This window comes from Budorcas taxicolor, chromosome 22 (genome assembly GCF_023091745.1).
Source record: "Budorcas taxicolor isolate Tak-1 chromosome 22, Takin1.1, whole genome shotgun sequence".
Lineage (NCBI taxonomy): Eukaryota > Metazoa > Chordata > Mammalia > Artiodactyla > Bovidae > Budorcas > Budorcas taxicolor.
The window spans coordinates 25871806-26015984 of record NC_068931.1 but is presented as its reverse complement, the minus strand read 5'-3'; the positions used below and the strand labels follow the sequence as shown (position 1 = coordinate 26015984).

Below are 144179 nucleotides of genomic sequence, written 5' to 3'. Positions count from 1 at the left end.
ATTGGTCTACTGAAAAAATTGTAGCATTCATGGATCAATATCAGTGGGGAAACATCAGCAAGGCCACAAAAAGTGCCTACTTCACTTATTCCACTTGTTCAAAGTACGACTGAAGGAAGCCTGTTTGTACAGTTCCTGGGCATTTTAAATTGCCTCATGGACAATTTGAGGTTTGGCAAATGGATTTCATACAACATTCTCCATCTCATGGATATAAATATGATTAAGTCATGGCCCATTTATTTTCACTTTGGACTGAAGTCTTCCCGTGCGGACAGGCAGCATAAGCCAAGATATACTTTGCAACTTTCAGCCCCAAAGAACCATCAGTTGAGGGCTTGGTTGCTTCAAGTCTGGGTCCCCTTTGTGGTCTCTGTGCCAGTGTCAGACACAGATGCAACTTTCAGTCCTTCCAGACCTTCCAACAGGTCATTATCAATAGTAAATAGATCTCTTTCACACACGCACACACACACACACACACACACACACACACACACAATGCTCATGAGGACAAACACTGATTCAGTATGAACCCATATACTTTTTCATCTGCATGCTTGTTCTGTGTGCTTTTTCCTGCCTTGGGAGTGTATTAATAAGCAAAGCATCTAGTAATGAGCATTCTTAAATTCATCAAAGGCCCAGCATACTCTCTAAATGAACGTTTTGTATTTTTAAAATTTTTCTGCTTTGGAGGGTGATGTCAAATGCTCATGCAATATTTTGGGTCAGTTCTGTAAGAGGAAGAACACTGGATGGGCATCTATCAACCTCAGGTCCCCAAAGTATGGGAGAGGCCTTAATTTTCATCTTTCTGAAATGCAGCTATTTCTGAAACCAACTTCCAAGTCCATATCATGAAGACTCGGAGCCCTGGGTCTAGGAAAATGGTCATTTTCCATTCTGATCTGCAGTTCTCTTCTTGACTCTAAAAATATTTTCCTGGTTTCCCACATCATCATTTCCCACCCTCTGCTGCTTCTGCTGCTGCTGCTGCTGCTAAGTCGCTTCAGTCATATCCGACTCTGTGCGACCCCATAGATGGTAGCCCACCAGGCTCCCCCGTCCCTGGGATTCTCCAGGCAAGAACACTGGAGTCGGTTGCCATTTCCTTCTCCAACGCATGAAAGTGAAAAGTGAAAGTGAAGTCGCTCAGTCGTGCCCAACTCTAGTGACCCCATGAACTGCAGCCCACCAGGCTCCTCTGTTCATGGGATTTTCCAGGCAAGAGTACTGGAGTGGGGTGCCATTGCCTTCTCCATTCCCACCCTCAGCTACACCTATTTATCATCTTTTTATATTAGGTCTCTTTACTGTAGAGGTTGCTGAAGAGTTGCTTCCCTAGTGGCTCAGACAGTTAAAGGATCCACCTGCAATGCAAGAGCCCTGGGTTTGATCCCTGTGTCAGGAATGTTGCCTGGAGAAGGGAATGGCAACCCACTCCAGTATTCTTGCCCGGGAAATCCCATGGAGAAAGGAGCCTGGCAGGCTGCAGTTCATGGGTCACAAACAGTCAGACACGACTGAGCAACTAACACCAACTGCAGAGGTAAACAGTCCGTTACTTGCAATACCTGTTCACCTAAAATAAATAGACAACCTATTATTTCTCTAGCAAAAAAAGAGTACTACTCAGGATCAACAAAGAATCACAATTCAGGGTCTGCAACCATGGTGAGCCACATGTAAGTTCCCTGCAGCAAGGAGAGAGGGACAGTTTTAAAGAGGAGGAAGGAAGTTGTGGGAGTGTAATAAACAAACTTCTAAGCATTGAAAGTTCAAAGTTTAGTGACTTTTCATTGACTGAGTTGTGACAGCTACTTGTTGGCTGAATTCTTGTAAATGTCATTCTGTTTTTGAAAATTTAAGCTAAATTAGATGAAACTACTTGTTCACACTTGTGAGAGGTCTAATGTACAACAGATTAGAACTTTGAATGGTCTCCAAGAGGAACCAGAGATCAAATTGCCAACATCCGCTGGATTATCGAAAAACCAAGAGAATTCCAGAAAAACATCTATTTCTGCTTTATTGACTATGCCAAAGCCTTTGACTGTGTGGATCACTATAAACTGTGAAAAATTCTGAAAGAAATGGGAATACCAGACCACCTGACCTGCCTCTTGAGAAATCTGTATGCAGGTCAGGAAGCAACAGTTAGAACTGGACATGGAACAACAGACTGGTTCCAAATAGGAAAAGGAGTGTCAAGGCTGTATATTGTCACCCTACTTATTTAACTTATATGCAGAGTACATCATGAGAAATGCTGGGCTGGAAGGAGCACAAGGTGGAATCAAGATTGCTGGGAGAAATATCAATAACCTCATATATGCAGATGACGCCACCCTTATGGCAGAAAGTGAAGAGGAACTAAAAAGCCTCTTGATGAAAGTGAAAGAGGAGAGCAAAAATGTTGGCTTAAAGCTCAACATTCAGAAAACGAAGATCATGACATCCGGTCCCATCACTTCATGGGAAATAGATGGGGAAACAGTGGCTGACTTTATTTTTTTGGGCTCCAAAATCACTGCAGATGGTGATTGCAGCCATGAAATTAAAAGACGCTTACTCCTTGGAAGGAAAGTTATAACCAACCTAGACAGCATATTCAAAAGCAGAGACATTACTTTGCCAACAAAGGTCCATCTAGTCAAGGCTTGGTTTTCCCAGTGGTCATGTATGGATGTGAGAGTTGGACTGTGAAGAAAGCTGAGCGCCGAAAAATTGATGCTTTTGAGCTGTGGTGTTGGAGAAGACTCTTGAGAGTCCCTTGGACTGCAAGGACATCCAACCAGTCCATCCTAAAGGAGATCAGTACTGGGTGTCCTTTGGAAGGACTGATGTTGAAGCTGAAGCTCCAATACTTTGGCCACCTGATGTGAAGGGTTGACTCATTTGAAAAGACCCTGATGCTGGGAAAGACTGATGGCAGGAGAAGAAGGGGGCAACAGAGGATGAGATGGTTGGATGGCATCATCGACTCGATGGACATGGGTTTGGGTGGACTCCGGGAGTTGGTGATGGACATGGAGGCCTGGTGTGCTGTGGTTCATGGGGTTGCAAAGAATTGGACACAACTGAGCAACTGCACTGAACTGAAGGGTTTCCTTGAAATAAAAGCTATGACAAACCTAGACAGCATATTAAAAAGCAGACATTACTTTGCTGACAAAGGTCCACATAGTCAAGCTATGGTTTTTTTTTTTTTTTTCCAGTCATCATGTATGGATGTGAGAGTTGTGTGATAAAGAAGGCTGGGCCCTGAAGAATGAATGTTTTCAAACTGTGGTGTTGGAGAAGACTCCTGAGAGTCCCTTGGATGGCAAGGAGATCCAACCAGTCCATCCTAAAGGAAATCAATCCTGAATATTCATCAGAAGGACTGATGCTGAAGCTGTAATAATTTGGCTACCCTTTCCTACTGGTTGGAAAAGACCCTGATGCTGGGAAAGATTGAAGGCAGGAAGAGAAGGGGGCAACCGAGGATGAAAAGGTTGAGTGGCATCACCGACTCAATGGACATGAGTTTGAGCAAGCTCCACGAGATAGTGAAGGACAGGGAAGCCTGGCATGCTGCAGTCCATGGGGTTGCAAAGAGTTGGACACGAGTGAGTGACTAAACAACAATAACAAGGGTTTCTGCAAATTCCCCAGAGTTTATGTTTCCCTGAGCAATTCTGGCTTTGTGCTCCCAGAGGACTCATGAAACTCAGAGATCTGTTACCTCCTGTGTGCCAGCCTGGATGTCAGATCCAGCTTCTTTTCCTTGGTTAACACACGCATAGACTCATATGCTCACACAGAGTCAAAATGAGGCATTCAAGCATATAACAGAATTTACTGACATTTGAGGTCGACAGAGGTATCCATGAGACAGCAATTCCAAATCCTAAAAATTAGATGAAGCCCATTCTTAAATTGTTTCTCACGACCTCATCATGTTATTCAACTGCCCTGATTCCTCCAACACCATTCTCTTTTCAGAGATCCCCTTTCTCACATAGTCCACAGAAACTTAACTCTCCTCACTTTATTAGTTAGAACAATTATATTGTCCCATATGCTCTTTAATAGTATTGTTAGGGGAATCACTGACTTGAAACCGCCTGCCCTGACCAGGACCAATAGTAACCACTTGCATGAGTTATCCAAAACAGGAGGTCCTGGTACGGAATGTGGAGTTAACAAGTTACCACCAACCGAAAGAATTCAGCAGAGGTCTAACGGAGAGAGGAGATGTCAGTCTGTATGTCCTAAACCTCCCAGACTCCTCTCACTGGAATCAATCTTAGTTGAATGATATGCACCACCAGGAAGGACCCTGAGTCAGAAAGATTGTTCACAGACAACCTGGAAACTAACCCAACTACCATAAAACCCGAGACTAAAGCCGCAAGGCAGAGCAGTCCTCCTGGGCTCCCTCCCCCTGGCTCTCCGCCCAGGCACCCCTTCCCAGTAAAGTCTCTTGCTTTGTCAGCATGCGTGTCTTCTCAGACAATACATTTCCAAGTTAGAAAAGAGCCCACTCTTGAACCCTGGATAGGGTTCCCCCTTCCTGCAACAATATCATGGGGGGAAAATAGTCTCCAGACTGGAAAGTAACAGAACTGTGTGTTCTGCATCTTTGTTTGGATTCTGAAAAGCATCATGACAGGCGATGGCCTGTTTAAAGTTCAGCTGCATTCTTGGGCCCTTCGCTTCTGCTCTCTGCCTGACCCCATGTCACCCTTTCAGGTTGAGGGGACTAATGAGCACCTCAGCTGGGGGAAGAAATTTTGTTATTCCAGTGATGAGCACCATAGATAAATCTGCATCATCGGCTTGTAGATGGTTGTTCGTTCCTGTTGGGTAGACAGCACAACTGGCACCTGGGACCCAGCCCTCACAGCCTGTTTTTGTAACCACTGCTAGAGTCGTGAAATGAAATGAAACTATAATATTTCCTACTCTGAAAAACACTAGCTGCTTATGTAATCATTCTTTCTCCCAGCTAGTTAATACCTTGATTTTCATTGCCTCTGTCCTTCTCAGCTTTGAATTTTACTGGTTCCCTTGACCCTAGAAAATTAGCAGCAGAAAATTAATAAGTGTAGGCAAAATCATGATCAAATTTGTCTACGAAATTTTGTTCAACAATAAGCTCTTCTAAATTAATGACCAAAAATTACATGAAAAGACAGTCTATATTATTTATGGGGGAAATACAATTTAAATCCCCCAAGAGTTACTACCTCAAATCTACTAGAATTATTAAATGTAAAAGAACATCTCAAGTGTTGGGGAGGCTGTGAATGACCTGGACTGCTGGTGGCAATATAAAGTGATACAGCCCACTTTGGAAAACATTTTGGTAGTTTCTGAGGTGGGTAAATGAACACCTATACTGTAATCCAGACACTTCACTCCTTGGCATTTTACCAAAAGAATTGAAAATATATGTCCATTGAAAGACTTATACACAAATGTTCATAGCTGTTAGCTAAAGTTCATTATGAGAGCCAAAATCTGGATATGTCCTAAATATCCATCTACAGGTGAATGGATAAGCAAACTAAAAGACTCGGTTCTTACAATTCAATTCATATATTAGGTTGGTGCAAATGTAATTGTGGTTTTTGACCATGAATTTTAAATCATTGTAACTAGGCTCAAACACATCTTTATTAATCAAAATAGAAACCATTGCAATCAACAGATTTTTTGCCAATGAGAAATAAGTTTGTTTATTCCTGTAGCATAAAAGTCTGTGCTTTGGGATTTGACAAACTCTTGGAAAGCATTTTTTTTTTTCTGCCTCTTGCTAGTTGTGGAATTGTCTTCCCTGCAAAAATTTGTCAAGATGCTTGAAGAAGTGACAGGTAGGTCAGAGGTCAGATGAATATGGCAGATGAGGCAAAACTTTGTAGCCCAATTTGTTCAATTTTTGAAGCTCTGGTTGTGCAATGTGCAGTCAGGCATTGGGGCCCTTTCTGTTGACCAATGCCGGCTGCAAGCTTTGCTGTTTTTGGTGCATCTCATCAATTTGCTGAGCATGTGTCTCAGATATAACGGTTTCAACAGATTCAGAAAGCAGTAGTGGATCAGATGGGCAGTAGACCACCACACAGTGACCATGACCTTTTTTTCGTACCAGTCTGGCTTTGTAAAGGGTTTCCCTGGTGGCTCAGATGATAAAGAATCTGCCTGCAACGCAAGAGACCCAGGTTCAATGCCTGGGTCGGGAAAATCCCCTGGAGAAGGGAATGGCTACCCACTCCAGTATTCTTGCCTGGAGAATTCCATGGACAGAGGATCCTGGTGAGTTACTGTCCATGGGGTCACAAAGAGTTGGACAGGACTGAGCGACTAACACTTTGGCTTTGGGAAGTGCTTTGGGGTTTCTTCTCTGTCCAACTACCGAGCTGGTCATCACCAGTTGTCATATAAAATCCACTTTCCATTGCACATGAAATGGTGAGAATCTGAAAAATGGTTTGTTGTTTTTGTGTAGAATAAGAGAAGACACTTCAAAATGATGATTTTTTTGATTTGCAGTCAGCTCATGAAGCACCCATGTATTGAGCTTTTTCACCCTTTCAATTTGCTTCAAATGCTGAATAACCATAAAATGGTCAACACTGAGTCCTTGGGCAACTTCTTATGTAGTTGTAAGAGGATCAGTTTCGATAATCCTCTCAAGTGGTGTTGTCAGCTTCTGAAGACTGGCCACTGAGCTTTTCATCTTCAAGGCTCTTGTCTCCTTTGCAAAACTTCTTGAACCACCACTGCACTGTATGTTCACCTGGGTTAAATGCATTGTTGAATCTGTGAGTTGTCTCCACTGCTTTACAACCCATTTTGAACTCAAAAAAGAAAACTGCTTAAATTTGTTTTTTGTCTAACATCATTTCCCTAGTTTAAAATAAATATAAAATGCACAGCAAGTAACAAGTGATTAGCAAAAATAAATAAATAAAGCAATAAATGAACATTAAAATAATGTACATGATGTATAACATAACCACATTTATTTAAGAATCTATTCCAGTACTGTGCTGTGCGTAGTCACTCAATCATGTCTGACTCTTTGCGACCCCATGGACTATAGCCTGCCAGGCTGCTCTGTCCATAGGGATTCTCCAGAGAAGAATACTGGAGTGGGTTGCCATGCCCTCCTGGGGGCAAATTTCAACAACGCAAAAACCGCAATTACTTTTGCACCAACCTAATAAAATCATAAGAAATGCATACTAATGTGGAATAACAGAAAGCAGATCAGTGGTTGCCTTGGGCATAGAGGAGTTGGTGAAGAACAAGAAGGAGAAGTGACAAAGGGGACTTGGGGAGTCTTGGTGGAGGGGGTATATTCATTATATTCATTATACTCATTGTACAAATACATTCATTACCTTGATTACATTCATTATCTTGATTCTGCTGGTAGTTTCACAGGTGTATGTACCACTTGTCAAAATTTACCAAATGTACACACTCTAAATATGCACAGTTTATTATGTGCCAGTTACACATAAATAAAACTGTTAGACAAAGACTTTGTGTAATTTTATTTATTTATTTACTTTGAGCTACCCTGGATCTTTGTTGCTGCTCAGGGTTTCTCTGGTTGTGGTGAGCCGGAGCTCCTCTCTAGTTGTGGAGCTTGGGCTTCTCATTGCGGTGGCTTCTCTCGTTGTGGAGCACAGGCTCTAGGTGCTGGGCTTCAGCAATTGCAGTACACAGGCTCAGTAGTTGTCACTCACGGGCTTAGTTGCTCCACAGCATGTGGAATCTTCCTGGACCAGAGATGGAACCAGTGCCCCCTGCATTGGCAGGTGGATGTTATCCACTGGGCCACCAGGGAAGTTCCAGAATGTCACCTTATGTGGAGTCAGTCTTTACAAAGGTCATCAAGTTAAAATGATGCCATTAGGTGGGGCCCTAATCCAACAGGATTGGTGTCCTTATAACAGGGGGAAATTTGGGGTCATCTACACTTACAGGCAGAATGCCACATGAACATGGAGATGGCTATTTACAAGTCAAGGAGAAAAGTCTAGAACAGATTCTGCTCTCACAGCCTCAGAAGAAGCCAGTCTGCTGACACCTCGATTTCAGCCTTCCACCCTCCAGCACCGTGAGACAAGGAACTTCGGTTATCTGAGCCAACTATTTGTGATACTCTGTTACAGCAGCCCTGGCAAACCAATATAACACTCTTGTGTAGAAGAAAGACAATGTTCTCAGCTGGAATTTATGACCAGGGATGGAATTTTTGAGAGAACCTGTGAGGAAAATATCACTTGGACGCCACTGGGTAAGAAGCTAATTGTGCCAAAAGATACATATTTGGATTAAGGAGATTAATAACTCCTTAACTAAATTATAAGAAAAAGCCTGTTGGTAAGCAATAACAGATCACATTTGGTTCCTGTTAGAAGTTTCTTGAGGGGCTATCAGGGAAAGAGGCTCTGGAAAATGAGAAGAGAAGGGCATCAGCTGACCCAATTTTGACTTATGAGGAAACGTACTTTTTAAACTTTCTATTATATATTGGAATATAGCTGATTAACAATGTCGTGATAGTTTCAGGTGGACAGAAAAGGGACTCAGCCATATATATACATGTATCCACTGTCCCTCCAACACCTCTCCCATCTAAGCTGCCACATAACATTGAGCAAAGTTTCCTGTGCTATATGGGAGGAGGTTTAGTTGCTAAACTTTAGAGCAGTTCTCCTGGGTTCCCTTACCCTACTGCTCTCCCCCCGGGTGCCCTTTCCCAATAAAATCTCTTGCTTTGTCAACACATGTGTCTCCTCGGACAATTCATTTCCGAGTGTTAGACAAGAGCCCGGTTTCGGGCCCTGGAAGGGGTCCCTTTTCCTGCAACAAATGGCGACTCTGGCGGGGACTCTTCTTCACTGAGACTGACATCCTGACCACTCGGGGTACTCAGGGGCCAGCTTGCCTGCCAATGGACCAGACCCAGCGGCTGCAACTGGGACCCTTTGGTCCCTGGTCTCCTCCTGACACAGACAACTGGCCAGAGTGCCCCGACCGGTAAGGAACCAGAGACTTTATTGACCTCTCTCCCCTTCCCTCTCTCTTTCCTCTCCTTAACCCTTCCTATCCTTCCCTGTTTTTCTAGTCCCCCGGTCCTGGACGCAGGAATCTGGTTGAAGGGCCCTCAGCCTGAGCTAAGGATTGGAGACTGATCACCTCCTCTTGGCAGAGAACTCGAATTCTGGTTCTGGTCTGGTCTGATTTCTGGTAGGGCCGAGTTCCTGTCCTCCCTTCTCTGGAGGCCCAGGGTAAAGTCCCATAACGGCTGGGTATCTGTAGGTGGCAGGAGACGTCTGTAAGGCCACCCCTTTCGCCCCCCTCTCCCGCCTCCTCCCCCTTCTTCTTTCAACCTGGCTTCCTTTCCTCCCTTGAAATCTTTGATGTTAGTACTTCGATCTGAAGTTCTGTGTCTCTATAGGAGGTTTTCTGAGAGACTGTATTCTTGTATTTAAGGGCTTCCCTGGTGCTGCAGAGGTTAAAGCGTCTGCCTCCAATGTAGGAGACCTGGGTTTGATCCCTGGGTCGGGAAGATCCCCTGGAGAAGGAAATGACAAGCCACTCCAGTATTCTTGCCTGGAGAATCCCATGGACAGAGGAGCTTGGTGGGCTACAGTCCACGGGTCGCAAAGAGTTGGACAGGACTGAGCGACTTCACTTTCACTTTCAGTTTAAGTCCTGTCTGACTTTTGTGATTCCAGAGACTGAAGCCTGCCAGGCTCCTCTGTCCATGGGATTCTGCAGGTGAGGATACTGGAATAGGTTGCCGTTTCCTTCTCCAGAGGATCTTCCTGACCCAGGAATCAAACCCAGGTCTCCTGCAATGCAGGCAGATTCTTTACTGACTGAGCTATGAGGGAAGTCCTGTGCTATATAGTAGATCCTTGTTGGTTATCCATTTTAAATATACCAATGTGTACATTTCCATCCCAAACTCCCTAACTATCTCTTCCCCCCACCCAATCCCCTGGCAACCATAGATTCATTCTCTAAGTTTGTGAGTCTGTTTCTGTTTTATAAATAAGTTCATTTGTATCATTTCTTTATAGACTCCACAAAAAAGGGATATCGTATGATATTTCTCTTTCTCTGTCTGACTTACTTCACTTGGTATGACAATCTCTAGGTCTATCTATGTAGCTGCCAATGGCATTATCTCATTCTTTTTAATGGCTGACTAATATTCCACTGTATATGTGTACCACATCTTCTTATCCATTCCTCTGTCCGTGAATATTCAGGTTGCTGCCATGTCTTGGCTACTGTGAAACAATGCTGCAAGGAACATTCAAATATACTTTCAAACCATGTTTTTCTCCAGATATATGCCCAGGAGTGGGATTGCAGGGTCATATGGTAGCTCCATTTTTACCTTTTCAGAGAAACTCCATACTGTTCTCCATAGTAGCTGTATCAATTTACAGTCCCACCAACAGTCAGAAACATATTTTTAAGGAAGTTATTTTTTAATTATGTGAATGTAAATATTAGATAACAGATACTACTAGACAACAGGCTTTAGTGTGATTTGTTTCCCTATACATTTTATATATCATTAAATTATTTGTTTGTAAGTATATTGTTTAACTTACCATATACTCAAGTAAAAAAAATCATAATTAAAAACTGATTATCAAAAGTCAGATTCAGTTCAGTTCAGTTCAGTCGCTCAGTGGTATCCGACTCTTTGCGACCCCATGAATTGCAGCACGCCAGGCCTCCCTGTCCATCACCAACTACTGGAGTTCACTCAAACTCATGTCCATCGAGTCGGTGATGCCATCCAGCCATCTCATCCTCTGTTGTCCCCTTCTCCTCCTGCCCCCAATCCCTCCCAGCATCAGAGTCTTTTCCAATGAGTCAACTCTTCGCATGAGTTGGCCAAAGTACTGGAGTTTCAGCTTTAGCATCATTCCTTCCAAAGAACACCCAGGGCTGATCTCCTTTAGAATGGACTGGTTGGATCTCCTTGCAGTCCAAGGGACTCTCAAGAGTCTTCTCCAACACCACAGTTCAAAAGCATCAATTCTTTGGCGCTCAGCTTTCTTCACAGTCCAACTCTCACATCCATACATGACCACTGGAAAAACCATAGCCTTGACTAGACGGACCTTTGTTGGCAAAGTAATGTCTCTGCTTTTGAATATGCTATCTAGGTTGATCATAACTTTTCTTCCAAGCAGTAAGTGTCTTTTAATTTCATGGCTGCAGTCACCATCTGCAGTGATTTTGGAGCCCAGAAGAATAGTCTGACACTCTTTCCACTGTTTCCCCATCTATTTCCCATGACGTGATGGGACCAGATGCCATGATCTTCGTTTTCTGAATGTTGAGCTTTAAGCCAACTTTTTCACTCTCCTCTTTCACTTTCATCAAGAGGCTTTTTAGTTCCTCTTCACTTTCTGCCATAAGGGTGGTGTCATCTGCATATCTGAGGTTATTGATATTTCTCCCGGCAATCTTGATTCCACCTTGTGCTTCTTCCAGCCCAGCATTTCTCATGATGTACTCTTCATATAAGTTAAATAAACAGGGTGACAATATACAGCCTTGACGTACTCCTTTTCCTATTTGGAGCCAGTCTGTTGTTCCATGTCCAGTTCTAACTGTTGCTTCCTGACCTGCATATAGGTTTCTCAAGAGGCAGGTCAGGTGGTCTTACATTATATTTATGACACAAGGTGAGTCAGAAATACAATGAAAATAAAATCCAAAGTTACAAATATGGCATTTACATCCATGATTTTATTAATTTTTCTCATTAATGTTTAAAATAATTAGTGACCATAGATAAAATAGTTCAAATAATAAAAACACAACATGGATTAGCATAATAAAAAAACTCATAAAAGGAGAACGTCACAGCAGCTAATTTTAAGGAAAATGTTCCCTTCTGTTTTTAACCATACTTTCAGAAGTGCCTGGGAGCTATGTGAATGCTAATCACAGCTCTTGTTGAAACAAGAAATTCAGCCTCACAGCAGAATCTATACCAAGAAATCTATCAGGTAGATCTAAACAGTAGCCATTAAATTTATAAGACACTTAATGTAACTGCTTTCCAATACATTTATAGGAATCTCATGTTCTATATATTGTAGTCAATGACTTTTTTTTTGAAAAAAGAACAACAGACCATTTCAAAGTACCGTCTGTTTCTACCCAACCCCCAACCAGCTTCCTTGTGCTCTTGGCATATTGCTCTGAATGGGAAAAAATATGAAACTAAGAGATATTTAGACCTGCTCTCAATCTAAAGTGGCCACTTTAGTCGCTCTCGCACTCATAGGGATATCAACAAGGTAAAGAAAAGGAAGAGACAAAAGAGAAGAAAAGGAAAGCAAAGAAAAGAAAAATCTCTAACTTGCATTTGCTTTGGTGGTTCCCAGAGGCTAGTGAAGTTTGCTTCCCACCTGGATTTTCCAGGAAATCTGAATACAATAGGATTTGATGACTCCCAGGAAAGAATCATACCCAAAATTCCTCCTACCTGAGTCTGCTATTGACAAATGGATTTTCCACTATGAAAGAAAAATTATTTTTCTGAAAATGTTGTCCTTTTTTAAAATGTAAAAAGGCAAAAACAAGAAGACTAACACTAAGCAAAGATCCAGATGTAATACCTTAGTTGATCAATGATAACTGACAGAAGATACTGGTTGGATGGAAAGAGACCTGTTTTGCTTTATATCTGGCTAGACCAGATGGCTCAGGTGGTAAAGATTCTACCTACCAGTGCAGGAGACAAAGGTTTGATTCCGAAGATCCTCCAGGGAATATCCCCTGGAGGAGGAAATGGCAACCCACAGCAGTATTCTTGCCTGGAGAATCCCATGGACAGAGCAGTCTGGTAGGCTACCGTATATGGGATCACAAAGAGTCAGACATGACTGAAGTGTCTGAGCACACATGCAGAGCAGGGTTTCTCCACTTCTGGACCTGGATAATACTTTGTAGTCAGGTGTGGGGAGGGGGCTGTCCTTGCTGGACCCAACATTCAGCAGCGTCCTTGGCCTCTAATCATTACATGCCAGTAACAACCTGGTCGTGTGACAACCAAAAATGTCCCTAGGGAATTCCCTGGCTGTCCACTGATTAGGATTTTGCACTCTCCCTGCCAGAACCTCAGTTCAGTCCCCGGCTGGGGAACTAAGATCCCACCAGCCACACAGCACAGTCAAAAGAAAAAAAAATGTCTCCAGATAATGCTAACTGTCCTTGGAGGGGCAAAACTGCCCTTGATTGAGAGCCACTGGACTAGAGTTTTAAATGAAATAAAATTACTGATATATGCAACAATATGAATGAACCTCAGAAACATTATGAGTGAGAAAAGCCTCACCCCAAAAGAATGTATATTGTATAATTTCATTTATATGAAGTTCTAGAACAGGCAAAATCCATGGTGGTAAAAAGTAAAACAGTGGTTGCCAGTCGGGTCCAGGGATTAATGGGGTGAGACATGAGGACATGAGGGGACTTTCTGCAGTCAAGGTAATGTTCTACAGTTTGAACAGAATTTGGATTATACAAGTGTACGCGTCTGTCAGAAGTCAGCAAGTGTATGGGACTTCCCTGATGGTCCAGTGGCTAAGACTCCATGCTCCCCATGCAGGGAGACCAGGTTCGATCCCTGGTCAGGGAACTAGATCCACCTGCCGCAACTAGAGATCTGGCATGCAGGAGCAAAGATCAAAGATCCCATGTGCCCCAGCTAAGACCAAGTGGGATCAAATAAATTAATATTTTTAAAAATCTGAAAGACTTAACAACAAAGTTTCCTTTCTTTAAAAAGTTCAGTTCAGTTCAATCGCTCAGCTGTGTCCAACTCTTTGTGACCCCATGGACTGCAGCACGCCGCCTCCCTGTCCATTGACAACTCCTTGGAGCTTGCTCAAACTCATGTCCATTGAGCTGGTGATGCCATCCAACCATCTCATCCTCTGTCATCCCCTTCTCCAATCCTCCTGCCTTCAATCTTTCCCAGCATCCTCCTGCCTTCAATCTTTCCCAGCATCAGGGTCTTTTCAAATGAGTCAGCTCTTCACATCAGGTGGCCAAAGTATTGGAGTTTCAGCTTTAACATCAGTCCTTCCAATAAATATTCAGGGCTAATTCCCTTTAGGATGGACTGTTTGGATCTCCCTGCAGTCCAAGGGACTCTCAAGAGTCTTCTCCAAAACCACAGTTCAAAAGCATCAATTCTTCAGCATTCAGCTTTCTTTATAGTCCAACTCTCATCCATATATGACTATTGGAAAAACCATACCTTTGACTAGATGGACCTTTGTTGGCAAAATAATGTCTCTACTTTTGAATATGCTGTCTAGGTTAGTCATAACTTTTCTTCCAAGGAGCAAAAAAAAAAGCAAACATGTACTTAAGATTTGTACATTTCATTTTACATACAGGAAAAATAAACTAAAAAAAATTGAACTAATGTATGCTGAAGTATTTAGGGGAAAATATTCAAATGTCTCTAATTTACTGTCAATTGTATCAGGAAAAAAAAAAGATGACTTGATGGATGAATAGGAGATGGATAGAGAGATGTGTGATAAAGCAAAATGTTTACAGTAGGATCTAGGTGGTGGTACATGGTGTTCAATGGAAAATTATTTCAGCTTTTCTAAATGTTTAACATTTTATTAGGGAAAAAATGACATGGCTGGTTAGTGGTGTCAGATGACCTAAACCAGCAGCTTCATAAATATTCATGCTGATAAAGCCAGTTCTTTGTTTGCGCCCTCACTTCATTCCAGTCTCCACTCAAATGTCACCTTAGACAGCAAAGCTGTCTCTGACCCCTTCTGTAAAAATAATGCCACAACCCCTGTCAAACCCTGATGCTGTCTTCTGAATCATTTTTCCCTTTAGTTCATATCATAACTTGACATATATTTATTTCCTAGTTGCTCATCTCGTTCTGATAGAACACTAACTCCATGCAATCAGATTCACCATCTGTTTTATACACTACTAACTCCCCAAAGTCTAGAACAATGTCTGACTCACAGTAGCAGCTCAATAAATATGTGTTGGATGAAAAGAATGTTGAAAGAACCAACAAGATTTGTCATGTGTGACCACTGTGTGCAAGATGCTGGGCCAAACATTAAAAGCAAGACTGGGTATCATTGCTGCTTTCAGTAGATAGACCTTTAGTCTAGCTGGATGTCACAGGATTGTAATAAATAAGATAATAGCAACACACAGCGGCAAATGAAAAGTGCCGGAGGAAAGCTAAACAACAAAGCAATAAAGGGCCTCCTGGAGATGAGATTTAAGCTTGGTCTCAAATGAACACTTGGTTTCCTTGGAAATTATATGTGTCACTATAAATACATTAGCATGCCACTTTTCAGGGTTGTGTGATGTATCAGTCCTGGGGAATTCACTCAGTGTAACAGATGTTGACATAATCAAGCTTTGGGGAATCACAAAGCTGGGGAAAGCTAATGAAAGAAAGAATTTGAAGACAGGAAATAACTGAGAGAAGCAGGTCTCAGAAGTGGGATCACTCAGGTGGAGGGATTTATGTGGGACAGGATGCCTGCATTGAAATCCTAGTTGTGGTACTTAGTAGCTGTGTGACCTTGAGCAAGTTATATAATGTCTCTGTGCCTTGATTTCCTCATCTATAAAATGAGGCAAGAATAATAGTATCTACCATCCAGGGTTGTTAGGAGAATTGAATGTAAATGAATTAATACTTACTAAGAAGTGCTTTGAGCAGTGACTGACACATAGTCAGTATATTATTATTTAGAAGCTTAAGTGTGTAAGAACTACTGTGAGAAAGCAGACCAAGAGAAGGGTAAAATGAAATTCCAATGATGCTTAAACAAGGTTGCAGACTATGAGTTCATTGCTGTACTAAATATGTTTAGGGAGGATAAACTGGGAGATTGGGATTGACATATATGCATTACTACATATAATATGTATATGGCATCATCTACTCCAAAATCACTGCAGGTGGTGATTGCAGCCATGAAATTAAAAGACGCTTACTCCTTGGAAGGGAAGTTATGACCAACCTAGATAGCATATTGAAAAGCAGAGATATTGCTTTGCCAACAAAGGTCCGTCTAGTTAAGGCTATGGTTTTTCCAGTGGTCATGTATGGATGTGAGAGTTGGACTGTGAAGAAAGCTGAGCACTGAAGAATTGATGCTTTTGAGCTGTGGTGTTGGAGAAGACTCTTGAGAGTCCCTTGGACTGCAAGGAGATCCAACCAGTCCATCCTAAAGGAGATCAGTCCTGGGTGTTCATTGGAAAGACTGATGCTGAAGCTGAAACTCCAATATTTTGGCCACCTCATGCAAAGGGTTGACTCATTGGAAAAGACTCTGATGCTGGGAGGGACTGGGGGCAGGAGGAGAAGGGGACGACAGAGGATGAGGTGGCTGGATCGCATCACCGACTCGATGGACATGAGTTTGGGTAAACTCCAGGAGTTGATAATGGACAAGGAGGCCTGGCGTGCTGCAATTCATGGGGTCGCAAAGAGTCGGACACAACTGAGCAACTGAACTGAACTGAACTCAATGAATTTTAGCAAACTCTGAGAGACAGTGAAGCCTCCCAAGATGGGGGAGCCTGGTGTACTATAGTCCATGGGGTCGCAAAGAGTCGGACACAACTGAGCAACTGAACTGAACTGAACTCAATGAATTTTAGCAAACTCTGAGAGACAGTGAAGCCTCCCAAGATGGGGGAGCCTGGTGTACTATAGTCCATGGGGTCGCAAAGAGTCGAACATGACTTAGTGCCTGAACTGTCAGACATATAAAATAGATAACTAATAAGAACCTACTGTATAGCACAAGGAATTCTACTCAATACTCTGTTCTAACATATATGGGAACTGAATCTAAAAAAAGAGTTGATATATGTATTTCTACAACTGATTCAGTTTTCTGTACAGCAGAAACTAACATAAAAGTGTAAATCAACCATGCTCCAATAAAAATCAATTAAAAATGAATAAATAAAGATGCTTAGATTTTCTCAAGAAGAGCTAAACTACCTGACGCTGAAGAAGAGAAAGTGGACTTTAGGACATATCCCAGGTTGAGGGCCTCCAGAGTGAGCTGTGTGGAACCATAAAGGATCTTCAAATTGAGACCAGTGAGGAGGGAGTATCAGTGGGTCAACCTGGTTGTAAAGATGTGAGCTCTGCTGCTGGGTCTTCCATTCGCTGGAGTCACCCAGGGTGACAGCCTGAGGAATGGTGGGGGCAAAACTGGATTCTGGGGTGAGCATCCTCATGTGAAGGGGAGTCTCCCAGTGCCCGGTCATGGGTGACAAGGACTGTATGGGAAGGAGAGGCAGTCACAGAAAGTTATCAGTGGGGAAAGTCATCAATGGAGAGAGGCTGCATTCTCTGGGCATCCAAACTTCATGGTGCTCCTGAGGGTGTGGGGAAGAGGAAGGAGGGTGTTGTGAACAAAATTCACATGGAAGCCCCATCACCCAGTGTGATTATATTTGTAGACAGAACCTTTAAAGAGGTAATTAGGATCATAAGGGTGGGCCTGTAATTCAGTAAGATCAGTGCCCTTTACTTTTTATTTTTAAATATTTATTATTTATTTGTTTGGCGGAGTTGCAATACATGGGATCTTTGTAAGGTTGAGGCATGCAGGGTGTTTTAGTTGCAAGATTTTTCGTTGCAGCATGCAGGATCTAGTTCCCTGACCAGGGATCGAACCTGGGCCCCCTGCATTGGTAGAGCGGAGTCTTAGCCACTGGACCACCAGGGAAGTTCCTGATCAGTGTCCTTTATAAAAAGAGGAAGAGACATCAGGGATGTGTCCACAGAGAAAAGGCCTTGTGAGGACACAGTAGGAAAACAACCATCTGCAGGCCAGAGAGGCCTCAGGGGAACCAAACCTGCCCACACCTGATCTTGGATTCTCAGGACCCAGAACTGTGAGAAAATAAAATTTTATTGTTTGAGCCACCAAGTCCATGGTACTTTGCTCTGCCAACCAGAACAGACTAATATAAGAGGCTATGGCCCCAGATGTCATTTTTGTTTCTGAAAAAAAAAAAAAAAAAAAAAAAGATTTTGTTGTGTACATAAGAGGTACATACACAAAAACTGATTCCTATGTACCAAATTCAAAAAAAAAAAAGACTGTTTTATGGACCAGAAGAGTACTATGGATTAACAAGCAAAATAAAGCCTGAAGGAGAACTGGAAAACACACTAATACTACCAACGTGGGCTTCCTTGGTGGCTCAGTAATAAAGAATCCACCTGCAATGCAGGAGATGAGAGTTCCATCCCTGGGTCGGGAAGATCCTCTGGAGAAAGAAATGGCAAATCACTCCAGTATTCTTGCCTGGAGAATCCCATGGGCAGAGGAGCCTGGCGGGCTACAGTCCATGGGGTTGCAAAGAGTCAAACATGACTGAGCAACTAAACGACAATAACTCTCAATGTATTCTCTCCCTGCTGGCAGACACTGCGGAAGCTAAATCACTATTTGAAGGTCAACAGCTGAGTGTGGCTTTAGGGTAAAGGGAGGTGGACGGTGCTGAAAGACATTTCTGTGACTCCTGTTACCAGTGACATCGGCCTGTGATCTCAGAGCCGGCTTACATCTTTGTTTATTCAACTTATTTTGACAGAGACACCCACAGGCATGCTTCCTTCAAAGTGCCATCCTAGCTATTTGCGGGCATTTCCAAGGTCTCCAGGTTTCTTTTTAACCTGCAACCCTGATAAACCTTGTGAAATCGTTCCCTAGTGGGGTCAGCTGTCTTTTGTGACAACCAAACCACTGCTTCCACTTGGTCTTCAGGTCAGAGATCATGTTGCCACTAACAGCTGAAACCAGATGGTGGCTTTTACTGATTTTTGGCAAGGAGGAATACAAGAGAGCGTCCCAGGTGGCGCTAGTGGTTAAGAACCCATCAGCCAATGCAAGAGATATACGAAACTCAGGATCAACCCCTGGGTTAGGAAGATTCCCTGGAGGAGGGCATGGCAATCCACTCCAGAAACCCAGGGACAGAGGAGACTGGTGGGCTACAGTCCATAGCATTGCAAAGAGTGTCCACGACTGAAGTGATATAGCATGCATGCACAGGCATATGGAAAATGATGCTGAGATGACCATTATATCTACTACTGTGAGCAAGAATCCCTTAGAAGAAATGCAGTAGCCCTCATAGTCAACAAAAGAGTCCAGAATGCAGTACTTGGGTACAATCTCAAAAATGACAGAATGATCTCTCTTTGTTCCCAAGGCAAACCATTCAATATCACCGTAATCCAAGTCTATGCCCCAACCAGTAATGCTGAAGAAGCTGAAGTTGAACAGTTCTACGAAGACCTACAAGATCTTCTAGAACTAACACCAAAAAAAGATGTCCTTTTTATCATAGGGGGCCGGAATGCAAAAGTAGAAAGTCAAGAGATACCTGGAGTAACAGGCAAATTTGGCCTTGGAGTACAGAATGAAGCAGGGCAAAGGCTAACAGTTGTGCCAAGAGAATGCACTGGTCAAAGCAAATACCCTCTTCCAACAACACAAGAGAAGACTCTGCACATGGATGTCACCAGATGGTCAACACCGAAATCAGACTGATTATATTCTTTTTAGCCAAAGATGGAGAAGCTCTATACAGTCAGCACAAACAAGACCAGGAGCTGACTGTGGCTCAGATCATGAGCTCCTTATTGCCAAATTCAGACTTAAATTGAAGAAAGTGGGGAAAACCACTAGACCATTCAGGTGTGACCTAAATTAAATCTCTTATGATTATACAGTGGAAATGAGAAATAGATTCTAGGGATTAGATCTGATAGACAGAGTGCCTGATGAACTATGGACAGAGGTTCGTGACATTGTATAGGAGGCAGTGATCAAGACCATCCCCAAGAAAAAGAAGTTCAAAAAGGCAAAATGGTTTTCTGAGGAGGCCTTACAAATAGCTGTGAAAAGAAGAGAAGCAAAAAGCAAAGGAGAAAAGGAAAGACATATCCATTTGAATTCAGAGTTCCAAAGAATAGCAAGGAGAGACAAGAAAGCCTTCCTCAGTGATCAATGCAAAGAAATAGAGGAAAACAACAGAATGGGAAAGACTAGAGATCTCTTCAAGAAAATTAGAGATACCAAGGGAATATTTCATGCAAGGATGAGCACAAAAAAGGACAGAAGTGGTAGGAACCTAACAGAAGCAGAAGATATTAAGAAGAGGTGGCAACAAATACACAGAAGAACTATATAAAAAAGATCTTCATGACCCAGATAACCACAATGGTGTGATCACTCACCTAGATCCAGACATCCTGAAATGTGAAGTCAAGAAGCCTTAGGAAGCATCACTAGGAACAAAGCTAGGGGAGGTATTCCAGTTGAGCTATTTCAAGTCCTAAAAGATGATGCTGTGAAAGTGCTGCACTCAATATGCCAGCACATTTGGAAAACTCAGCAGTGGCCACAGGACAGGAAAAGGTCACTTTTCATTCCAATTCCAAAGAAGGGCAATGCCAAAGAATGTTCAAACTACTGCACAATTGCACTCATCTCACACGCTAGCAAAGTAATACTTAAAATTCTCCAAGCCAGGCTTCAACAGTACGTGAACTGTGAACTTCCAGATGTTCAAGCTGGATTTAGAAAAGGCAGAGGAACCAGAGATCAAGTTGCCAACATCTGTTTGATCATTGAAAAAGCGAGAGAGTTCCAGAAAAACATCTATTTCTGCTTTGTTGACTATGCCAGAGCCTTTGACTGTGTGGATCACAACAAACTAGAAAATTCTTCAAGAGATGGGAATACCAGACCACCTGACCTGCCTCCTGAGAAATCTGTATGCAGGTCAAGAAGCAACAGTTAGAACTGGACATGGAAAACAGACTGGTTCCAAATCGGGAAAGCAGTACGTCAAGGCTGTATATTGTCACCCTGCTTATTTAACTTCTATGCAGACTGCATCATGAGGAATGCTGGACTGGATGAAGCACAAGCTGGAATCGAGACTGCTGGGAGAAATATCAATAACCTCAGATATGCAGATGATACCACATTTATGGCAGAAAGTGAAGAACTAAAGAGCCTCTTGATGAAGGTGAAAGAGGAAAGTGAAAAAGCAGAGACATTACTTTACCAACAAAGGTCCATCTAGTCAAAGCTATGGTTTTTCCAGTGGTCATGTATGGATGTGAGTGTTGGACCATAAAGAAAGCTGAGTGCCGAAGAATTGATGCTTTTGAACTGTGGTGTTGGAGAAGATTCTCGAGAGTCCCTTGGACAGCAAGGAGATCCAACTGGTCCATCCTAAAGGAAATCAGTCCTGAATATTCATTGGAAGGACTGATGCTGAAGCTGAAACTCCAATACTTTGGCCACCTGATGCAAAGAACTGACTCTCTGGAAAAGACTCCCATGCTGGGAAAGATTGAAGGCAGGAAGAGAAGGGGTTGACAGAGAATGAGATGGTTGATGGCATCATCGACTCTATAGACATGAGTTTGAGCAAGCTCCGGGAATTGGTGATGCACAGGAAAACCTGGCGTGCTCCCATCCATGGGGTCAGAAGAAGTCGGACACGACTGAGCAACTGAACTGAACTGAACTGGAGGCCGTGGTTGATGGAGAAGAAGGGATGCAGGCTGGAGAAGCAAGAAGAGAACAGAGGAAAGCAGTTCCCTTATTTCCCAGGGGGGACCCCCCAGCTCTCTTTGGCCTGTGACTCTTGTTAAATTAAACAAGGAGGCCATTAGACAGAGGTGGCTCAGATGTCCTGCCTTCCTGCATTAGAAACCAGTGTGATGTACATGCCTCAAGGTGACAAATCAAAATGCCAAGGACAGCAGGTCACAAACAGCCACCTAGGCGCTAGGCGATAGCCAATCAAAGAGTTTTCTTTCCTTCTCTGAACTTTCTCTGAGTGTCTCCCAGCTCCCAACTTTAGGAAACTAAGCAGGACTCGAGGGGCTACAGGGCCTTTCCATGTTCCCCATTCCTTGTTTGTAGGGAACAGACTCCATACGCCATGACCTTTCCTGAGTCCTAAAGGGCAGATTCCAAGAGTTGCTAATCAGGGAAGGGAGGGGATGCAGAGATAAGAGAGGAGCAGCCAAGAGGACCCCATTAGGCAGGGTTCTGGTTCCCCCTCAAGGGATACACATAATAATATATTTGAGCTCTTTACAGAACCACAGTTCAGTTTAGTTGCTCAGTCGTGTCCGACTCTTACAGAAGCACAACCCCCAACAAATGGAGTTAGCATTCTTTATTACAGAGAAAATCAACTGAGGTCAGAATAAAGGAACCAGAGAAGCTCATTAAGGAATTGCCTGAGGCCCGATTAAATGAGTGCATGTCCTCAGTTCAGTTCAGTTCAGTTGCTCAGTCATATCCAACTCTTTGCAACCCCATGGACTGCAGCACACCAGGATTCCCTGTCCATCACCAGCTCCTGGAGTTTACTCAAACTCATGTCCATCGAGTTGGTGATGCCATGCAACCATCTCATCCTCTGTCATTCCCTTCTTCTCCTGCCTTCAATCTTTCCCAGCATCGGGGTCTTTTCCAATAAATCAGTTCTTTGCATCAGGTGGCCAAAGTTTTGGAGTTTCAGCTTCAACATCAGTCCTTCCAATGAATATTCAGGACTGATTTCCTTTAGGATGGACTGGTTGGATCTCCTTGCTGTCCAAAGGACTCTCAAGAGTCTTCTCCAACACCACAGTTCAAAAGTATCAATTCTTCAGCACTCAGCTTTCTTTATAGTCCAACTCTCACATCTATACATGATCACTGGAAAAACCATAGCTTTGACTAGATGGACCTTTGTCAGCAAAGTAATGTCTCTGCTTTTTAATATGCTATCTAGGTTGGTCATAACTTTTCTTCCAAGGAGCAAGCGTCTTTTAATTTCATGGCTGCAGTCACCATCTGTAGTGATTTTGGAGCCCCTCAAAATAAATTCTGTCACTGTTTCCATTGTTTCCCCATGTATTTGCCATGAAGTGATGGGACCAGATGCCATGATCTTAGTTTTCTGAATGTTGAGTTTTAAGCCAAGTTTTTCACTCTCCTCTTTCACTTTCATCAAGAGGCTCTTTAGTTCTTCACTTTCTGTCATAAGTGTGGTGTCATCTGAGTATCTGAGGTGATTGATATTTCTCCCAGCAACCCTGACTCCAGGTTGTGCTTCATCCAGTCCAGCATTCCTCATGATATACTCTGCATATAAGTTAAATAAGTAGGGTGACAATATACAGCCTTGATGTACTGCTTTCCTGATTTGGAACCAGTCTGTTTTCCATGTTCAGTTCTAACTGTTGCTTCTTGACTTGCATAGAGATTTCTCAGGAGGCAGGTCAGGTGGTCTGGTATTCCCATCTCTTGAAGACTTTTCCAGTTTGTTGTGATCCACACAGTCAAAGGCTTTGGCATAGTCAACAAAGCAGAAATAGATGCTTTTCTGGAACTCTCTTGCTTTTTTGATGATCCAACAGATGTTGGCAACTTGATCTTTGGCTCCTCTGCCTTTTCTAAATCCAGCTTGAACATCTGGAAGTTCACAGTTCATGTACTGTTGAAGCCTGGCTTGGAGAATTTTGAGCATTACTTTGACAAAACATGGTCCACTGGAGAAACGGATGGCAAACCACTTCAGTATTCTTGCCTTGAGAACCCCATGAACAGTATGAAAAGGCAAAAAGATAGGATACTGAAAGATGAACTCCCCGGGTCAGTAGATGCCCAATATGCTGCCTGAGAAGAGTAGAGAAATAACTTCAGAAAGAACGAAGAGACGGAGCCAAAGCAAAAACAACACCCAGTTGTGGATATGACTGATGATGAAAGCAAATCTGATGCTGTAAAGAGCAATATTGCATAGGAACCTGGAATGTTAGGTCCATGAATCAAGGCAAATTGGAAGTGGTCAAGCAGGAGATGGCAAGAGTGAACATCGACATTTTAGGAATCAGCAAACTGAAATGGACTGGAATGGGTGAACTTAACTCAGATGACCATTTTATCTACTACTGTGGGCAGGAATCCCTTAGAAGAAATGGAGTGGCCGTAATAGTCAACAGGAGAGTCCAAAATGCAGTACTTGGGTGCAGGTCCTGAACACACCCTAGTCATATAAGGTCCTTTCCTATAAAATGCCTTAGGCAAGGTAACACTAACCTGGGTGGGTTCTAGAAAGAGATTGTGAGAAGAAGAAAAAGCCATTTATCACCATCTGGGTTAAGAGGTGAAAATAAAACAGATATTCTTTGCCTCTGCAAATACATGTTACAGCTCATGAGATGCAAAATTGGTGTGAAATGGACTACTACATTTTTAAAAGATTATTTTCCTTGTTTATTTTCTTGTGTGTCCTTGGCCCTAAAACTTAGGAGAAAACCTTCAAAGTTGAGAAGAGAGATGCCGAAAGGAGACTGAGCCAGAATGTAAGAACTTCATTTACATCAGAAACCATCTGCCAGTTTTAACTGTTAAGTAAAATCTATTAGCTTGTCTAATGGTGACAACTTGATCTGAATGGGTGAATTGTGCTGAAAGAAAACATTATGCGTTTATCTTCCTTTCCTTTTGGTGTAAAACCAGTTCTGAGGTTATCTCTGCAAGGAAAACTGGCATTTCATGGTCTTGTATTTGCATAGTGACTATCCTTTGTGGCTCCTGCCGGTCCCAGCTAATTGCCTTCGACTACTTCTGCTACACCTGTGGGCTTTCCCACTTTCTTTTGTTGCTGTACAGTCTCCAAGTCATGTCTGACTCTGTGACCCCATGGACTCAGCACGCCAGGCTCCTCTGTCCTCCACCGTCTCCTAGAGTTTGCTCGAACTCATGTCCATTGAGTCAGTGATACCATCCAACCATCTCATCTTCTATCACCCACTTCTCCTGCCCTCAATCTTTCCCAACATCAGAGCAGATAAAACCAAGAAGGGTCTTGGAATGTAGGAACAGAAAAACCAGACCCTTATCGTCCTTCCCTCCCCCGTACTGTAACTCTTAATGGATTTCAGGTCCTCCTAAGCAGCATAACCTGTCTCCCCTCCTACCCCAAAGAGAGAAGGTATTTGCCTTACTCTTCCCCCAACCCAGTATACGTGCCTCATCCAATCAGCAAATGACCTGCAAGACCCCTATCCCACTCCTTGTACCCTGGGTACTAGGGACTAAGGACCCCTGTTCAATGTCACTTCTCCCTTGAGCTGGCTCGTTGTTCTAACAGCGTCTCCCACTCCAATAAACTTTATTTCCCTCTCATTCTGCCTCATGTCTGGAAATTCTTTTCCAACCCACGCCCAGACCACAACAAATAGTAGAAGGTATAGATATGGTTTCTAAGGCTATCCAAATTCCTTGATTCTTGGCTAGCAATTCCAACAATTTATTTCATTTTTGGGCCATGACACAAGGCTCATGAGCTCTTAGTTCCCCAACAAGGGGTTGAACCCACACTCCTTGAATTAGAAGGGCAGAATCTTAACCACTTATCAAAGCCAAAGTGTTAGTCCCTCAGTCGTGTCCAAATCTTTGTGACTCCATGGACTATAGCCTACCAGGCTCCTCTGTCCATGGAATTTCCCAGGCAAGAATACTGGAGTGGGTTGCCAGAGAGTGGGTTGCCATTTCCTATTCCAGGGCATCTTCCCAAATCAGGGTTCAAACCCGAGTGACTGGCACTGCAGGAGGATTCTTTACGAACTGAGGTACCAGGGAAGCCCTCAGATTACACGCTGAGGTATAAAAGTGTTTCTCCAGTCTTATCATTACTCTGAAAAGTTCTTAATATTCAAGTAGCCTCAAGGGACAGAATACTGCTATCTCTTGGGAGAGAGTTCTCCATGGGGCTTCCGCTTTTCTGCTTGTCTTGTAAGCTAATTAACTGCTTATTTAACTTCTATACAGAGTACATCATGAGAAACGCTGGACTGGAAGAAACACAAGCTGGAATCAAGATTGCCGGGAGAAACAGCAATAACCTCAGATATGCAGATGACACCACTCTTATGGCAGAAAGTGAAGAGGAGCTAAAAAGCCTCTTGATGAAAGTGAAAAAGGAGAGCGAAAAAACTGGCTTAAAGCTCAACATTCAGAAAACGAAGATCATGGCATCCAGTCCCATCACTTCATGGGAAATAGATGGGGAAACAGTGGAAACAGTGTCAGACTTTATTTTTTTGGGCTCCAAAATCACTGCAGATGGTGATTGCAGCCATGAAATTAAAAGACGCTCCTTGGAAGAAAAGTTATGACCAACCTAGATATTATATTCAAAAGCAGAGACATTGCTTTGCCAACTAAGGTCCGTCTAGTCAAGGCTATGGTTTTTCCTGTGGTCATGTATGGATGTGAGAGTTGGACTGTGAAGAAGGCTGAGTGCCGAAGAATTGATGCTTTTGAACTGTGGTGTTGGAGAAGACTCTTGAGAGTCCCTTGGACTGCAAGGACATCCAACCAGTCCATTCTGAAGGAGATCAACCCTGGGATTTCTTTGGAAGGAATGATGCTGAAGCTGAAACTCCAGTACTTTGGCCACCTCATGAGAAGAGTTGACTCATTGGAAAAGACTCTGATGCTGGGAGGGCCTGCGGGCAGGAGGAGAAGGGGATGACTGAGGATGTGATGGCTGGATGGCATCACGGACTCGATGGACTTGAGTCTGAGTGAACTTCGGGAGATGGTGATGAACAGGGAGGCCTGGCGTGCTGCAACTCATGGGGTCGCAAAGAGTCGGACACGACTGAGCGACTGAACTGAACTGTAAGCTAAGCCTTTCTCTGGCCCTTGGTAGCAGACCACCCTTTACAGGATGTTTTGTGTAGTAAACAGTCTTGGAAGATAGGACTAGGGAAAAACTAGCTAACAACACCCTCTGCAGTGAAGTGCAGGCAAGTTGGATTTATAGCCCATTATAAAAAAGTATCTTACAAATGATGAAATAAAATTCGTATTTTATGGCAAGACAAGAAAAATTTAACATAAAATTTTTCTCTGTCCAGATAGGCCTCCTCCCTCCCTTCCAGTGTGTCTGGTACATCTGCATTAAGCAGCCTGTCTTAGGAGATAAACTTCCTTCTTCCACATTCCTCCTCCCTGGTGTAGTCGGTGAAGAAGCCGCCTGCAAAGCAGGAGACCCAGGTATGATCCCTGGGTTGGGAAGATCTCCTGGAGCAGGAAATGGCAACCCACTCCAGTACTCTTGCCTGGAAGATCCCATGAATGGAGAAGCCTGGTAGACTTCCATGGGGTCGCAAAGAGTCGGACACAACTTCACTTTAATGTGGCAGCTAAAGATGTGGGGCTCTATTATGTGAAAGGAGGAGAGAATGGGTATCATGAGATAATCAGCAATCAATCTCCACCCATAGCTTGTATAACACAATACAGTAGGCAGTGCCCTGTGAGCTACGGGAGCAACTTCCAGGCTTCAGGGGGGGTTCAGGGGGGCTTCGGGGAAGAGAGCTAGCTGGAATCCTGAAGGACAGGCTAGGCTTGTCCTGAAGGCATGTGTGGAAGGGGACATTCCAGGCAGAGGGCAGTTCATATAAAGACTCAGATGTGAGAGAAAGCACGAAGCACTGGAGAAGCCCGTGGTCCTGTTGAAAGCTGAACTCAGAGAGCAGGGTTAAGGCAGGTGGGAGATGAGTCTAAAATAAAATTCAGAATGAAGAGCTTGCTGAGAGTTTAGACTTTCTTTGGGGGGAAAAGAGGGGCCAACGGGGAAACAACTTGAACAGCTTTGCATTTTACTCTTATTTTTTTTCCCCATGGGTTAAGATTAATTGCTTTTTGCTTCTTACCGACTTCTGAGAGTCTATGATAATCGAGCTTTAGATCACAACTTTGATCAAGACTTGGCAAAATTCTGATCGATGACAGAACTTACTTTGGATAATTTTTCTATTAGTTTCTTCTTCTTAAAACTTTTTTTTTTAAATTGGAGTATAATTACAATGTTGTGTTAGTTTCTGCGTGCAGCACAGTGAATCAGCTACATGTATACATGTCTCCTCCCTCTGGAATCTCCCTCCCCTCCCCTGCCCCATTTAGGTCAACAGAGAGCACCAAGCTCAGCTCCCTGTGCCACACAGCAGTGTATGTATGTCAATGCTTAGATGGAAACTCTGACTGTAGTGTGGCAACTCAGTTGGAGGTGAGGTCGCACAAGGGTTAGACCCATGAGATCATTTTTATGGTAAACCAGACTAGCCACCAGAGCAGTCTGGAGTTCTGGAAGTATCAGGGCAAAAGGAGAAAGAAGACAAATTCATGTGGAGGAGACAGTATTGAGAGGACACAGCAGTTCATTGGACGTAGAGAATGAGGGAGAGGATGAGGTTGGGAACAAGTCTGTGTGTCATGGCTTGGGTGTGGCTGATGGTAATGCCATCTCTTGAGACAAGGAAGTTGATAGAAGCATCACGTTGGGGAGGGTAGGGGAGCTCAGAACACACTGAGGTCAAACGTCTGGGGCTAAGGCTCAGAGAGAAATTTTGGCTGAAGATACAAATCTGAGATTGATCAACATGTTCAAATGGTGGACCTAAGTTTACATTTTAAAGTCTTTTTTTTTAAGTGGACCATTTTTAAAGTCTTTATTGAATTTGTTACAATATTGTTTCTGTTTCGTGTTTTGGCATGTGGAATCTTAGCTTCCCAACCAGGATTCACCCCCTACCTTGGAAGGCGAAGTCTAAACCACTGGACCGCCAGGAAAGTCCCTAGGCTTAAATTTTAAATGAATTATAACTGACAAATAAAGGTATATGTTTGTGAAAAGTACCCAATTCCAAATTCCTGTCAGTTCAGTTAGTTTAGTCGCTCAGTTGTGTCCAACTCTTTGCGACCCCATGAATCACAGCACGCAGGCCTCCCTGTCCATCACCAACTCCCGGAGTTCACCCAAACTCATGTCCATCGAGTTGGTGATGCCATCTAGCCATCTCATTCTCTGTCGTCCCCTTCTCCTCCTGCCCCCAATCCCAACATCAGTGTCTTTTCCAATGAATCAACTCTTCGCATGAGGTGGCCAAAGTATTTGGAGTTTCCGCTTTAGCATCAGTCCTTCCAATGAACACCCAGGACTGAACTCTTTTAGGATGTCCTGGTTGGACCTCCTTGCAGTCCAAGGGACTCTCAAGAGTCTTCTCCAACACCACAGTTCAAAAGCATCAGTTCTTTGGTGCTCAGCTTTCTTCACAGTCCAACTCACATACATATATGACCACTGGAAAAACCATAGCCTTGACTTTGTTGGCAAGGTACTATCTCTGCTTTTGAATATGCTATCTAGTTGGTCATAACTTTCCTTCCAAGGAGTGTCTTTTAATTTCATGGCTGCAATCACCATCTGCAGTGATTTTGGAGCCCCCCAAAATTAAGTCTGACACTGTATGGTAGACCTAAATTTACATTTTAAAATAATTGCAAATAGGCAGATGAGTGTTTATGTAAAGCTGCCCCTTCCAAGTTCCTATATACAAAAATAAAGGAATTATTATGTTACATTAATTAGATTAATTATGGCATTAGCAATAATCATTTATTTCATAAATCACATCTGATTTGCAGTTATCCATTTTCTGATTGATTCAATACGAAACATACAGCATAAAAAATTTAACTGCTAGGCATATAGTCCCAATTTTTAATATATTAAACTTAACAAGTTTCGATCTCCCCAAACTGCAATTCATTTCAGATTAACAGACATTTCCTAGATTTTAATTAACTTTCCTTGAGCCTATGATTCTGGGTTTCATAATAAAAGAGTAACTTTCTAAAGAATAGCATTTATAATATCAGAATATTTTAAAAATTCATTTTACCTCATTTCTCTGGAATTTTTTTTTCTATTATAAAGCTATTTCTCTGTTGTCCTTTTTAATTCATCTAGTCCATGAGCACCGTTAATTTTTAAATGCTTAATTTGGCACCCGAGAAATTCAGGAGGAAGGTCACTTTCCCTATGATTTCGTGAGCATATTAACCCCCAATCTCAGAGAAGTGTGGAAATAAAAATTAGGAGCAGAATCAAATGCCCCTTTTAATGGAAACTTCACTCTGTGCCCCAAGCAGCTCACTCTTTAAGAAACAACCAGGGACTTCCTTGGGGGTGCAGTGCTTATGAATCCGCCAATTCAGGGGACACGGGTTCGATCCCTGGTCCAGGAAAATCCCAGTGCCTCAGAGCAACCAAGCCCATGCTCCACAACTTCTGAGCCATTGCTCCAGAGCCCGGGAGCCGCAAGCACTGAAGCCCGAGCGCCTAGAGCCCGCACTCAGCAACAAGAGAAGCCTCCGCAGTCAGCCTGAGCGCCACACCGGAGAGCAGCCCCCTGCGCGCCGCAACTGGAGAAAGCCCGAGTACAGCGACGAAGATCCGGCACAGCCACGAGGAATCATTAAACGATTCAGACTACCTGTTGGTGGCTGAAGAAAGGAAAAGAAGCTTAAAAAGGAGACACAAAAGAAGCACCAGATGTGTCTGAGGAAAACCAGAAGTGTGTTCTGTCATAAAAAGTCAAGGGGACAGTCTCTCCTGTTTGAGTCTGAATCTGAAGAAAAGCAGTGAAGGCAGGGCTGAGCAAGAAATTACACTGACAAGCCATTTCTGTGAGAAAAAAAAATCTTGCAGTGAGGCAGAGTGGAGGCAAAACATCCCACAGCAGTTTCTACAGCTATTAATCTCAGTTGGCTAAAAAGTAGCAAAGGCTAAAATTATAGATGTATGTGTATCTAAAAAACCTTCAATCATAAGAAAAATTACTGGGATACAACATTATCAACTACATACAACCTTCTCTCCAAGGACCTCTTGCAAATAGGAACAATAGATCAAGGAACTCATTTCTTTTAAAGATGGGTTTTAGAAACTGTACTAGAATATGTATTATAAATGAATATTTGGGCTTCGCTGGTGGCTCAGTAGGTAAGGAATCTGCCTGCAATGCAGAGACCCGGGTTTGATCCCTGGGTCTGAAAGATTCCCTGGAGAAGGAAATGCCCACTCCAGTATTCTTGCCTGGGAAATCCCATGGACCCCTACAGTCCATGGGGTCACAAAAGAGTCGGACATGACTGCATGACTGAGTGACTAAACCATCACCACGATATATGTATATATATATGGGCTTCCCTGGTGCTCAGCTGGTAAAGAATCCGATTGCAATGTGGGAGACCTGGGTACGATCCCTGGGTTGGGAAGATCCCCTGGAGAAGGGAACGGCTACCTACTCCAGTATTCTGGCCTGGAGAATTCCATGGACTCTATAGTCCATGGGGTTGCAAAGTTGGACACGACTGAGTGACTTTCACAACAACAATATATAAATATATACATATACACATATATGGAATACTACAAGGAAAAAGGAAGAACGAGAGAAATTATCAGAGTAACATTGACACAGAGCAGGCAGAATATGTAACCAAAGATACAGCCATCAGATAAACAAACAAATACTTAATGAACCAAACCCCTCTACATAGCAAGAGCACAAGATACAGACTCTCAAGGACAAGATGTGGAGAATGAGATTTAAACAGTTACCAAGCCCAAAGTGTCCGGAGGACATCAGTGCCAGATTCCCACTGCCTCAGGGAGAGAGGACAAATTCTGGGAGATTTGGAGGCAGCCAGGCATATCAAGACAGAAGGGGAGAAGCGTACATTACAAAAAGGGAGAAGTTGGCCACACTGCCCCCTGCCCAATTTAAGGCTTCCCAGCAGAAAACTAGAGCTTTAATATTATGACATTCAGAATGCTGGCTGTTGAAGTGTTTTGAAAATTTAGTGATGGAATTGAGGCTGTTGTTAAGATTTAGAGTGACAGGAGGATGTTGAAAGAGTTACTGACATTTCAATCAATATGCCTGGGTGTGTTGGGGGTGTGTAATTGGGGTGGGTGGGGGGTGGAGAAGAATAGAAGTCTTTCTGTTTCACTCCTACAGAGTCCTGCTCTTTCCAAGCTGCACAAGACAGAAGACTGCAGGTCTGGAGGCAGTCCAAAGGGGAGACAGTGAGATCTGGAAGCCAGATGATAAGATGGAAACTGTAGGAAGTAGGTGAGTGGGAAATGATGCCCAAGGATAAGGGTCATTGAAGGACTTTGACTTGGAAGACTGGTTTCCATTTGCTGTTGGGCTGGCTTCAAGATCAAAGTCCTCCGATGCCACAAAACTTCAAGTTCCTGTTACACACAGAATTTGGGTCACTGGTTCTTTAGAGAATGAAACTGAGCATCATGTGAGGAAATAAGATGTGTTTTGCCCCATGAGTGATGTAAAATAACTCGTGAGAATCTCTGTGGGAACATGCCCGTTCTTTGTCATCAAGGGGAATAGATCCAAAAACATCATTTAGAGACAAAGAGAAACGAGATTATTATGAGTCTAGTTAATGTGAAAACTGTAGTAATTACCAGCAAAAACTGGTAAATATTGATGCTATGCATTCCTTCAGGAGAGAATTCTACATTCTATCATGACATTCATAACAACAAATTCTTAAGGAAACCTAAAAAGTTAACATTTTTGTTGTTAAATTTATAAATTCATGATTCCCTACTCAGAGCTGCTTAATTAAAAGCTGGAAATTAGCTTTTAAGCTATTTGTTTGTAGTTATTTCAATTTTTTTAAAAGAAAGATATTTGCCTAGTTTGAAATAAAGAGTGAAAAACAAGTTTCCTTTCCACTCTTGTCCCACTGTTAACAACTTTCCAGTCCAGAGGCAACCACCATAATTGGGTTCTTCTGTAACCTTCCAGACATATAGTCTAAAAATCACGCATTTTTCAAAATGTGTATTTAAATAACAGCCACGATCATCAACTTTTGTGTGCTTGGAGGTTATAACCTATTCACATTTTAGAAAGCATGTTTGTAAGCTAATTTTCTTAATAGGCAGTAATACTTGCAACACTTTTGCTTGCTTGCTCGGTTGCTCAGTCACGTCCAACTCTTTGTGACCCCATGGACTGTAGCCCACCAGGCTCCTCTGTCCATGGATTTTTCAGGCAAGAATACTGGAGTGGGTTGTCATTTTCCTCCTCCAGGGGGTCTTTCCAACCCAGGGATCAAACCCACATCTCCTGTCTCTCCTGCACTGCAGGCAGATTCTTTCCCTGCTGAGCCATCAGGGAAAGCCCATTAAGTCACATGCTAATTAATATATTACAACAAGGTTTAAAACCTGTAATGAAAACAAAGTGATTTCCCTTCTATTTACAAAGAGAGTCGTCAACTATCAAGAGAGGACAGGAGTTACATAGCATAACAAGTACAGTATGAACAGTAGATACCCACCATATTAAAAAAATTTTTTAAAGTAATATCTATTAGAGAAATGCTAATTAAGACAGCTAAGAGGGGAATTCCTTGGTAGTCCAGTGGTTAAGACTCCACACTTTCATTGCAAGGGGCATGGGTTCAAGCCCTGCTCAGGGAACTAACATCCCACGAGCCATGCGGTATGGCCAAAAAGAAAAAAAAAAAGAAATGCTAAGAATTAATGTACCTATTACATTACAATACAATAGCTACATTACAATAGCTAAAATGTTTTGAAAATAAATACTAATTGCTGGAAAGAATGCAGAGAAACAAAAATTCTCATTCATTGCTGGTGAGAATGCAACAGGTAGAGTCACCTTAGAAAAAATTAGGGAATTTCTTATCCAGTTAAACATACTCTACCTGCGTATATGTGACATAGTAATTCCATGCCTAGGAATTCACCAGAAAAAAAAATCAAAACTACAGTCATATAAAAACATGAATGTGAATGTTAATAGCAAGCTTATTTATGATCTCCAAAAACTGACATTAACTCAAATATCCTGCAGCTGGTGAATGGATAAGCAAACTTGGTACATCCACTGAATGGAATACTCCTCAGCAATAAAAAGGGATATAAGCTACTGATACAGGCAACAATGTGTACGAATCTCTAATGCAGTATGCTAAATGAAAGAAGCCAGAGACAAGAATCTCTACTGTGTAATTCTACTCACATGACATTCTGAAAAAGGAACAATCATGGACCTGAAAACAGGTCAGCGGCTGCCAGGGATGACAGTTGGGGTAGTGGCTGGCTACTGTTATGAGTTGAATTGTGTCCCCACCCCCTAAATCAATTCATATAAAGTCCTAATTCCCCAGTACCTCAAAATGTGGCCTTATTTGGAAATGGGGTCATTGCAGATGTATTAAGCTGAAGTCTTGCTGGAGTAGGATGGGCCCTTCCTTCAAAATGACTGGTGTCTTTACAAAAAAAAAAAAAAAGACAGAGAGAAATTGTGACATAGACATCCACACAGAGAACCCCAGGAGAAGACGAGGGCAGAGATAGGATGGTGATTCCACCCACCAACAACCGCCAGCAAACCAACCAAAGGCAGGGGAGAGGGGCCGAAAAGGGCTCACAGCTCTCAGGAGGAGCCAGCTCTGCCAGCTTTGATCTTGGACTCTGGCCCCCAGAACCAGTGTGAAATTAACTTCTGTTGTGCGATTCAGCCAGTTTGCGGTCTTTATGGTCTTTATTACAGCAGCCCTAGGAAACTACAGAGGCAGCACGAAGGGATATGGGGGGTGTGATGAGCTCTTCTGTAAATAACTCATGATGGCAGTCACATGATTATATATATTTGTCAAAACTCAAAAGCGTACACCAAAAGGAATGCATTTACAGTATGTAAATAAAGTAAGCAAAAATGTAAGGGTTGTGACTTGAAAAATGTAAACAAAAGATTTCATGCCTGGTTTAGTAAATTCACATAGCAAAATATTTTCCTGTAACTTTCAAAGATGAAATTCTGATTCTTCACAAATGTACTACTCATACAGTTGTTGTCTGAAGAGTGCCACATTTAAGGTAAAAAAATTAATGTATTTTTTTTAAATTTATGTATCTATTTGGCTGGTTCCAAATTGATAAAGGAGTACATCGAGGCTGTATATTGTCAACCTGCTTATTTAACTTATATGTACTTCACAGAGTACGTCATGTGAAATGCCAGGCTGGATGAAGCACAAGCTGGAATCAAGATTGCCGGGAGAAATATCAATAACCTCAGATATGCAGATGACACCACCCTTATGGCAGAAAGGGAGGAGGAACTAAAGAACCTCTTGATGAAAGTGGAAAAGGAGAGTGAAAATGCTGGATTAAAACTCAACATTCAAAAAACAAAGATCATGGCATCCGGACATATCACTTCATGGCAAATAGATGGGGAACCAATGGAAACAGTGACAGACTTTATTTTCTTGGGCTCCAAATTCACTTGCAGATGGTGACTGTAGCCATGATATTAAAAGATGCTTGCTCCTTGGAAAAAAAGCTATGACCAACCTAGACAGCATATTAAAAAGCAAGAGACATTACCTTACCATCGTCTATCTAGTGAAAGCTATGGTTTTTCCGGTAGCCATGTATGGATGTGAGTTGGACCATAAAGAAAGCTGAGCGCCGAAGAATTGATGCTTTGGAACTATGGTGTTGGAGAAGACTCTTGAGGGTCCCTTGGACTGCAAGGCGATCCAACCAGTCAATTCTAAAGGAAATCAGTCCTGAATATTCATTGGAAAGACTGATATTGAAGCTGAAACTCCAATATTTTGGCCACCTGACGCGAAGAACTGACTCGTTGGAAAAGAGCCTGGGAAAGATTGAAAGCAGGAGAAGAAGGGGATGATAGAGGATGAGATGGTTGGATGGCATCACCAACTCGATGGACATGAGTTTGAGCATGCTCTGGGAGTTGTCAATGGACAGGGAAGCCTGGTGTGCTGCAGTTCATGGGGCTGCAAAGAGTAGGACATGACTGAGCAAGTGACCTGACCGACATCTATTTGGCTGCACCAGGTCTTAGTTGCTGCGTGTGGGATCCAGTTCCCCCACCAGGGATTGAACCCTGCCTGGGCCCTGCATTGGGAGCGTGGAGTCTTAGCCACTTAACCACCAGGGAAGTCCCCAAAAGTTAGTATCTTTAATTCAGTATTAGCTATTACTGCAGCCAATGCCTAGGATGGGGTTTCTAGCACCTAAAACAGGGCCAAGGCAAAACTACATTCATAACTACTGAATGAATGATCCATTAGAACTCCTATACTTGAAGTCACTTTTAGTGAAAATGTCAGCAAAACAGGCAAATACAGAAGCAAACCCAGTGTTTCCAATTCCCTACAATTCTTAAACTTTTGTCATGGATAAAAGACTAGTTATTGTTTTCTTCCATTTTCTTAACAGGAAAATGAATCCAAGTATGTGAATTCAGTTTCAAAAACTCATTTTTATCAAACTAAGTGCCAGGATTATGAATATTTCTCATCTATAAAGCATTGTAAAGGGCTTCCCTGGTGGCTCAGTGGTAAAGAATCTGCCTGTCAGTGTAAGAGAGATGGGTTTGATCCCTGATCTGGGAAGATCCCACGTGCCATGGAGCAACTAAGCCTGTGCACCACAACTACCAAGGTTGTGTTCTAGAGCCTGGGAGCCACAGCTACTGAGCCCACGTAATACAACTACTGTAGCCCGTGCACCAGAGAGCCCATGCTCTGCAACGAGAAGCTATTGCAATGAGGAGCCTGCACACCTCAGCTAGAGAGTAGCCCTCGCTTGCCACAACTAGAGAAAAGCCCCCAGCATGGCCAAAAACAAATAAACATTTTTTAAAAAGGCATTATACATATGTTAAATAAAGCCACTGAAGAACTGTTGCCCCCTGGCACTGCTAATCACACAATCATTCTACTTGTAATAGACGAAAGGTAATTTAACCAAGTCTTCGGTTCAACTCAACAAGAATTTCTAGCATATGTCCTGCACTGTTCTTAGTATTAAGGAAAGGACGATACGAAGGGAGCAAATCTTTTTGCTTCCTTCATGAGGCTCAAGGCGATGAGCATGAGGCCCAAGCCTGTAATCCAAATAAAGCTTATAATCATGAACAAAATTGGAAACTTAAAATAGTGCAGTGGCTGCTATAGATAGAATTGATTATGGGTTTATGGTTCATAGTCATTTGAAATGGCATCTATTAGAGGAACTTACAATGGGTATTCTCAAATGGGATTTAAGTAAATCATGAAGATCATTGAGTCTTCACTACCAGTAGGTGAACTAATAAATTTATGAAATTTTGGCATTTGATCACCACAATGACCCAGTGAGAGGGGAACTGTTGTTGTCACACTGTATGAATGAGAAGACTAATGTGGGTGGTTCAGTTATTTTTACTTTTCCAAGGTCTCATGTTTGAAGGAGCAATGCCTTGGTTTCCAATCCATGTAGACTTAGGAGTCATCTGTACTCGCTCTTCCAAGGTAGTCTTGTTTGCGGAGATTATGATTGGTTATCCACAAGTAAACTCATATGCCCCAAATCATAGTCCCTTCCATTTTTGCTTAGAAAATATTATAACTTCCCTTTAAATATCTAAAATATTTAAGTATTATACTTGATACCTCAATCTTAATATGATTTTGAAATCAATGTTTTAGTTTATAATACTGTAACTTCTATTTCAAAATGTGAAAGATTATGCATGCTAACTTCTTCTTAGCCCCAGATTATGACTTTTGGGTAACGGTGAGATACTTTAAAAAAGCTGCCCAGGGACTTCCCTGGTGGTCCAGTGACTAAGACTCCGAGCTCCCCAAGCAGGGGGAGCGAACTAGATCCCACATGCTGCCACTAAAGATCGTGCATGCCTCAACCTAAGACCTGCCACAACCAAATAAATACTTTTAAAAATAAAATAAAAACGACTGAATCAAGCTGATAAGTTTTCTTGTTCTCCACATGGCCTGCAAGTTCTTCTGGTTTAAGTCATCTTTCCCTGTAATGTCATATCCTGCTGGAAGGAATTTTCCAGTAGCTCACCGATGCATGATTTGACTTAGCCAGCATGCACTGGATACCAACCAAGCTCTAAGAACTTTAAAAACTCATTATCTCAAGAATCAATCTTGTGTTATAAGGAAACAAAGACATTAAGAGGTTTGTCCACAGCTAATAAATGGGGATGGAAGAAGTCTCACCCATGTATTTTATCAGAGGTTTCATTAACAATTTTCCATTTTAGCCTTCATTTTAGATTGTGCAATGACAAATTAAAGACTTTTGATCAATAAAACTTTAAAGTGTCTTAAAATACTGTTTCAAGAAAACCCATCTATCTTGATTCTCTGAAATAAAGACTACTAAAAACTCAGCAACAGCTTTAATTATGAAGTATTTTCTGAGTTAATACTGTAACTTTCAGTCAGTTCAGTTCAGTTGCTCAGTCGTGTCCGACTCTGCGACCCCATGAATTGCAGCACGCCAGGCCTCCCCGTCCATCACCATCTCCTGGAGTTCACTCAGACTCAGGTCCATCGAGTCCGTGATGCCATCCAGCCATCTCATCCTCGGCCGTCCCCTCCTGCTGCTAGGCCGGACCCTAGCCTGCCTGCTGGCCTAACCGCTACGCTGCCGCGCCTTGCTACTGTAACTTTAGGTTGGTACTATCATTAATTTGACTAATTCTCTACAGTAGAGGATAAAATGTTTGATGTGATACCCAACTCTACCAAGTGCTATCTCATAAAATGCTAATCCCAACATTTTAAAGGCAAGTAGTAAGGATGGCTGGAGAAGGCAATGGCACCCCACTCCAGTACTCTTGCCTAGAAAATCCCATGGACGGAGAGCCTGGTAGGCTGCAGTCCATGGAGTTGCGAAGAGTTGGACACAACTTGAGTGACTTCACTTTCACTTTCATGCACTGGAGAAGGAAATGGCAACCCACTCCAGTGTTCTTGTCTGGAGAATCCCAGGACCGGCGGAGCCTGGTGGGCTGCTGTCTATGGGGTTGCACAGAGTCAGACACGACTGAAGCGACTTAGCAGCAGCAGCAGCAGTAAGAATGGCACTGAGGCAAAACTGCACCTCTGCTGCCCTCTAGTGGATAGTTGGTTTCAGGACCCACTTGTTATGTTTTAATGGAAAAAAATGCCCTAGGAAAAGGACTTTCCTGGTGGCTCAGGAGTAAAGAATCTGCCCGCAATGCAGAAATGGCAGGAGACTTGGGTTCAATCCCTGGGTCCACCTGGAAGATCCCCTGGGAGAGGTGATAGCAACACGCTCCAGTTCTCTTACCTGGGGAATCCCATGGACAGAGGAACCTGGTGGGTTACAGTCCATGGGGTCGCAAGAGTCGGACATGACTTAGCAACTAAACAAGAACAACAAGATAGTCCTTTCTCCTTTCTCTTCTCTCCTCTAGCCTTGTCCAGGTTCCCAAGATATGCTGACAGTATCCCTCAGTGTCAAAGCTAATATAACTTTATTTACAGAAACAGGTGTGTATTTACAAAAATAGTCACAATCATTCATTTACATTTTGTGTTTGACTGCTTTTGCACTACAATGGGAAGAACTGAGTAGTTGCAACAGGCTGTATGACCCACAAAACCTAAACTATCTGCCACTTTGCAGAAAAAGGTTGCCAATCTCTAGTCTATGAGCATATCATTAGTTCTAAAAAATGCTTTGGTTAGTAAGGCCTATCAATATGTTTGGGAAACTCAAAAATACACATGAGCAATAAAGATAACTTTTTAGTTTAATTCCATATTTCCCTACTTTTTCATCTAATACCTATTAACACCCTATCCAGTGGAAGACAATTTGGGAAATTCAAGTTTATAATATTGTGCTTAAGTTTAAGACTGAAGTCTTATTACACTTATCGACCTTAGAGCTCTGTAGCTTAGACAGTAAAGTGTCTGCCTACAATGCGGGAGACCCGGGTTTGATCCCTAGGTCGGGAAGATCCCCTGGAGAAGAAAATGGCAACCCACTCCAGTATTCCTGCCTGGAAAATCCCATGGACTGAGGAGCCTGGTAGGCTACAGTCCATGAGGTCACAAAGAGTCCGACACGACTGAGCAACTTCACTTTCACACTTATCAAACTAAAAGGAAATTCTGTCTTGAACATTGTGCCTTGGGAATCAAATGTTATATTGAGTATAATTTACTTTAAAATATTTTACCAAAGACAGTGTGGCAAATATGTATTTAACATATTTGTTAAATATGTTAACTTAACCACCTAGGAGTAGTAAAAAAACACTTTCAAGTATCTAACCCGGGGATGGTTATTTAGCCTTTGAAAAATTGGTCAGTCCACAAACCCAGAAGTGGCTACCAAAAGCCTTTCAAATATCAGCTCTCCCAGCAGACATTAACTAGCATTGGAAACCAACGTAAAGGAGATGTAAGTGGAGTTAAAAGCTACGTGTCTTGGCTAAAAATATTGTAAAGCTCCTCCACACTGGAGTTTAGGAATCTAGCTGGGCCAGTAACCTATTCTCATTGCAGTGGCATTCTTGGCCCAGGGCTAAAATTCAGTCCTTGTTCCAGGTACTAAGTCATCAGCTGATTCTACCTCCTGATTCCATCCAATCTGAAGGTTAGCTGAATCTTGTCACCCATCATCACATCTGAATTGAGTGTTTCTGCCAGTTGGAAAACTGTGGGTTCCAGTCCCATCTGAGGTGTGTGGTTTCACACCTACTTACTACATCTCCCTCTCATACTCAAATTTGCTTTTTTTTTTTTTTTTTTTCCTGCAGCTCATGGCCCTTAACTTCCAAGAAGGAAATACAGGTTTCCAGAGGTGACTTTCCTCTCCACCTTGCCACACACCTGCACCTAGAATTCAGGCAGGTGTGGTGGGGTAGATGAGATGCCCGCACGAGATGGAGGCATGGATCAGCAGCTTTGCTCTCAGGAGGCTTTTTCTGAACTTGGAAAATGTGGTTATTGATCTCTCCTCACTTCTGTGCGGCTCCTCCAGAGGGCCGCTGGAAAACAGACTGGGACAGACAATCTGCTGTCTAGTGGCAGCAGGGTTGGGTCCACTTGCCCCAGTACAGCCACACTGGCTCACCCATAGCCCTTCTCCTTCAAGGATGAAAGCTCCCTTCCAACCACCCTCCTCCTCTTCCTCTGCCCTTTGCGTTAAAATTCCCTATTGTTTGCCTCTTGCAGCCAAATGCCTCTTCTCTAGTTCAAAAAGTTATAAAATTTTTGTTTTTTTAAATTGGTTTTTGGCTGTGCTTGATCTTCACTGCTGTGAGCAGGGGCTACTCTCCAGTTGTGATGCCCGGGTTTCTCCTATTGTGGAGCATGGATTCTAGGGGGAGTGGGCTCAGTAGTTACAGCTCATGGGCTTAGTTGCCCTGCGGCATATGGAATGCTCCCGGATCAGGGATCGAACCCATGTCCCCTGCATCGGCAGGCAAATTCCTTACCACTGGACCACCAGGGAAGTCCCAAAAAGTAATATTTTGAGAGCCGACTTTCTAAGCAAGATTGCTAAGTCTTAAAAGATTTCAGATGGTTTTATACACTACCTCCTGGTAGAATATTCAGTTAACTAATGAACTATTCATTCACATGTGAAAATGAACGTTTGCTTTTTGCCTTTCACAAACATCCAATTATCAGATGTGTCCTTTCCTGTCATCAAGTACAGAGTAATTAATTCAAGTAGGTAAGGAACTGAGAACTGCTAACAAGTTTTAGAAAAGTTTATGTCAATCAAAGCTTAAAAATCAAAACAAAAACATGGGGAGGAATAACACAGGACACCCAAACTTTTATTCTGAGGTGAGAAACACCAAATAGGATTGACCCTAAGCAAAATCATGAAATTCTGCTTCTCCCACCAGCTCACAACACATCCTCCCTTCTAGACACTGTTCTGTGTCCCATTCCAAGTCTCACTGCCCTCTTATAGGATGCCTGAAAAATCTTACATAAAGACACATGTGGGGTGGTGGTGGTTTTGGGGTACCTACAGGCATTTGCATTTTTTGAATATTTTGCATTTTACGTTTTAATTGAAGGGTCATTGCCTTACAATATTGGGTTGATTTTTGCCATGTATCAACACACATCAGACATAGGTATTCATATGTTTCCTCCTTCTTGAACCTCCCTCCCTATCCTATCCCAGCCTTCTAGGTTATTTTAATGGAGTCTTCTGGAACTCAGGCCAAAGGGTCCAAATCTTTAATGGAACAATTTCACTTGATTTTAGCTGCACAAGCCTCAAAATACTCAACACTCTAATTCCTACCAGGAAGCACTTCCTTAGCCATGTGATGGACAGACCCTGCTCTCCCCCGCTGCTCCTACAATGCCCCACTGCAAAGCTTCAAGTCCCTTGCCTGTCACAAGAGCTCCGGTCTGCCTCGTACTTTTAACAGTCAGGATGACTTTCTCTTTGTTGAGTGATTTTGGCTCACTCTTAAGCCCAGTTCTCTTATCTCCCTTCCACAGTGTCTTTCCAGATTCCTGTCTTCCCCACATCCATCCGTTCTACAAAGATTTGCCATAGATTCTCAAGATAGGCAGCTGGAATTTAAGGCTACATTTTCAGATTATGTGCAGATAGTCTGAAGTTAGTATTCTGTCTAGTTATGCTAAAAGCACAAGGTAGGCATGGTTTCCTTTGCTCTTGTTGATTTGTATACTTCATTTGGAGAATGAATGCAAAGATTTAGATTTAGGCAGACACCATAGGGTTTTCTAGGTGGCTTGGTGGTTAAAAATCTGCCTGCCAATGCAGGAGTTGCAAGAGATGCAGGTTTGATGGCTGGGTCGGGAAGATCCCCTGGAGGAGGAAATAGCAACCCACTTCAGTATTCTTGCCTGGAAAATCCCATGGACAGAAGCACCTGGTGGGATACAGTCCATGGGGGTGCAAAGAGTCAGACATGATGGAGCATGTGTGCATGCAGGTACACACATACATACACACACACATACCATTATCCTCAGTCACCAGGAAGGAAGTAAACTCTCTGGTTTTGTCTGAAAATATCTTTGTTTCACTTCCCTTAACAGGTATCCTTGTTGTTTAGAATTCAGGCTTAGCAATTAATAGGGTATCTTCAAAGGACTGAAAGGAACTATGTTCTGTCTTTCACTGTTTTTGTTCAGAAGTCTGCTATCACTTGAATTACTGCTACCATTCGCTCATGTAAGTTTTGTCTTCTGTACTCAGGACAGGTTCTCCTCTTGTCTTTAAATTCCAGCGGTTTCACTATGATGCTTCTGGATACAGGTTCCTTTTTATGTTGTCTTGGATTTACTGAACTACTTGGAGCCGTAACTTGTCCATCTCGGAAAATTCTCAAATCCTATACTGCTTCTGCCCTATCCTCTCCCCTTTCTCAGACTCCAGATAAATATATAAGACTTTCTTACAGAATCCAGTAGGTTTCTTATCTTTTGGGGGCCTACTTTCCAACCTTTTTCTCTTCTTCCTTCAGTTTCAAATAGTCCTCCTGACCTATACTTCTTGTCTTAAAATAAGTCAACTGTAGACTCCACTTCTCAGCTGCCTCTTGCTACGTGGGCAACCTCCCAAGGCAAAGTAGGCCCAAGTCCCATCTCTCTAGACTTCTTCTCCTGGATTCTGGTCTTCTAATAACAAACTATATTGACAACACTTTGTTTTTAGCAGTAAAACATATTCTTTGATTTTGTTCTGACGTTTTGCTTTTCTTCAGCAGGAGAGCTACATTACCTAGTCCTCCGTAACCAGCATCAGAGTCTGCACCGTGGTTATTGACACAACAGTGTTAAGAAGCATTGATCTTCCTTTCTCCCAAGATATGAAAGGATTATCAAAGTTGTAACTAGGTATCAGACATGACACATTGAAAACAAAATGCATTTGCTCCTTTATAACACAGTCAGCAAGGACTGTAAGAACAAAGACTGTTCTTCACTTTTGGAAACAAAGGTAACACTTTCTCAGGAAACTGATCTGCTACCTGCTATAATAATATGGTTGGCAATGATTCTGTATAAAGAATATATTAAGTTCTCAGAATTTTTTTTAAAAAGGCATCTAATCAATCTATATAGTGAATAGCATGTCTTTATTCTATTTACAGTACATTTGTTATAAATATAATACATTTTTGAAAAGCTTATTTTTAATTAACTTGAGTAGATTTATATTTTAAACAGATCAACTCAATTGTTAAAGTTACATAATAAAGAATATGATAATTTAAATGACAAAAATCTCATTTGTGAAATAGTGCACTCTATGCTGAGATGAATGAGGGGGGGGGGAAGTCAAACTCCTTTCAAAACTATATTCAAAGCATCAGAAAAAAATTTTTTTCTTTTTACAAAGTTATGTATAAGCCATAGGAACGACCAGATACTGAAGTATGAAGACTCATAACCAAAGTTCAAAACGGATTTTAGAGAATTGTGTGAAGTGAGACAAGAAACCGTGTATCTGCCACTTTATAGAACTTCACAGTAAAGCTGGAATTTATAGACTAATGGCTTAACAGGAGGATTGCCAACAAGGCCTTTTCTTTCTCAGATCATCTCCTAATGTTCACATACCATCAGTAAGTTGTAACAGCAGACTCAGACACTGGTTTTAAGATGGGGCTTAATAAGGTGCATGGATATGCTGAAATTCTGTATTATGAGCATGTAAATTATTACCAGGGTTTAAAGAAATACAAAAAAAGAATTTAAGTATTCTCAGTCCTACGTGCTTTGCATCATCAACAAATAGACAAACCAAAAGTATTCTGCGGTGATCTGACACCAACCTCCCGAACAAGTTAGGTATTTCAAATACTGCTGTAAAACCTATTCAGTAAAATAAAACTGATTCCTGTGCATTTCAGTACAAATCTGTAAGTTGTCACACATTATTGATGATGATCAGGGCAGGCATGGAGCTCTGCTGACTTGTTTCAAACACCGTGACTTGGTCCGATAACTTGGCAAATACTCTCGGAGTTCCAAGGTTATAAACACCTGTGTGGACAAAGCATGCTTTCAGCTGCAAACTGTGAATCTCCTGGCTTTTAAGCTGAAGTTTATACTGTGTTTGTCCCAGCCATGTAAATGATCCATGGATTTCCAAAGCTTCTGGGCTAAGGAAGGAGGAAAATGGTAAGTTGGAGGATATTTTTTCTTCAGGAATTTTTTCCCAAAGCCCCAGTAACACATCCCTTTCATCCAGCAACTCTAATTCTAGAAATTATTTATGATGCCAACTGTTTATTAATAATAACATCAACAGTAATAACTAATATTACTATTTCTATAATAACTAACATTTAGTAACAGTTGTTATGTTCTAGACATAATGCTAAGAATGAATTATCTCATTTAACACTCACAACAGCAGCCAGTAAATAGGGAACCTGATTTCAAACCTGAGCTTTTAACCACCTGGTTCTCCATACATAAAAATAGATGTATATATAAGAATGGGTATAATATTGAGACTGTTTATAATACTGAAACATGGAGAGCAACCCAGTGTCTACCAATAAGACATTAGTTAATTAATTTATGATACACAAAATGTGTTCAGATTTCAGAGAGCTGACCCAGATCCTGTTTGCAGTGTTATACCATAATAATCAGCATATGCTTCACACTGCTTTTCTAAAGATCCCAAATTTTCTGAATTCTGAAAAGCACCTAGCTCTTAGGAGTGCCAATATAGACCTGCATTTTTTTTTTCGCTGTTAAGCACTATTTTATAAATCAGAAAACAAGATTAAAAAAACTTCTATCATGAACTTACTGATTTTCAAGTTTAGAGTTCTTTATCACCAACAAGCTTTTATAAAAATTGTCGCCTCTGGCCAGAATTGCTGCTTCTGGAAACCAGTTTTCATTTGCGACTACTGAAATGCTAAGAAAAATCTCTGTAACTCTTCTCTAACACTTCTTTTTTTATTTGGCTGTGCCAAGTCTTAGTTGCAGCACACAGGATCTTCAATCTTAGCTGTGGCATATGGGATCTAGTTCCCCAACCAGGGATCGAACCTGGGATGCCTGCCTTCAGAGCACAGAGTCGGCAAGTCCCTTTGCTAACACTTCTTAATACCAAACAAAAAAGGGTATGCCTGAGTAAACTCTATCTATATTAGATAATTATTTGCATAATTTCAAAATATTAAACTACTTTCAACTCAATCTTTAACTACAAAATAAACCTGCCCTAAATAAATCTTTACCTTGTTGTTTTATGCCGAAGATCAACTATTACATCGACACTGGCCTTGGAACAATTGGAAAGTAAAAGGGTCACTGGTACTAAACAAAGGCTGTGGAAAAGAAAAACCAAAAAAGATTAGTGGGGTATTGCAAACAAAAACACTTTCTTGAAAATAAAACTTACAGTTACCTAACAGCATAAGATCCTGAAAAATAATTATATTCAAGTAAGGAAAAAAACTGAGTTCTAAAATCACTCAAGCCAAATGAGTTGCATAAATAAGAAGTAAAACGTATTAATACAATGCTTGAATACTAAATATAAGAATATATACATTCACAAAACCATTTTTATTTCCTTTTATTAAAGCTAATCTTTAAAAATAACCAGAATGTTTCTAGGTTATTTCCCAAAATGAAAAACAGAAGGAAACAACTGCAACTAAGAAAGACAAATGGAGGGGAAAAAATATCGTGAAAATGCCAACAACCAATGCTGTTCTTTGTGTTTCTCAAAAATTACTTAACTTTGAGAACTTGGCCTAGATTTACATTTGCTATCCTATCAAATCTGCACAGAAGCCATCATGTTTGGGAGACTATGAGAATTATTTTTGTATAACAAGTTATGAGAAAAGCCCTTTCAAGTAGACATATTTGCTCACTTAACCTAGTTTCTGATCTCACTTAGCACAGGAGAAAGGACAGGGAGTGAGAGAAGAGGACCTAAGAACAGACTGGTGCAGAGTTCTTATTAAGAACATAATAAATGAACATACTCTATGCACAAATGAAGCTTCAGTTCAGTTCAGTTCAGTCCAGTCGCTCAGTCGTGTCTGACTCTTTTCGACCCCATGAATCACAGCACGCCAGGCCTCCCTGTCCATTACCAACTCCTAGAGTTCACTCAGACTCACATCCATCGAATCCGTGATGCCATCCAGCCATCTCATCCTCGGTTGTCCCCCTCTCCACCTGCCCCCAATCCCTCCGAGCATCAGAGTCTTTTCCGATGAGTCAGCTCTTTGCATGAGGTGGCCAAAGTACTGGAGTTTCAGCTTTAGCATCATTCCTTCCAGAGAAATGCCAGGGCTGATCTCCTTCAGAATGGACTGGTTAGATCTCCTTGCAGTCCAAGGGACTCTCAGAGAGTCTTCTCCAACACCACAGTTCAAGAGCATCAATTCTTCAGTGCTCAGCCTTCTTCACAGTCCAACTCTCACATCCATACATGACCACAGGAAAAACCATAGCCTTGACTAGACGGACTTCAGTCGGCAAAGTAATGTCTCTGCTTTTGAATATACTATCTAGGTTGGTCATAACTTTTCTTCCAAGGAGTAAGCATCTTTTAATTTCATGGCTGCAATCACCATCTGCAGTGATTTTGGAGCCCCAAAAAATAAAGTCTGACACTGTTTCCCATCTATTTCCCATGAAGTGATGGGACCGGATGCCATGATCTTCATTTTCTGAATATTGAGCTTTAGGCCAACTTTTTCACTCTCCACTTTCACTTTCATCAAGAGGCTTTTTAGTTCCTCTTCACTTTCTGCCATAAGGGTGGTGTCATCTGCATATCTGAGGTTTTTGATATTTCTCCCAGCAATCTTGATTCCAGCTTGTGTTTCTTCCAGCCCAGCGTTTCTCATGATGTACTCTGCATAGAAGTTAAATAAGCAGGGTGACAATATACAGCCTTGACGTACTCCTTTTCCTATTTGGAACCAGTCTGTTGTTCCATGTCCAGTTCTAACTGTTGCTTCCTGACCTGCATACAGATTTCTCAAGAGGCAGGTCAGGTGGTCTGGTATTCCCATCTCTTTCAGAATTTTCCACAGTTTATTGTGATCCACACAGTCAAAGCCTTTGGCGTAGTCACTAAAGCAGAAATAGATGTTTTTCTGGAACTCTCTGGCTTTTTCGATGATCCAGCGGATGTTGGCAATTTGATCTCTGGTTCCTCTGCCTTTTCTAAAACCAGCTTGAACATCAGGGAGTTCACGGTTCACATATTGTTGAAGCCTGGCTTGGAGAATTTTGAGCATTACTTTACTAGTATGTGAGATGAGTGCAATTGTGCGGTAGTTTGAGCATTCTTTTGCATTTCCTTTCTTTGGAATTGGAATGAAAACTGACCTTTTCCAGTCCTGCGGCCACTGCTGAGTTTTCCAAATGTGCTGGCATATTGAGTGCAGCACTTTCACAGCATCATCTTTCAGGATTTGAAACAGCTCAACTGGAATTCCATCACCTCCACTAGCTTTGTTCGTAGTGATGCTTTCTAAGGCTCTCTTGACTTCACTTTCCAAGATGTCTGGCTCTAGATTAGTGATCACATCATCATGATGAACCGCTAGACCATTCAGGTATGACCTAAATCAAATCCCTTATGATTATACAGTGGAAGTGAGAAATAGATTTAAGGGCCTAGATCTGATAGATAGAGTGCCTGATGAACTATGGAAGCCTGGTTACATAGTATTATTTAAAATATTTTATCCTATTAACATAAAGAACAATAGTAAAGAGATAGTAAAAAAAAATCTTATGAGCTCACACAATATTAAAATTCTGCTCAGGTAATATATTTTATGCTCTCAAAAATTTTATATCCGTTTACTAAGAAATGCTTCCTAAACCACACTGCAAATAACAGATTTCCCTAGACAAAAACTAGGATAATTTCAAAAACTCATCCTTAGATTATACTGGTGCTACACCCTTACCTTCCCCACAAACTTCTCACAGGAATGGAGGACAACCTAGACTAAGGAACAGGGGTTCAGTCTAGAGCCCCTCATTAAGTTAAATTCAAGCCATGTAACTTGTAACCCAAAGCAAAACCTCAGGAACTCTAGTAGTGTTACCACTTGAGCCTCAAATCTGCCATGCTCTATCTAAATGCCTCCAGTGAAAGAAGAAATAAGAACATCTGGACGCTTCCTAACCCCAAAGTCATTATCTTCATTCCTCTTCTTCCTCCATCACTGTCTCAGTGAACAGCACTCTCATTTCCCCAGCAAAGCTTGGGCATCATCCCAAGTGGTTTTTTTTTTAAGTGGGAATGGGGGCTACTGCCTCATTAGCCCCCCATTCTCAACTTTCTACTTTTCGTCACAAATTCCTATCAATTCTGTTTCCCACACAGCTCTGGAGGCTGGTGACTTCATTCAAAATTTACATTCCTTACGAGTTGAAGTCACTCCATCTCTTGGTTTACTAATCACCTCTGAATTAGTGTTCTGACGTAAACCAATCTTCAACTGGGTGTTTCTCATACCTGACGTGTGATCATTCCACTACAACGTGCACCACAGTCACGGGGAGGGCTTGGTAAAAGAGACTGCTGGGCTCCATCCCCAGAGTTCCTCATTCAGAAGGGCTGGGTGGGCCCAAAATCTGCGTTTCTAGTAAGTTCCCAACTGCTGCTGCTCTGGGACCACCTTTCAAAACTCACTGCTTCACACAACAGCCTTTCTAAAACGCTCATCTGATGAGCCAAAAACAGTGCCTAGAGACCAAACTGCTAACAAGCATTCCCCCACCACTAAAATCTGGTATTATTAAAGGCATGAGTTCTAGAGTCAGACTGCTAGAAGTCACATGTCAGCTCAACAATTCTGTTTCTCAGCTTCCTCAACTGTAACCTAGGAAAAATAACTCTACCCATCTCTCGAGTTTCTTGTGGTGGCTGGTAAGATCAAATATGCTAAACGCTGACAATAATGCCTAGCACAAGTTCAAAAGCTTCACAAACACTATGTAACACGACTTCTTACTGTGAGGAGCGATGGCAGCTAACCCCAGTGTGACGCTTTGTTGTTTCTCGTATTCTCATTCTTCTGCTGCCCCGCGTCCCACTGCCGTGACCAAGTTGCCTCCTGTCGCGCCCCTCCCCACTTCCCATGGCTTTAAGAACACTCCTCCAGATCCTCAGTCTCTTCTCTTTATGTGTCCACACCTCACTTTAACTGAACTCTGGCTGAGGACACAGCTGCCTCTACAGGCTTTGCCATAACAGATGCTGTTTATCTTCCAGCATCTTCTGCATCTCAGGCCAGAATGTCTCATTAATGTAGTCAATACCACTTGTCGAGTTCTTCCTCCTCTCTCTCCTGTAAAAACACCTCCACTTTCGTCATTAACTACTCCAAGGTTTTTATTCTTTTTCTTTGCCCTCAAACTGACAAACTAAACCAGTGAACGTAACTCAGTGCAACAGAGATTCCTTGGGGCAGGGGAAGGGATAAGCATTTTGAAATATCTGAGGTAAAGATGAGGGAAGCATCTGCTTAACCCCACCCCACCCTTGATTCATGTATTATGCGGGTCAAGCAGAGGCCTGCCACCTAGACAGAAAGCACTGCCCAGGCTTCTTCCACACCATCCTACTGGTTTCATTTATTAAAAGCTTCTGCATGAGTTTGCTTTCTTCTTTTCAATCCTGAATTTTGTCATCTTTTTGGCGAACTTCACTGTTTCAGTTCAGTTCAGTCCAGTCGCTCAGTCATGTCCGACTTTTCCACCCTATGAATCCCAGCACTCCAGGCCTCCCTGTCCATCACTAACTCCCGGAGTTCACTCAGACTCACGTCCATTGAATCCGTGATGCCATCCAGCCATCTCATCCTCGGTCGTCCCCTTCTTCTCCTGCCCCCAATCCCTCCCAGCATCAGAGTCTTTTCCGATGAGTCAACTCTTCGCATGAGGTGGCCAAAGTACTGGAGTTTCAGCTTTACCACCATTCCTTCCAAAGAACACCCAAGACTGATCTCCTTCAGAATGGGCTGGTTGGATCTCCTTGCAGTCCAAGGAACTCTCAAGAGCCTTCTCCAACACCACAGTTCAAAAGCATCAACTCTTCGCCGCTCAGCTTTCTTCACAGTCCAACTCTCACATCCATACATGACCACAGGAAAAACCATAGCCTTGACTAGACGGACCTTTGTTGGCAAAGTAATATCTCTGCTTTTGAATATACTATCTAGGTTGGTCATAACTTTTCTTCCAAGGAGTAAGCGTCTTTTAATTTCATGGCTGCAGTCACCATCTGCAGTTAGGTAGACAATTTATTCAGCTCCTTCTCAAACCCTTGATCTATCACCTCCATAACCACCAGGAGTATTCAAAACTCAGCCATCTATCTTTCATGACTTAACTGTGAATTTTTTTTTAGTCACCAAAAATAACTGCCTCTGAAACACTCCTCAGCTTTTCCACTCCACAATCGCCAGCTCTCTCACTCCACTATGCTTCTGATCTTCAGCTTCACAGGAATGTCCAATCATTTGACCCTCTACTTCACCCATTCTCAACCCTGATTACTGTGGTAATGGTGATTATTGTTCAACAATTATTCACTCCCCTCACCTTCCAGCTGTGTGATGGGGGATCGTCTTGTTGACTGTGAAGGAGAGGCTATTTGGCCAGTGGAGTAATAATGACGGACGCAAGCAGAAGCTTTAAATGTGCTACTGCAACGTGGCTCACTTTCTGTACTTCAGAGACATGCCATGAGAAGAATAATAGCTAGTTGCTGCACATTTGGACTGACCCCTAAAATACATGTACACAGATGTGAATCCAACCAACCCACAGCCTGAAGGAGAATCGAAATTGTCGATGGTCTGCAGACCCATGAGCGTGGGAATAAATGCCCTGTAAGCTGCTGAATTCTGGAGTGGTATCTCACAAAGCATTATTGTGGCAATCTGAGGATTTATTTAAAATATACAGACACCTGGGTCCTACTCCCAGAGGTTCTGATTTAATTGGCCTGAATATCAGGATTTTAAAAATTCTCCAGGTGATTCTAATGTGCAACCAAGTTGGAAGAAACTCCCGTATCTTATCCTTCTCAACCCTTCCTTGTTTTCACATACTTCCATGCACAGTTTGAATTCTGTGGTGCTTTATTTTAGCTCACTGTTCTGCTTTAGTTTGATCAAATCTGTCCTGTTTTACATACTTCTCTGCACTGCCAAGTTTCTATGATGCTTTTCAACCCTAACAAAATCACATGGAGAAGTCCTTCATGCTCCAGCCTCTAACACACAGCCCAGGTTTTAACCACTAAGCAGCACCATGGAATCTAAGATGTTCAGGAAATACATGAAGCAGGACAGGGTTTGATAAACCGGGACAAAGTAGAATCGTGAGGTAAAATGAAATATTATGGAATCAAAACTGTCTATGGAAGCGTGTAAAGTCAAGACAGGTTTAGCAGGGATAAAACATTTCTTTCCTCAGCGTTGGCTGCACATTAGAATCACCTGGAGAACTTCAGGAGCTCTGGATGTCCTGCCCCCACCCTCGGCCAATCAAACGGGAATCTCTGGGAGTAGGATCAAAGCATCTGTATTTTTTTTTTAATTTCCGCAAGTGATCCCAGCATGCCTCTGTCAGTCAAAGGCACACAGACTGAGTACCAAGCAATTAAGACCTAGACAAGATTTAAGACCAAAAGTATTTTAAAATAACTTAAATGGCTAAAATTTTTAAAAGTCTGACAACAGAAAGTGTTGGTGAAAGGTATCAACAGAAGGAACTCCCACGTACTACTAGTGGGGATGTACTAATTAGTAAAACTAGTTTGAAAGAAAGTGGGCATAAAAAGAATAAACTCTGTATAATACCACTTACACAATAAAGTTCAAAAACCCCACAAAAATCAAAATACGAAGATGTAAACTTGGTTGGAAAATTATAAAGAAAGAGGAGCAAAGAAATGACTGCTAATACTGGGGATGGATGGCAAGTACACAGGGGGCTTCTCAGATTGCTAGCAATTTAAAATTTCTTCCCTAGAGATGATTTTTTGGGTATTAGTTTTGTGAAAAAGAATCACTATGGCCACACATTTTCAGTTTTGAGAACTTTTCTATGTTATACTTCCCTGGTGGCTCAGATGGTAAAGCGTCTGCCTAAAATGCGGGAGACCTGGATTCGATCCCTGGATGGGGAAGATCCCCTGGAGAAGGAAATGGCAACCCACTCCAGCACTCTTGCCTGGAAAATCCCATGGATGGAGGAACCTGGTGGGCTACAGTCCATGGGGTCACAAAGAGTCAGACACAACTGAGCGACTTCACTTTTTATGTGCTATATTTCACAATAAGAAGGTTTAAAAATGGTTAGCACCATTCAAGTTACTTTTTAGATGCTTCTGATACTCCTAAGTCTCTGTGAAGGTCTTCATTTTGCCCAGCACTCTGTGCGTTCTCAGCCGGCTTCTCATTCCTCTCAGTAGTTATCCTCAAATTTCACTTTTAAAAATTCTCTACCCTTTCACCTCTTTATTTCCTAGAGTACTCTGAGTACTTAACCTTGCTCCTACAAACTCTCTAAAAGGGAGGCATGTGCAAACTTGTTAAAATTTCTCCCTAGTTTCACCTTTCTGTCCAAAGCTAATCCTGCCACTTTTCAGTGTTACCTTTTCATCTATTAAGGGTTTTGTTGCCCTTCTTGCGTCCCATCATTTCCTTCAAGGCCATAAATACAATCCATATCTTCTAAGTAAGAAACCAGTAATACTGAAGGGTATTCCCTGATCCCTGTTCACAGCCAGGCTTCTTGAAAGGCTGGTGGTCTACACCAGTATCCTTACTTCCTTCCCGCCTCTATCTCTCCTCAAAACCTACTGTGTCACGCTTCTACCCTCCATACAGTTAAGAGTCTTCTCAAAATCAGGAATGATTTCTTTATCATCAGAACCAGTGAAACGACTTTTCTGCAGCACTTAAAAGTGGTAGCCACTTTCCTCTCCTTGAACTGCTCTCACTCCACCTCTGTGATCCCACTATCTACTCAATGGTCTTGTCTTCCTAATTCTTTGACTGCTACTTCTCAACCAGGCTTCCTGATGGACTCCTTTTTCCTTAGCTCATCTCTCCAAAGCACTCTTCTATGGGTCACCATTCTCTTTTGTTCTATCCCACCTCTTCCCTACCCCTACCCACGGTGGTGACTTCACCAAAACTTACACCTTCAATTCTGATTTACAGACTGCCGCTAACAGACTTCACTCCATCTTGTTTTATATCTGCAAACCAGCGCCTTTTTGAAGTATCACCTGACTTAGGACCTTTTATTTTAGAACCTCAAATTTATATAATCAAGCTATTTATCAAAATTATAAATACATCATCCCCGCAAAAGTTTAACACTTGGTAAACCTTAAGTCAATGATGCTGTCTAAATTTAAACTGTTTGATGAATCTATATCATAGTCATGTCTTAGGTTTATTCTGTATCTAAAACAAAAACAAAATGATAAACTATTTTTCCCTTCTTTTTGACTTAATGATAAATATGTTCATCAAAAGAAAACTTTTGACAACTAATTGGCTGAGGAAATATCCATCTGTTAATTACAGTAGCAACACATAATAACCACAGTAATGGGTAAATTACTTGATGGCAATTTCTGTAGACTCAATATTATTCTAGATTTCTTCTTCAGCATTTGTGTTAATGCTATTAATAAATGTGTGGATGTGTGTGCATGCATATACAGGTGTGTATATTGCAGAAAAATTTTAACAAAAATACATCTCAAACCTTTTTTGATGAAAGGGATGATTAAATGATTCTGGATAGTGAAGACTCGTTTTAATAAGATTAGAAAGCTGCTCTGCTGATGGTCTTGAGGAAACTGTAGTGTTTTCTGGTCTGAAAAATTTTAATAGTTCCATTTCTGGTGGTTCCTGAAAAAAGAAAAAATACGACAATGAAAACACTGCCTTCTTAAAATAAGGTGTAACAGATACAAAAAAAAGAAGCTAAAACCAGTGGAAATAAAGTAAAGCATGTACAATACTTTTTCTGCTGTAAAAACGAACAAACTAACAGTAGGAATCATATGCAATACAACCTAGGAGAAAAACTAGGATCTGTATTTATTCATTCTCTATTATGTGCTAGTGTTAACTTGATATCCAACAACCTCACATAATAGTTCTATGATCCTGGGTAAGTTATTTAATACTTCAAGACTTAATTTCCTCATACGTAAAAATGGGTTCACATTAATAAATAATTTCAAAAGTTGCTGTGTTTCTCATCTAATAAAACTGCTTAGTACTTAGGCTGTAGACATTCAATTGTATGTCACCTGCTTCGAGAGCTTTTAGAAATACTCTCCCTATCTATTTGCGGCTGCACTGGGTCTTCCTTGCTGCGGGTGTACGCTCTCTATCGCAGCGAGCGGGGGCTGCTCTCCAGCTGCAGTGCGCAGGCCTCTCACTGTGTGGGCTCTCTTGCTGAGGAGCACAGGCTCTAGGCTCACAGGCTTCAGTAGTTGTGGCTCACCAGCCTAGCTGTCCCCAGGCATGTGGTATCTTCCCAGACCGAGGATCAAACCCATGTCCTCTGCACTGACAGGCAGACTCCCCACCACTGGACCACCATGGAAGTCTTCTTCCTTGATTAATTTTTTCTCCATTTTCCTTTACCATCAGAAAATTTTGATTTTTTAATTTCCTGGTAGCCTAGTTGGAATCTGATCTACACCCAGGACTGGTGAACCACAGCCCATAGGCCAAAGCCAGCTTACTTCTGGGGCTTTTGTAAAGAGAGTTTTATGGAAACAGAGCCACATCCATTTGTTTACATACTGGCTATGGCTGCTTTTGGACTCTAAACAACAGAGATGAATAATTCTGACAAAAACCTTCTGGCCAGCAGTCAGAAATGTTTATTATCCAGCTTTCCTCAGAAAAAGTTTGCTGACCCTTGATTTATACAGCTGCAAAAGTAATATTCAAATTTGTTTTTGACTTATGAGTGAGAGGAAAGTGACTGTAAAGGTTTACTCTGGAGGAAGAAAAACTTGTGCCTGGAAGCCAGAAGGAGCCGAACTTCTGAAGTTCTCTTTCTTAATCTGGGTCCTGCTTATACTGGAGTGTTCTTCAATTTGTGAAAAGTCACTCTTCTGCATTTCTGTTAAACTTTAATAAAAAGTTTAAAAAATATCCTATTGTTTAACATAATATAATCATCTAAGATAAACAAGCTGTTATTTGAGACTTCTAAACTATATTGAATCTCTACATACCACTTACCAGGAGGCAAACACATGAACAACAGCCATAAAAGGATACCAAAAACCTAAAGCTAATTTACTGAGGGAATACTGATAAAAGTGTCCCTCTCTCTCAGCTTAAAAGCAGCAACAAGTTTCACAATGAGTGCTGGACAATTTGTACAATAGTTTTTTCCAATAAGGTTGACAGACAGTTATACCCCAAGACAGAGTTCCATCATAAGAGAGGCAAGATATAAAATACTCCTTGTTTTATAAGTAAGCTAAAGTTTATCAAGTTATGGAAGTAAACTGCACTAGGTCATCAATCTTAAAGTCTCTGAGCTCCATATATATTATTCTCAACTCAGTATGATGAACATGCCACATCTTCCAACTCAGCTAATCATGTTAAATATTTCAAAGGTGAAATACAGAGAAATAAAAACAATATGCCTTAGACAGTATTTTTGTAAAATGGGACTATGAGTAAATTTTATAGAGAACACTTTGTTTCATTTAATAAATGAAAATCTTGCCTTGAGATGTTCCAAATTATCAAAGTATGACAATTTATAAATAAAATTAGATTTTTAATTACTCAAATCAGTTTGAGAAAAACAACTTTCTTAAAGTACGAAACAGATTTGGGGTTAAATATATCTTCATTAAACCTAACAGAAAATTACCATTAGTCATCACTAAAGTAAAAATCAATTCTAATTATATTATTACCAATGGAATGTAAAGCTAGTATACCTAACTTTGATGAGAAATCACATTTACACAGTCCCACATCATCTCCCCAAATTACTTCTTCTTATAAATAAGAAGAAAAAATAGTAATACTGTGGAGAAACATGGCAGGTAATATCTTAATCAAATGGCCCATCACCTATAATGGCACGAATTAATATCACGTGCCTTTTTTTTTTTTAAGATTTTTTGACGTGGACCATTTTTAAAGTCTCTATTGAATTTGTTACAATATTGACTTTATTTTACGTTTTGGTTTTTCGGCCCTGAGGCATGTGGGATCTCAGCTCCCCAACCAGGGATCAAACCAACCTCTTGCACTGAAAGGCAAAGTCTTAACTGCTGGACCATCAGGGGAGACCCTCATGTGCCTTCTGATATAATACACTGACAGGGATATAACATCACCTAGAAAGTATTTCAGTCAAAAATGTGTAATTTTAATTTGATCATAAGAAATATTCAAAGTATTATTCTACATTAAAATAACTGGCCAGGGCTCTTCAAAAATGTCTACATAACTGAAAAATAAAGGTTCAGAAAATATTCCAGATTAAGAGAGACTGAAGAGACAAGTAAACACAATGTGCGATCCAGGACTGAATTCTGAATGGGAAAAAGCAAACCAAGTCTTACAACTAAGACCGTTGATGACATCTGAATTTAGAGTGTATATGAATACTGAATCAATATTAAGCTTCCTGAATTAATAATGGTTTCTGTGATTATGGAGAAGACTGTCTTTGTCTTCAGGAATACTCAAGTCAAGTATTTGGGGGCAGATAGGCAGATGTCTGCAACTTACTTTGAATCACAGGACTAATATGCTTAAATTTTACTTATATATGATGAGAACTTTTGATAAGATTAAACAGTATTTTAGGAGAAACAAGAAAACAAACAGTACTATCAGCTGCTGTGCAACTTCAGAGGCCCTCCTTTACACTATATGACCAGCCCTGTTGAGTTTTGCAATGGTGTAGGCCTACTGAACAATAAGCAAGGTAAGATAGAGGATATGGTTCCTTCCTCTCACACAAGTCAATTCTTTTTATAACTATGAGTTCTAGGTTCAATAAAAAGTGTATCTTAGGAAACTCCAGGATCACAAATGTATCTTAATTGTCTTAAGGGCTAGTGAACTTCAAAATCAATTTATGTTCATTTTTAATTTTAATCAGCTTTCTGCCACCAACCCCCAACTCAAATCTCAGTATATAAGCTTGCAGAAATCAGACACCTTCAAAAATACAAAACAACCAAACAAAAACCCCTACAAGTTCACAGGAGGCCCCAAAGCATGTCATTACCTGTTTCTGAGGATATGAAAAAGCTTCTTTTCCTATAGTGCGAAGAACGACATGGTGCTGACCTTCCAAAATAAGCTGCTTACTGTCTTCCACTACGTAAGCCTAAGAAGAACAAAACACAAAACTGTTACCCCTGCTTGGCAGTAATCTCAAAAGTAACCAAGGGAAAATCTGCTGGAAAGTTGAGGTATTACAGCTAATATCTATCAAATACCAATACTCATGACTTTGTCAGCATTTCTAACTTTTATTCATTCCTTCAATCAATAGAGTATCTGTCAAAATCTGCTCTGCCTCAATATAAAACAGCTGGCCTGGATATTGGAGAAACAAATCTTGAAACCTTTCCCAATTTTCTCTAGAGTGCTTAAGAAGCTAGCCCAAAAAGAAGAGCTCTATTCCATAACACAAGCTTTTTTCTTTACTGGACTGACAATATATGGGCAAAAGGGTTTTTCTTATACTTGTGCTTCTAAGATGCACCAGAGTTATCACATAGTAGAGCAAAATCAGTGAGTATAATTGTAAAGCCTATAAGTGGAAATGCCAGGTCCCTGGAGATCTTAAATTTAAGTACGTAAGCTTAAAAAAAAAAAAGGCTTTTTTTTCTTCTTGTATAAGAAGAAAACTGTATAATGGCCTGATTTAATCTATATTAAAACTTATTCCAACATGTAATTCTTCTTCTTTAACTTCTTCTATCCTGGAGAAAATAAAATCTCTAAATGGCTCTGATACACTTAACATCACATTACGCAAATACAGATAAATTATTATTTTTTTTTTGACAAGTCCAATGTTTTTTAACTATTAGACTCAACAGATTCAAAATTACTTAGTCAAATGCTATAAACATTCCAAAAATGTTTATTTTCAATTTCTATACTTATCACGTGTGGCAATTTGCCATCCATTGATCACACTTGGAGAAGTGCTGCACTAAGGCCCAGGCAGGCCCAAGGCCTACTTAGCATCCATCCACGCACAACTGAGAAATGCAGGAGTTAAATAAATACTTGATGAAGTGACCTTTAATCAAGAGGATGACAATGGATAAAGTCCTGACACAGGACATACATCTCTTTCAGCAGTCTTGTGGGATCAAAAAAAAAAAAATCACGATAACCCTACAATGCAGTCTCTCCTGCACAAAGTCTTTGTTTTTCAAAACAAACCTTTATTTCTGGTCAATGTACGCCAAAACCAATACAGTAAATTAAAAAAAAAAAGAAGAAAAAACAAAGAATAATTAGAAGCTGTATTACACCCCTTTGGGCTTTCCCTGGTGGCTCAGATGGTAAAGAATTTGCCTGCCATGCAGGAGACCCGGGTTCAGTCCCTGGGTTGGGAAGATCGCCTGGAGAAGGGCATGGCAACCCACTCCAGTATTCTTGTCTGGAAAATCCCATGGGCAGAGGAGCCTGGGGAGCTACATTCCATGAAGCTGCATAGTTGGACACGACTGAGTAAGTAACACTTTCACACTTTCAATTATATCCCCTTACAACTAATTTTGTTAAAACAAAAATGTTGTCCAAGGTCTTAGTTTTCTTCTGAATCATATTTTATTAGAGTGCTATGTTCCCTAAGCATCCACTCCACAACTTAAATGAATTGTCAAGTTTTCTTTCAGTCAAGGGGATACTTTGTGCATTACCAGAGCCCTCACTGAGGAAAATCTACTAGTCACTTTCTCAAATGAGCTGAATCATAAACTTATCACAGACTAGCCACTACCAGACAATATCTCATCCTTTAACCTATTCAAACTTCCATTTCCTAACTAAGGAGCATCACAATCTCGGGTAGTTTTCTTCTTAATGGGATCAGCAATAGTAGTAGTTGATTTTCATTCAGGGTGATTTTTAAAATGATAACTCACCCCTCCAACCAAGGTTACTGTGGGCTCAACAATAAGTACAAAGTACAGCACACATTACTCAAGATCCTATCTTGGATATATTATAATTGTTACATGGCAGGCATTTGTGGAGTGACAGCTACAAATGCATAAGGTCTATTATACATTTAATGGATGGTTGGTTTACATAAAGGGGCAATGCTACTGAGGCTAAAATAGAATCTGCTTGACTCAAAGCTTCAAGGACATTTGATTTCAAGATAACAATGTGTAATTTATCCTTTTAGCATTAAGCATCTTCACCTTCTATAATCAACAAAAGTCAATTTGCTTAAGTACTTTTATTGGAACTCATGTAAAGCCAGCCTAGTTTTAGGTAAGTTTATTTAAAAATGTACAGCTTAGTAAAAAGAACACGCTAGAACATTTGAATCAATTTAAAATGCATGTTCCGATCATCTACCATGAACATGTCCCAATGTTAGGCCTCTGTACTAGACAATACAAAATAAAACCTCTTCACATACCTCAGGTGAATATCCCTAGGCAATATCCTATATTTCAGTGTAGAATCATTTCTAAAGACACATACTTAAGATACAAAAGTGTATACTGTGAAAAATAAATCTCTGTATTATAGTTTAAGTTAACTTTGCATGCATGCTAAGTCACTTCCATCATGTCCAACTCTTTGCAACCCAATGGACTGTAGTCTGCCAGGCTTCTCTGTCCGTAGGGATTCTCTAGGCAAGAACAATGAAACGGGTTGTCATGCCCTCCTCCAGGGGAACTTCCCAACCCCGGGATGGAACCCTCAGTTAGGGGAGACCAATGCCTAAATTACCTCATTCTAGTCTGCCATGTGTATGTGTAGATGGCATTTGAATCTGTTTTTTTTTAATTAAAATGGTATTTTCAAACAATCTGAAAGATTTCAGAGATCAACCATTAGGTAATTCTAAAGAATTTTTGTTAATTAGAGTGAGATAATCATATGGCAGGGTTATATTAAACAAGAAAGTCCTCATCTGCTAGAAAAGCAGTTTACAAAATGCTTTTACAGATGAAATATTATGTCATTAAAAATATACAGTACAGCATAAAAAATAAAGGAAGGTAAAAATAAAGGAGCTAATGGAATACAGGTGGAAAATGAACAGCAGCAAATCAGTGGCTGCTGGAGCCTGAGTAATGGGTACCTAGAGTTATGTGGTGTTATTTTCCCTTTTACAGAGTTTGAAAATGCCCACAATAAAGAGTTTAATAATACCACTTTGCTTTCATGGAGCTTATCATGTTTTACAATATTCTCAGTACCTCTTGTAAGTAATAAGTAACAGAACAAAGTTATTTAATTTGAATGAATTTTTTTTCTTTTAGGCAAAAAAATAAATAAAAGTCATCTGGAACTGTTAACAAAAAGTTATAAAACAGCTTTCAAACTCAAACTGGAAAATTTAAGCAGAAAAAAATATACACAGTAGCTTACATTTACTGTTTAGCTTAAGAATCCAGTATAAATAAGGCTTGCTGAAATAATTTAACAACACATACCTTCCACAACACCACAATATTCAAATCCACCTCATTGCACTTCTGGATTAATCTCATAACATCCTCTACTGACTGTTTTTCTGTATGCATCGAAGACTGGGCTTGTGGTTTCTTCAATTCAGAGGATAAACTCCTATAGAAGAAGTCTGCACATGGGCTTGCTGAACTTACTATCTGTTAAAAGAAAATCACTTGTCTCTATGTGTTTTCAATTAGATATACCCTGCCAAAATTTGTATTTCTACAACTTACATATTTCTTACCAACTTGGTTGAATATAAGAAGGCCACCCTAATGCTTTAAAACGCTAAATATTTGGTACAAATTACCCTGAATCTTAAATCCAGATGGCCATGACACTAACTTGGACCTTCCAAGTATCCAGGGAAGACAAATGAGTATTCAAAGAAAATAGGAAGTTAACTGTTGAGAATCTGAACAACAACATATATATAAATATGTATATATAACTGAATCAATTTGCTGTACACTTGAAACTAACAAAATATTATAAACCATTCTTCAGTTTTAAAAAAGTAAATTGTTAAAAAGAAAAATTTTTAATTATTTTTCCTATTGAAAAATTTGTTTTACTATTTAAAATAACAAGTATTTCCCAATCAAATACTTGGAAGACTAGGTGATACCCAATGAAACACAACTCAAATGAAGTTACTGGCATTAACTTGGCTTTTACACTTGAAGGGAGAGAATAAGAGAAAAGATTTTTAAACAGACTTAGAACTACAGAATTTCCCCTAGTTAATAGAATAGTGTGTTTCACTGCAGAATCTTGACACTTAATTTCCTATATTATAAATTCTGTTAAGTAATGTTAAGCTTCCAAGTTAATTATTAAATATTAATAAATAAGTTAAGATTTACCCCCTCAGACATGAACTTTTTTTACTGTTCACATAGTTCGTTCATAACAAAAATTACAAAAAATTTTCACAGTTATCTCATTACCAAAAAAAAAAAATTACGAACAGCTTATTATTTGGGTCTCAGAACCATTTGATATTCCCAAATCCAGGGGATCATCATCTGTATGTTCCACTGTGACCACTTTTCCAAACAGATAGGTTCTTTCATTTAATCCTGTTTCTTTTTTTAATGCCAGGGGCTAAATTTATCTCCTCAGTATCTTACAATCTAAAAGAAAGCTAATTTTAAATTACTAATTAAAATGGCATACTACATATAGCATTTTTATTTGCTTTGGGGCATGACAGCAGTTGCAAAACTCAACAAAGCTGATACGTTCATCCACCAAAGAATTTAGAGATTAGTAGAGTTAACATTTTTGCCAAAACAGTCAAGATACTCCAGAATTACAACTTTAAATATCAAATGCTATTAGGTTTACTTGCATACCTGTTCATTTCCAAAGATGATATCTGCAAAGGTGTATTTTTCTGAGGCCTCTGTAGCAACTAAAAAATGGAGGAGAACAAACTAATCATGTCCTTGGCACGAAATAGAAAATGACCATTTAAGAAAGTGTGACACTAAAATGAATTTACCTTCTTCTTCTTTACATTGTGTTGCCTTGAAACAAAACTTTCCCTTCTCCCTACTGGCAAGTTTGGCATCTAGGAAAAGAAGAGAGTAAATTTCAAAGATCTTTCTCCGTTTGTAACATGGTAAAACCTAGTTCATTACTCAGACTTCTATAGTCAAACTGGAGAACATTTCATCGTTAGAAATAATGTTTAATGGAATCTGGTCCTATCACTTCATGGCAAACGGAGAAACAACGGAAACACTGAGAGACTATTTTCGTGGGCTCCAAATCACTGCAGATGGTGACTGCAGCCATGAAATTAAAAGATGCTTGCTCCTTGGAATAAAACCTATGATCAACCATTAGACAGCATATTAAAAAGCAGAGACATTACTTTGCCAACAAAGGTCCGAAGAGTCAAAGCTATGGTTTTTCCAGTAGTCATGTATGGATGTGAGACCTGGACTATAAAGAAAGCTGAGTGCCAAAGAACTGATGCTTTCGAATTGCAGTGTTAGAGAAGACACTTGAGAGTCCCTTGGACTGCAAGATCTAACCAGTCAAACCTAAAGGGAATCAGTCTTGAATATTCATTGGAAGGACTGATGTTGAAACTGAAACTCCAATACTTTGGCCACCTGATGCGAAGAACTGACTGACTGGAAAAGACCCTGATGCTGGGAAAGATTGAAGGCAGAAGAAAGGGACGACAGAGGATGAGATGGTTGGATGGTATCACCGACTCGATGGACAAGAGTTTGAGCAAGCTCTGGGAGCTGGTGATGGACAGGGAAGCCTGGCATACTGCAGTCCATGGGGTCGCAAAAACTCGGACACAACTGAGCAACTGAACTGACTGAGAAACATTTTTGCTTTTCTCTCAATGAAGCAAATCTCATTCAATTCTTTAAAAGGGTAAGATTAAATTTTCCTGAAATTCATGTTCATACAGATAAACAGAAATTTTGAAAACTCAGAATTTGGGAGCCAGAGAGTACATAACCCCACCACTCTATCGTTCGATTTCCTATCAGTATTTTTTCATGTGGATAATTTATATCAATATTATTATATGCACATAGTTTGCTATGATACATTTTTCCACTATATTACAGACACATTTTAAAAGGTTATATATTTTAATGACAAGATGAGTTTTAGCTTAATTCACATTAAAGATACATTCAATTTTTCCCTATTAAACATAAGCCTGAAATAAACTGCTTTGAATATATGGATCTTCTTATATTTTTGAATTAATTCCTTTGTATAAATTCCAAAAATAAGGATTACTGTGAGGCTAGGTAAGGGTTTAAAACATTTTTTTAATCTTTTAAAATACATGTACAATTATTTCTAGAAAGAGTACCATTTTGCCAGCTTCAATCTATTCTGACAAACACTAAGCACTCTCATACTACTGGCAAGATGATAAAATGATAGAAATATTTTGGAAAACAATTAGACAATATGTATCACAAGTGTGCATGTTCTTTTAAGTGTTATATGGGTTTGGAAATACACAGAAAAGCCAATCAACATACAAGTATGATTATACACAGAAAAACCAGCTTACCAACAGTAAAGGAAACAAAGAGAAACTAGTCTGTATGCTTCTGTACTATTTGGAATTTTGACTGTGACCATGTATTCAAGCACTAATTTTATCACTAAATTTTTTTTTGGTAGATCATTTTTAAAAGTCGCTATTGAATTTGTTACAGTACTGCTTCAGTTTTATGTTTTAGCTTTTTAGCCATGAGGCATGTGGGATCTTAGCTCCCCAATCAGGGATCGAACCTGCACCCACTGCATTGGAAGGTGAAGTCTTAATCACTAGACCACCAGCGAAGTCCCACAACTGAATTTTTACAAAAAAGAATATACAAATAGAAAAGATGTGGAATAAAAAGATGGGAAATCATCGATTAAGATGGGTAGTTTCATTAAAAATCATGCAATGTAATGAATGCACAATTTAATGCTTAAAAAAGTTAATTATAAGAAAGGCACCAATAATCTTATTATATTCTGGTACTGTTCTGAAGAAAAGTAAACTAATAAAGATAGCAGAATTTATTCTGAAGAAGGAAAAAGCACAAACCTTTGTTTTCAGAGAGATTTACAGACTTCTGTAACTTCCAGTGTTTACTACTACTTGATACTTGTACTATATGGAATTCCTTCACACCTGCTTCACTCTATCAAAAAGAAGTAAGAGAGTCATTCAGGATTTAGAAGCACTTAGTATATTCTTCTGAGAAGGACACTGCTACCAAAGTCACTGTCAGTTAACATAAGATGCAATTTTTATTCTGAAATAAATTAACACTACATATTTCAGGAATGGCAGTTATTTAAATTCCTCCACAAACATTCTTAAAACAGGTTAAGTCATCACCTATCCAAGAAACAGATTTAATTATACTTCTGGTGGCTAATTTTGAAAGGCATTCAGTTATTAGAATCTATCATATTGAGTTATTTATCAAAAATTATTTGTCAATTTTTAATCAAAACCATAGCACTTTCATTTTATTTTTTCTCATGTTTCTATCACATTCTTATTAAGGCAAAAAAGCAACAAAGAACAGAACCTCCAAATACAATCAACTACATTTATTTAAACTGCATGCAATTTTTGTATTCTCCTTAATAAGAACTAATTTGAAATTATCCAGACTTTTTCCTAAAATGACCTTACAAATTTACGGAGTTGAAAGAAAAAGGACATTACAGAATTAATAACAATTCAAATAGGTAGCTAAACAGCATCAATCTGAAGCTAATATTCTGTTTTAATAAGATCACATTCCCTTCCTTCAAGAATTTTCATTTTGATCTGTAGAGTACATAAACAGGAATGGTAAATAAAATGTTTGAAATGCTTTATATAAAGGAAATGGTACTGTTGGCAATGTGTAAGTGAGGGGTTATCAAGTTACGATTGAATGTGAAATCCTAATAGAACTTTGTAAATTTAATCACATCAAAAGATGTTCTCAGTGGTGAGACTAGAAAGCATTTTATAAGATCTCATTTGGGTTGAATTACTGGTATGTATGGCTATATACGGAGAAGGCAATGGCACCCCACTCCAGTACTCTTGCCTGGAAAAATCCCATGGACGGAGGAGCCTGGTAGGCTGCAGTCCATGGGCTCGCACAGAGCTGGACACGACTGAGCGACTTAGCAGCAGCAGCAGCAGCAGCATGGCTATATACCACACGACTAGTTCTTGCCTGGGAGAAGCCCAGGGACGGTGGAGCCCAGTGGGCTGCCGTCCATGGGGTCACAAAGAGTCGGACACGACTGAAGTGACTTAGCAGTAGCAGCAGCAGCAGCATATTAATACCACTAGATCCTTTTATTTGAAGCACTAAAGGATAAAACCACAAAAGCAAATTGAGAAGTAGGATTTTTTATATTTTATTCAAAATGAATACTCCCTAAATTCCTAGCTTATGCTGTCTTGTGAAGGAAAAAAATTCATTATTAAAAACAAAGTTTATTTTTAAACTAACTTACAGTATTGGTATTTTCCACATCCACAAAGACTAGCATATTGCCTCCTCTGCCCTCCTCATCTTCAAGAGAATTACTTCTGCAGACAGTGGCTCGCACATTCAAAGATCGACTGGTACAAATGACTGCAGTATGTCTTAATATTCTGTGACTAAAGAAGTAAAAATTACAAATTTAATCTAAGAACCTCTCCCAGCATTATGATTCTCTAATTCCAAATAAAGTTTTTAAAACCTATTCACTCTCAGGACCATTTATACTATTAAAAAAACAAAGACAAATACAATAATGTAAGAATAACTAGATAGCCTAACTTTAGTTCAATTCTTTACTCCCAGTTTGGAAGAAAACTATTAGTCTTCCTTTTCCCCTGCTCAAACTCATCCATAGCACAGACCTGAAAATAATCATCATATAGTTACATCTTGATTATGACTCTTCTGATAATAGTTCCAAAGTTACTGGACGCCTACCAAGCACTGATAAATTACACACTTTCACCTGGCATTCAAGGCTTTCCACAACAAAGCTTTACAATTCAATCTTTATTCCCATTTTATACATTTTACACTGTAGCCAAACTAACTATATTCAGTTTGTATCTCCTAACTTGTCAATATTTATCCATAAATACAGCTACTTCCTGGAATACCCACTACTCCTTTGCCTATACCTTTTGACATTCAAATTCTGAAATCTTTACTTTCTTTGGAAGCTCATTTCACCACTACTACATTCCACAAAGCCTTAATGAATTGCTTTGGCCAGAAGACTCATCTTCTTAAGGGGAATTAACATTTACGGAGGACCTACAACATACTTTTCCTTACAAGTATTGCATCTTTTTGTTCTCACAGTAAGCCTTTTACGATATTTTAAATAGTCAAATAAATTTTAAAAAGTAGCACAATTATTCCAAGTTAATTCTGTAAAAATGACAATGGGATTAGCATGAAATACTCTCGTGCAAATATACAAGCTACGGCTCCTTGTGTTTTGATTTCTTCAGAGATATCCATAACACCACCCAAATTCCTTGCTCTGCAAACACATAAATTTGGGGAGGCAGGGGAGGGCACTAGAGAAAAGGAAAAGTTAAAATAATTTCCTTTAAAAAGGATGACTGTAGGCAACCTGTCTTCATATACTAACGACACTCTTAATTCATGGTACCTGTGAATTTCATTATTATGTGGTAACTCTGACCACAGTACTTAGCTGTATCAAAAAGCCATGAAGTTTACAGAAAGAAGCATGAAAAAGATTAATGTAGCTTAATTTTTTTCCACTTTTGGCTACTCAGATTAGGGACAACCTCAGATACAAACTTCATGCATAATTTGGTTAAGGGTAATTTCTTAGTAAACAATCACATAGGTTAACAAATAATAAAATGTTTATTTGAATGGATATATACTTTCCTGGTGGCTCAGATGATAAAGAATCTGCCTGCAATGTAAGAGACCCAAGTTAGATCCCTCAGTCAGAAAGATCCCCTAGAAAAGGGAATGGCTACCCATTCTAGTTTTCACGCCTGGAGAATTCCATGGACAAAGGAGCCTGGCAGGCTACATACAGTCCATAAGCTTGCAAAGAGTTGGACAACACTGAGCAACTAACCCTTTCACTTTTTTTCATATATACGTATCCTTAACGCAGAGGTTAAATCTAAAACATTTTATAATACTCACCGTATTTTAGGCTGCTTTTTAACACTTTCATAGTAAAACAGAAAGTTAATTTCATGGACACCTTCTGCATCTGGCCCACGTAACCACATTGGAAGCTGAACTGAAGCTCCAGGTAGAAGAACAGTGTCAGGAAGGGGAACAGAAATCACCTCTGGCTGACTTCCTATGCCGATGCCAAAGTCCACAGAAGAAGCTGACGACACTAGTGCTGTACACACAGAGGTGGAATCTGTCACAACAGTCTTGTAAGCACTACAGTTCTCGGAAGCCGAGGGACTCAGCGGTGTTAGAACAGCTGTGTTACCACCAAAGGTAAAGAACTCTGGACGCTTAGAAACAACCTTCAATCCAGTAAGAGGACATTTGCTGACATTGACAAATTCTACATAGGCTTTTCGGATTTCTCCACAGAGGAGCCCTGTAGGAAAATGTATAAAGAACACCTGCATTGGAGGGAAAAAATATTATTATATTGTCTGTTAAAAATTCTGAACCTCTACTGAATAACACTTTAAGATGCTGTTATTTCTTTACTACAGGGTTGCAAGTATTTTATTCATTCTCTTTGATATCTCCCTGTGTATGTGGTTATTAAGAACTCCATTTTTAAAGAGAGGGTAAGACAGAGACCAATGTTACTCAGTAGCAGATTTCAGAGTTACATATTAAAGGTACAATGTCAACAACTAGAGGGTCACCGGCAAAATTTTCACAACTGTGTAGATTATGGTTAAGACAAGTTATTAAGTCATTTAACATGATTACATGAACAGTTATCAGCCGAAGAGCCCTTAACACTGTCAACTTAAAAAGTAGCTCATCTATTTATTTATACATCATTAAAATGAAGTGATGCACAATAGGTCTGAAAAGAGGAGAACATACAGAAGCATGATTCCATATACATAATTTTTAAACCTGGTATCTCTGAATATGCTCAGGGTTCCCATAACCCAATGTGTGAGGGAAACCTGATCTGACTAACAGAGACTCTTTATAGACTTTCCCATTTAGTGTGATATTCATGTGGTTCATTCAAGCTATGTTAATGTGTTTGATAACTGGTGCTGCCACAAACCCAACAGGGGTCACAAAATGTGGAAGATAAAAACACACATGTATATGCGTGATTTCTAAAAAAAAAAAAAAAAGACTTTCAACACCTGCCTGGCCTCAGGATTTCAGATAGGGACTGTCGACGTGTACTAAAGAGCTGGAAATATGGACTAACCAAATCATCCAGTAAGTCATTCACATGTAAAAGATCCAAAGCATAAATGTCAGAAGTACTCTGACAGAATCACAGGAAGGAGGGATAAGAGGGTAAGAGTATGAGGAGTAAGGGTCAGCCGGCTGTCCCAAAGGAGTTACCAAAGTCCAGTGGAAATATCTGTGTCTGTCAATCTAAGTTTGAATAAGACTTCTTTCTGGCCAAATTCTTAAGAAATCAGATAAAATGAGAAGCTTCAGAAATGGACATGAGAAAATAAGGGATTAACACAGAAATCCAAAACACAAGTTAAGAAGTTAGGAAAAAATAAACTAAGCATAACATCATACTGAAAACACAGATAATGTACTAATTAGCCAGTATCAAGTAAGCTTAGTCAAATAAGCTAAAATTTGTGAAGGACTATCAATTTTGAGTTGTTACATCAAAAACAACCGCATGAGTAACCAGTGAAATAACAGTGCTGTAGAGACACCCCGATACCACGGGTAAGGCAACAGCACTGGCAGAACGGGAAGGCTGATGGGATAGGACCAGCGATAAACCATATGTAGGACACTGTGTATGTACCTTCAGAATAAGGTTTTACTAAATATACTATGCTGACTCTAAGGAGAACCAGTACATCTAGCCTTTACTTCAAATGCATTTCTGCTAAAAGTCCTCATAAAAAGTTGATGTTTTAGACAGCTTCAAATTTTAATGGAAAATAAGACCGAGAACCAGGACTTTCACTTCCACTAATTAATCCTCAAGATGTGTGATAGGCATATAGAGTAAAAATGATACACGTAAGGCTAGTCATTGTGATTTCATCTGTAACATCAAGTGATCTGACATGACAGGCCAAGTCTGGTTGAATAAATGTCATATACACAAGATACTGCCTACAGTGAGAACCTGAAGGGTCTGCTCTTCTGTTTTTCTATGTAAAACTTTTTTCTAATGAAATGTAAAAAAAATTAATAAGGGAAGAAAAAGTTTTGCAATGACACCTTTTTTTCCCCAACAGAACTTAAAACCTAAACATTTCTAATCAGTAGATACAGCTCACAGCTGTATGCTTTCAGTATGCTACCTACACACGTGATAGTTAACACACGACACTTTAATTTTCATCTTTTCTCAGCTTCAGTAATTTTCATGCTCACTCTTGTTTTGATTAAGAGACTATTTCATCAGATGTTGTAGACTGATTACTTCTTTCACTACGCCCTTAAATACTTCAAACTCTACAAAATATTTCTGACATACGATATTAGGAATGAGAATATTCTATGAATTTTTTACTAATATTAAGGTATACTATTACTCATCCAAATATAATAAAAGTTCTCTTAACCAAGTTAAAAATCTTAAATGATGAAAACTGTCAGATGAAAGATAAAGTATGTGCAAGTATTTACTAACCAGAAATGAGCACTGACATCAGTCTGTAAGTCTTCTACTTGCCCTGCACAACTCTTTATTTATTATTATTATTATTATTGTGTCTCCTGCATTGACAGGCGGATTCTTCACCACAGAGCCACCAGGGAATCCCCCATACAGCTCTTTAAATGCAACGTAATTGTTGTTGCTGTTTAATCACTAAGTCATGTCTGACTCTTCTGAGACTCCATGGACTGCAGCCTGTCAGGCTCCTCTGTCCATGGGATTCTCCAGGCAAGAATACTGGAGTGGCTTGCCATTTCATTCTCCAGGGGATCTTCCCAACCCAGGGATCGAACCCGTGTTCTCATACTTGGGTGGTGGACTCTTTACCACTGAGCCACCTGGGAAGTCTGCAACATAATTAAGCAAGTGTAAAATCTGGGCAGAAAATATGCAGCTCAACAATACCTTTTGCTCAACACAAACAGCACCGTTTTCATGAGCATGTTACCTATCCCACCACTATAAGTATAGGATTAGTGAGTGAAGTCGCTCAATCGTGTCCTACTCTTTGCGACCCCATGGACTGTAGCCTACCAGGCTCCTCCCTCCATGGGATTCTCCAGGCAAGAGTACTGGAGTGGGTTGCCATTTCCTTCTCCAGGGGATCTTCCCGACCCAGGGATCGAACCCGGGTCTCCCACATTGTAGACAGATGCTTAACCATATGAGCCACCAGGGGAGCAAGTATAGGATTAGTACCCATAAAATCATCCAATGAGAAAACAGAAGTAACATCCAATTAAAGGGCATCATATGGACTTACAGAAGAAAAAAATCACATGGACAAAAAAATGAAGACTAACCAACCTTTTCAGTTATCAAAGAAATGCCAATTTTCACCAGTCTGATTTACAAAAGTTAAAATAAATAAATAAATAAATAAAAACATGATAGTATCCAGTATGGCACTGACAGGAGGCAATGGCACTCTCATTCTGAAGGAAATCTGTCAATTCCCAGAGGCTTGCTAAAGGTAATTCTGTGGCACATTGCACAATTGATCCAACAATTCCATTTCTAAAAGTCTACAGCCTAAACTAGAGCATGGACAAAATATATACATAATGTTTACCGCAGAACTGTCAGTAACAATGAAAAGCCAGAACCATACCCATCGATACATAAATGACTAAAATACAGTATAATATGTCTAAATAAAGGCAAACCTTAAGCAGCTGTGAAATAATTTTTACTGAATGAAAACAAAGATCAGGTTTTGTTGATAAAGGCAAAAAGCAAGTCACAGAATAAAATGTGCAGTATGATTACTAAAAATATATACAAATATACAAGGAAAGGTCTAAAAAGAGAAACATCAGTTTGGTATCACTGGCTGAAGGTGAATGACTAAGCTCCTAACCCCCCTTCCAGGGAAATCTGAGGATACAGGAGGAAGAACCTCCTTCCAGGGTTCACACTTGCACTCCATGGCCGTGCCAGTGGCCTGCCTCTCAGGTAGACAGCTGATTCAAGGTGGGCCACCTAGATTCAAGGTGTTCTCTCCTAGACACTTGATATATCTTATAATGAAGTGGCACAAAGACCAGAAGTTGTAAGACTAATAAAGTTGTATCAAAATAGGAGTTTGGGATGGACATGTACACACTGCTACTACTATATACATGTGGAACTCTGCTCAACATTATGTAGTAGGCTGTGGGAGGAGAATTTGGAAGAGAACGGATACATGTATATGTATGGCTGAGTCCCTTTACTGACCACTTGAAACTATCACAATATTGTTAACTGGCTATACTCCAATAGAAAATAAAAAGTTATTTAGAAAGTAATGCTTTCTAAAGGTTTTACAAATTTCCCAGAGCTGCTGAGTCCTTATTCTTCCTTGAGCTTACCGTTCTATGATGCTTTATAGTTTCCATGAGGTTATTCTAAAATCCTTTGAAGAAATAATAGTTGGGGGGAGGGGGCAGCAGCGGGTTTAATACTACCTAGCATCAATTTCTATCTTTTGCAGCTAAGAGACTGCATGGTAATCCACTCCAGTACTCTTGCCTGGAAAACCCCATGGATGGAGGAGCCTGGTAGGCTGCAGTCCATGGGATAGCTAAGAGTCGGACACGACTGAGCAACTTCACTTTCACTTTTCACTTTCATGCATTGGAGAAGGCAATGGCAACCCACTCCAGTGTTCTTGCCTGGAGAATTCCAGGGATGAAGAAGGAGCCTGGTGGGCTGCCGTCTATGGGGTCACACAGAGTCGGACACGACTGAAGCGACTTAGCAGCAGCAGCAGCATCAATTTCTATCTTTTGCAGCTAAAAGACTGCATGAAGGCATGACAGTGTGGGACACAAAGAAAGTGAATATTGCTTTTATTCATACACCTATCTATATTGCTTAAACATTTTATAAAAATTAACTCCTGTGTTATTTTTATATCTTACCCAGAAAGAGCCACTGATTTTAATAACAATCAAAGTGTTCTTTTAGAAGCTTTTTCCGAACTTCTATGAATATTTTGAGGGTTATATCTTATAACCTGACTGTGAGTTAATGCCAATTTGCATGATTATCTTGTCTTTATGAATTACATCTATTTAACATTAGCTTACCAAGAATTTAAAACTGCACTTCAATATATCAACAATCTCAAAGTCTAAAATTAATCTATCCAAATTATCATCCTCACCTTGGAGATAAATTATTAAGCCCATGAAATTTTAAAAAGTGAAATACCTCCAATAGTGGCATTTCCTCAGTGATTATGGGATCTAGACGTCGATCAGGACCATATTTAATAGATGTTTTCTCTTCTTTTGTGTTGTTAAGTCGAGGACCTTGAATTTCTAAATCCTGTCTCCCTCGGACTGACATACTCAAGGAATGTTTTCCTGAAATAAAAAACAATCAATGCCCTAAAATAATTTGATAAGTTAACTGACATCAAGTTAGCCTGAATATATGAGTACTGTCTGTTTCAGATTATTTCTAGAAGAACTCTATAGACAATTACCAATTAACATGGTTAAGCAAAGAACTAAGCATATTTTATGTTCATGTTTAACCATATCTACTATAGCATGCTGCTTAATTTCTCATTTTATTAGGATTTACCTACTTTGCAGAAGGACTGCACATCATCAAATGGGAAGTTTCTGAAACCTATAATTAACCGGAAAGATCTATCTGACAGAATAGCTACTCATATTCAAATATGTATACTAATTTCAATTATTTCTGGATTATAAATAACTACACTTTCTCAACAGACTTAACTGTACCTTCTCAATAGACTACACAATGAAAATTATAATAGACATAGCTTTCTCAAAATTAAACTCATTTAATATGCATGTGAGCTTTCCCCCAAAAGCTTCCACACACTGCACATAGGTGTGAAAATAGCAAAGGCAGACAGCTGTATTTCCTGCAGGAATACTTAAGACCTATCATTCAGTCATGTCAAACTCTGTGACCCCATGGACTGTAGCCTACCAACTCCTCTGTCCATGAGATTTTCCAGGCAAGCATACTAGAGTGGGTTGCCATTTTCCTCTTAGCAGGAATACTTAGAACCTTTAATACGCTGAAGCTCACTGTGATATGCCCAGACTAGACATATAATGTAACATTTCCATTACCTCATTTGACCCAGATTCCTGTTAGCATTTAACAATAAAACTTCATTCAAATTCTATACGGTACAATTTATTTTAATAGTTAATTCAGGGTCTTCTCCAACTAACATCATAAAAAATTTATAAATGATTTATTAATGCATATATTTGGTACCTTGAATGAATTAGCTATAATTTATTGACAATCATCTTTGTGGTACAAAATTAAAATCATAGGCTAGTGGGAAAGTAAAGAAGCTTCAAAAAGTTTTTAACACTCAGCTAACTTACTTAAAATATTTAAAAATTAGCAATATTATTTGTAGAAGAATCTCCTCTGGTGTTTGTCAACCAAGAATTATACACGTAGTACTAAACTGCAGAATACTATACTTTTAGTGGCAATTTTTTGTTTTATAATTTTTGAATTCTTATGGATTCATTCCATTTCAGTATACGTTCCAAAAAAATGTTTTACTAAATTACCCTAGATATGCAAGCAAGTAGAAATTTCAAAGTGAACTTTAAAAGAACCAACAAATTTTCCAAGTGGTCCCAAAAGATTTCTCAATATTAATAATCAGCTTCTATAAATGCTAAATTCAGGTCTGCTGACTGTTACTTTGTTAAAAATAGCTATTAAAATGAAGAGACAGAAGAGAGGAATTTTATAGTAAATTCTCTCTAGTCTTGTCAACTTAAACTCAAATAGCAACATATTATTACAAAATAATATGAGAATGGTTTCCTGAAATTAAAGGAAAGAAAAAAAAGGCAAGCTGTGTTAAACATGTATCTGGTAGTTTTACTTTTCAAAAATTTGTAAAATTTATCAATTCTGGGGAACCAAGAATACCAGCTTAACTCTAAATCCTTCTCTTTTTACAAAACAGATGACAGAATTTTTTGTCATTTCACATTCAATGATGTGAAAACACTGGTCCTTAGTTCACTCTATGTTTTTATAAATATTCAGAAAAAGAGACTATCCTAAGTCAACCTTTGTACTGGCAGCAGACATCTCAACCAATGGTTAGAATATGTTAATTTAGAATTTACTAAATGTGGATCAGTAACAAACAAGAAAAATACATAGGGTAGAACCACAGAATTATCAAAAATACATCAGAAGGGAATAAAGTTGTTTTTTTTAAGCAATGGCAGAGTTAAAAATAATTCAAATTATTCGTTCTTTCATCTGATTAAATGTCTTTATTAAAGGTACTTTAAACCTAATTTAAAAATATTTCTCAATTTATTCTAAGGAGATTTACTTATTAGCTTCTAATTGTTCAGTAATGCTATAGCTTTACCTGTGTGACATCCAGGAAGAGCACCAATGCCATCTACTGCCACGGAGCCCTGAATGGTGCCAAGGTTATACACAACTCCCAGAATATGCAGCTCCCCTATGTGATGGGGAAAGAGCTTTAGCCTTGCCTGTGGAGATATTTAAGTCACTCTTATTATCTGTTTTCACAATATCTTAAATAGCGCAATACCTAAATTCTGTAATGTTACAGAGATAAAAGCTCAGACCTAAATTTATTTAATTCTCAATTGATTTATCCTACTGGAAAGCATTTTCTTCAAAAGAAACTTTCTAAACTCAATAATTATAGGCATCACAACTTTTAATAAAAACCAAGATATTCTGGCCAACCAAGTATCATATGAAATTACAACACTCAACCCAAGAAGAAAGCAAAACCTTTTTTCACCAGGCTTCTTAGGAAATTAACCAACTAAAAACCACTGCAAACCTACTTTCCCAACCTATTTTCTTCTATGTAATTCCAGTTTCTTAAGATGATAAATTTTAATTTTTAAGAAAACTGGAAAACAAACTGAATAAACAGGCTTTTAAAATCTGTTGTTATCTTACTTTTAGAAAGATGTGACAGAAAAGTAATAAAGTAATTACCACTTTAGATTCTTCACTATTAATTAAGAATTCTGAAATAACTTCAGTTCCAATCATTTCAGGTTCACCTTTCACCTGAAAAGTAAATTATGTAAAATATACATTCAAACAAATAAAGTATCAGATTATTAACACTGTTACATATCAATACTTAGCAACGATGACAATAGCTATTAGTTAGCATTTATTAGGTTTTTACTATGTGCTAAGCAATATACAAAGTGAACAACATAACAAAACAGAAACAGTTATAGATACAGAGAAGAAACAGATAGTTGTCAGAGGGGAGGGGCTGGGGGGGGAGAAAGAAATAGGTGAACGCGATTTAAGATTACAAACCTTCACTTACAAAGTAAATGAGTCACAAGAAGTGTACAAAGTGGGGAATATAGTCAATAACTCTGTAACATCTTTGAATGGTGACAGACGACAACTAGACTTATGGTGATCTTTTTGAAATGCACAGAAATAGCGAATCACTGGGTTGTGTATCAGGAACTAACGTAGTGTTGTAAGTCAACTATGCTTCAAAAACACAACAAATGAACAACCTCATGGAAAAAGAGACTGATGTGTGGTTATTACAGGCAGGAAGTGGGGAGAGGGGCAACTGGATAAAAGCAATGAAAAGTTATAAACTTCCAGTTATAACATATAAGAAACAATGTAAAGCATGATAAATATAATTAATACTGCTGCATGTTATAAGAAAGTTGTTAAGAGAAAATCTTAAGTGTTCTCATTACACGGAAAAATTCTATACTTTTAATTTTCAACAATAAGCATATTATCCGGAGAAGGCAATGGCACCCCACTCCAGTACTGTGCCTGGAAAATCCCATGGACGGAGGAGCCTGGTAGGCTGCTGCAGTCCATGGGGTCGCGAAGAGTTGGGCACGACTGAGCGACTTCACTTTCACTTTTCACTTTCATACATTGGAGAAGGAAATGGCAACCCACTCCAGTGTTCTTGCCTGGAGAATCCCAGGGACAGGGGAGCCTGGTGGGCTGCCATCCATGGGGTCGCACAGAGTCGGACACGACTGAACCGACTTAGCAGCAGCAGCAGCAAGCACATTATCATACATTTTGTAATGAGGGAAAATAAGCATAAGAAAAGAGTAAGTTCAGGTCCCTTTACAGAAACTGCTGAAATGTTATTACAGCATCTGTTAGACTATTACTGAAACATGCTTATTACAAATACCTTTTAACAACTTACTAGTTCTTTAACTTCTTCATTATCCTTTCCACTGACATATTTAGGTTGAAACTTCCACAGCAATGACAAATCAGTCAACAAAAGTGGAACTTTCAAAGGATTTCTAAAAGCTACTTCCACTGTTATTGGTTCTGTAAAAGAAAGGCCTAAGTTAGTAATTTTAATAAACCCCACACATCACCGTATGCTTCAATTCTCCGAACATACCTTGCTTTCAAAGCTCTGCATTTCTGCCTAGACTGTCCTTTATCACTTTGTAAACGTGCCTTTATTCAGGATTTTTTGAAATTATCTTTCTTAGAAGATTTCCCCCATAATTTTTCTGTACTCTGTCATCCTCTCTTCTACATTCCAAAAGCACGTTGAATATTCCTGTATTAAAGTCCCCACTGCTTGGTTTTATAAATGCAGCTCACTAGTACTCAATTAACTTTTGTATCCTCAGCCTCCAGTCATATTTGGCATGCAAAAAATTACCATGAATACGCTGTAAGCAAAACAAACAAGTAAAAAACCGGGGAATAAAAATTCAAGTGTATTAATTACCTTCCACAACTGCAAGGGGAAACCTTGAGTTATCTGAATAGCTGTTCAAACAATATTGCGTGGGATGGAAGTTGGATGGAAGGACTCCTCTATTGACCACAGACACCACTTGTTCCTCAAGTTCTCGCCACTGCTGAGAGGATTCAGAGTCATATTCTTGATCAAGACTTACATGAGTAGCTGCTTGCTTTTCACCTAAAAAAAAAGTGTCACTATTAACTACACATATTTATTAATACCTGCCCTCAAAGGAAATATACTTTAAATAAAAATCAAAGGTATCCAAATACATACATATACCATTCTTGCCTATTTTCAATTTTATCTGAGAGAAAAATAGTCTCTTACTAATTCTAGCCTAATTGGAACTCAACTTGTAATACTGATGCTCTTTTCCTTCTGACTGACAGAATATATTCTCTTAGTGTCCACAATTTTATATGAATACTTCACATATACAGACAAAATATGGAAAATAATATAACAAATACTTGTGTATCAAAATTTAAGAAATGTCAAATTTGTTATAAGAAACCAGATTTTATTTTAAAGACTACAATAAATGTTACAGATGGAGCTGATTTCCTCTATCTCACCTTCCCTAATTCTCTCTCCTTCATCTCTTCCATTGGTACCAATTCTTCCCAGAGCTATTCCAAAGTTGAAGTATAGCATGCACATTCATAATTTTTGTTTTACTTTATCAAATATGAGTGTATATATAAACAATTCACAGAACTAGTGTATATGTTTGAAATTTATATAAATGGAATAACTTTTGATCCATCCTTCTGCAACTTTATTCACTCAACTTTATGTTGTGGGTATTATCCACATTGAAATATAGAACTCATTCACTCATGTCCTACACCATGAAACCAATATATGAAGGTACCAAAATCTATTGATTCATTGTTTCATTTTTTTTGCTACTAAAAACAATGCTTCTACAAGTACCCTGATAATATTTTAAATAAAAGACTAAATTAGCTCTCAAAAAGAAACATACTAAGCTCCAATTAAAAAGACTTCAAATTACAAAGTTTAATATGCATAAAGACCTTTAATGTATTTAAACTTTTGGCCCAGTATTGCCATTCTAAAGCTCAATGCTAAGGAAATAATCCTGAATTTTAAAAAAAGTCTCACAATAAGAACAGCAATTATATTGGCAACTGTTCGTTGCATCTGTGTACATTTGAAATTTTCCATAATAAAATGTTAAGACAAGATTCATCCACAAAGATGTCCATTACAACTTAGATGTCACATAATCAAAAAAGATGGACACCATATAGCAAATATTAAAATACTTTATATCCATTGAATGAATTACAACCATTAAAAATGTTTATCAAGATTATATAACCTTTATGAGAATTTCTTTATATTATGTGAGAAAAGTTATTATACATACAGCTATTTTGTTGTTATTGTTTTTATATTTTAAAGCTGGAAGGAAAAGCACTGAAGTAGTAGGTTCAAGTGGCAGGATGATAGATGATATGGTATAGTTGTTTACTTTCAAATATTCTTTAACAATGACATAATATTTTTTAGTGGAAAAAGATGAAATAACTTCAAAGAAAAAGTCACTAGGTAACAAAGCCAAATTAAACTTTACTAACCATCTGCTGGTCGTCTGTCATGGCCAAAGAAAACTCGGGTTGCTGAACTGTTAATATATGGTAAAGGAAGCTGCGGTAAAGGGCCATCTGGTGAGAGCTGACTTACATTCTAAGAGAAATACAAAAGACGAAAAGAATTTTTGAGAGAATGCTTATCTGTCCTCATTTTTAATACATAAGTTATTAAAGGCATGTTAAGAAAGAATATTAAGAATCACTAGTTTTACTTAATATATGAGTCATAAAATTTTACAAGGAAGAACTTTAGATATATTTATTTTGGTCCAAGAGAATCTCCTTAAGGTTACTCAGCAAGTTAGTTCTCTCTGGATGCTAAAGCTCCAAATATTATTTTTATATGTATTTTACTTCCTAGACTCATTATAGCATTCTATCTGCCAAAATTCTTACCCATATGATTTCAAATTACTAAAGTAAAAAAGGGTAATTATATTCTGCAGGACAGATAAAATATTTACTATTCATGGACCTTGAGGAAAAAATTACAACTTTCCATTTTGTCCACAAAATAATGCTTTAAATTTGCTATTCTCCTGTCTCAGTGAAATATTTTTTCTTCCAATTAATTTTTCTGCCTTTCATCAAAGTAATGTCTACCTCTCACAGATCCATATCTACTCATCTTTCATAGGAAACAGAGAGGAATGTACTTTTCCAAAGAATGGGACGATAACCCAAACGCTGTAAAACCAGTTTTAATTCAAAAATACATAATGAAGAAAACAGTCCCAAAAGCTCATGGTATTTTTTTTTTTTTAGATTTCAAATACAGCCACAAATCAATTCTCTTTTATGAGAACGGTAGAAGGGCAATGTAACTCAGATTTATGACCAAAAAGACTAGTCTGTTGTACTTTATTATGAAAGATAATTATATATAGTCTAATAAAACCACTTATAAGATTCTTACTATATAGTACTGAAAATGAGTTTTTTTGAAAATAATGACAAATATAATTTTAATATCCACTTCTGAGAATAAGTATTCACCTTGTAAACATAAAGATATTCTCTGAGGAAGGCCCCTTGTTGAGCAGCAGATTGTTTACTTTCATTGATTAAAATATGCCTGAAAGCAGACACAGCATTGTCCAGTTGCCTGAGAGTGTAGGACTGTCGCCCAATGGTGAAGTTAATATGATCCTCCGCAAGAGACCAGCCTTTTCCTTTGTAAACTTGCATGGCTTGACAATAGCAGCGTAAAGCATGTTTTTTCTGTAAGAAAATATATAAAGCAAAGTATTACAATCCAAATTTCTCTGGGACTGGACAAACACACACACACAAAAATCAAGTAACTAGTAATGAGTTCTTCTAACAGAGACTGGGATGATGAAGAAAATGAAACTAAACTTCGCAATGATCGCTAAAAACCAAGAGATCCTGAAGCAGACAAGCAGCTGCTCTGTCCAAGGGTAAGAAGTCTGAGAAGTCAGGGATAATACTGATTTTGTGAAAAACCATCTGGGAATTTCCAGAGCAGCAGCACGTGGAGTCATAGATCAGTGAGAGACTTGCTGTTAACTTGTAGCTGAGAGCTATCTTGCGAAGCTTAAATTTGGTTAGTCATTATACCACTGCCCTGGACTGAACAGTAAAGTGTGTTCTATCTAATTCTACATATATGAGTATGAAGGTGTATGTGTCTACATGTATTTGTTGGTCTTTGATAGTGACAGAGTTTGGTATTCTTTTCTTCTGCCTAAGGCTGCATCCTACCACACCCTTAAGTGTATGTTAGGCTTTAATTACATATTAATGCCACCCTCTGAACTCAGACAACCTCCATTCTAAACACAGGATTTGGTATTCCTGGCAGCTCAAGACCCCGCCTGCAATGCAGGAGACCAAGGTTCAATCCCTTGGTCACAAAGATCCCCTGGAGAAGGAAATGGCTACACACTCCAGTATTCTTGCCTGAAGAATCCCATGGACAGAGGAGCCTGGAGGGCTATAGTCCATGGGGTCACAAAGAATCAGACCTGACTGAGCAACTAACTTTTTTTCACTTTTTCACCAAGAAAAAGGTTTCTCTCCACTAAACCTTTTCCTTCAGAGTAAATTCTTATACCCACCCTCTTCCAAGGTAGATTAACAAAATCTGTATCATTTTCAACCAGAATTGGTCAGTTGTTTTTGGAAATGTTTTCTTGATCAAGAGGTAATAAAGGCAAATCAAAATCATCTGCCACTTGATAGTGTGCAGTGAGAACACAGTCTCTTCTTTGTGATACTCCTACAAATATACCCAATTTGAATCTCAGGATGAGGAAACACTCAACAAGCCTAAATGGAGGCACATCTCTACAAAATAATTGGCCGATAGTCATCAGAAGTGTCAACATCATAAACGTCAAAGTACCCTTCTAACAGGATCCTTCACTATACAACCATCAAAACTTGAAGAGGGTCTGAGGATTAGACAATAACACTGTATTAAGTGCAAAGTTCTCGACTGGTGTTGTTTTACTGCTGTAGAGGAGAAAAGAATTTTGTTTCTAAGAAAGAGGCAATATGTCCTAAAGTATTGGGAGGGTACTGGGGCACCAGGTAGACAACTTCACTCCCAAATGGCTCAGGTAAACCAAAGTTTCTGAACTGTATTTGAAACTGTTTTATAGGTTTGAGATCATTTCAAAATAATTTTTAAGTGATGTTTCTTAAAAACAAAACAAAACAAAAAAATCCCCATCTCCATATTGCATTTAGTAAAGGAACACAAATACTGAATCTTAAAAACTGAGAGATACAGAGAAGCAATAAAATGTGTCTAAAAGTATCAAGTTCAAGTATATTTTTTAGGATCTCTTGGAAAAGCATCTAGAGAGATTTAAGAGGTAACAAGGATTTAAAGTCTGCCTTTTAAAATAATAGAAAGATCAACCAGGGTATACTGGGCATAATCAGAAACACCGTCTTCAGACTTTAATTTTTTTTAATCCTGATTATAATGTCGGTTCTCTTTTTAAATACCTTTTACTTGTTAATATTCTTAATGGAAAAAACGGAACTATAAACAATTTCTGGGGACAAGATAAGCAATTCAGCATGAACTTGCAATCACAGAGGACTGAAAAATGACATCACTGTATACATATATAATCTCCTCTTATGCTCTGCACTCATCTCTGTCAATAGCCACATCTGTTTTTAATGAAAATGTCATGAAAAGTTTTGGAGCTTCTCAGAAACAACTTGGCCCGAGTCAGGATTATGTGCACGATGAGCACCTTATCTTCCACGGAAGACACTGTTCTTGACCAACTTCAATGGGACATATATTTGCTTTTCCAACAGGTCTGCATATTTCAGATTTCTACTATTTGAGAAAGTGATCCTCTGGGTTGAAGGTATATAGGTCACAAAACAGCAAACCAGCTACTTTGGAATCATTAACTCCACAAGATGACTACAGTTAAGGATGATTATTAGGCCAGAGAGCAAATGTATCTCAACCTACCAGAATGTAGCATTTTTAACCTGCCATGCACTTCCTAGAGGCAATATGCCCTGTACCTTTAGAAGGTAAATACAAGATCCAGTGACAGCATAACCACAAACGAAATCATTCACAAAAGCGGACAAAAGATGTGGGAAAATGACAGAACCATTTCTAGTGGGGCATATAATTTTTCTTCTGCCTAACACATTTTGTAGATTTCTTTAATAGAACACTTAAAGCAAAGATAAACAATGGGATAGTATGTTTCAGATGCTTCATTTGTACCAACTATGGAAAATGGGCTGTGAAAAATCAGCTTTTCCCCCCCTCACTTCAGAACCTGAGAAATTCTAATCATAAAGTACATAAAATTATTATACAGACTTAATTTCATAAATATTTTTACAATTTTGTATTTAATATAAAGCAAGTTCACATATTTTCTAACTTCCCATTTTCCAAAAGTAGAGGAACTCAATCTTGAAAAGTTGATTTTTAAAAATCATGACATTCTTCCATGAAATTTAGAGTAATTTTGAACACCTTTCCTTCTTTACATCTGTGAATTAACGCTGGCATGTTCTGGTTATCACAGACTTTGAAAAAGGAACGTTCATAAAAATTCATATTAATTAAATTAAAAAAAAATCCTCATACTCCCTGACTAGATTAAAAAATTCCTTAAGAGACAAGAGCATGTTAGTTTTACAAGTGTAAGCTCAGCTCCTAGCAGAGTGCTTGGAATATACAGATGATTACTCAGCCCACATTTTTACGTATACTTATAGTAAACCACCATGGACAGAGAAGCCTGGCAGGGGTCACAGTCATGCAGTCCATGGGGCTGCAGAAAGTCAGACACAACTGAGCACACACAGACTCAAATGACCTTATCTCAGGTGCTATTACTATTCTCTGCCTCAAGAAAGCTCCCTTCAGCTAATGTTTAAAAGGACTATTGGGGACCAGAGAATAGCTCCAAATTAATAAAGATCTCTTCCAACCCAGCTGCTCCAAGACAGAAGAAATAGATGGCTTCTACCCATTAAATATTTAGCAAATACCATTAAGAGATACTCTGAGAAACAACAGAAGACCAGAGTTGAAGTAGGGAAGGTTCAATCACCTTTAAGAAGAACTGAAGTTACTTAAGGGAAGTATATCTAGCCTTCACATATATCATTTAGCCTCATAGAAATTTGGGCAAATCACAAATTAAAAAAAAAAAAAAAGGCTCAAAGACATAACTTTAAAAAGTAAAGTTGTGAGCACAAGATCAAGATTTAAACTCAGATTTGTTTAAAGCCAAATCTCATGTCCTTACCAATGTAACACATTACCTCAGAACAAAATTTAGTTTTATTTTAAAAATTTTAAATCAAAAAATTGACAAATAACATACATTTATAAAAAAAAAGTTACAACAAATAAAAATTAAAATAAATAACAAATTATCTTCTTTTTAAAGCAAACGCACTCACCTGCCCTGCTTTACTGAACCGGTGGCCTGCCAATATCATATGAAACGCATATTTTCTAACCATGGGACTCTTCATGTTTATAAAGCAATGTGCCGCCTGTTCCAAAAGAAGTGCACTTCGAAGATCAGAATCCTATTGAATGTTAAAAGAAAAAGGTTAATTTCACAAAAATTATAGTTAATTAGTGAAAAAACATTTTCTTCCTTAAAATAATATAGTGTATCCAATATAAATTAGTAGTATCTGAGGACAGAGATCAAGAGACAATCCAGTCTTGATGGTTCTTTCTTCCAATAAGTACAAATTTAAAAAAAAAGTTCAAAAAAGTCTCTACCATGAAATATTTTCTTTCGCTTTATATAAAGCCAAAAGTCTGGCTGTGATATGCACCATGTAATAAATCTGTGAAGAAATGCAATCCCTTTTCAAATGGCAAAAAAAGATTATAAACTGAGAATTTAATACAGGTATACACACTTGAACCAGAAAACGGAGTACAGAAAAACAGATTCATATCTAATTTCTTCTGGAAACGGATCTGTGACATACAATAGCCTATTTCTATTCATCCAATAAAAGAGGAAAGCCAAAACAGAATGTGTGCAGATCATTAAATAATCAAATCTGTTATTTTATCTTCTATAAAGGTTAACTATACTTAAAAGGAATTCTCAGTTTTGCTCTAGTTTAAAACAGCCAAAGAAAATGCTTTTCATTAAAACATCCAGAAGGTTTCCCCTTCAAAGATTATCACCTACTATTAGTATATTAGTAAATGGTACAACTCAAATTAGTTTCCACTGCAACTGACTCAAGACAGAGTCTACAAAAACCAGATTGTACATTTATAGCCTCGCCCATAAGGGGAACTGACAGAGCCATCATCACTTGACAAATAACTGAGAAAGTACTGAAGGTTGCTGATTAAGCATCAACAACACTTTCACCAAACTTTCTCTAACTTTTCAGCTATTCTCAAGCTGAACTTACCATGCCCTTCCATGTGTTCTGCTGCCATTATTTTCCCCAGGGAAAGTTGAAAACAGAAAACATTGACTTTAAATGCAACAATTTCAACAAATTATAGTCACATTAAAAAGTGTTCATAGACTATTGATTACTGCAACTATCTCCATAGCAATCATAAAATTATACCAGAGCGGAAGCATCTGAGGAAAAGCATTCAGTAAATGGTAGATATTATCTATTTCAGACCCCCTCATAACAAAAGCTAAATGATCAGATGATTTTCTTAATTAGATCCAAAAGCTAGTGAGTGGGAAAATTAGGAATGTACAATTAACAAGCAGTTGTTAACCAAGGCATCAGAATTACTTGGGGAAGACAGGGCGCTTACTTCTCTATTTTTTTTAGGAAAATGCTTTCTTCTTAAAAAATTATTAAATATGGCCTCTTTATTTTTCCCTTTAAGAATGAATGTTTGAAGAAAAAAAGGAAGCATCTTTCTTCCCTACTTCATGCCTCATCTGACTCCGGGATAACTGCCATTACTAGCATGGCGCCAGCCTGTGTCACTTCTCTCCTTCTAAATAGGTATGCACTTATATGTCAAATGCCACAGCTTTGATACTCATACTTTCTTATACAGAAATAGTATTACACAGAGTATTATCTCACTTTTTACCTTAGGATCATTTACATCCTTCCAAAACATCTACATCTCTCATTTCTTTTAAAGCCACACTGTATTCTATATAAATGCATAATTTATTAATATAGTCTCCACTTGATTGATTCAATATTGCCACAAATTTTTACTACAAAAAAAAAATCTTCCATAAACATCTTTAAAAATATTTTTTAATAACTGTACAAACAAATATTTTTATTAGACAAGTGTTTGGAAATAGAAGTGCTGAGTTAATGAAAGCTATGCATATACTTCAAATTCCAATCAATATATAATGTATATTGGTACAAAAAGGTTATATCAGTAAAAAACTCTCAGAGAGTAAGAGTTTATTTTCTACTCTACCCAGTCAAAAATAAATTTTAAGATTTTTGACCTTCCATAAAAGAAAAATAATACTTAGTTCCTCAACTTAGACTTCTTTAATAGTAAGGCTGTTCATCTAACATAGGTTTAAGGGTCTTTGTACTTTTTCTGCAAACTGCCTGTTATGCCCATGTGTGAATGGGTTTTTGTGATTATCTAGTTTGTAAGAACCTTTGTACACTTAATCAATATTAAGCCTTTGTCATACATTTGTAAATGGTATTTCCCAGTTTTACTATAAGAGTCTATTCTTTAGTAGTCAAACACTATCTTCACTTTCATGGCTTCAAAATACTGCATCAAACTAAGAAAGAATGTGATCATTCCTAAATTTAAAAAATGCTCTTCCATATTCTCTTCTCTGGGTGTGCATCTGTATGTTCAGTCACGCAGTCATGTCCGCCTCTTTGTGACCCTACGGACTGCAGCCCGCCAGGCTCCACTGTTCACAGAATTTTCCAGGCAAAGAATGGTTGCCATTTCCTACTCCAGGGATCTTCCTGACCCAGGGACCAAACGCATGTCTCCTGCATTTCCTACAGCGGCAGGCAGATTCTTTACCACTGTGCTACCTGCGAAGCTCCATATTTTCTTCAAGGTTGTTTTGTTTTTTCATATTTTAATCAAGCTATAATTATATTATGCAATGAATAAGACAGGAATCAGCTAATCAGGTGTCACAATACCATTCAGTGAATAATATAACATTTCCCACTAATATGACACAATGACAGCCAATCATATGTAGCATTTAAATTCTCATTCTATTCTATTACTTTATCATTAATATCTAGAACAGGTAGATACCCTCTAATTCTATTTTGGAATTTAGGTTTCTCAATGGAGTCAGTTTAAGTCTGATAAATTTCTCAAGTTTATTCCCAGCAATGCACACACATCCACACACACACACACATACATGCACACACAGAGCATAGAAACATCTTAATTCTCTACAAAGCTTCATTATCCTGCAAAACTTGGTGGGCAGCAATCCTGGACATTCTGATTAAAATAAGGAATATATACTAGATAATTGTGGTGGTGTGTAATGATTCTATTAAGATTGTACATCAACTGAGAACCAGGACAGTAAACCCCCAGCAGTCTCCTGGATTGACCAATTCAAGAAAGACCTGCAAAGTCCACAGCATATATTAACTTAGCTGAAGCAAAATGTGCCTCCTGTGTTCAGTAAAGCTGCTGAGAGTTGATCTGCAGGGCTAAACACTGCACTTATATCTCACTGCAGCTTTGTTCTTTGCTTGGTTCCTGTCTTACAGAGACACCTAAAGTAGGAAAACATTGCTTTGAAGTCAAAAAATGGACCAGAAAAGAATGCTAACTATCATCAGTGTTGACGGAAGAAAAATGGCAGAATGTCACAGAGGGATAGTTTTATCCAGAAAGCAGAGGCTTTGAATGTTTGAAGTATACAATTTTACTTCAGTGGCAGTTCACAACCATGCTATGACAAGGCCATCATGCATGCTCTCTGAGGAGCTGAGAAAAGAAAAAACCCATGGTTGCCACTTCAGCAAGAACTCCAGTCTGTGAACTTTGCCCACAACCAGCTATAAAATCACTTGGGGTAGAGGATTCAGTAAAAACTGCCATAAAAACGCAGTTGATAAAGACAACAAACTTCAGTGAATCAGATCTCAAGGATGGCATGGCACTAAGATTTTTTCCTTTGCATAACTGTGAAATTAATAGGAAAGGTGCTAACAGCTGATCAACTTACCAGAGAAACAGAACAGTTCCTCCCAAGCTGGAGAAATTTATTAAAAAAACTGCTGCTATTACTATACCTCTGATAAGCTGATTTATTTGCATTTAAATGGGAGTAACACACAAAAAGCATTATACGACCAAAATAAATGTTCAACACAGAAATACAGACACAAGTAGAGGGAAAGCATCATGCTTTAAAGCACCAAATTTAGACATACTACCTATGTGCTGATAAATGTGCCATGTTTTATCATTAAGCCGCATTTGCTCTGCCATGCTGAAAATCCCAGAACATGACCCGAGAATACGGTCCACTTGCCCACAGACTTACAGTGCAAACAACAAACTCAGAGCTCAACTCTTTTCATCCAGGCCTCACAGCTGTCAAGTGCTATAACGGTATTAACAAAAAACTAGGAAAAACAATTCCTAAGTGTCAAGACTATGTGACTCAGTTCTCTATCCTCAGGATAAATGCACTTCTCATTTTATACAGCTTTTCCAGTAAACAAAAGTACAATAAATATAAATTATTAGCTAAAATTTAATAATCTTAGACACATTATGCCTAGCAGTCTCTACTTTCAAGTTACTTCAAAGAAATACCTGAAAAGCACAGTAGAAAAGGCCACTAAAAATCACAGCTTCCAGGGAAATACACACATTCACCCCCATCTTTCACCCCAAAGCAGTAAAAGACAATGACAAATTTTCTAGAATTTCATGACAAAATAAATCATCCAGGTTTGAAAAAGGGTTAAAAAAAAAAAAAGAGTTGGAAAGAAAAAACAGTGAAAGAAAATAATGTTACAATGAGACACAAGAATCTGCTCTAATAAAAGAGATTTTATTCCAAGCTTCTAAACCATAAACTCCTTTTACAGTCACTGATAATTCCTAGGCTGAAAAACATGGCCAACATATTCAAACCTAAGTTAAGATTATTTATTAATAGACAGAACATCAACACACTCAAGAACCTATACTCAGCTCTACCAAACAGTTTAATGTCTGACAACTGTTCATATTGGTCAGTGTCCACACAGTATCAATTATAAAATATTTTTAATATCATCCCTTAGCCTACTTAGTTGTATTCTAAAGAAACTTTTTAGAATAATTAGTGGTTCAGCTTAACAAACATCTGTAAATCATATACCATGTTTCAAACCCAGTGTTAGGCACTAGGGAAAAATAACATTGAAAGAAACAGTTTCCTATCCTCAAGAAGCTAACAGCTTATACATTTTCAATATATGATATGGCGGTCTCACAGCATATAAGAGGGCACGACAAACACACTGAAGACAACCTGGGTACTATCTGAAGGATCTGACTGATATCGGAACCACTGAACTGAGGTGAAGAAAAGATGAAATGGGACGAAGTCCAGGAGAAGGACATTAAGGACACGAACCAGGACAGTAATAGGAGGGATTTTAAAAAGAGAAAGATAAGTGAAATATTTTAAGTTATAGAAAGAACACATATTTAAGAAGTTAAAACATCTGTGTCACTAACAGTATAGAAGACTACAGGAGCATCTCAAATAGTTTCTGCCTTGAGCAAATTAGGAGCTGCTTGGCTAGAATTTAAAATCATGATCTACAAACTATTAAGTTTAGTTATTGACATGTGGACTCAAAGGTGCATTGGAAACACTTGAGTAGGTGAGTCTAAAAGACAGTTGGTCATTCAAATCTAAAGCTCCAGGCCATTCAAATCTAAAGCTCCAGGGCTGGAGAGATTTGAGAGTGAAAATCATAACTGTAAATAGATTACACAAAAGTAAAAAGGTACAATGGTCCAAGGGTTAAAACCCTAGGTTAAGTTAATATTTAAGGGGCAAACAAAGGTGTTTGTTTTTTCTGTTCTTGAGCACTCATCTAAAAAAACATGTCTTTAATCATATTACTGCCATTCTTTACAAGCCTATAGTCAATGCAATTTAATATTGTTGGAAACCTGAAATAGCAGCTATGAGCAGGTTTTTCCTCCTTTTGAAATATTCATAATATAGAATTTTTAAAATGTTTAGGATGATTTAACAAGTTCATATGAATAAAAACAAAATTTAAAATTCCCGAATATTCTTAAGTATTGATTTTACATCAGAAATGATGTATATGCATGTTGCTTTAAATACTGTTATCCTTGGTGCACGGTGATGACCCAGAGAGATGTTATGGGGAGGGAGGTGGGAGGGGGGTTCATGCTTGGGAACGCATGTACACCCGTAGTGGATTCATGTCAATGTATGGCAAAACCAATATAGTATTGTAAAGTAAAATAAAGTAAAAATAAAAATTAAAAAAATAAAATAAAATAAAATAAAAAACAGATCAGTAGTGAACAGAAAAAAAAAAAATACTGTTATCCATAAGTCAAAACCTAATTCACAGAAGACATACAATGGATGGTTGTGGTTAATAATCATGTAGACTTAATAAAATGTGTAAATAAAATAAATCCTGTTTACAAAACATTGCATTTAAAATTAATTCTACAAATTACTAAAGTAGCCAGGTTATAAATTCCAAAAAAGAGGTCCCCCTTTAATTTCGTTCTGCATAACCTTCTCAAGAAGAAAGAAAATATTTTTAAAAATATGAAACAATACTAATTAAAACAAGTACTACACAGTTTTAGTACCTCACTGGTCAACCGTATTAGGAGAGCTGCAGCCTCTGAATATTTGCCTTGGCTTTTTAAGATTTCAGCACTAAGCAATACACATCTTTCAGCCAATACCATATTCCTAAAGAAAAAAAGTCAAGAAAAATATAATTAGCACTACAATGATATTTTAGTATATCACAGTAACCATGAGTTCAACAAAAATTTCCAATTCTAAAAGAAATCCGTATCCTTGCTTTCCACTTACCAAAAATGGTTAAATAAAACAACTTCAAACAATTCTCTTAACTCATCATGACTTTGTATCATTGTATAATTATATAAGGAGGCTTCCCTGGTGGTCTAGTGGCTAAGACACTGCACTCCCAATGCAGGGGGCCCAGGTGTAATCCTTGGTCAGGGAACTAGACCTCACATGTCTCAACTAAAGACGCCATGTGCCACAACCAAAACCTGGCACAGTCAAATAAATAAATGTTTAAAGAAAAAAGAAGAACACAATACAAAGTCACATTTCCTATATGAAAAATGCTAGAACATAACCAGAACCAGCAGTTAGTAAACAAAACCTGCTTTCAGACATAAAGGAAGGTACACATTTCACACAGATTTCTTTTCTTTCCTTACTGTAAACTCTGGTTATGTGTATTTCATTTTACTGATTACTTTTAGGAATAATGAGACATTTTCTCTGGGGTAGTACCATCGGGATGTTTCACCTGGAGATATCGAGGAGCTAGTGCTGTCTAGCTGTTCCTGACCAAAATCTTCTTTTTGAAAATATGAAATCAGCTGATTTTTCTCATGTACTTCTACCATCAAAAATCTAGAATTGGACTATTTATTCCTGAATAAAAATAAATGAAAACTGAGAAATTTCAAGATGGAATCCTTTTGTTCAGAAATACAGCTGACCCTAGAACAAGTCGGGGGGTGGGGTTGCTGACTGCCCAGTGTAGTCAAACATATGTGGTTGGCCCTCAGTACCCACAGTTACACATCCATGGATTCAACCAACTTAGAATTGTGTAGTACTACTGCAGTACATATTTTGTGAAAAAATACATGTATAAGTTGGACCCACAGAGTTCAAACCCATTTTGATCAAGGGTCAACTGAAGCCACAAAGTTCTTCTCATTTTACATTCTAATCCTTAATGAAAATACCACTTGACCTTAAAATTACAACCAAAGATCACTAACTTGAAGGCCATTCTGAATAGTTATACTTTTAAAAAACAATTCATTGCTTCCAAAATTACTGTAGTGATCTGCCATAAACTTTCTACAAACCATGATATTTCTTAGAGGGTTGGTATTTATGACTATTTGAGAGAATGTTTTGGGCTTCCCAGGTGGCTCAGTGGTAAAGAATCCGCCCGCCAATATGGAAGACATAGGAGACATGGGTTCAATCCCTGGGCTGGGAAGATCCCTTGGAGAAAAAAATGGCAACCCACTCAAGTATTCTTTCCTGGGAAATCCCATGGACAGAGGTGCCTGGTAGGCTACAGTCCATGGGGTCACAAAGAGTCGGACATAACTTAGCAACTAAACAACTTACATATACTACAACACGCTCAAAACGCTCAGTTCTTAGAGAATCTTTAGTGAACTTTGTAAATCTAACGCAAATTGTTTTATTTTTGTCTTCACATATTCCCCCATATGATCAGTTATGAAGTCAGAAGGCTACCACAAGTCTAGGACTTTACTGTTTCTTTAAGCAACATTTTAAACTCAGTGTGTCAAGCAGTGGAAGTGCTACAGAGGCAAGCGTTTCTAAAACACAATTCCTATCTAAAAGCAGAAACTGATGTAAAACAGATAATGAATAGAGGACAACTAATTTTCATTATGATACGAGAGATAAAGGAGGGAAGGGAAAGTTTCATAAGAAATTTATCCAGATAAATAGGACTGCATCAGTTAAAAAGTGGGGTGTGGTATTCTAAGGGCCCTGGTAAAGTACACTGTATTTCCTGTATTTTAAGAAAATTTATTTATATTTTAATATTTCTCAGATCGGGGAGATTCTTAAAATTGATATGTATAACTAATGTAGTGTTTCTAATTTATCCCCAAATATCTATTATGTTTATGATAAACCTTACCAATCATGGTAACTTAGGAGGAGGATTATATGGTAAATGCATGACAGTTAAGAGTGTATTTAGAAAAAGCATACAATCTGTTGTGAACAGGAGGACAAAACCAGACTGTCATATAGCTATCTGGGTCAATGGATATTTTCACTTTTGTCTTGCATCATTCTACATGAACCTCCCTAAAAGCTCTGGGCTTCATGAAGACAAAGAAAATCATCTCAGAGAAAGGACTTTATGGGACTTTATGAGAATTCTAGCCCTTTGTGGAGAAAGGACTTTAAAGGAATTTAAAGGACTTCAGGCTTCCTTACTGCCTCCCTCTCATAGTTCTTCCACCTTCTGAAACTCTTTTTCAAAATTCTTCAAAGGTTCCTCTTTGACAGAAGGCTGTTTCTTCTGCCAGAAACTTCCAATATATTCTCAAACAATTATTAAAAGGGCAAGATTTGACACTGGCTCAACCATTTATCAACTGCATGCCCTTCAGTTCAGTTGCTCAGTCGTTTTCAACTCTTTGTGACCCCATAGACTGCAGCATGCCAGGCATCCCTGTCCATCACCAACTCCCAGAGCTTATTCAAACTTATGTTCACTGAGTCACTGATGTCATCCAACCATCTCATCCTCTGTCATCCCCTTCTCCTCCCGCCTTCAATCTTTCTCAGCATCAGGGTGTTTTCAAATGAGTCAGTTCTTTGCATCAGGTGGCCAAAGTATTGGAGTTTCAGCTTCAACATCAGTCCTTCCATTGAATAGTCAGGACTGATTTCCTTTAGAATGGACTGGTTGGATCTCCTTGCAGTCCAAAGGACTCTCAAGAGTCTTCTCCAACATCACAGTTCAAAAGCATCAATTCTTCAGAGCTGAGCTCAGCTTTCTTTATAGTCCAACTCTTCACATCCATTCATGCTGCTGCTGCTGCTAAGTCACTTCAGTCATGTCTGACTCTGCAACCCCATAGACGGCAGCCCACCAGGCTCCCTGGTCCCTGGGATTCTCCAGGCAAGAACACTGGAGTGGGCTGCCATTTCCTTCTCCAATGCATGAAAGTCAAAGTGAAGTCGCTCAGTTGTGTCTGACTCTTAGCGACCCCATGGACTGCAGCCTACCAGGCTCCTCCGTCCATGGGATTTTCCAGGCCAAGAGTACTGGAGTGGGGTGCCATTGCCTTCTCTGCATCCATACATGTCGATTGGAAAAACCACAGCCTTGACTCAACAGACTTTTGTTGGCAAAGTAATGTCTGCTTTTTAATATGCTGTCTAGGTTCTGCATAACTTTTCTTCCAAGGAGCAAGTGTCTTTTAATTTCATGGCTGCAGTCACCATCTGCAGTGATTTTGGAGCTCCTCAAAATAAAGACTTTCATTGTCTCCACTGCTTCCCCATCTATTTCCCATGAAGTGAGGACCAGATGCCATGATCTTCGTTTTCTGAATGTTGAGCTCTAAGCCAACTTTTTCACTCTCCTCTTTCACTTTCATCAAAAGGCTCTTAAGTTCTTCTTCCCTTTCTGCCATAAGGGTGGTGTCAATTGCATATCTGAGGTTATTGATATTTCTCCCGGCAATCTTGATTTCAGCCTACGCTGCATCCAGCCCAGCGTTTCTCATGATGTACTCTGCATATAAGTTAAATAAGCAAGGTGACAATATATAGCCTTGATGTACTCCTTCCCCAATTTGGAACCAGTCTGTTGTTCCATGTCCAGTTCTAACTACTGCTTCCTGACCTGCATACAGATTTCTCAAGAGGCAGGTCAGGTGGTCTGGTATGCCCATTTTTGAAGAATTTTCCAGAGTTTGTAGTGATCCATGCAGTCAAAGGCTTTGGCATAGTCGATAAAGCAGATGTTTTTCTGAAACTCTCTTGCTTTTTCAATAATCCAATGGATGTTGGCAATTTGATCTCTGGTTCCTCTGTCTTTTCTAAAACCAGCTTGAACATCTGGAAGTTCATGGTTTACATACTGTTGAAGCCTGGCCTGGAGAATTTTGAGCAATATTTTACTAGCATGTGAGATGAGTGCAATTGTGTAGTACTTTGGGCATTCTTTGGGACTGGAATGAAAAGTGATCTTTTCCAGTCCTGTGGCCACTGCTGAGTTTTCCAAATTTGCTGGCATACTGAGTACAGCACTTTCACAGCATCGTCTTTTAGGATTTGAAATAACTCAACTGGAATATCATCACCTCCACTAGCTTTGTTCATAGTGATGCTTCCTAAGGCCCACTTGACTTTGCATTCCAGGATGTCTGGCTCTAGGTGAGTGACCATACCTTTGTGATTATCTGGGTCATGAAGATCTTTTTTGTATAGTTCGTCTGTGTATCCTTGCCACCTCTTTTTAATATCTCCTGCTTCTCTTAGGTGCATACCATTTCTGTCCTTTATCGAGCCCATCTTTGCATGAAATGTTCCCCTGGTATCTCTAGTTTTCTTGAAGAGATCTCTAGTCTTTCCCATTCTATTGTTTTCCTCTATTTCTTTGCATTGATCGCTTAGGAAGGCTCTCTTCTCTCTCCTTGCTATTCTTTGGAAGTCTGCATTCAAGTGGGTATATCTTTCCTTTTCTCCTTTGTTTTTCGCTTCTCTTCTTTTCACAGCTATTTCTAAGGCCTCATCAGACAACCATTTGGCTTTTTTGCATTTCTTTTTCTTGGAGATGGTCTTGATCCCTGTCTGCTGCACAATGTCATGAACCTCCATCCATAGTTCCTCAGGCACTCTGTCTATCATATCTAATCCTTTGAATCTATTTCTCACCTCCACTGTATAATCATAAGGGATTTGATTTAGGTCATATCCAAATAGTCTAGTGGTTCTCCCTACTTTCTTCAATTTAACTCTGAATTTGGCTATAAGGAATTCATGATATGAGCCACAGTCAGCTCCCGGTCTTGTTTGTGCTAACTGTCCAGAGAGTCTCCATCTTTGGCTACAAAGAATAAAATCAATCTGATTTCAGTGTTGACCATCTGGTGATGTCCATGTGTAGCGTCTTCTCTTGTGTTGCTGGAAGAGGGTGTTTGCTATGACCAGTGCATTCTCTTGGCAGAACTCTATTAGCCTTTGCCTTGCTTCATTCTGTACTCCAAGGCCAAATTTGCCTGTTACTCCAGGTGTTTCTTAACCTCCTACTTTTGCATTCCAGTCCCCTATAATGAAAAGGACATCTTTTTTGGGTGTTAGTTCTAGGTCTTGTAGATCTTCATAGAACCGTTCAACTTTAGCTTTTTCAGAGTTACTGGTTGGGGCACAGACTTGGATTACCATGATATTGAATGGTTTGCCTTAGAAACAAACAGAGATCATTCTGTCGTTTTTGAAATTGCATCCAAATACTGCATTTCAGACTCTTTTGCTGACTATGAAGTTTACTCCATTTCCTCTAAAGGATTATTGCCCACAGTAGTAGATACAATGATCATCTGAGTTAAATTCACCCATTCCAGCAAGTTAAACTCTTTTGTTTCAATCTCCTTGCCTGTAGAATGCAGTAATAACAGTATGCACCATTTCATACATTTGTTGTAAAGATTAAATGAGCATATAAGTTACTTTGGCACAGTGGTAAACGCTGAGTGCTAACAGTGTTAATCTTTATTACCAGTGCTGTATTCTAAACACATTATTATGACTACTACTACCACTTCAACACTATAGCAGACAAAGCTGCCTTCGTGTCCTCATCTTTTAATTTTTCCAAGGCTAGAATTAATCTTTCTGAAAAATAACCATGTCAAAGCTCTACTCAAATATTCAGTAACTCCCCATTTATTAAACACAAATCTTAACCACAGCTTAAAAATAGTGATAAATGAGAGTTAAGGTTCTCCCACACTGATTTCTCTCAAAACACCTTTCCATATACACAAAACCCTCTAATCTAGCCCAGACTCTCTTCCTTTTCTCCAATAATGTTACATCCAAAATACTGTTCCTGCCAACCAAAATTCCTGAAATATCTTTATGGTTCTCAAATCCCAACCACCTTTCTTTAAAGGTCTATTCCTCAAACATACCATGAAACCCTCTCTGGACCAACTTTCATAGTCTCCTTTACAGGTGGAGAGTTCTAACTTCCATGGAGTTTCAACAGAACTCACTACACGTACAAAACGTTTCTCATTTTCTTCCTGAGGCCATTATCTACCTCTCTGTATCTGCCTATTTAACAAGGAAAAGTTCAAACTAGCTAATTCCTGGTTTTATAGTAGTTAAAGTTAAAAATGTTCTCAAAACACAAATCACCCTCAATGAAACAAGTAAGTTCAACATTACATTTAACTAATTCCTAACTATAAATCCTTCCAGGAAAGGAAAATGTAGTAAAACACTAGTTTTAAATCATCACCTCATTTATATATTAACTTGATTTGAGAGCTTAAGATTAAAACATAAAAAAACAAAGAACCACTTATATTTAATTACAATATAAATGTCAAGTTTATCTCTAAAGGGATAGAACATAAATATTCTAGTCACCTACTTGCAGATATCCCTGTATGTCTGAATTGCTGTATCCATATAATGTGCAGGGTATGGCCTGGGTGCTCCTGGCTGAAGAAAAGCTGACACAGCTGCCATTTCCTAGAGGAAAAGACATCACAGTATTTCAAAACGAGAAAATTCTTGCCGTCAGTTTAGCATTCAGAGTCTAAAATTTGGAATGCAGTTCACTGAGTTTTTTTATGTAGCCACATATATAAATTTGATAGCCTAATGCAGACTTGGAAATAATTACATTTATATGTTTTCAGTTTTAAAGTTCTCCAATCACATTCCAAAGTCTGTCACTATTTAAATGAATGTTTTTCAAGAAGACCTAGTAAACACTTTTGGTCATGGTCTGTAACTATCAAGTAAGATTTCTGCTGCCACCTCCTCGTGACTGCCTGTTCCTTAGAGACTAGAGAATGGACCAATGATAGAACCATAGAGAGAGAAACAGACTGCATCTGTTTCCAATTTACTGGCTTTGATATTTGAAATCAGAGCTCATAACAACTTGTACTATATACCTTTCACCTCTTACAAACTCTAGGGTTCATATTCTGTATCAGAAGGCACAAAAATCATTTCTGAAACCGATCTGTCAACTTTTTAGGACTCCTTACTTCAAAGACCCATTCCATTAATAGTTCAAATAATATACAATGGTGCTAAAGGATTTAAAAATGAAGGTGAGGGGCTTCCCTGGCAGTCCAGTGGTTAAGACTCCGTGCTCCCAGTGCAGGAGGCACGGGTTCCATCCCTAGTGGGGAACTGGGATCCTGCATGCCTCACTGTGGAGCCAAAACAGAGAAAAGAAATGAAAATAAAAATGAAGGTTTTGGACTCTTAGTAAAATACTATATTACATTCATACTTGTAGTCTCATATAGACCAACTTTTAATAAAAATTTAACTAGAAATAAATGAAACTTCCATAAATCAGGGGGAAATTTACTAATGTCAACCTACTTTTAGGATGAATAAACACTTTTCTGCAACAGTTTTTAAAATAGAGGAAAAAACACAAAAATAATTTATGTAAAAATTGGGATATGAGTAAAGCCTTTAACCTGACAGACTGTTTAAGTTCCATGACAGTATGAACCCTACCTGTTTCAAAATATCTGTATCCTCAGCATCCAGCGCAAAAATTTATTGAAGAAATTGAATGAAAATATGTGATCTCCATGTGACAAAATTTCCTATGGCTCTGAAACATCATGTTTTCTTAACTAGCTTATATTATAACTAATAAATATAATGAATACACATAGGGTTCTATACTACACAAAAAAACTAAAATACATTACATATATAGCTTGAAAATGGAAATGTCAGTCACTCAGTCATGCCTGACTTTTTGAGATACCATGAACTGTAGCCCACCAGACTTCTCTGTTCATGGAATTCTTGAGGCAAGAATACTGGAGTGGGTAGCCATTCCCTTCTCTAGGGATCTTCCCAACCTTGAACCCAGGTCTCCTGCACTGCAGGCAGATTCTTAACCATCTGAGCCACCAGGGAAGCCCCACATATATTGTATAATACTATATAAAAATACATTATATTTGCTACATATGCACTATATATACTACATACAAACACACACACACACACATACATACACCAATAAAAGTGTACTAAGGAAAAAATCCTGTAAGAAAAATAGGCTTCGAATTCTAAGTCACTTTCTAATTTAATTCTACAAGAAATCACTAGTCAATATACATACAAGCTAACAATTTCTAAGAATACAATGAGAACATTCAGAATGATCACCCCCAAGAAACTGTATGATCTTCAATAATCAACCATTAAATCATTTCTTACAGTATACAGTAATGGGTTAACACATTTTACAAAGACTTTAGTCAAGAACTGGAATGACCTCCTTAACCTTCAGCTGTTATGACAAATTAAACTACAAAATAAACTGTATTTCTCCAAAAAATTTTTTTTGGTTTTCTGTGATGTACCTTTTAACTTTATAGTTAAAAATAATTAAGTATCTTAATTTTCATCAAAAAGGGCAGGCAGTATAGTTTGTGATCAATTACCTATTATGTGAATGGTAAATAGGAAGGTGGTATCAGTACAAACAGAATTTTTATTCATCCAAAAATAGTTTTTCTTAGGCAAGGGGATCAAAAATAGCAAATATAGACTTATAACCTTCAGCAAGAAAGGAAAAAGCTCTCAACTTAGCTGTTGCCCAAGCAGGAGCTTTTGTAATCTGTGCTTTAAGAAAATAAAAAATGAATGCCTACTCCTTGTTATGTGTGTGACTGGGGAGCAGGGGGCGTCTCTCTAGCGATGTATACTCCCAGCCTTGCACAGCTCTTGCTCAAGGCAGGCTGCACTTCTTTCCATGCTTACGTTCACGACAATTCCACTGGTTACGAGTTCTTTTCCCCACTCCAGGGTTCACAAACTGGTTTTGTGTACTTTTTTTATTTCTTGGGATAACTTCCACCATGCTAAGCTGCCTCACACGGCATCTTATTCTCTGGTTACAAAGATACATAGCTTTTATGAGGACTCTACCAGATCAATTTTTCTCTAAGGCTTATGATTTTTAGGGTAATTATAGACTACAATGATTTTTAGGTGTGCATATGTTATAGTAGCTATGCCTTTACTTTCCAGTGTTCAGTTATTTTTCCTTCATATGCCTCTACTAATATGCTCAATATGCCACTAATTTGCCTCCATCTAAATGGTTTAAATGCAGTATTAATCAGATTGTAGACAGAAATGAAAAAGCTCAAATACGATAAAATCATACAAATTTTGTGCCATAAGATTTTTCCAAACTTTCAATTTGCAGATACATTATGCACAATTTTGAAATTATGAACTTATGTTATAAAGTATTGATGAAATAACATTTAAGTGTTTGTGATTTTCTATTAGCTTATGTTAGTTAACCACAGACTACAGGCTGTCTAGCCAAGGACAATCCATATACTTTTTCAAATACTTTTATTCATCAACATTTTCAGTTCTTAAAGGTTTTTTAAAAGTTAGATGACTTTTTTATTTTAGCTTTACTTTTTAAAATTACTATCTTATTTTTAAAGATACAGTATTAAAATAAATGCAAAATAGATGGCAGTTATTAAACAGGTTATCTACATGGTAATTATCAATGAAGTAGAGTCTTATGTATTTCTATTCTTCACACTGATGTTTATAGCTTACATGTTTTTAAGAAGACTACACAGGCACACAGAGTGGGGAAGGGAGCACATGACTTGTGCTCTTTGCCTCTGCCACCACTGCCGCCGCCTCCTCCTGCCACACGCTCATATGCCCCTTTGGTGTGGACCTGGCACCGCTTTTTTGAAGCAACAGCTGAGGAGACTCCTGCACATGCCATGGCCAATGAAAAGCCCAAGGTAGAAGTCAAGACTGAGAATGATGATCCTCGTCATGTGAAGGGGGCAGGACAGAAGGGCTCTGTGGCGCAGTTTAACATCAAGAGGCACACGCCACTTAGTAAACTAACGGAAGCCTACTGTGAACAAGAGGCTTTGTCAAGGAGCCAGACCAGATTCCCATTTGTCTGGATGCCAATCAATGAAACAGACACACCTGCACAGTTGGAAATGGAGGCTGAAGATACAACTGATGTGTTCCAGTGGAAGACAAGAGGTTTCTACCAAAGAGGGAACCTGCTACTTAACTCCAGAATTCTGTTCCTCCAGACCAAGAAGACATTCTCAGTTAGAACGCTGCAATTTGGTTCCACCACATCCTGACTACTGCTGTACAGTTTCTCTGTTCTTTCCTTTTCCCCTTCCCCATTCTTTAACTGAACATAAAGTAACTGCTGTCTGTGCACAAGCACGTTGCATTATTTTTTAAATCAAATGGCCAATGGTATGCTTTGTTCAACATCGAATGAAGATGAGATGGGGAAAAATACTGGTTCTCTGAAAATATCCCTTTCCCTTTTCTCCATTAGTGGCATGCTCTTTCAGCTCATATTTTTATATTCCAGCAACTCACTTTGTTCTAATAAAAAAAGAACATAAAAATCCTTGCATACCTTATCCAATTGGAAAATTTTAATGTTTTTCATTTATCATTTAAAACCAAGAACAATTTTATAACTTTTCTATATGTAGCTGTTACATGCAGGGCAATCTGTCCTTATGTGGGATAAATTACCCTAAAAGAAATGAATCCTAGTTTCCCTGTAAGTCATGTGTCCTGTTGTTTAAATAGACTATGTAGAAAGTAACCATGCTAGTTTACTCTTTTCTAAGCACAGAAAGTAGATTACAAACATATTTATGACAACTTTTCAAATACAGTAAAAGTTTATAAGGCAGCACAGAAAATACTTTCTGAAACACCTAGGTTTTATATCAATTACAAAACTAACATTGCCAATGCCTATTGACAGCCTAAATATAAGGTAGTGTGCCAGACACTTTACAAACCTAGTACCTCATCTAACCATATTTAGGATTCACATTCCACAGATGAGAAAACTAAGGCTTAGAGATGTTCAGTAACTTGCCTAAGATGAAAGTTTGTCACACACCAAAATACAAGTTCTTAACCAATAAATGGTCTTAGATCAGAAAAAAACATTTTGAACAATTTTAAAACATTTTTCAAAACATAAAAAAGAATCCTCTAAAAAAGAGACGTTCTTATACTGGGACTACAGTACAAACTATAATTCAAATTAAATAGAAAGTATTAATCAAATCTAAGAAACTCTCATGTATGACCATGTTTGAAGATACTAATTTAATAGAAATCCATCAAGTTATCATCAATTAATTCAAAATCTATAAAGCATTATGTGCTCCCTGAGTACAACTTTATCCCTAGGGAAAATTCTGCTTGCCATTTCATGAAGAAAAATTTCTAAGTCATTCATGGTAGCAGGAACAAGAAATTATAGTACTACGGAATACCAACCAAGGCACCAGCTGCATAAAGCATTGCTTGATCATTAAGAAAATCTTTCTTTGCAGTATGATAGCAACTGTACGCCAAATCATAGTGCTGCACCAAAAAGCACAGGTCAGCCATTTTCCTGATCTGAAGCTCTGGTGCTTCTGGTGGATACCTGTAGATACAAAACAAAAAATGGAATTCAGAATCTATGATTGCTAAGCCATTAAATATTACAAAATGTCTAAAAAGATGCCCAATTGTCCAAAACATACGAAAACCTGATCCTGTCTTATAAAAATTCTACCTCCAAGGAGGTCGAATTTCTCAAAGATATCTGGAAACAGATTGTTACATCTGTATCTATATAATTTATGTCCCTATATTGAGAATTTCTCAGCAGAAGGCAAGCACTTTCTCCATGGTCAAATTAGGAAGCAAATGATCAATTCCAGGTGACTCACCTTTATGTAGTCAAAAAAAAAAATCTAAAATGAATTTTATTTTCCCTTAAAACCAGATTTTAGAGAAAATTTCTAAATACATGCTATGTCTTAGAATTACTAGACCTCAGTACTTTAATAAAGAAGAGTTATCAATGAATACCTAATCCAACTCATCTTTTTAAGGAAAACAGACCCAATAATGTGACCTCCCTGTGATCTTATTTATTTTTAGATACCAATTACTTATAGGTTTTTTTAAAATTTGATATAACTTATTTATGGTCACAATTCTTATCTACTGGAGTTTTGACCAAACTGAAACTAAGAAACTAGAGATACAGACATTTTTTGCAGAACATCATTAGTTAAACATTAATCAGAGTTAAATACAGGAAAACTAAAAACAGTAATATTTTACTCACAGCAATCCAGATGTATTTTTTAGCTCATTAACACTCTTTTCTGGAACTTTACTGCCACTAAACCATTTTTTAGTTGCAGAAAATAGAGATCGACTCAAACCTTTTCTTGATATTAGCTAAGAAAACAAATGAAATATGTTGACAAACATGAGTTTAGTTTTCTTTATTTACATAGAAAAGAAAAAAGTCTAAATAAAAAGTTTTAAGAGTAAGCAAATGTGCACTTTAATAACAATGATTTAAAGAAAATTATCCAAAATCCCTAATAAAAATAAATAAGCCTCTTCTAGGATTTACTAGAATTTCATCACTGATAATAAGTTAATAAATACTAATATTGGTCTATTTTAAAAATAAAAACATACACTCAAACTTATACTACTATATTCCCAAGTTTACTATTTCCTGAAATTTTAAAAAATACTAATGCAAATAATTAAATCTTACCTGATCATTTAACTGCCGAATCGTTTTCTCTATATGTGGCAAAAGGCCCCGAAATGTGAACTCTTGTATAAACTGTCGAATTCTATCATGATCAGTAAGGGTTAAACATGCACCATGAATAATTCCAGCATTTGCTTTCTTTGTTTCATGTAATGATGAAGTGGATTTTACATGATCTGGGCCATCAATGCTATTAGAAGAGTCACTGGAGGGGTCCAATTGAAGTGGGTGAGCTCTAAAGTTATTTGGTAAGCCATCTACTGAAAAACAAATCTTTCTTTTACCCAGAAAGCAACAGAAAATTGCGGCATTACTACTATACTGCTAAAGAAAAGAAACAGTATTGGAACCCTTTCTCTTACTATATGTCTTAGAAGTCTAAGACAATAGCATTCAAATCTCCCCCTAAAATCAGTACTTGGGTTAATACTTATTACATGTAATAGAAAATTTTTAATTCATGTAAATAAATGAAGAAAAATAGTGTTAAATACAAAAATTATTTTTAAATAGCACTAACAATAAGAAAAATTATAGCAAAAATTTTAAAGCTATCACTATCCAAATTGTTATTTAAAATACAAAAATAAAACTCTCAAAATCACGTGAACAGGGGATTAATTAATGCTACATATCATACTGTCCCTTGCTCTCTACCAAAAAAATTTTTATGAAGTTTGACTTATTACTCTTATAAAACAAATTTTTAAATCTCAAAAAAACATCAACTCAAATAACTCAATAAAATCTTCAAAGGAAAAGCTAATCTGACCATTATCTCTTTTCACTATGAAAATTTCCCCCATCTTTTACATATAAAGATTAGCATGCTTTAACAAGAGTGCTATTTTCGATCAAAAGACCCAAACTTAAGAGAAAGTATATCAAGACCTTTGACTTCGTTATCTAATCCATCCAATGAAAGCAAGTTACTATCAGAATTCTTATTGGAAGTTATAGTACAAGGGCCATCTTCATATGATTCCTATCAAAATAAAATATAAAAAATATTAATAGTTATACTTAATCATATTTAAGATATCACCAAATTTATCAACTACAGTAAACCTCATTTTTTTGCTACAGCAAAAAATGTCTAATTCTCCAAATTCTTAACTTCTTCCATGTATCATATTCTATCACTTAAATCCACACCTACTATATCCTTATATTGTTTCACATGCACACTACCCTAATTCTTCTGAATTCAAGTTACTTCTATCTCAGTTTATCTATTTATATGTGATATGCATATGCCTATATGAATCCCTGTATATGCAACTATGTAAGGAATAATGGCAAGAAAGATGGACTACTGGAGGGGTTAAAAAAAGGATGGTATGGAATCCCCTGGCTCATGGATGTAGTATTAATAGGCTGGAGTGCATTCTGAATACACAGAAGTTTTGGGAAAATATCCAATGCAATGCTTACTTGTACAAAGGGTATTGGTTTTAGCCACCAAAACAACTTTAAAAAATGTCCAGACTACTCCATGAGCCCACTAATATCATGAGGTATTATTCTGAGTGCCAGACTGAGAAAAATATATAACCTAGAACTTAATAAGGGGAAGGTGATCAGGACAAGAAATTGACTAAAAACAACATTTAAGAAAGAGCTGCAAAATGGTACATTTAGCCTAGAAAAATATTTCAAAAAGACATGAGAGTTATGTTCTATATTCTGAAAGTCATTTTAACGAAAAACTGACATGATCCCTATAGGATTGAGTATAAGCTTGATCCTCAAGCTGCTTAAACATAGAGCAGGTCACCTAAAAACACAGTAAGTACTTTCAATAGATGAGGTCACTCATAGATTTAAAGGAAATTAAAGGATCACGACCTAACAGAAGCAGAAGATATTAAGAAGAGGTGGCAAGAATACACGGAAGAACTGTACAAAAAATATCTTCACAACCCGGATAATCACTATGGTGTGATCACTCATCTAGAGCCAGACATCCTGGAATGTGAAGTCCAGTGGGCCTTAGAAAGCATCACTACGAACAAAGCTAGTGGAGGTGATGGAATTCCAGTGGAGCTGTTTCAAATCCTGAAAGATGATGCTGTGGAAGTGCTGCACTCAATATGCCAGCACATTTGGAAAACTCAGCAGTGGCCACAAGATTGGAAAAGGTCACTTTTCATTCCAATCCCAAAGAAAGGCAATCCCAAAGAATGCTCAAATTACCGCACAACTGCACTCATCTCACACGCTAGTAAAGTAATGCTCAAAATTCTCCAAGCCAGGCTTCAACAATATGTGAACCGTGAATTTCCTGATGTTCAAGCTGGTTTTAGAAAAGGCAGAGGAACCAGAGATCAAATTGCCAACAGCTGCTGGATCATGGAAAAAGCAAGAGAGTTCCAGAAAAACATCTATTTCTGCTTTACTGACTATGCCAAAGCCTTTGACTGTGTGGATCACAATAAACTGTGGAAAATTCTGAAAGAGATGGGAATACCAGACCACCTGACCTGCCTCTTGAGAAATCTGTATGCAGGTTAGGAAGCAACAGTTAGAACTGGACATGGAACAACAGACTGGTTCCAAATAGGAAAAGGAGTACGTCAAGGCTGTATATTGTCACCCTGCTTATTTAACTTACATGCAGAGTATATCATGAGAAATGCTGGGCTGGAAGAAACACAAGCTGGAATCAAGATTGCCAGGAGAAATATCAGTAACCTCAGATATGCAGATGACACCATCCTTATGGCAGAAAGTATAGAGGAACTAAAAAGCCTCTTGATGAAAGTGAAAGAGGAGAGTGAAAAAGTTGGCTTAAAGCTCAACATTCAGAAAACGAAGATCATGGCATCCGGTCCCATCACTTCATGGGAAATAGATGGGGAAACAGTGGAAACAGAGTCAGACTTTATTTTTGGGGACTCTAAAATCACTGCAGATGGTGACTGCAGCCATGAAATTAAAAGACGCTTACTCCTTGGAAGAAAAGTTATGACCAACCTAGATAGTATATTCAAAACCAGAGACATTACTTTGCCAACTAAGGTCCGTCTAGTCACGGCTATGGTTTTTCCAGTAGTGTTGTATGGATGTGAGAGTTGGACTGTGAAGAAGGCTGAGCGCCGAAGAATTGATGCTTTTGCACTGTGGTATTGGAGAAGACTCTTGAGAGTCCCTTGGACTGCAAGGAGATCCAACCAGTCCATTCTGAAGGAGATCAGCCCTGGGGTTTCTTTGGAGGGAATGATGCTAAAGGTGAAACTCCAATACTTTGGCCACCTCCTGAGAAGAGTTGACTCATTGGAAAAGACTTTGATGCTGGGAGGCATTGGGGGCAGGAGGAGAAGGGGACGACAGAGGATGAGATGGCTGGATGGCATCACGGACTCGATGTACGTGAATCTGAGTGAACTCCGGGAGTTGGTGATGGACAGGGAGGCCTGGCGTGTTGCGATTCATGGGGTCTCAAAGAGTCGGACACGACTGAGCGACTGAACTGAACTGAAAGCATCACGACAACGACTGGATCTGACAATCTTTAAACTATCCTCCAATCCTGGACTTCTAGAATTCTAAGCTGTAGAATATCTATAACTCTGTCTTCTGTTAAAAAGTTCTCCAACTGCACAATCTGACCTATTATGTTCCCTTTCCCAACCTTAGATGGTTAGATTTTAAACCGAGTATTTTCAATAATATTCCTATTTTGAGTATGGCCCTGAAACACTATTTAAAGCTCTTCTACCTCCAACTGGTTCTTTTTCTCTTCAGACATTTTTCCCCAGCATTATAAAATTAAAGTGAGTAAAACTGGATTTAAAATTTAATATATAAACAGATTAAACTATTTCTATTAGAACATCAAAATGTACATACTTTCTAATTCATATTTTTAAATAGTATCACATAAAGTATATAATGCAGCTTAATTATACAAAATATATTTTCCATTTACTTTGGAAATCTTCCTTCTAAACAAAAAATAGTTAACTCTTGATTACCTGAACTAAGCGTATAACCTGGCATTCGACTAGTACCAAGTGGCATAAAATTCTATGTTAAAAGTTGGACAGAACGTGAAACTTTACACCCATCACACACCAGCCAACAGACAGCAATTAACATTAGTCTAGAAATCAACATTAGAAAAGTTGATTAGGAAGAAACAAAACTTCCTGGAAATTCAAAAGAAAAGGAAATCAAAGGAAAGTTAGGGAAAAAAGCCCACCCACCTAAAAAGTGTGAGCTCCAAAAGGTGGCCATAAGAACAGCATGTTGAAAATGAAGGAAGGCAACCCCCAGAGCATGTGGATAATAAAGAATTGACTGTAAGCATTCATAATGAATTTAATGTGCAAGCCAAAAATTCTATTATCTACGTGTTTAGTCATTCTAATTCAATTCTTAAGGTATAATTTACTTTTCATCTTTTTTTTGCCACACCATGCGCCTTGCGGGATCTTAGTTCCCCACTCAGTGGAGGCGCAGAGTCTTAACCACTGGACTGTCAGGGAAGTCTCCACTTTTCTTTCAAGAAAACAATTAACACTGATATTTATACCTGAAAGGTATACAAGGAAGGGATTACTGCAGTTAAAAACAGCTTTTGAAACATTAAGAGCTCACATAGTAGTGGATCAAAACTAGCCAGATTCCATAAAATAACTATTAATAATTCTACAAATTCTACAGTGATGCCATTAGCCATAAAACTGAAATATAGCTTTTGTGGTTTGCTTCATTGTTGTTTTTTACATATACCTGGTTTTGAATACTATTTTTCTGGAGATACTGACTCCAAGGATCTGGTATCTGTTCATCTGATGCTCGATTAGATGTTCGAGAATTAATTTTAAGTAGATAGCAACCCTGAGTTCCATATTTCTGTTTCATTTCTTCATAAATTGACTCAGCTCTAAAATAAAAAATGGAAATGTTTGTAGCCAACAAAGACAGGATCTTAGACAATAATAGATATTAAAATAATACAAAAACCATGAAAAAAAAATAGTTCCCAAAAAAGACATTAGAAGTAGCATAATTTTAAAAATTACAACAAAGTTCATGATTCTAACTGAAGTTTAGCTAGCTTGGTTATCACCTTAAAGTACAGTTACCAAAGTACATCTCATGGAATAAATTTTGCAAAAATACCCATGTTATTAAAAAAGAAAGTTTCAGTGGTCAAACTAGTTTGGGGAACGACAGTAATCAAGCCAACCAGTTTCTTTGCAGCAGACCACCTCTGAGTCTTCCATTTGCTACTGTGTATAGTGAATTTCCAAAGAGTGGCTTCAAACTTATAAATCAGAAACTCAACTATGTTGGACTAGCCTTCAGGAAATACAACTTTGGGAAATTCTGCCTTAGATAACAGATAACTTACCAAAAAATATAATTGCTAAAATAGATAACTGTAGCATCCGCCCCAAAAAATCATCTTTTACTGCTACAGTTTACCCTTCCCTAAGCAGTCTCCAAAGAAAACAGTTTAGAAGAAGAAGGGAAAAAAAAAAGGAAACACAAGAAAAGCAGTCAAAATACTTATTATATAAAAATCCAACTTTTTTGCTAAGTTTATTATCAGCTGGACCCATAAGCTAATCTCAAATGCAACAAAAAGCAGGTGATTTCCTTACTTTTAGTTAACTAGACTTGCTAGTTGGTAAGAGATAAGATAATTCAAATAAGTCAGCCTAAGAATCATTCTAATGGAAATGAAATTTTGGTACATAGAACTAACCTAATTAGGTTTTCTCCCTAAACTCATCAGCTATCTGGTGTCAAAAAACATGTGGATATAGCCCATTCAAATGCAGATACTAATACGATACAAATAACAAAACTAACGAATAATTAAATCTTATTACACACTGTAAAATTAAGGCTGGTTAAGTAAAACAGTTATAAATTTGTATAAACACATAAAGTATATGTGTGTGTATATTTACTCACATACAATAAACTAAACATCTACTTGCTTTACCAATGACACTTAAGCATAAGAACCACTGATGTAATACTTTAATTACCACTTAAATATCCACGTTATAACCATTTAATATGGAAGGTATCCATATTCAAATGACTGAAACTAATAAAAGCCAGTTCAAATTATTTCTATTTATAAAATACACTTTATCCAAGAGGTTACAGATTATTTATGATATCAAAAAAATTATAAAGGTTAGTAATCCTCAGAACAATTCTTTGGTTTTATCAAGAAAACTTTATTTTAAAACGATGGCATGTGCTCAGGACAAGGACAAAAACAATTATTTAACTGCATATTCTAAACAGCATTGACATAAGAGAATAACTGTTTGAAACAAAAGATTAATTTTGATCAATATCTTGAACCAAAAATCAAAATAAACTGCAAAGCAGGAAAAAGTCTTAATGCATTTATTTTTAACCTTTTTTGGACATTTAAGTTTCCCTCTTAACAAAAAAGTATCAGGTGTCCCATCTTCTCCCCAGTCTGCACTGGCCAGAAAAAGCCACAAAAGTAAAACTGTTTTAATATTATCTTTTTCCAAGAACTCATCGTTAACGATAAGTTATTCTCTTATCCCAAATAAAAGGACTATGGTAAATCACTAACAAAGAACATTAAAGGGGACATAAGAAATAAGTGTTTGGATGTTTTTTTGAGACTGTGAAAAACATCAAGTTTAAAAATATAAAGTGATAAGAGTGAAGAGTGAAAAAAGAAGTGCCTATAAACCAGGAAACGAAAAGTTACAGGAAAACCAGGAAAGGGACAAGAGAAAAAAATGAGCGATAATAATATACAAAGTAAGATACAGCTAAGAAATACAGCTAAGATCTATAAATATAAAATGGCAAGTACTCGTAAACAAAGATTAATAGACACATACACTGAAGGAAAAGTTTGGAGAAGCATATGAAATAAAATGATGTAGCTGCTGAATATAACTTCAAATAAAAGATCGAGCTAATTTATTAATAAACTCTTACTTCCTCAGATGAAAAATGTATCAAAAACTTAAGCCATGTCGAAATTAATGTTAACTCATTTGACAGGAAATATTTTAAAATTAAAAAAAATAAACTTACCTCTGTTCATCTCCTGCACTTACATCATGTAAAAGTACATAATATTTAAGTGTATTTGGTATAAACCATTTGGGGTAGGAATAGTCATTATTGTGCTGAATTCGATGTTGTTCTTGTGACAATTTTGAAAACTGTTCCACAGGTTCAGCTTCACCAGAGGATGCCACCAACATACCTTGTAAACCACATTAAGGTAATTATCACTTATCATTTAATAGTAACTATTATCCTGTTAAAATAAACTGCAAGCATGCGTGCACAGTCAGTAGTGTCCAATTCTTTGCAACCCGTCAGGTTCCTCTGTCCATGAGATTTCCCAGGCAAGAATACTGGAGTGGGATGCCATTTCCTTCTCCAGAGTAATCTTTCCGACTCAAGGGTCGAACCTGTGTCTCTTGCATCTCCTGAACTGGCAGGTGGATTCTTTACCACTGTGCCATCTAGGAAGTCCAATAATTAATATTATTCTTTAAAAATAAATTTAGGGAGGTATTTTATAAGCTAAAACAAACAAAGTCTGATTTTTACAGTTTTTCCTGCATGCATAAAATAATTTCTTCGACATTTCTAAGTAATTCAAGATTCTAAGTACTAAAGATATCTTGTTGACAGCTGTTTAGATCACTTATACATACAATAAGGAAATCCATGAAAATAAAAATGGACAATATGAAAACTGTTCAACTATCAACATAGTGAAAACTTCTGCTGAGTCTTGATCCTCTCCATTCCATCTCAGTGAAATTTCATACTCTGTCCCTTTCTCAACTTTTCTCTGTAACCACGTTAAAAAAAATGAAAGTCACAACTGCGAAAGGAGGTTAACAGCTATAAAACATGTTACTAAAGGGTGGAAAGCTGTTTCTAAATCTGAGCTTTTGCATAAGCAGTTAATTTTGAAAGCAAAAGGGTTAGTCGCTCAGTTGTGTCCCACTCTTTTGAGACCCCATAGACTGTAGCTCGCCAGGCTCCTCTGGCCACGGAATTCTCCAGGCAACAATACTGGAGTGGGTAGCCATTCCCTTCTCCATGGGATTTTCCTGATCCAGGGATCAAACCTGGGTCTCTTGCATTGCAGGCAGATTCTTTAGTATCTGAACCACCAGGGAATTTTGAGACAATCAGCAAAAGCAGTTAACACTGACAGTTTACATTTTTTCTTTCTAAAATAGCTTAAAAACATATTAAGCATGAAATGTGCAAGTTGGATGACAAAAACTAAGCAGGCTCTTAGTATTCTTATTTTTTAACCAAAACTTAGCTCTACCAGTCTTGAATCTAGGATGCCATTTAACAAGGACAACAAGAAAATCTGAAGCACATCAATAAAAAATAATTTTTACATCCTCTCAACAATTTTGCGTTTATGTAACTCTTTCTGAGATTAGTAACTTCCACATATTTTAAGAGAACATAAAAGTCAAAGGATACATGCTAAATAGTGGTTCAGAAATTCATGATCTGACGCCGGCATCGACTGAAGAAAGGTCTCTCTGTAAGACTCAAACCATGGCGTAGTAGCTAAAATTAATAAAGAAAAAGTTTAAACTGTTCAGTAGAATTAGTTTACAACAGACCACATTTCAAGTTCATATTCCTGAAAGGTATAAAACATCATTTCTAGCAATAAACAAGCATTTTTCACATGTGCTTTAATTTATATATATATTGATATACATACATGAGCCATATACACAAATATATTCATAGATGGCAGTACATGTACTTGCAAAAATAAAACTGACCTATTCCCAACCTACACAATGATACCACAGTTTATTTATTAATGCTTTCAATATTACCTATGAGAACAACCAGATTTTAGAACTACAGTTTTCCCTTCGACTAGTCACACTGTTATAAGTAGCTCTTTCTCATAAATGGCATTATTTCTGAACAGCAGTCCTCAACCAAGAGCAATCATGACCCCCAGGAAACATCTGGCACTGTCTGGTGATACTGTGAGTTGTCACAAATAGGAACAAGGAGGTGTGCTACTGGCATCTAGGGAATCAGGTCAGGAACGATGGAATAATGAGAACATCCTACACTTAGGAAAACAGGATTAACAATACCCCACACACACCCCTCTCCAACACCAGCAAAGAATTATCTCGCTCAAAACAACAGTGGTGAGGCTGACAAACCTTACTTTATAATTTGATTACTCGAGTAAGACAGCAACTAAACCTCTCCAAATGGAATTTCAAAACAGGCTTACCTCACAATCAAATACAAAGACGTGTATTTTTACTTTTTGTATACATGTATGTGATGTGATTCTTAAAATGTCAAATCTTTCTCACTCCATGCTAAGCATTTTACATTACAACTATTCTAACTTGTTAAAAACTTGAATTTTCTTAAACTTGGTCATTTCATTAGGTTTAATCTAAATCACAGTTTTACTAAAAGGACACTATTCCTAGTTACTTATGTTGACTATAAAACCTTATATACTTTTTGTTTTATTCTTAGACTCACTGAAAGCATAGCAAGTATATTTTCTGTTTACACTGTAATACACATTAAACTGGGAAGGGTGAAATAATAAACTATTCATCTTAACCAAGCAGCATATCCAACCCAGTATCATATATACAAAAAAACTTTAATTCCAACAAATGGATTATGAGAATAACCCACATATTGTTTAGGAGGATTAGTACTACAAAAATTTCATGTTTTCTTGCTACAGAAGAGGAAAAACATTCCCAGAAATAGTACTATATATATACACACACACACACATACATACACACACGAAAAGTGGCATAATTGAAACCGATTTTCTTACTAACCAGTAAACATATCTTTCCCCTAAATCAGTCAAAATGGGTCTCTACCTTGAAAATTAGTTTTTATTTTCACTCAGTACCAATGAAGAGAAAATAAAATATAAATAATAATGAAAAATTTGGTTAGATAAGAAATCACCACAGATGGTGGGAGAAATGACCTTATCAACTTTATTTTTCTATTTTCCTTGTTGCTTCAACCATGCTTAAATTTAACAAATAACAGGTAAGTTGTAGACATATGACAAGGGGTCTGTTTCACAGTGGGTTGGGGAGTTCTGAATAAACAAATTAGGCCTTCCAAAATAGCTATTCATTGCAACATTTCCTGTAATAAAAGACTAGAAAAAGCACGTGTCCACCAGGAGGGGACTGGTTAAGTAAACTGTGGTACACACACTGGATGTGCTATGGAGTTTTAAGAGAAAGGGGAAAAGCTCCACACGATTACTATGAAGTGCCCCCAGGATACATTAAGTGAAAAAAGACAACAGCAGAAAAGTATGCAATTTTGTGAAAGAAGGAAAAAAGAAAGAGAGCCACACGTGTATTAGTTTACTCTGTCAAAGAGAAATGACAGAATGAATCTAACAAATGCCACCATGTGTAAGACAAAAAAGAGATGAGAAAGGGGAAGGGCTCAAAGAGAAGCTAGGCCACTGTGAATACACCTTCTTTTATAGTTTTGACTCTGCAACTGTATGTTCCAGATAACAAGACCTAACAAAAAAATAAATCAAAAACAAAAAAAAAGCATGCATACACATGTAGGAGTTCTTAAACTAAAATAATACTTTCTAAATACTGGTACAAGAAAACACTGGGTACTCAACAAAGAATATAGAAACAAAGGAAAATTTTCTAAATATATATGGCAGAAGTGGGTTTTATCCTTCAAGTGGGTCACATTCAGGTTGATGAGGTAACTTTTTCCTTCAGCCACATGCTTCCTTGAAGGGCTAATTGACTAGGGCATCGTTCTCTTTCTGCTTTTTCAAGCAACATTTTTGCAGAAAAAAGGTGTTTGGTTTTTTTAATGTTAACATAAGACTAACATTTAGTGACACTTCTCATCCCTTAAAAATTCTCTTATACATGTTTTGGGATGAAATTAGTATTTTGCTCACATTCCTTTCCCTCTCTACATGTTCTTTGTTTGGAACTGAAACAGCAACCATGATATCCTACCAGTTGAAGTTTCTCTATGTAGAATGTACTCTTCCCCTGGTAAGAAAGGAAAGAAGGCAGCCAAGAAGTAAAAAAAAAATGTAATGCTCTATCCTCCACTCTACAAAAGGCAGCCCTCTCTCTATCCCCATTTCTTCTTTGTTCCCTTCTTAGTGCCAGTAACTTGGCAAACAGAGTTGTGTGTGCATGCTTAGTCGTGTCCAGCTCTTTGCAACCCCACAGACTGCAGCCCACCAGGCCCTTCTGTCCATGGAATTTCCTAGGCAAGAATACTGAAATGAGTTGCCATTTCCTACTCCAGGGGATCTTCTGGATACAGGAATTGAACCCGTGTCTCTTGCATCTCGTGCACTGGCAGGTGGATTCTTCACTAATGTGCCACCTGGGAAGCCGAAGTTATTAGTGTTCAAATACATATCTAACAAGGGCTGCAGGCAGTGAGATAGACCTACAGCAACTCTGGTCTTCTTTCTATTGAAACCAAATACTATCATCAGTGATCCCAAACCTGCAAGTGAAAAAGACTGGCTACCCTAAACATTACCCGTAAATCACATATTTTCCCTCTCTAATCATTCACAAACGTTGAAAGTACCAGAAAACCACCACTCAGACTAAAGAAAAAGGCACTAAGAAATATTACAAATTCCACATAATGTTGGCACTTAAGACTTTAACTTTTGATAAACAGTAGTTGCAAAATAATATCTTCCCGAATGAAAATATTCAAGTAAGGGAAAGAAATATGATAATTAGATGTATAATTATGTAATTCAATAAGAGTCTCAAGTCAAAAATACTTAACACTTACAACAGTGATTATCAAAATATATGGTTTAATTCAGAAGACTTCAACAAAAGCTCCAAAAAACTAAAACCAGAACTTATATATAAAATTTATAAGCATTTTGCAAATCAAATAATCTTAAATAATATGAAGAGCTAAGAAATACTAACCTTGCATTTTAACAACACCCTTGAGAACTATCCTTGAAGAGACTATTTCTAATCAAGTGTTTTCTAAAAAAAAAAATCAGCAAAAATCAAAGTATTCTAAAGAGGTGAAAGCCATGATTACTTATGCCCAATAATTAAATTTCTCATACACCAGCTTTTTTTTTAAAACAGATCATTCTTTTTTGAAACTATATTCCTTTTAACCCTCAGTATATCAAGAAAAATAGTCATTGCATTTACTATCTGGATTTAATTGACACCTAATATTTTATTGTATTTCTAATTCATTTTGTAAATTATTCACAGAATTAAGAATAAAACCTAAACAAGCTTTTTATAAATTTTAATAAAGCAATCTCAAATTGTATTCCATCTGTTTCCAGTTTCAAATATATGTGCCTCAATCAGGCAATGTTTTTTGAATGTCCATCAACTACTATTCACAAACCTAGAACACATTCACAGTGTAAATACTGATTCCAGATTTAAACACATGTCTAACAACTTCTAGTTTATGGTTATTTCTGGTTTTTCTTGCACAGCCAAGGTGCAACATTTTGGAAAAACGTGATGGCTCAAAATTTTGCTGAAAACAAAAAGGTCATTTTATTTTTCTCCATCACTGCAAAGCATTTTCATTCTTTAGACTTCTAAACAGCAAACACAATGATTAAGTTAATGAATTTTCATTTCTACATCATCTGATTCCTTCCAATTACCTTCATACACATGCCTGACACTAACAAACTATATTAAGTAAATTTACACAAACATCATAAAAGATGAAAGAATATGGTCACATGTCCTTTAACAAAATGGAATGGTCTAGGTTAGCATTTCAAAATATTATATGAAGTCCTACCTGTTAAATTAAGTCCTTCCTGTTAAATTGGGTGAAATACTATATTTTCTTTTTGTTTTTAGAAACACATTGCTCATTCATCAACTCTTGAGTTTGAAGACAACTGTCCTAGATACTGTCATCTGAAGACTCAAAAGACTAGGATTTCTATATATGATCAATTTCACCACTGTCATCAGAGTCCAATAAGGTAAGTAACCACTAGCCATATGCGGCTCTTGGGCACTTGAAATGTGGCTTGTCTGAATTGAGGTGTGCTGTTAAGTATAAAATACACATAAAATTTTGAAGATAATACAAAAGAAATTTTCCATTGATTACATTTGAAATGGTAATATTTAGGTTAAAATTAAACATATTATTAAAATTAATTTCACTCATTTCTACATTCTTTTTTTTTCCCCTCTCTTGGCAATGTGACAAAGTCTGTGAGATCTAGTTCCCTGACCAAGGATTGAACTTGGGTCCCCTGGCAGTGAAAGCACAAAGTCCTACCACTGGGCCGCCAGGGAATTTCCTATTCTTACATTCCTTATTGTAGCTACAGAACATGGAAAATAACCTAAGTGGCTCATCTATTTCTACTAGATAGCATTAGTCTGAACTGCCATATGTCACTGCATTCATCTTCTAATTTGTCTAGTAATGGTGAAAAATTGTGTATTCCACTGTCAATTTTCTTTTCTTTGTCAAAATGGACTAAAAATCCCCAAGTCTCAGCTGTGTTCCATGGAGGAAAAAAAAAAGATAAAGATGACGACTATGAAGATGTTGTCTCCAAACTTCTTTCACAACTTCCTGAAAGAAGATTTAGAACTTAGGGCAATACAAAATTTCAAACTGAAGGATGATATAACAGTGATTTTGTTCACTATTGCATCATCCTAGAGAATTTCATTATTTCTGGACTTTCTCATAGTTCAAAGTAACTGGTATTGATAAACAATTCCCAGGACGAAAAACAGAAAAATACTTCAAGATACTAGAAAAATAAGAACAATAATTTCCTATTTGGCACTACCCACATTTTAAATAATAACCACTTTTTTAAAGGGTTCTTCATGCTTTTAAGTAAAAATCTTTGGAAAGACATTAAAGAATATTTAAACAATCTCCTAAAACACTGTTTACACTTCACTATTCACTGAAGCCTCATGGTATCTTACAGAGTATTAGTAGTTAACATAAAGGCAATCAGAAAAAAAGTATACTACATACTGAAAAAGGGTGGAAAATATGTTCTTCCTTCTTACCAAAACAAGGTGCAGCCCAAATTATACTTTTCAAGGTCAATGCCTGAGTTTAGCAGATAATACTGTAAATCAAGAGTAAATACAATAGGTAATAGATAAGAGATTACGAAAGTTATCTCCGTTTTAGAAAAATTAAACAGACGTGTTAACTGAAACAAATACAAAAAAGTAGTAGTTGAGTGGAAAAAAAAGTAATAGACAAGGAGTAGATTGTGAACAATCTGGAAAACTGAGACCACCAGAGGAAATACCTGTATATAATGAGGATTCTTTCAATTCCATCATTATGTCTCTCCAATTACTGTATGAAGGAACTCTAGCTTTAATTGACCAATCTGATGAAGAAACTGCACTGTGAAAGCTAGGCTTATGAGTGAAGTATCTAACATGTATTTCATAAACAGAATGAGTGAAAAGTATGATGATTCACATTAATGGTAAAACTAGAGTATTTCTAGACAAAGAATTAATCCTACTTAAAATGGATAAAACCACTCAAATCTCCAAAGAGTATTATTCTAACAGAATTTTATTAAAATGAATTCAGTACTTCATCATCTCACATTCTCAAATCTCCAGAGTATTATTCTAACATAATTTTATCAAAATAAATTCAGTACTTCAGCATCTCACATTCTCAGTCTTCAGGACCAACAAAACAATAAAGCTACAGGGAAGTGCCTTAAGTAGCAGAGAAAGAAGCTAAAGAAACTGTTTTCTTCTGAAGCTTGTCCTAACCACTTGAGATTCTTTTTTAAAGTCTGCCTACTCAGATGGTAAAGCGTCTGCCTGCAGTGCAGGAGACCCGGGTTCGATCCCTAGGTCGGGAAGATCCCCTAGAGAAGGAAATGGCAACCCCCTCCAGTACTCTTGCCTGGAGAATCCTATGGATGGAGGAACCTGGTAGCTTACAGTCCATGGGGTCGCAAAGAGTCGGACATGACTGAGTGATTTCACTTCACTAAGGAGTTTCAGACATTCATTCCTCAAAAATTTTACCTTCCAAAACATAAATCTTTTTTTAGGAAAATACTGGAGATGTCCTTTACCAAATCAATGAAATATACCTGAAGATATGAATGAGAGGCTACAGAGCAGGGGAGGAAATCTCCAGGATGGCAGCTGTGGAGCAGGTCTTGGAGTGTAGCCAAACCATGAGAGAGTAGAACAGTGTTTGAAACTTCCATTTCATTATATTCCCTCTCCCCTCCAACCCCTCAAGCCCGCCTGGTAAACTTTTAAAAATATCCTTCTAACTGTTCCTTCCGGAGAAGGCAATGGCACCCCACTCCAGTACTCTTGCCTGGAAAATCCCAGGGACGGAGGAGCCTGGTGGGCTGCAATCCATGGGGTCACTATGAGTCAGACACGACTGAGCGACTTTTCACATCTCACTTTCATGCACTGGAGAAGGAAATGGCAACCCACTCCAAGTGTTCTTGCCTGGAGAATCCCAGGGACGGGGGAGCCTGGTGGGCTACCGTCTATGGGGTCGCACAGAGTCAGACACGACTGAAGCGACTTAGCAGCAGCAGCAACTGTTCCTTCTCCCCACAGAATGCTGCTGCTGCTGCTAAGTCGCTTCAGTCGTGTCTGACTCTGTGCAGCCCCAGAGATGGCAGCCCATCAGGCTCCCCCGTCCCTGGGATTCTCCAGGCAAGAACACTGGAGTGGATGTATCCATTAATGTACTGTGATCCTTTGGAGAGCCACAAATCATTGTAGTATATACTTTTTGTCCCCCAAGTCTTCACCCCCTTGAAGGATACTTATCATTCCCTAATGAGAATGTGTGGAGTAGAAAGAGAGAAGACATTAGGAAGGTCTTAATAAATGTATTATCTCATAAATTAATCTATCAAGGGGAAAATCTTACTGAGAGGCTATTGGAAGTTTGAGAAACTAGCAAAAAATATGAAGAACTCTGGGCAAGTTGTTTTTTAAAAGGTGATTAACTAAATCCTGAAAAAAACAAAATGCTGTATAAAAATGAACTGAAAGCCCAATATTTGGCTCAGCAGTGAAGAAGTGAATACTTAGTATTGCCAACAGTGAGTATTAACCAAAAATTATAAAAAACCACATTAGGGAGATGGAAGAAGGGGCGTACTTAAGCTAAATCTTCATCAATTATGAGAAATCAATAAATAATAATTTTAATTAAGCCATGCTGCTGCTGCTAAGTCGCTTCAGTCGTGTCCGACTCTGTGCGACCCCATAGACGGCAGCCCACAGGCTCCCCCGTCCCTGGGATTCTCCAGGCAAGAACACTGGAGTGGGTTGCCATTTCCTTCTCCAATGCATGAAAGTGAAAAGTTAAAGTGAAGTCGCTCAGTCGTGTCCGACTCTAGCAACCCCATGGACTGCAGGCCAGCAGGCTCCTCCGCCCATGGGATTTTCCAGGTCAGAGTACCAGAGTGGGGTGCCATTGCCATAAACAACCACATAAAAATATTACTTAGAAACACAGAATGAATACCAGAGAAAACCACTAAAAGTTGGTGGGGCAGGGGTACAGAGAGCAGATTACTGTTGCTTTTTTCTCTTAAGTCTTTTCAGCATTATCTCTGTATTGGGCTTCCCTGGTGGCTCAGACAGTAAAGATTCTGCATGTAATGCGGCAGACAGAGAGATGAGAGTTCAATCTCTGGGTTGGGAAGATCCCCTGGAGAAAGAAATGGCAAGTCACTCCAGTATTCTGGCCTGGAAAATTCCACGGACAGAGGAGCCTGGACGACTGACTGACACTTTTGCTTTTTTTCTGTGCAGGTATCATTTTAATAAATTTTTTTAAAATAAAAGGTATACGAGCTTTGGAGGTCAGGAAACTATCTGCACTATAAAAAAAGATAATTTTGAAAAAATATGATAGTTTATTCCTCTCTCTGTGCCCCTCAGCACTCTGGCATATTAGATATGCTATATCTCTATTATAATGTATTTTAAGATACTATAAATTAGAATGTCTCCTAATTACTGATCAGGTTATGAAGTTACAAATAGCATCTTAGTGCAAAGCATAATAGTAAGAAATCAATAAATATTTGTTGCATGAGTAATAAAAATGTTAAAGTCCCTATAAAACAGAATCACAGGATTAAAGGTCTAGAAGAGGCCTTAAGAAGTAATCTAGTCAAATTCTCTCATCTTCAGAGAACAGAACTGATTCTGAGTAAGTAACTTATTCAGATTATCCAACTAACTATAACTAACCCTGGCAGTGGTAATATAAAAACCTGGACACTCTGGCATTAGATTCAGTGCCTTTCACACTTCAAATTTTCCACTGATGAGAGAAATAATTCAAACTCCATCACTTTCTCCCAAAAATATGCAAATCTCGCCTCATGAAAATAAGTTATGCCAGGAACTGCTTAAAGTACATATCCTGAAATGGATTCCTTTGATTTAAAGATAATCAAAATTTTCTAAACTTAATCTTATCAAGGTAACTTATCTTGTTGGAATTAAAATGACATAGAAAACAAGAAAAATTGTTAATTTTTAAACAAAGTAAATCTACAAATATTTTTAACTATACAAGTGCAACCAAGTAACTTCATGATCTAAAACATACCTCTTAATTTCTCTTTGTATGTTTCAACTATGCAATTAGGAGGCATTAATATAATAGATGATAAGTTACACTGATCTGAGATGATTATTAGGTAGCTAAAACAGCCTAATTAGATGATGTATGGAGCATGCAGGAGCTAAGTTCCCTGCCCAAGGATCAAACTCATGCCTCTCTGCAGTGGAAGCTGGAGTCCTAACCACTGGACCACCAGAAAATTCCTAGATGACGTACTTTTCATCTTTGCCCTCTAAAAATCTATCCTATGTCTCCTCATCAAGTCTTTTCTACACTGGCAAAGAGTCACACCAAATACTGCTAACTCACTTTATATTCTTACCTAGTTTCACCTAACAATTTTATTATGAAAACATTTACGAGTCACATCAGATTAGGATAAGTATTTATTTACATACTATAAACATTTCCTCTATTTAACACTAAGCAAGATAAAAGATACAATAAAACAATGCTTTTACATAATCATTGTATTACTAATGTCACAAAAGAATAGTTTTGTCTACTGTTGGTTCTTTCATTCAAGAAATATTATGTACATGTTCTAGGCATTAACTTTACAAGTAGAACTACAAAAAATTTTTTCATTATGAAAAAGTGAAATCACATATTTCGTAGTTATTTGAATGGCTGCCTGCTTACTCGATTGCAATCTCCTAAAAAGCAAGGACTTGTCTTCCACATTGTATTCTCAGGCTTGAGCACTCAGCAAGTACTTAAGTGTGTGTTGAATGATTTCCAAGTTACAGAACTACCTTTTCTAACAAAAGAAATAACATTTAAAAAATAATAATAAACCTTATTACATACCACTGAGGTTGAGGTCATAATCTCCTGCCGTTATCACATTAGCTACTAATCCTTCTGCAGGCTGACTGCCAGAAACCACATCATTCAAGAGTTTCCGAATGGCTCCAGGCTGAGGTGGTTGGGTGGTAATGTTGCTTACAGCTATCTTCAAGTTTTTAATTACGTGAAGCTGATTATTGGGATCTCTCATATGAACTTAAAAAAAGAAAAAAAAACTTGAAGTTAATTCTACACAAAGTATAACAAGCCAACAATTATAATGACAATTAAAAAGAAAAAAACTTGGGTTAATGATTTACAAAGGATGCTCAATTTGGAAATCAGAAATTCCAAGTGTAACAAGTCTTCCAAAATACAACTGACTTATAGTGTGCTGCAGTCCACAGGGTCCCAAAGAGGACTTAGCAAAGGAACAACACAACATTCCATTACACACCAAAGGGCTAGCTAGACAGTCTATCCTTCCTCTCCAGTCACGCTACTGCTCACAGCTACTCTACCATAGGTCTTTTCCTTCCTTACCTTTGGAATTGACAGGGAGGGTGTCTCAGGTGGCCAGTGGTAAAGAATCCACCAGCAGGTAAAGAACTCCTGCCAATGCAGGAGACAAAAGAGATGTGGGTTCAATCCTGGGTCGAGAATATCCCCTGGAGGAGGGAGGGCATGGCAACCCATTCCAGTATTCATGCCTGGAGAATCCCCTTAGACAGAGAAGCCTGGCGGGCAACAGTCCACAGGGTCACAGTTGGACATGACTGAAGCGACTGACCACGCAGCACATAACCACCATCCACATGGTGGTGGTTCAGTTGCTAAGTTGGTTCCGACTTAGACGGCCAGGCTCCTCTGTCCATGGGATTTTCCAGGCGTGAATACTGGCTGCTGCTGCTGCTAAGTCGCTTCAATCATGTCCGACTCTGTGCGACCCCATAGACAGCAGCCCACCAGGCTCCTCTATGGGATTCTCCAGGCAAGAACACTGGAACGGGTTGCCATCTCCTTTTCCAGGGGATCTTTCCAACCCAGGGATCAAACCCCCATCTCCTGCTTGGCAGGTGGATTCTGTACCACTAAGCCACCTGGGAAGCCCAACCACCATCCATACCAAATCTCTTGATTCTCACTTTACCTTAAAGCTGGTCCAAGGCAGTGTGAGATCTATGGTATCAAAACTGAAAATCAGGGAAGAAAAGGCATTAAATGCTGCACGCAGGGTTCCTCTGGTTCCCTGACAGAGATGCCTGCATTCTCGGCCCCCGTTCTACTATCATAAAGATCAATGCCCACTCTAGTGTGGGATGCTGATAGTAGGTGATGCTGTACACATATCCTAACAGGAGGTATACGAGAACTCTATTTTCCGCTCAATTCTGCTGTGAATCTAATACGGCTCTAAACAACAAAGTCTAGTAAAAAGGAAGAAAACAAAAATCAGTGCCCATAATCCTTCTCCTAACCTAATCAATACCTCTGGTCTCCTCCCTACTACAGGCCTTGTCTCGGTCTAGATGATTTATAACCAGGGCTCAGAGCTTCAAGGCCAGGCAAGAGGTTCTCAGGCAACTGTAGTAAGACAGGGCTCATGGTGCACAGTAAGAAATGTAAGTATATTTTTTTCTTATAATCAGGTAAGATGATTAGCTTCCATGGTAGCACTAGAAGCAATTTATTGTATAGATTAAGGACCCAAATCCTGGAATCGGACTTTACTTGAAATACTAACCCACTACTTTTAACTGGGTTATCCTAAACAACTTTTAACCTTTTCCATGCTTCATTTTTTTTCTTCACCTATAACATATGAAGGAAATAACCTACTTCGCAGGGTTATTTTAAGAATTTAGATGAGATATTGTTAGAAGACATAGTAAGTGCAAAGCACTCAGCACAGGCCTAACACACGAGTAGGTAGGTAGGATGGTGGCAGCACACAGAACATCTTCTGTTTCAAGTACGTCATGAGTCATCATACACCAACACAGGGCAATTCTTAGAAAACTGACTTTGCGTACCTACCCACTAAAAAATGACATTTCCTCCTAATGGGACATGCTTTTTAGTAAACGTTTAAGTTCAGGTCCGCCTATGTCTTAAATAAAGTTACATCCATTAAAAACTGTCTTCCTAAATTTCCAGTGTATTCTCTCAGCTGACGTCTAAATTTTCAATTAAAAAATATCAGACAAAAAGCTTTTAAAAATACTACATACGACATGAATATGTGTACTTGTAAAACTAAATATATGTACAGAAAGTATACACACAAATTCCATAATAATGACTACCTATTGTAAAAGCAGGAAAGAAATGGGACTAAGGAACGGTAAAAAGGTGACTTCAACTTCGTTTCTTAAAGCAAAGAAAAAGATACAAAGCAAATATGACAAGATTCGCTGGCTCTAGGTAGTGGCGAGCTGGATGCTTCTTGCATTCTTCTGCACTCATCTGTAATTGCTTGTTTTCTAAATGATTTAAATAAACTCCTTAATTAAACTTCTCAGCTGGTCTATGAAACAGAGAAACCAAAAAACATCAAAATACTATGATACATTTCTGGTATTTTTAGGATACAAGCAGTTTCCTTGAAGTTGATCCCTAATTGTCAAATAATATAAGCAACTATTATGTATATTAAACCTCTCTTAAAATTTTAAATTGACTCTGGTATTCTTAAGTGTTAACACAAAAAAAGTTATTCTACTAAGAGTTGTGTCTTATATTCAGAATGGGTCATTAGTTATTGGGTAATCTCATCAATAATCCAGAAATGAGTCAATGTGTGGCAGCCAGCCTCTGAAATGGCACCTGATGATCTGATATTTCCCAGTATATGTTCTCCCACATCCCAGGATGGATATGTGTGACCAATGTTCTTATTGTTTAGTTGCTAGGTCATATCTGATTCCTTTGGGACCCCATGGACTGTAGTCTACCAGGCTCTGCAGTCCATGGGATTTCTCAGGCAAGAATACTGGAGTGGGTTGCCACTTCCTTCTCCAGAGGATCTTCCTGACCCAGGAATCGAATCCATGTTTCCTGCATTGCAGGTGGATATGTTACTAAAGCCACCTGGGAAGCCCACGTGTGACCAGTGGAACACAGCAAAAACTACTGCGGTAAGGTTATAAGAGATAAGGTTACTGAGATAAGGTTTTAAGAGTATGGCTTCCATCTTGGGTTCTCTCTCTGATCACTCCCTCTAGGAGAAACTTACTGCCAGGTTATAAAGACACTCAAGGAACCTCCAGAGAGGCCCATATGGCAGAGAACTGGGGTCTCAGGTCAACACCCAGTGAAGAGGTGAAACAACAACTGTAGGAGTGAGCTTGCAAGTGGATCCTCCAGTCCTAGATGACCACAGTCCCTGCTGACAGCTCCAGGGCAACCTCAAGAGACAATAGTCCAGCTAAGCCACTCCCAGACCCCTGAGAAACTGAGGGATACAAGATGCTTTGGGGGCTTCCCTGGTGGCTCAGTGGTAAAGAATCTGCCTGCCAGTGGAGGAGACACAGGTTCGATCCCTAATCCAGGAAGATCTCATGTGCCACAGAGTAGCTAGGCCGGTGTGCCACAACTGTTGAGTGTGTGCCCTAGAGCCCAGGAGCCGTGACTATTGAAGCCTGCGCTGTAACAGCAGTAGCCCCCTGCCACAACTAGAGAAAAGCCCACCCAGCATCCAAGACCCATCAGAGCCAAAAATAAGTAAATAAAATTAATTTTTAAAAATGCCTTTAAGGTGCTAAGTTTCAGGGCAATTTATTACGTAACAATTGATACGTATACACTGGAGTAGCACAAAATCAGCTTAATAAAGAGAAAGGCAAGAATTAAGAATGACAAAAGCTCTTATATCACACACAAAAAAATCCAAAAGCTTCAAAATTAAATAATTGTATTAAGGCTTTATTAAGATTATAACGTCACAAAAGGTGACTTTATATAGCATATAACATCTCAATTTCAGGGTGAAATTCGGCTCCACCACTGCCTTACTTTTATGGACTGCCACATATAGCTCCTTGAAGCAACATTCCCCAGTACGTGCTGTCCACAGATTACTGGCTGCTCAAGACAACTGTTTCTGAAAACTCAACTTCACGTTCAAATAAATTTGGGAAACTAGATTATACTTTTGAAAGGTCTCTTGACAACAGTAGGTGTTCCCAGAGCTCTTAATACACTAAATGACACTAATTCTCCCAAATACATGCTTTTTAAGCAAACTCGACCTAAAATTTTTTTCAGGAAACATACATAACTGGTGTATTTGTATTTTGAAAAATGTATTTTGAAAAATAATGACATCTTTTATCTTTACACAACACATAAAACTTTACTGTATTAAAAAAGAAAACCTCAGTTGCTTACGAACCACACAACTTCCCCCAAACTCCATGCCCTTGCTCAAGAAATCTTTTGACTATCACATATCCACAAGATAGAAAATCAAAAATTCCTTTCCCAGAATTCAAGATCTTTCCTTATCTAGGCCTTTTTCCTTACTGTCCTGTACTGAAAAGGGAGTTTTCCCACTGTTCCCCGACCACTCAATTATCATTTCTACCTTAGTCCATACCATTCTAACCTCATCTCTGTTCTCAAAAGTGAATGCTCATCCTCTTCCATTCCACCAACATCTACCTATTCAAGTCTATCTCATTATACTCCATCCCTAAATCTTTTGCAGTCTACACAAGGAAAAAAGTAAAGATTTCAGCCTCTATTCACTGCACTGTCCAATACAGGAGGCACCAGGCACAAGTGTCTACGGAGCACTTCAAATACATCTAGTCCAAACTTAGGTGTTGATATAAGTGTAAGATGCATACCAACTTTCAAAGACTTAGCGATAAAAAAAGAATGCAAATTATCTCATTAAGTTTTTTTATACTTATTACCTGCTGAAATGACAAGTTTGGAAATACTGGATTAAATAAAATATTATTTAATCTTCACCAATTTCTTTTTATCTTTTTACAATGTGACTACAAAGTAACTTTAAGTTATGCATGTGAGTCACATTGTTACTACTGGATGGCACCGCTCCTGCCTGTGAACAAGTGATTTTAAATATTATCAGGAGATAAGATGATCTGACTAAGAACACCTTGTCTTGAATCACACTGCCTGTTTTTAAATCTTTCCCACCTGTCTAGGACTGACCAAGTTAGTATCTCCATGCCTGGATGTCCTCAAATTTAAAATGGTGTTAACAGTACCTTTCTCACAGGACTCAAGACAGACTAAAAGAGAAACGCTAAGTATATACATCAGTTAGTGTTACTATTCTTTATTAACAGAGAAGGAAAGAGCACTCCAATCACAGGCAAACTTGCTCCTCTGTTTTGTTTTTTAATATTTAAGAATGTAGAGCACTTTGTCGTTTTTGTTGAGTTAGTAAAAAATACTGCAGGAGATGAGATGGATGGCTAAGGTACAGGCTGAAGGAAATTCAAGAGTTCTCAACCTGTTTATTTTGGATAGCTCCTTGTCTCCTTTAAATACAAAAGTGAACTTATAATGGAGGTATTCTCCCAAAGAATACACACGTGTGGCCTGTAAATACATAAAACTTATGGCACAGCATCTGTGTGTGTGAAGAAGTCATCATAACCAAATAAACATCATGGTCGTTGTCTTGACAACCTTTATTATAGAACCTTTTTAAAGTCTATAACAAAAAAATCTCACCCATATTTTTCAATGTTCTGTTTGCAAAGTACAGGTAAAGATACTGATTAAACACACTAGACTATTATTACGCTTACTTTTCCCTAATAAGGAATCTAAAGCTGGAGAAAACAGGCAACTCTTCAATAAAACATATTTCTTCTGTTGATTAAATTATCTGAAAAAAAAAAAAACCCCACAAACTTCAGGACTTTTCCATCCCTATAAATCTAGATAACTGCCACAAACTCGATTAAATTATTATAACAACTTGTCCTTATTTCCTCATCCATCAGACCAAAAAAAGGCTGTTCCAAGTTTCACTACTTTTATAATACCTTTTATTTGCTTGAGAGGTAAAGTAAAATTCTGGATACCTAGAGAAATATTTTCAAAAGAAAAAAGTAAAGTAAACCTTAAGTCTTGAAAGGGATACGCCTCACTGCTAAAGAATATAATACTTAAGGCAACTTTGAAAACCCAGTTTAACTCCCAGGGGAAGACGATTCGTCCCTCATTGGTCTAACAGCGAGCATCTTCTTAGCCTGACCTCCTTGCAACTTCCTAATTCCCTCCCTACGACCCTTGAGCACAGGCTCAATGCCCTTCTCTGCGGCTCACGTTTAATTACCCAACAGTCTGGTTTGTCCGGGAAGTGCCCGAAAAACTGGAGGTCAGAACCAAGCTGCTGTCTTGACCATCTCTTTTACAGAACCTCCTCCTGCGGCCACTAAAGACACCGCGGGGCCCCAGCCCGACGCCACTCTCCCGGCTCCAAGATGTAAACACCGCCCTTCTCTTCCCCGCCCGCCCCCAACTTCCCTCTCCCGGCCCCGGCTTTGCAGGAGCTCAGTGCAAAGGGGAGAGCACATACCCTCGGAAGTGAGGCGAGAAAAGGGCTTAAGCAACTCCGCGAAGCTAAGGTGATTGAGACGAGTAAGCCGCTCGGCTTCGTCGCTGCACAGCGCGGCCACACAGGGGACGAAGGAGTCCGGGATGAGCTCCTGCACTGATTGTACACACTGGGCCATCACCGCGGCAGAGGCAGCGGCGGCGTCCGCCCTCCGGCCCACTCTCGGAGGCTGATCCTGCGGCTGCAGCAGCTACCGCCGCCGCCCGCCGGCCTGGCCCGGCCGGGCGGGGCCGGGCGCTGAAGCCTTGAGACCAATAGAACGAACAGACGCTGCCGCCTTGGCTCCCGGAGCACCCGCCACCGACCCCTCCCCGTCACCGCCGCTCCTCAACGCTCGCCCCGGCGTCCTCGCATTCCACCCTGATAGGTGGAGACGCCGGCAGTCGCCAGTTAGTCCTCTCGACGGCAAAGCCTTGGTCACTGCCGGACTGGAACCGCCATATTGAGGCCGAACCCTGACCCACCGGCGTACTTATCCCGGCAGCCCCCGCGTTCGCCCCTCACGTGACAGTGTTAAAGTCGATAGGGGCGGGAGAAGAGAGCCTGGAAGAGGGAAGGAGGCTGGTCGGCCGGCTGATGCCGGAAGTGCGATAGGCAGACCTCCTGTTGGGCGGGTCTGGGGCGGGGCTACGAGCGTGGTGGGCGGAGCCAGGTCGGTAGGCACGCGACGTTCGGCCTGGTTCTCTTAGCGCGTAGAAGACCAGAGAGGTGTGACGAGGGAGTAGACAGGATGACGCTCGTGGTCGGTGCTGTCACAGTGGGGAGGTGCCCATTCGCCTTCCACGCCGACTTGGTCCTCCCTGGAAACAGTGGACAAACCTTGTGTGGCTGTTCTCGCAGCTTCCGGCCAGCTCGCCCCGCCCTTCCCACGCTTCTGGTGGAATGACTAGGGGCAGCTCTCGGTAGGGAGCTAGCTGCCGGCCGGATTCTTGGAGGTTTGTCTGGAGCCGGTTTAAACCGTCCACGTACCGTTTGAACACAACCATGCTTTTAGAAAGGGCTGCTACGAAGGTGGACTCAACCAGCGGGCATAAATATGTGCCGTTGTGGCACGTAAATATGTGGCAGTTAACCCGAGTGTAAGAGAAACTCCTGCATTTTCGTTGGTCTCAGGGAAAGCCTTGGCCCCCGATCTTTTCATCATCCTCGGGCGCTTCCTTTTCACACTCTGCTGGAAAAATTACTTCCTAGGGATGAAGGTGTGGGAAGCCAGTAATCATGTACCGAATGAAGACCTGAATTGGCTTCTTCTCTTCCTAGCTTTCATTTTTACAGATTTTTCTTCTAAACGTGTAGAAGTGAATGAAAGGAATTTTACTAAAATATTCAACTGATTGGACTTACTCTGAATTGTATGTCAAAAATACAAGACAGAAAACTGCAACTCCGTATCATGGCTTTATGGTCCATGGTTTAAAGGAGGCTTCTCCAAGGAAGGGGGCTTCCCTGATGGCTTAGTGGGTAAAGGAATCCACCTGCAATGCAGGAGACACAGGAGATGGCGTGGACAGAGGATGCTGGCCGGCTACAGTCCATGGGGTCGCAAAGAGTCACACATGACCGAGCGACTAAGTACATTCCCCAGACGAGTATCTCAAACTGTCGGATTGTTTGGCACCTTGAAGTTTCCACCATGGTAAGAATTCATGACAGGTAAGTATGCCTTTCTCCTATAAATTGAAAAATGGGAAGTAGGAAAGGGCAATAGGAACTTAATGACATGGCAACTTAGCCACAGATCAGTCTAGAAACTATAACACATGCAAGTTGGGGATCTGGAAATTCATTTCCTTAGAACCATCTGTGCCTGAGAACCTCTTGGAAAGTCTTTTATCCCTTGGAGTATACATACTCCCTTTTGAATACCTTTGATATGTCCCTTACGCTTTATAATGTGAGAATCTTATGTAACTGCGGGGGTGACTCAAGTTATAAGATACATTTTTTGTAACAGGGCGCCTCAGTGCAAGCATGCTACTTTAGTTCTCAACTCAAGTTAAAAAGGCAACTTGTTTTTTACATTGGAGGTAAACTAACTATTAGACTCTGGGAGAAGGACTCTCAAGTATAATTTACTGTAAATGGATATTTGGAGATAGACTTCACATATCATAAAATTCACTCCTATAAAGTGTACAGTTCAGTGGTTTTTACTGTATTCAGAAAGTTGCACAGTCATTACTGGTAATCCTGGAACACTTTCATAACCCCCCAAAGAAGCTTATTGCCCACTATCAATCACTCTGCACCCGAACACCCCTCCAAAGTGAAGTTGCTCAGTTGTGTGTGACTCTTTGCAACCCTGTGGACTGTAGCCCGCCAGGCACTTCCAGCCATGGCATTTTTCCAGGCAAGCATACTGGAGTGGGTTGCCATTTCCTTCTACAGGAGATCTTCCCAACCCAGGAATTGAACCTGGTAGAATTCCAGAGATGGGGGAGCCTGGTGGGCTGCCGTCTATGGGGTCGCACAGAGTCGGACATGACTGAAGCAACTTAGCAGCAGCAGCAGCTCCCACATTGCAGGCTGACTGCTTACCGTCTGAGCTACCAGAGAAGTCCCTAGAGCACCCCTTTAGCCCCTGGAAATCTCTCATCTATTTTATGTCTCTATGGATTTACCTATTCTGAACATTTCACATAAATTGAATCATATAATACATGGCCTTCGGTGTCTGACTTCTTTCACTTGGAGTAATGTTCAAGGCTCATCCATATCGTAGCATGAATCAGTATGTCATTCCTCTTTACATCTAAGCGTAAATGGATTGTTAGCTTATGCATTGAATTTACTATCTAACACCACATGCACAGTTTCCAGTGAGTGACTGCACTGTTAATATCTATTTCCTAGTCTATCCTAAACTACCTCATGTGTTCATCTTCTAAGGTATTTTCTTTCCCTATAGATTAAAGCTGAGTCACTGCCATATTTGCATTTCAGCCTACAGGAATGGGGAAAAGAGAATGGAAAAGTAAATGACTAATGATTTCAGATCAAATTTAAAAATGGCATCCAGCAATTTCACTCTTATATCACTGGCTCTAGTGTCTCCAAAGGAGACTAGAAAGTGTAGGCCTGAGAGTTCTGTTGCTAAATGAAGAGAATGAAAGTGGGATGACAGGGCAAGTTTCTCCTCCCCACTTGATTAGGAATGAGGTACCCCACAAGATGTATTTGCCTGAATTCTAAGATATGACACTTCTCTCATTTCTCTGACTCCACTGGACATTAACCCTTTTTACATCACTTGTCCTCTGAACCATTTACTTTCTGCAGAACCCTCAAGGCCAGGAGAATAAGATCTATCACTAAAAGAGAGGAACCTTGCTGGGCCAAATGATAATAACACAAACAACTAAGGATCTCTTTTCCAAGTACTGAAGATGAGACCCAACTTCTTAGACTCCCAAAATCAAAGAATCCCATAAAACATATGCTACGCCAGTACGCATATATTTTGAAATACTGTGTTATCAAATGCCCATGAATTCTTTTTTATGTAAAATAGTGGCCAGTCTCTTCTGATATCTGCTGTGATAAAAAACATGGACACTGAAATTGGAGAGGCCTGGACGCAAACGTATCTCCACCACTTGTGCATAAAAGTCATATAACCATTGTCCATCACCATACATCAAGCAAGCATGATGCTTTATGTATACTGACTACTGCTTCTTCTTACACAAACCTGAGAAGCACATGTGTAGCCAGTTACCAGATATGGCACCTGAAGCACAGAGAAGTTAATTAGCTTGTCCCAGGATAACACTGGTGCAGAACCAGCTCGGTTCTTAACCCTAGAGACTTGATCACTAGGATAAATTGCTTTTCCACGTGTTTCCTTACTTTGAGAGCACCTACAGAAATTTTAACTTGCAATAGCTTGCAATACGGTTTTAGCAATAAATCTGTGACTTTTAACAAGTTATGCGTCCTCTGAGCCTCACATTCTTTACCTGTGAGCTTATGAAGTTGGAACTAGATGCTTTCTTGTATTCATTCCAATGTGAAGATATTTTCACTATTATTAAATTGCACTGTGTTAACAGTAGATGGTGCTATTGAGTATTGGCTTCAAAAGCCAATTAAAAAACTGGTTCTAATTAGCCACTAAAACAACAATTCCTGAGTACAATACAGGATCTCACATGGGAGATAATTGGAGGTCCAGGGATGCTGAGAAAAGTGGTACTTTAAAAGTTTCCTAGGTTTATGTAGAGTCTAAAAAAAATGGATGTATACACAAAACAAAAACAGACTCACAGACATAGAAACCAAACTTATGGCTATGAAAGTGGGGAGAAGGAGGGACATATTAGGAGTATAGCACTAACAGATACAAACTATGTAAAACAAATAAGCAACAAGGATTTACTATATACATAAGTTATACCCAATATCTTGTAATAACTTATAAAGAAATATAATCTGCAAAATCCAATCACTATGTTGTATACCTGAAACTAACACAGTATTAAAGATACTTTACTTTTTAAAAAAGTTTCTTAAAGAATTTTATGCTAGGATACTTTCAAACACTAAAAAAAGAAAGGTTTAAATATATAATCCACATATTGGCCCACACTTGTTATCTTATTTACTGTACTGGATGTTTTAAGTAGGCTTATTATCATTAAAATTCTGACTAAAACAGATGACATCCATTTCCTGGTTATTTTAATGATGAATCATAGCCATAATATTGCTCATAATTCTATTTTATACTTATTATAGGTATTTAAGCCCCATATAAATCCTTCTCTAATTTAATCTGCAACAAGTAAAAATCTTTTATACATATTTTCTCCTTTAGGCTTCTAAGATAAGGAATACTATTAGTACTTGGTTTTAAATCATGTGTAAATACTTCCAAAAACAACTGGATTTGGATAAGAAAAATATAGATAGGGGAAGCAGTGGGTGGGAATGTTGAAGATCTCAACTCCAAACAATTCTATAGACAGTAATCCTCAAGATTTAGGCTAAAAATAATTTGCATGCTATGTTGTAGATTGGTTGCATAGACCCATGCCATGACTTTACATTTAGGAAAAATCACAATATCATTTTAAATGTGAAGAAACAATCTTAGAGATATAATTTCCCCAAGGTCATATGCTTAGTTAACCACAGAGCTGGAAAAAGCTTCCCAGTTTCCTAACTTTCAGTCTCAAACATGTTTCATTATACTTCCGTAGTTTATATATTAACGAAAAGATTTTTACTTACTTGCCCTTCCTTATTTAAGAAATTATTTAATGTAACATATATTGTTTTCATATATCTTTATAAGTGCTTTTAATTTCAACACATTGCAGTGATTTTACATAAAAATAAAAGGAATAGTTACAGCTGCTAAGCAGTCCTCAAAAGCCATGAATGAATACTTGTTAGCTAATTTGTAAAGTAATGCTCAAAATTCTCCAAACCAGGCTTCAGCAAGATGTAAAACATGAACTTCCAGATGTTCAAGCTGGTTTTAGGAATGGCAGAGGAACCAGAGATCAAATTGCCAACATCCGTTGGATCATCAAAAAAGCAAGAGAGTTCCAGAAAAACATCTATTTCTGCTTTATTGACTATGCCAAAGCCTTTGACTGTGTAGATCACAATAAACTGTGGACAATTCTGAAAGAGATGGGAATACTAGACCACCTGACCTGTCTCTTGAGAAACCTGTATGCAGGTCAGGAAGCAACAGTTAGAACTGGACATGGAACAACAGACTGGTTCCAAATAGGAAAAGGAGTACATCAAGGCTATATATTGTCACCCTGCTTATTTAACTTATATGCAGAATGCATCCTGAGAAACGCTGGGCTGGAGGAAGCACAAGCTGGAATCAACATTGCCAGGAGAAATATCAATAACCTCAGATACACAGATGACACCACCCTTACGGCAGGAAGTGAAGAACTAAAGAGCCTCTTGATGAAAGTGAAAGAGGAGAGTGAAAACGTTGGCTTAAAGCTCAACATTCAGAAAACGAAGATCATGGCATCTGGTCCCATCACTTCATGGGAAATAGATGGGGAAACAGTGGAAACAATGTCAGACTTTATTTTTGGGGGCTCCAAAATCACTGCAGATGGTGACTGCAGCCATGAAATTAAAAGGTGCTTACTCCTTGGAAGGAAAGTTAAGACCAACCTAGATAGCATATTCAAAAGCAGAGACATTACTTTGTCAACAAAGGTCTGTCTAGTCAAGGCTATGGTTTTTCCAGTGGTCATGTATGGATTTGAGAGTTGGAATATAAAGAAAGCTGAGTGCCAAAGAATTGATGTTTTTGGACTGTGGTGTTGGAGAAGACTCTTGAGAGTCCCTTGGACTGCAAGGAGATCCAACCAGTCCATCCTAAAGGAGATCAGTCCTGGATGTTCTTTGGAAGGACTGATGTTGAAGCTGCAACTCCAATACTTTGGCCACCTGATGTGAAGAGCTGACTCATTTGGAAAGACTCTGATACTGGGAAAGATTGAGGGCAGGAGGAGAAGGGGACAACGGAGGATGAGATGGTTGGATGGCATCACCAACTCAATGGACACGGGTTTAGGTGGACTCTGGGAGTTGGTGATAAGACAGGGAACCCTGGTGTACTGTGGTTCATGGGGTTGCAAAGAGTCAGACATGACTGAGTGAACTGAACTGAACTTGCATGGTAAAAAAAAATACTTGCAGTTTGAAAGAAATTGAAGACCTGAACACATGAAAGGACATGTTCATGGATCAAAAGACTTAGGATTAAGATGTCAACACTTCTCGAATTGTTCTGTAGATTCATATCAAATTACCAACTGCCCTCTTTGTAGGAATTGGCAAGCTGATGGTAAAGTTTGGCAAACTTCAAGGGAGCCAGAATGGCCAAAATAATCTTTAAAAAACAAAATTGAAGGACTCAAACCAACTAATTACAAATTTACTGCAAAGCTACAGTAACCAAGACTGTGTGATAATGGGCATAAGAATAGACATATAGGTCAATGGAATAGAAATGAGAGTCCCAGGATAAGGCCTCATCTTTTAAGGGCAATTGATTTTCTTGAAGGGCACCAAGGCAATTAAAGGAAAATAAAATAGTCTTTTCAACAAATGGTCCTGGGTCAACTGGTTCAGTTCAGTTCAGTCGCTCAGTCGTGTCTGACTCTTTGCGACCCCATGAATCGCAGCACGCCAGGCCTCCCTGTCCATCACCAACTCCCGGAGTTCACTCAGACTCGTGTCCATTGAGTCAGTGATGCCATCCAGCCATCTCATCCTTGGTCGTCCCCTTCTCCTCCTGCCCCCAATCCCTCCCAGCATCAAAGTCTTTTCCAATGAGTCAACTCTTCGCATGAGATGTCCAAAGTTTCTGAAGTTACTGAAGTTTCAGCTTTAGCATCATTCCTTCCAAAGAAATCCCAGGGCTGATCTCCTTCAGAATGGACTGGTTGGATCTCCTTGCAGTTCAAGGGACTCTCAAGAGTCTTCTCCAACACCACAGTTCAAAAGCATCAATTCGTCTACATGCAAAAGAATGATGTTGGACCCCCACCTCACACCATATACATAAAAATTAACTCAAACTTGAAGACCTAAATGTAAGATCTAAAACAATAAAACTCATAGAAGAAAACATAGGCATGAAGGTTCATAACCTGGAATTAGGCAATGGTTGCTTAGCTATAACAGCAAAAGCAGAAGAAACAACTACAAAAAGAGACTAACTGAACATCACCAAATTTTAAAAACTGTGCTTCAAAGGACACTATTAAGAAAGTGAAAAGACAGCCAACAGTATGGGAGATGTTTTTTGCAAATCACATATCTAAAATGATTTGGTGAAAATATGATAAATGTCAATATGGCTAAAAACGGGATTTGGATACCCAAAGTATAGAGATACAAGGGGAAGAAACTAGGATATGTAAAGAACTACTATAACTCAATAAAAAGGATAAATTATCCAATCAAAAATGTGCAACATCTAGGTAACATCTATCACCATAATATAGTTACAAAAATTGTTTCTTCCTGTGATGAGAACTTTTCACACCTCTTCTCTCAGCAACTTTTAAATGTATAGACATTTTTTAGACTTTTTGTGGTGACTGTTTCATGATATACACTGAATCATTACTGTATACACCTGGGAATAATATACTATTTTAGGTCAATTATAGCTAAATAAAAGGAAACTGTTAATCAATTAAAGGTTATGTAACAAAAATTCATACTATTACACTTAATGATTAAATGTAAGAATCATTCCCTTTAAAATCAGATTGAGACAGAAATTATCTTGTCTTATCACTGTTTCTATTCAATAATTTTGTAGCTTCCTTACAAAAGCAGCTGGAGAAGAAAAATAAATTTTCAAGATTTCAAAAAGAACAAAACTACTTATTTAGAAATTCTATAGTGGGCTAAATATAGAGAGCACTTTTATCATTTCTTTGTAACTCTCCGTCTCTTCAGTTTCCCTCCCCAAATTAGGAGACAGAACTCGTGTTTTCACCATCTCTTATAGCTAAGACATCATCGTTTGTTGTGGGTTTTGTCAGCTAGACATATGTGCAAGAATCCTATCTGATAGTCAGTTATGTCAGGAAACACTTTGGGGAGCTTTCAGTTATGCTCTTATTGGTAGTGACAGAGGCACCATAAACCTATCAGTTCCACCAGCATTTAACCAGAGATCCAGTGCAGTTCCAATCAAAATAGCCACAGAGATTTTATGGAATTTGACAAAGTAAACCTAAAATTCCTACTTAAGAGCAAAGGTGTAAGAACAGTTGATAATTTTGAAGATGAATTAAAAGGTAGAGGAATTTGAACAGCAAGCAAGGTATGTTAAAGTTTTTAAGAGTCAGGAAGAGACAAATAGCCTATTGGAATAAAATGGAGAGGTGTGGGACAGACCAACTTGAAACATGAACAAAAAAATGCAGAAAGGACAGATTATTCAATAAACAGTGCTTCAAGAATTGGTTATCTATATGGAACAAAAGTCCAATCAATTTTCTACATACCAACAAAATAAATCAGGTCACGTGGAATAAAGATGCAAACAATAATAACACTACTTGATGTTTATTATGTGCTGATACAATTTTAAGCATTTTACATACCCCAATTTATTTAGTGCTCAGAACAACCCTGTGAAGTAAGTACTACTAATATCGCTTCCATTTTATAGATGAGGAAACTCAGGCAAAAGAGGTTAACTAAGTTTCCCCAGGCCACAGTATCATAAAGTAGAAGAGCTATAATTTGTACTTTGGTAAACTGCGTCTTTTCTTTGCCACGGGGATGGTCTTGATCCCTGTCTCCTGTACAATGTCATGAACCTCCGTCCATAGTTCATCAGGCACTCTATCAGATCTAGTCCCTTAAATCTGTTTCTCACTTCCACTGTATAATCATAAGGAATTCGATTTAGGTGATACCTGAATGGTCTAGTGGTTTTCCCTACTTTCTTCAATTTAAGTCTGAATTTGGCAATAAGGAGTTCATGATCTGAGCCACGGTCAGCTCCCAGTCTTGTTTTTGCTGACTGTATAGAGCTTCTCCATCTTTGGCTGCAAAGAATATAATCAATCTGATTTCAGTGACCATCTGGTGATGTCCATGTGTAGAGTCTTCTCTTATGTTGTTGGAAGAGGGTGTTTGCTATGACCAGTGTATTCTCTTCGCAGCACTCTATTAGCCTTTGCCCTGCTTCATTCTGTATTCCAAGGCCAAAACTGCCTGTTACCCCAGGTGTTTCTTGACTTCCTACTTTTGCATTCCAGTCCCCTATAATGAAAAGGACATCTTTTTGGGGTGTTCTGAAAGGTCTTGTAGATCTTCATAGAACTGTTCAACTTCAGCTTCTTCAGCATTACTGGTTGGGGCATAGACTTGGATTACTGTGATATTCAATGGTTCGCCTTGGAAATGAACAGATCATTCTGTTGTTTTTGAGACTGCATCCAAGTACTGCATGGAAAAGAAATGCAAAAAAGCAAAATGACTGGGGAGGCCTTACAAAAAGCTGTGAAAAGAAGAGAAGTGAAAGCAAAGGAGAAAAGGAAAGATATAAGCATCTGAATGCAGAGTTCCAAAGAATAGCAAGGAGAGATTAGAAAGCCTTACTTAGCGATCAGTGCAAAGAAATAGAGGAAAACAACAGGATGGGAAAGATTAGAGATCTCTTCTAGAGAATTAGAGACACCAAGGGAACATTTCATGTAAAGATGGGCTCAATAAAGGGCAGAAATGGTATGGACCTAACAGAAGCAGAAGATATTAAGAAGAGGTGGCAAGAATACACAGAAGAACTGTACAGAAAAGAGCTTCCGACCCAGATCATCATGATGGTGTGATCACTCACCTAGAGCCAGACATCCTGGAATGTGAAGTCAAGTGGGCCTTAGAAAGCATCACTACGAGCAAAGATAGTGGAGGTCATGGAATTCCAGTTGAGCTATTTCAAATCCTAAAAGATGATGCTGTGAAAGTGCTGCACTCAATATGCCAGCACATTTGGAAAACTCAGCAGTGGCCGCAGGACTGGAAAAGGTCAGTTTTCATTCTAATCCCAAAGAAAGGCAATGCCAAAGGATGCTCAAACTACTGCATACTTGCACTCATCTCACATGCTAGTAAAGTAATGCTCAAAATCCTCCAAGCCAGGCTTCAGCAATATGTGAACCGTGAACTTCCTGATGTTCAAGCTGGTTTTAGAAAAGGCAGAGGAACCAGAGATCAAATTGCCAGCATCCGCTGGATCATGGAAAAAGCAAGAGAGTTCCAGAAAAACATCTATTTCTGCTTTATTGACTATGCCAAAGCCTTTGACTGTGTAGATCACAATAAACTGTGGAAAATTCTGAAAGAGATGGGAATACTAGACCACCTGACCTGCCTCTTGAGAAACCTGTATGCAGGTCAGGAAGCAACAGTTAGAACTGGACATGGAACAACAGACTGGTTCCAAATAGGAAAAGGAGTACGTCAAGGCTGTATATTGTCACCCTGCTTATTTAACTTCTATGCAGAGTACATCATGAGAAACGCTGGACTGGAAGAAACACAAGCTGGAATCAAGATTCCCACGAGAAATATCAGTAACCTCAGATATGCAGATGACACCATCCTTATGGCAGAAAGTGAAGAGGAACTAAAAAGCCTCTTGATGAAAGTGAGAGGAGAGTGAAAAAGTTGGCTTGAAGCTCAACATTCAGAAAACAAAGATCATGGCATCTGGTCCCATCACTTCACAGGAAATAGATGGGGAAATAGTGGAAACAGTGTCAGACGTTATTTTTTGGGGCTCCAAAGTCACTGCAGATGGTGACTGCAGCCATGAAATTAAAAGATGCTTACTCCTTGGAAGGAAAGTTAAGACCAACCTAGATAGCATATTCAAAAGCAGAGACATTACTTTGTCAACAAAGGTCCGTGTAGTCAAGGCTATGGTTTTTCCAGTGGTCGTGTATGGATGTGAGAATTGGACTGTGAAGAAAGCTGAGCATCAAAGAATTGATGTTTTTGGACTGTGGTGTTGGAGAAGACTCTTGAGAGTCCCTTGAACTGCAAGGAGATCCAACCAGTCCATTCTAAAGGAGATCAGTCCTGGGTGTTCTTTGGAAGGAATGATGCTAAAGCTGCAACTCCAGTACTTTGGCCACCTCATGCGAACAGCTGATTCATTGCAAAAGACTCTGATCCTGGGAGGGATTGGGGGCAAGAGGAAAAGGGGACGACAGAGGATGAGATGGCTGGATGGCATCACCAACTGGATGGCCATGAGTTTGGGTGAACTCTGGGAGTTGATGATGGACAGGGAGGCCTGGCGTGCTGCAATTCATGGGGTTGCAAAGAGTCGGACACAACTGAGCACCTGAACTGACTGAAACTGCGTCTTTAATTTCTGTTTTATTATTTATTTTTAATTAATTATTTGATTTTGCCAGGTCTTAGGTATAGCATGTGGGATCTGGTTTCCTGAACAGGGATCAAACCTGGGCCCCCTGTATTGGGAGGTGGGAGTCTTAGCCACTGGACTACAAGGGAAATCCTGAGTCTCCTTTTTAACCAGTACACTACACTGCCTGCCTTTCATGAAGGATATAAGGACATATTTCTTAAACAAGATTCAAAAATTGCAAACGGTAGCAGAAAAGATTGATAATATAACAGAAAATATTAAATTTAAGGTCTTTTATCAGGAGATCACAAAGTAGTGAAAATTCAAGCTACAAATGTACAAAGAAACATATCTACCCTAAAGAGCTCCTATAGTTAATACGGAAAAAGGCAATAATACAGTTGATACTGTATAAGTGCCAGACTGCAACACAATACTATGCAAGTGACAAAAATTCACAAAAGAGGAAATTTGAATGACCAATATACTTTTAAATATTCTCAAAGTTTTAAAAAATGAGCAATGGGTATAGATGGTTCTCAAGAAAAAAAAATATATACAAATAGGCAGTAAGCACATGAAAAGGTGTTCACCATTATTAACCAACATGGAAATGAAAATCAAAGCCATAATAAAATACCACTTCACACCCACTGAATGGCTATAATCCAAAAGACAATGACAAATGTGACAAGAATGTAGAGAAATTTGAGGCTTCATGTACTACTGGTGGGCATGTAAAGTGGTGCAGCTGGTTTGGTAGGCAAGCTGTTTTCCTGTGTTTAACTCTATGTTAAGCATAGAGTTACCATATGATGCAGCAGTTTCACTCCTAAGAGAAATGAAAATGTGTGCACACAAAAATTTGCACCTGAATGTTCATAACAGGAGATTCATAATAGCCAAATGTGGAAAAATCCAAATATTCATCAACTGATAAATAAGTGCTATAGGTATGCATTGGAATTCCCTGGTGGCTCAGATGATAAAGCGTCTGCCTGTAATGTGGGAGACCCAGGTTCAATCCCTAGGTCGGGAAGGTCTCCTGGAGAAGGAAATGGCGACCCACTCCAGTGTCCTTGCCTGGAAAATCCCATGGACAGGGGAGCCTGGTAGGCTTACAGTTCGTGGAGTCACAAAGAGTCAGATTTGACTGAGCGACTTCACTTTCACTTTATAGGTGTGCAATAGAATAGTATTTGGCAATAACAAGAAATGAAGTACTGATACATTCCACAACATGAATAAACAATGAAAACATGCCAGGTGAAAGAAGCCAGTCACAAAGGACCACATATGGTTCCATTTGTATAAAAATATTAAGAGTAGGTACATCATAGTGACAGAAAACAGATGAGTGCTTGCCTAGGCCTAGAGATAAAGAGTGAGACAGGAGGAATGGAAGAGTTGGAAGGTTTCTTTTGGAGTAATGGAGATATCCTAGTAATGATTGTGATGGTGACGTATAGCTTGGTAAATGAGCTAAAAGCCAGGAACTATATCATTTAAATGTGTGAATTGTATGTGAATTGTATCTCAATAAATTTGTTACCAAAAAGGATACAAATGCAATGTTTTCAATTTTTAAAAAATCAGAGATGAGGAAAACTATTACAATTTGTGTTGTAAGGTTTGATAACAAAACCATAAATGAAAGAGAATTCTAGCCATGGTTCTTCCACTGCCTACTTTTAAGACCTTGGAACTAGTCATTTAAACTTTCTGATCTCAAGAATCATCACCTATAGAATATTGTATGAATGCTAATAACCCAGGATTCTAAACAATGGTTCTTAATTTTCAGAATTACAGATCTCTTTGCTGCTGCTGCTGCTAAGTCACTTCAGTCGTGTCCGACTCTGTGCGACCCCATAGACGGCAGCCCACCAGGCTCCGCCATCCTTGGGATTCTCCAGGCACAGATCTCTTTGAGAAGTTGATAAACATCAGAAGCACTCTGGTAAAAATCATAAATAAGGCATTGATACTAATAATTGCTATTACTATTTCATACTAATTCTGAAATTTGGGGCTAATGAGATAAAAATAAGTATCGGCAAAGAAAAGGAGATTATTATGTACTCAGAAAGGCCAGACAAATTTGCTGAAAACATGAGAATTAATAAAAAGTACTCAATAAAGAATTCTAAATTCATAAAGTCAGTAGCAAGGAACAAGAATAATTCAATTACAAAATATTTTTAAAGGTGCACATTCAAATCCATTCTCCTGACTTAGTAGATTATCTCAACCCATGAAAATTTTAACAGCCACAGATGACAAAAGTAAAATCCCTTAGATGCTCCTGTAAAGATGCTACAATAAGTTAAATTCCTAATAAGCACTATTTTAAATGCATCCCACAAAACTTGATATGTTTGTTTTTCATTTTTGTTTCGTTCAAAATACTTTCCAAATTCCCTTTGCTATTTCTTTTTGTACCTACGGATTGTTTAGAAGCTTGTTATTCATTTCTCAAATGGGATTTTTCAAATATGTTTCTGTTATTGATTTATAATTCCACTGTGATCAGAAGGTACTTGATATGACTGGATTATTTTAAGTTTATTGAGAGTTGGTTTAAGAATATGGTCTCTCTTGGTAAATGTTCTTTGCATGTTTGAAAAACAGTGATGAATTCTATAATATCAGGTATCAAACCTGCATCTCCTGCATTGGCAGACGGACTCTTTACTGCTGAGGCATTGGTTTCTTAGGGCTGCTCTGACAAATTGGTGACAAGTTGAGGAGCTTAAAACAACAGAAATTTCTTTTCTCATAGTTTTGGATTCTAGAAGCCCCAAATAAAAATATCAGCAAAATATCAAACTATCTTCTTAAGAAGGCTCTAGGGAAGAATCCTCTTCCCGCTTCCACCTTGTGGTGGATACTGGCAAATCCTGGCCTTCCTTGGCTTGTGGAAGCTCCAGTATCTGCTTGTTGTTGTTTGGCTTGCTTCCTGTGTGTCTGTATCTTCAAATCTCTCTCTCTGTCCTTAGAAGGACACCAATCCTTGTATTTAGGGCCCACTCTAATCCCGTAGAATTTCATCTTACTTAACTTGATTACTTCTCCAAATGCCCTGTTTTCAAATAAGGTCCCATTTATAGTCATAGGGATTAGGA

General features: G+C 38.7%; 1 protein-coding gene and 1 non-coding gene across 2 annotated transcripts; both read right to left on the bottom strand.

The window, feature by feature from the left end:
- Positions 1-17740: 17740 nt before the first annotated feature.
- Positions 17741-17813, bottom strand: TRNAG-ACC (transfer RNA glycine (anticodon ACC)). The gene has a single exon. It is a non-coding gene; the product is annotated as a tRNA-Gly (tRNA).
- Positions 17814-44049: 26236 nt separating this feature from the next.
- Positions 44050-129276, bottom strand: TRAPPC8 (trafficking protein particle complex subunit 8). Its single transcript, XM_052660326.1, has 29 exons — positions 129120-129276; positions 122576-122770; positions 112547-112636; positions 111116-111290; positions 108797-108950; positions 104951-105044; positions 104060-104316; positions 103613-103728; positions 102769-102919; positions 97826-97926; positions 91242-91347; positions 84839-84970; positions 80906-81130; positions 79895-80003; positions 78267-78461; positions 77721-77851; positions 76499-76573; positions 75888-76014; positions 73694-73848; positions 68329-68771; positions 66641-66788; positions 65217-65313; positions 63132-63200; positions 62983-63041; positions 61606-61779; positions 58191-58292; positions 54663-54808; positions 46121-46210; positions 44050-45022 (listed from the first exon to the last, which is right to left on the bottom strand). The coding sequence occupies exons 1-29, from the start codon at positions 129274-129276 to the stop codon at positions 44788-44790; spliced, it is 4308 nt and encodes a 1435-aa protein (XP_052516286.1). The 3' UTR covers positions 44050-44787.
- Between the last annotated feature and the right edge of the window lie 14903 nt (positions 129277-144179).

Coding starts and splice junctions, on each gene's coding strand:
- TRAPPC8 (XM_052660326.1), bottom strand. CDS start 129,276: ATGGCCCAGTGTGTACAATCAGTGCAGGAGCTCATCCCGGACTCCTTC. Junction 54,809..58,190: donor TTTCATATCCTCAGAAACAG/GTAATGACATGC, acceptor TTCTTTTTTCAG/GAACCACCAGAAATGGAACT. Junction 45,023..46,120: donor CTTCGGCATAAAACAACAAG/GTAAAGATTTAT, acceptor CTCCTTCCTTAG/CCCAGAAGCTTTGGAAATCC.